Here is a 144179-nt window from a genome sequence, read left to right as displayed (position 1 = left end):
TTTTGGCGGGAAAAATATATAACTTTACGTCACTCAGATCTCTCTCCTTCATTGTATTAATCGTATCACCATTGATAATATTAGTCTGTATGCTATTTTCATTTGACAATTCCATCAACTCCACATTTTCGATTGTAGTTAATACATGAGTGATGACAGCAATTATAGCAATGTTTATTTACCCCTTACGTACTCAATTCTATTAAACAAAACTGTACGGATGTAGTTTATATTCATCCCAACACACCTTAATTTTATATAAGCAATAATTAAGTATTAAAACTACGATGATAACTCAATCATGTCATTTCACCTATATCTTTATTTAAGATAGTGTTAGAATATTTCTTCCGGCATCCCAATTAGTTTAGTTTATAGGAGACATTTTAACCTAACAAAAGAAATTTCTTCCTTATCTTCTTGTTTCTCAATCTTTTATTAATCTTAATTTTCAAATTAGCTGTTTTTCATATTAATAAGAAAATATACTTTAAATTTAATTCAATTTTATAAAATTGAATTATAAGATAATTTGTATCCACTTATATATTATAAAATATTCTTATATGTAGTTAATAAACTTACAACATATATTTAATAATTTTTAAAAGAAGTTAAGGAAAGAACAAATATTTTGAAAACCTTTTAAAATCAATTCTCTCTCTTAATTTAGTTAAGTCATCAATTTTTTTTCTTATATTTTTTTTTAAGAGAACTTGTCAACGAAAAACTTTTTATAGTTATTCCTTAACTCCTTCATTTTATTGTCCAATAATGAGTTAGTTTTGAGCATCTTTGACAACGAATTTCTTGAGTGACCTACTCAGAGTCCATCCTTTTTTTCTAAGAGTAGAACCAACAATTCTACCATAAACATCAGCATGTACATATCTTTATCAGAAGGAGTTAGTGCAACACTATTTTTCTTCATTGCCACTTAAAGTTCCTGATCACGGAAACTTACCAAGAATAACTAATGCCAACAAAAAATCCCTATTGATGCAATCTTTTTAGAGGATGATGGGAGTGTGACCTATTGATATGTTGTGGTTTAAAATACTTTTCTTTTTTCTTTTGTTCCTTTTCATGGTCCACTCCCAATGGAGTAAATATGTCTATTATGACTTCTTTCCAGCTGTATGTAACCGACCATGCATCGAAATATATGATTGAACTCTTCCGAATTGAACATGTTCCAGTTACCCAAGCCTAACCCTCGTTTTAAGACAATTAATTAGATATAATCCATGTGTACGAAATCATTTCCTAATTACTAGATTAACTCGGTAAATTGTATCAAACCGGGTCCATCTACACAGGAACCCTCTTTTTGACCCTATAAATACATGTGTAAGAACAAGACAAATGTACGCAATTATAACTCCCAACTATTGTATATCGAACATTGACTTGAGTGTCGAAGGACTTTTTTCAGGTACCCTCCCCCTATGGCCGAAGACCGACGACCGAATAAGAATGATAGTCGACACGTGGAAGATCGAAGACCATTTACAAACCGTAGGACTAGACCTTCACGATCCATACAAGAACACCAACCAATTTCTACTCTATTTCGACCACTCTAACATGTTCAATCCTTAATAAAATTTTTGTTTTTATAGATTCGTGGTCACCATTGTGTTTATAATGAAAAGTTAATCTCAGTCAAGTTTAAATCACGAAAATAAATTCTTGTTTTTTATATTCGTGATCACTATTGTATTTATAATGAAGAGTTAATATCAATCAAGTTAAAAATATAAAAAGAATTGACACACATAGTGAAACCAAACATACTAAGTCTAAATGATCCCTAGATAAAAAAATACACTGAGAAGGGAACTTTGGTTTATCACCATAATAAAAATACAGAGGACCATTAGACTCAACTAACATTTAAAAAAGATTTTTCTTAGAACATTTGATAAGAAGATGTTAAAAGAACAAGTAGTGAAGTCATGGATTGCCCTATTAGCAACAACCGACCCATTCAATTAGCTAGTCGGGTACTACAATAATGCAATAGAACTTGTGGTGTTGGATTATTAAGGTGAAAACTCTTGCATGTAACTCAAAAAAACTTGCAATAATATCGGAAAAAAAATCTAGTTGTTTGAATGCAATTGTGTCAGTGAGCATTCAACACACATTGCAACCATCCACAATTGTGAAATCAAACGATCATGAAACTAGGACCTTTCAACACCAGACGAGATGTCACCTCCCATTAATGCCATCGTTACTAGAACCACTAGGCTTGCATCAATACCATCACAAATATAGCTGGGAGAATCTTCACCTAAAAAATTTATTTTTTGAAGACACTTTGTCAGGAATCCTCCTTTAATCTTTGGAGCCAGTGTACGACTATAGCATGGAAATCAATGTCAATGAAAGACATTTATTTGCTTATGTGTTTGTTTCAGTGTTTTACTATGGACGAGGAGAGAAAGACACATATCATATGTGTTTGTATCTATTTAGAAAAGCAGAGATTTACCTTTTCTCCATGTGTCAAGTGATTTGAGGAGAAAACTATAGTAAAATGTATTGATTTACTATCTTGTCCTTGAATAATTTTTTATACACATATAAATAACATTTTATATATTATAATAAAAATATTATATATTTATAATATAAATATAAAAATTAATTTTAATAATATAATACAATAGTAATAAAATAAACATATTTATATAATAATAATATAAATGTATTTATATAGTAATAGGAAAAAATTTAGTAATATAAATGTAAAAACTATGAAATAATAATATATTTAAAATTTAAAATAGGAATAATAATAATAGAAATAAATATAAATTACATATTTAATAATAATTAAAATAAATTTATTAAATAATAATATTAACAATAATAAAAGTTAATTTTAATTTTGATTTGATTTTATGAAAATATTTTTTTATATGTATTTATAAAATTTTAATTAACTAAAATTAACACAAAAGTATCTCATATTTTATTATTTAAATACTTTTTTAAGGAAATGGTAAACTTGTAAATTTACATTTTACACATTTTTAAAAAATAAAATTCTCCTTATAACCATCATATCACTCACAACCTTCAATAAACTTTCCTCACAAATTCATTCACTCTAACATACCTTATGTTTTGTTTAGATTAGAGAGTGAATTTGAGATGATTTGAAGGAAAAGTGTGAAGAAAATAAGGTTGTTTGGATTAAGATAAATAGAGTAGAAAGTATAAGGAAATTTTATAAAAAGTTTGTGAATGATATGATATATGTGGGGTAAATTCCCTATCTAGCATCATTTACATTTTTATTTTCCTAACTAGCACCCTTTTTTTTTTATTTCCCTATCTAGCACCCTTTTGTTTTTATTTCCATATCTAGCACCCTTTTATTTTTTATTTCCCTATCTAGCACCATTTAAAAAATAAATAAAAATAATAATAAATTATTATTTTTTTAATAATTTTAATTTTGAATGCATTAAAAAATAAGTATTTTTAATGTTTAAAATAGTTAAAAATATAATTAATGAATAAAAATAAAAAAAAGTAATAAATTAAAAATGTTTAGTTTAAATTTTTTTTTAAGAATGAAAAAAATAAGAAATTAAACCCTACAACAACATAAAAGTTGAATCTATAAACATAAATTAGTATTTATTTTCATTATTATTGATGATGTAATCATGTTAATTTCAAGTAAAAAATACAAGACATAATTATAAAAAAACCAAAGTCAATTAGTATTAATTAATAGTGGACACACAAATAATATTGAAGTGTCTACCCTAAATGCAAAATCCTAAAAAAAACTAATGCAAATGCTACACTTAATGCTTAAAAATGAGAAGAAAAAAATGCAAAAATAAATAAGTATAGAAAATAAAAACAACAATAATAAAATAAAAACAAAAATAAATAAACAATGGCAGAAAAAAATAATAACTAAAAACATATAAGATATAAAATAAAGGCAAAACAAAATAAGATAAATATACAAGATATAAAAAAAAAAAAAATCCAAACAAGATAAAGATAAGAGATATAAGACGATATTAAATAAGTAGATGTTGATCATAAAAAGAAAAATAAATAAAAGATGATCATTCATTTAATATTTTCTTCAATGGTACATTAAATAGTTTGTGCGTGATGAAACATAGCATAATTAATGACGAGAAGTGCACAATCTAATAATGTTGGGACATGTTCTTTTTGTGTGTCCTGGTGTTTGATAATATGAACATTTTTTTGTTTGATCATGTTATTATCTTATGTTTATATCAACCCTTATTCGACTTGACTCAAGTCTCTCCTTTGAGGTTATTTTCATGTCGAGACTTGGACATAGTATTTGACTAGTGTATGCTGGCCAATACTCTTCATTTTTTAGTTCCATCAAATAGTCTTTAGTAACATGAAAGATATGTTGCAATGTTGTTGTTTTTATTTTCTATATTTATTTATTTTTTACATTTTTCTTCTTCTCATTTTTAAGCATTAAGTGTAGCAATTGCATTAGTTTTTTTTAGGATTTTGCATTTAGGGTAGATAGACACTTCAATATTATTTGTGCATTCAATATTAATTAATATTAATTGATTTTGATTTTTTTATAATTATGTCTTGTATTTTTTATTTGAAATTAACATGATTACATCATCAATAATAATAAAAACAAATACTAATTTGTGTTCATAGATTCAACTTTTATGTTGTTGTAGAGTTTAATTTTTTATTTTCTTCATTCTTAAAAAAAATTAAATTAAACATTTTTAATTTATTACTTTTTTTTATTTTTATTTTGTAAAAACTCATTTCTTTATTTATTAATTATATTTCTAACTATTTTAAACATTAAAAATACTTATTTTTTAATATATTCAAAATTAAAATTATCAAAAAAAAATTAATATATTATTTATTTATTTATTTTTGAAATGGTGCTAGATAGGGAAATAAAAAATAAAAGGGTGTTAGATAGGGAAATAAAAACAAAAGGGTGTTAGATAGGGAAATAAAAACAAAATGGTGCTAGATAGGGAAATAAAAGTGTAAATGGTGCTAGATAGGGAATTGATATGTGTGATTGAAATTATATTTTTTTAATTGATAGAAATATGAATTTACAAATTTATCCTTATATTTAAACATTATTAAAAAATTAATTTGATTTATTTATTTATAAATTATAATTATTTTTAATTAAAATATTATTTTCATTGAAATATTATTTTCGATAATGTATTAGAACTAATTTTAGAAAAAATGCAAAATGCTATAAAGTTTGATAAAAAAATATTTAAATATTTATAATTATAAATATCTGATAAAAAATATTTTTATATTAAATAACATTTTTTTTATAATTAATATAATTATTATATAAATTTATTTTTTTATTATTAAAAAATATATTTATTATTATTATTATTATTTTATAATAATTATTCTTTTATTGTTTTAATTATATTTTTTATATTTGAATTATAATCCTATTTTAAATAAAAATAATAATAATTTAAGTTTAAAATAAAAGTTAATTAAGTAAATTGAAAATAATAATTTTATATATATATAACTTTCTTCCCAATTGTGAAAAAAGTTTGAAACGTATAAATTTTCTAATTTTTTTTTTTTATGAATTAAAGTCTTATTTTTCGTATTTTAGGCATCATGAATATTTATATTTTTTTGGAACAAATGATATCTTAATTCAAACAATCTCATTTTTTTTATACTTTCTTCTCAAATCACTCTAAATTCACTTTTTTTAAAAAAGTAATTACAAACCCTTGAATCTAGTAAAGTATAACCGAAAACCTCTCAGCTCTAAATTGATCAATTTTCGATCTTATAAAGTTGATGCTCTTCAGAAACACAGGTTAACCCTACATTACACATTCTTTCCCTACCAATCAATTTTGGATTTCTTTGACTAAAACACTAGGACTAAGACCTGCTATTCTTGGTTAAGTTGTTCACCATGACTTATATGTTTGTCAGTTTAATATGATACTAATAGTAGCCCAGGATAGTTTCATTTTTCTTCAATATTTTGGAATTTGTTGAAAATGGCATAGTAAGAAAAGAATGGGGGGCGTTTTTCTTCTTGTACTTGAATCCCTTGGTAACAAAGCAACCTATAGTTGGGTTGTGTTTGGTACTTCTGAAAAGAGGGAAGTGTTTGATAATTTACTGCTATCTATTGATGTAAGCTTTTTTCTTTGTACAAATTTAAGGTCAACATCTATGAATTTGATGGGATCCACTTGGCCTCATTGATAACAGACAATTGCAGAAAGAAGAAAAAAATTCTTCCTCTCCCAAACCTTTTTTTCATTCTTTTTGTTGCTACTTTTTTTTTTTCATTCAAAAAGACAATCAACTCATATGCTATTTATAAGGAATCATAGAAAATTAGAATAAACAGAATGAAAAATATACCACCTTTGCATGGAAAAAAAATATGAAAGAAGAAAACAGAAGATTTTTTTTCTTCACTTATTTGGATAAATGAAAAAATGGTGAAAAGAAATAATTTATTGTATAAAAATATTTTTATACTTAGAAAAATCGATTTCAGATATAATTTTAGTTTAACAAAATATTTTAAAATTTAATATATCTATTTTACTTATTTCTCTTTCTCTCTCTCTCTCTCATTTCTGTTGAGTGGAAACTAGAAATGAGATGTTTATAAACTTTAGTGTTTATCAAACACTATAAACTTTCAATTAACGTTAATATGTGTACTTATGGATGTTGTAATATGACATCATTTACATCATTCAATATTTTTTGAAAAAAAAATCTTTAGCCAACATAATTTGATTGAAAATGATGTTCAATTATTGTAATTGACAAAAAAAAGTTTAAATTTTAATTGGGAGAAGTTGTCTTTCGTTATGTTATACTACCCTTAACATGTGATTGAAGTCATTTATGCGATGACCAAATCAATGTAATATTGTATTCTAAAAAATAATTATGATGGCACATTACTAAACTGTTTTATTCTCATTATTAGTATCTACAACTTTTTAGTGTTCATTATGCTAACTAAGTTTTTAATCCGTGCATGTGAATTTAAACTTGTGATAATTGTTCTTTTCTTTTTTCCTTTCCAGATATTAAAAAACATTTTCCCAATCATTAAATTAACACAAATAATTAGGACAGTGTAAACCACAACTAAAATTATATAAAAGTAACAAAACTTAAATATTAAATCAAAATAATTAAAGTCGTTAGAATTCTGTAATATTTCAATTAAACACTAATTCAAATTTTAATTAGAGTCAATACACGACTTTAGTGATACATTTTTTTAATAAAAATTATTCTAAAGATGATTTACTCTAAAGGCGTAATTTTTGTTTTAACAATTCTGATAATAAACTAACAAAATTACACTATTTTGACGAAAATAACAAGAAACAGGGTGATGCAAACATATGCTACAAATTTGAAAGTGAAAAGTTAACCAACGACCTACTTTTTTTTGCCGTATATGAGGCTCAGGTGTTCATGCAACTGTGTTAGTTGCGATGGCATGACAACATCATGAAAATGAAAATGATACTCATCATAATGAAAAAAATATTATTTTAACTTCCCTGGGCATGTATTATGATAATGAAAAACATGTTCATAATGAACTTATTATTGTAACCACCATGTGGGCACGTTGCTTTGATTATGAACATGGCCTACTATTGCAGGACTTCATATAAAAATTTTCAACCATTTTTTAAAATATAGGAAAATATGGCATTCCAGGTGGATACAACTACATTCGTAAACTTATTTTTTTTTACCTCAGTGAACTTTTATTTTATTTGAAGAATATGATGATTTAAGTGATGAATGGAAGTGATTTCAACTGTATTTTAATTGTGTTGATATTGTTATTCATTTATTGATGAACAAAGTTTGTGTTGATACAACATATAAATTAAATAAACTAAATGCGTATCATGATTAATTTATGATTTATTTTTTTATTGGTTTTATAAGTTTTTATTTAATTTATTTTTAAAATTCTTTATTAATAAGTATAGTCTATCTATGTTAACATATGAATTTTGGTCTAGTTCTTCCATTTTGAAGAGACTGACCCCAATATTTATTTATAAAAAATCTTTTTATTGTTATAATAAGTTTTCATCTAGTTTGTTTTTAGAATTCTTTATTAATAGATATAGTCTATATAACATATGAGTTTTGATCTAGTTTTCCATATTTTTGTATTTTTTTTTAATATTTTTTTAATAATCATAAATAATTGTTGTTATTTGAGTTGTTAGCCTAACTGAGATGCCAAGTAGTATAGTGATATCTAACATAAAATCTTTTTATAAAAAATAAATAACTCATATAATATATTTTTTTTAAATTTTACTTTCACCATTCAATTTTTTTTTTTGTAAAACTAAGAACAGAGCAAGATCTGGAGGAAGTAAGAGTGAGGCCATAACGGTAAAATAAGACTGTGTTTTCCCCTAAGGATAAGAACCGATACTTATTTGTATCTGACATCTGAGTGAAAAGAGCTTTTTGTACTGCAATTTTAATACTCATTTATTGATTTAGATAAATTCTTATTGAAGGAGTAGTTATTCAATTAATGATTTTGTTTTTTATATTAAATTCATCATTTCAATGATTATTTTACCTTTTTTAAGTTGTTATTTAATGATGATTTTTTTCTTCTAATAAGCTAATTATTTATAAATATAAAATAAATTATATATTATCAATTAAAGTTTTACCATGAATATTGTTTAATTATAATAGTATTATTTTTTTTCAATAATTTTTTAAGTACTTAATTATTTTTAAGATGTACTAAATTGTGTTTTAGATGATAAATTTTGATTTTTTTATAATTTGAATTTAGGTTGAATATTTTATTATAGGGAGTTTTTTCGTGTAATTAAAAAGAATAAATCATGATAAATATTTTAAATTATGTTTTCCTTTTTAAAAAATGGTAAAGTGTAGGAAATATTTTAAAATATAAAATAATTGAAAATGATGTATACAAATTATTAATATATAGATTAAAAAATCATGTCATTAAAGTTATTAACCTAATTTATTAAAAATTATTGATTTTAACTATTAGTTTAAAATGAATTAAAACATGTATATATTTTTTATTTAGAAGAAAAAATGAAGTAAATTACCGTACAATCTAAATTAATTTAACACTAAATAAAATTAAAATATTAGAATATATATATATATAAATTTTATTGTTTATATACAGTGATTATCTAAACATTATTCTAAAGAATAACGATGTAAATCGTAAAATTTTAATTAATAACATAAGGAAATTTATTTTATATATTTAATTTATTCAAAATAGAAAAAGATAAGAAAGGGTCGACGATTTCAATATAGTAAAAGAAGACCGTCATTAATTGAGTTGAGTGATTGACTTTTTCAAAATAACCCCATACCTGATACCAATTTATCTAAATTCATAATTTCTTTTAATTTTCTTAAATCGGTAAATTGGTCATAAAAATGCAATATCTTAGTAAAAAACTGTGTAAAGAAGTATCCGTCCCTCATTAATCAAGGATAAACACTAAGTTTTTCCATTTTTTTTTTCAGTTTCAGCCTAAAAATAGAAGGATGTTTATAAAGACACGTGATTATAAAATATTTATAAGTTACAAATGCTACTAAAATCAACTTTTACCTATTTATAACAACCTATTTATACTATTCATGAAGAATCGAATTTAGTCTTTTTATCAACTCGCACTTATAATTTATTTAATAAGCTAATTTTGTATTAAAATATGTCATTAAGTGATCGAGAGGTCGAGAAATCAAACGTCACTAAATTTTTTAAGTTTAAGTTTTTTAAAGTTAGAGTGTTTAAAGAATGTAGAGCCTAATTCAATAGACCGAATAATATTTTAAAAATTATATTCATAATAAAAATTAAATTAATAATTAGTAAGTGAGTTATATCTATATTTATATATAAAGGAGATTCTTCTTTTTAACTGTTCTTAAATTTTTTCTTATTTCCTCCTTATATTAATATTTGATTTTATTTCATTATTCTGAGTATTGTGTCATTTTCTATTTTTTTTCATTACCAATCACTAATCATGTTAGTTAACTAGCTAAATAAACTCAAACGAAGAAGAGGAGAATTACTAGTTCTATGTCTCTTCTTAGTACTTTCACTCCCATATGCTCTTGACCTGGTAGTAGTATTTCACAAAATACTCTTAAGCAAACGAAGAATACGAAAATTCCAAACATAACCATAGCCGCATTAGTACTAATTTTTTTTCTTATTTTATCCTTATATCAATATTTGATTTGATTTTATTATTATGGGCATTGAGTGCTAGATATGAAAATAAAAACAAAAGAGTGATAGATTGAAAAATAAAAGTGTAAATAGTGCTTTATGAGAAATTGAGTCTCATTTTGAATATTGGTTAGAGGCAATGAATTTTAGTACCAATGAACTGACGGTTATGGTTGTGTTTGGAATTTTTGTATTTTTTGTGTTTGCTTAAGAGTATTTTGTAAAATACTACTATCAGGTTAAGAGCGTTTAGAAGTGGAAGTACTAAGAAGAGACATAGAAATGGTAATTTTCCTCTTTTTATTTGAGTTCATTTAGCTAGTATTTAATTATGAGGATTGGAGAAAAGAAAGATGTTTGTAAATGTGTTTAAGTATAAATGCATGTGAAGTGTAAAAATATGACCCTTTTATGCACTACAAATAAATATTTTCATTGGTGAGGTTATAGTAAGATGTCAATTAAAAATTCCATTGCCAGTCATTTTTCTTTAATTTTATGTGTTCTTAGTTTAACATGCCAGAATCTTCTTAAAATAAGCTGTAGGCCTAGGTTTCCAAGTGCTTCTTCATCACAAGTTAGCCTATGTTTGGATAACTTTTTTCCAAGCATTTATTCAAACATAAATAAAACTTTTATTATTAGTTAAAACTATAAGGTTTTTTCTTCATCAACTTATTCAAATATATAAAAACACACACACAAAGTTATTTGAAATTACAAGAGTTCAATTTATTTTTCGTTTTTGTCCAATCAGAAGAATGTTAGAGCACCAGCAACCAAGAATGCTCCCTTTTCAAAAGTCTTTGGATGTCTTTTTTGCTTGCATCAGTGGTTTACTAGAGACAGGTTGCAGCAAACACACCATCAGAGCAGGGACAAAAACTGCAACTGTTTCGTTTGTTGAGAAAGAATAGTTGTTGGAGAAAGAAAGGAAAAAAAGACATTCTATAATTATATTTTCACGTAAAAAGGCATACTGAAAGAGGAAAGGGAGAGTTATGCAATATATTCATGCTAAGAGCTATATATTTTCAGATACCTGATATACGACAGCAATGCAGCAAGAACAACTTGGAATTTTTTTTCTAGCATCAACACACTTCATTGAAATGGAATTGTTCAATTCCAATTTTATTGGAGAAATTGGGAAACACTATTCAGATATTCTACGCGCATTTCCCTACAACGGTCAACCGATAGAAAGACACCTCATGGAACCAAAGATATCAAAGATCCTTCATTGAATAGATTGGATATTTAACAAAAGTTAGAAATACTAATTTGAATAAAGCTAATATTGAAATTTAATCTCGATGATTTGAATAATAAAGGTTTGCATTTGAGACTTAATGATGCCTTTGCATAACGTTATAGACTTGATTGTGCTTTTAACAGAAATTTGGGATAAACTCGCTTTTAGATTTTACAAACTGAAGAAAAAATCATTTTAATCCAAAGAGGGTAGACATTTAAAAAACTGATGATATAACGCTTGGAGGTGGATATGTGTCAATCTTATAGCACCATGTCACCACTTTTCATCATTTCCATTAATGCAGTATTACTTCAAAGACTAAAAATGTTTTTTTTTTTTTAATTTAAGAGCATTGTTCGAAATTAGAGAGACAAACACGGATTTTATTCTGAACATGAGGACAATAAACCTAATTAATTAAGCCTTGAATTAAAGGTGAACCTTTAATTCTAGAAAGAAAATAAAATCAAAAACACCTAAATAACTGCAATACACCTAAGTTTTGTCCTAATGAAAATCCTACAGTTCTCTGAAATTAGCAACGTATTACAACAACTTTGCAGGAAAATTTCAGTAGTCCAAAAAGTACCACCTATTGCTGATAGTGTGATACACAAATGTTTAAAATTACATTGTTTAAAATGAAGATACTCTAGGAACATCCACTGGAAACTGGTCGATCTCATCAATCCAAGGACTCTTTTCCTTAGCAGAGTCGATGGTCCTGAGAGCCTTCCACACTGCACTGTTACACTTGAATCCAGAACCAAATGCGATTTGCCATGTTCTGTCTCCTTTTCTTATCCTCCCTTTGGCTTCAGTGTAAGCCAGCTCATACCAAAGTGAACTGCTGGATGTGTTTCCGAAACGATAGAGGGTCATCCTTGATGGTTCCATATGCCAAGTAGACAGCTGCAAGTTTTTCTCCAGTTCATCCAAAACTGCTCTACCACCAGCATGGATGCAAAAATGTTCAAAAGCTAGCTTGAAATCTGGAATATAAGGTTTGATCTTCATCTTGAAAATTTTCTTCCCAACTAACGTAGCAAAGAATAGCAGCTGTTCTGATGTTGGAAGTACGAGAGGTCCCAGTGTAGTGATATTGGTTTTTAAAGCATCACCAGCAACAGCCATCAGATCTTTTGACAAAGTAACACCAATCTTGCCATTGGCATCTTCTTCTTGTGTTACACAGCTAAAGCACTTGTCATCAGCACCCTTATGAGTGCGAACCGTGGTAACCAATCTGTACTTGGATCTTCTTCTGTCCGAGCTTTTATTGGAAAGCAGAACTGCAGCTCCTCCCATACGAAACAAGCAATTGGAAACAAGCTTTGATCGATCGTTTCCAAAATACCAATTCAACGTGATATTTTCCATGCTAATGACCAATGCATAGGAGTTGGGATTGGCCTGGAGAAGATCTTTGGCAAGATCAATTGAGATGAGCCCTGCGCTGCAACCCATTCCACCAAGGTTGTAGCTCCTTATATTCCCCCGAAGCTTGTAATGATTGACAATCATTGCCGAAAGTGATGGAGTAGGGTTGAACAGGCTACAGTTTACAATCAGAATCCCAATGTCCTTAGGCTTTACAGAGGTTTTGGCTAATAGCTCATCAATGGCACCAAACATCACAGCCTCAGCTTCTTTTCTAGCTTCTTTCATTGAAGGGTTGGGAGGGATGTTGAGGACAGCTTCAGGAAGGTAAGTGGTCTCCCCAAGGCCAGATCTCTCAAGGATCTTCCGCTGGAATTCAAGATTTTCCTCTGTGAAAGAACCGGTCAACCGAGAGTGGTCTATGAATGTCCTCTTTGTGCACTGGCGAGATTCTTCAGGCTTGTAACAAGAGAAATCGACAAGGTACACCGGCCGAGGACGAGTGAGGAAGTAGAGGGTTGATAGGAAAACAAGGAGAGTCGAGCATAGAATAACAGATATCAAGTTGTATTGCAGATGCTCCCAAATATCATAAAAGTCTTGGAAGGAGAAGGTGGACAGCTGAGCAGCAATCAGCACCACAAGGGGGGTAAGGCAAAGGTACATTCCATGGGTGATGAGGTAATGATAACCAAGCTTCACATACTTCAACTTAATAGATTTCTTGAAATCAGGAAGGCTTCGCGACGAAGAGGCCATCGAGGGTGCACCTTCCCTTGCATCTGTCATTTTGCCCTGTTCAAAACTTGAATCTGCATTGGTTAGATAACTTGCTATAACCAAAATATGATAACAAAGAGGCTTTCAAGCATACAACATCTTAGAACGGTAACATAGTGCCCCAAAAAATTTCCCTTTTAGTAAGAATTTCCACTAATGAACAAATAATAATAAAGCTTGGTTTCTCTAATTAGGATGCATTGAGGGAACACACAAGACACAAATCAGGTGAATGTGAAAATTGTCTGTGTATAGAGAACAACAAAGTTAGCGAAATTGAAAAGACCAGGTAGAGACAATATGAACTGCAGGAAAGAAAAGCTCAGATTTTATTTGATTAAACACATCCATGTGTACAAGCACAGCCCCTCCTTATTGTTTTGACATAGCAAACCAAGTACTACCCGCTAACAGTTCAACATTATGCATATTCATCCACGTTCATTCAAATTACAACCAGAAGTGATTATGCTAAACAATAAAGAAAAGCAAAAGGCATTCACTAAAAGCAAGATTTGGATTCTCCAGCAGTAGGTAGAAAACATTAAAGAAGTGAAGCATGAACGGTATGAGCAAGAAAATAGAGTTTGCAAGCATGGGAAGAGTGAATCAGGCAAAGAAAGAAAACCCAGTTTCCAAAATCGAACCTTGAAAAGCAAAGCCAACAGATCCCAGGAATGTAGGCCGAATAGAGAGAGAGAAAGAAAGACGTTGATTGTACAGCAGAGAGAGGGAAGAAAGAAAAAAAAGGTGAAGGAGGAAGAATAATTGTAGTTCTTAATAAATACAAGTGTAGAGAGAGAGAGAGAGAGGATGACAGATAATAGAAGCAGGGATTAGGATTTAATGGATTTTAATTTTTGAAGGAATGAGATTGAGAGTGTTTAAAATGAAATAAATAATATGAGTGATGATAATGGGCAAGAAAGGAATCGCGAAAAGCATGGGCATAGCATGTTCACTGTCCGCAGTAACAGTAACAGTGACATATATGAGAAACGCGAGAACAAAACAACCAACGTCGCCGGGTTAACTCACTTGCACTTTCTTTCTTTGGACGGACCAGTGTAAGAGAGTGGAAAAGGTGGAAAGTTATATTGTTTGTAATTAATAAAAGTACATTGAAGTGATTAGATTTAAATGAAAAATTGTTCAAAAATATAATTAATATGACTAGAATATAAAAATATTTAATTGTATTATTAATTTATTTATTAAAATATCTTTTTTGACTTTAAATTTTTGAAAAATTTGATTTGAAAAAGAAGAATATTTATAATAAAAGTTGATATATTTATTTATATATTTGTGTTTGAGTTTATAATTAAAGAAAAAAAATTAAATTTTATGAGAAGGTCAACAAAATTTAATGAAACTTTTATCTAAACAACTCTTTTTATAATCATGGTTTTTCTTCTTAATTTTATTATGTATTTCTCTGTTACCAAAAATATATAACTTTTACAATTTTAAATTTTTCGGAACTTCTAGTTGTACTAGTATATCCACAATGCACATGCAAAGAATAAATGTAAGCATGTTTGGTATAAATATAAAAGTAAAAGTTTATCTAAATATAAGTATCTTTGGTATAAATATAAAAAATAAAGTTTATTTAAGTACAAACTCTTATTTCAAAATTAAATAAATGAACTATATACTCATCATATTATAAATTTACGTTATTTAATACAAACAAGAGCTATAATAGATTATGCCATAATCTATTAAGTCCCACATCTTAATCAATTAATAAATCAGTTAACCTTGATTATAAATATACTCTGATTAATTACAGTCACATTTAACAATTTTTCAATGATTGAAATTCATACACATAGTCATATCTAACAATACTCAACTCATGCCTTTGATATTTTTAATAGTTTTTCAAAACATAATCAATTATGACAAAAATTAATTAAGTAATTTTCCATAATCAATTATGATCTACAAGTCACTCTTTGATATGCATTTTCTAGGATTCACAGATTTCAAATTCCAACCATACATATACATCAAATATCATCATATGGATTAAAAATATAAATCAACATCTCAACTCAAAAAATTTTAGGTTAATGTTCACAATTTAGAGGAATTGTTTATTTCCTCCCCTCTCTCTATTCTTTCCATGCAAATTATACCTACCAAATATGAAAATAAAAGTAAATGTTATTTCTCCCTCCAAATTCACTTCAACACTGCCACGGTCTATACTCATAATAAATAGGCACAATGATCTAAGTAAAATTTTGCTCAATTTATGATGAATACGTTCTCTGATTTGATTAATGAAGTGTGGAATACAATTTGGGTGGGATCGTGGGAAAATATAGAATTACAGAAATTCTATTATTTTCAACAGGGGTGTGACTGACGCGTCGGAAGTTTGTACCCTGATACAAGCAAAGGTTTGGTATTGGATTTCTGCAAAATCTCGCACTACTTCCTTTTCCATAATCTCGCACTGTGCTTTTGCCTGTTTGGTTTATGTATTTATTGTATAAGGGTTGATCCACCCCTGAAATGATTCGCATTTATATATCTGTTATTGCTGATAAAAAAAAATGAATAGGCACTATATGCGACTCAATTCCCTATCTAACACTATTTACACTTTTATTTTCCCATCTAGCACTCTTTTGTTTTTATTTTCCTATCTAGCACCCTTTTATTCTTTATTTCCCTATCTAGCACCATTTCAAAAATAAATAAATAAATAATAATTTTTTTTTATAATTTTAATTTTGAATGCACTAAACTAAATATTTTTAATGTTTAAAATAGTTAGAAATATAATTAATGAATAAAGAAATGAATTTTTACAAAATAAAAAAAAGTAATAAATTAAAAATGTTTAGTTTAAAATTAGTTTTTTTTTTAAAATGAAGAAAATAAAAAATTAAACCCTACAACAACATAAAAGTTGAATATATAAACATAAATTAATATTTATTTTTATTATTATTAATGATGTAATCATGTTAATATCAAGTAAAAAATACAAGACATAATTATAAAAAAAACCAAAGTCAATTAGTATTAATTAATAGCAGACACACAAATAATATTGAAGTGTCTACCCTAAATTCAAAATCCTAAAAGAAAAAAACTAATGCAATTGCTACACTTAATGCTTAAAAATGAGAAGAAAAAAATGTAAAAATAAATAAATACAGAAAATAAAAACAACAACATTACAACCGGTCTTTCATGTTACGAAAGACTATTTGATGGAACTCAGAAATGAAAAGAATTGGTTTACATACACTAGTCAAATATTATGCCCAAGTCCCGACATGAAAAGAATCTCAAAGGGTGCTATTAGACATAAGTCAAATAGAATAAGGAATCATATGGACATAAGATAACAACATGATCAAACAAAAAAATGTTCATATTATCAAACACCAGGACACACAAAAAGAAGTTGTCTCAACATTACTGGATTGTGCACTTTTAGTCATTAATTATGTTTCATTAAATGAATCATTATCTTTCATTTATTTTCCTTTTTATGATCAAAATATACTTATTTAATATCGACTTATATCTCTTATATTTATCTTGTTTAGATTTTTTTTATATCTTTTATCTTTATCTTATTTTGTTTTGTCTTTATTTTATATCTTTTATGTTTTTAGTTATTATTTTTTCTGTCATTCTTTGTTTATTTATGTTTTTTGTTTTTATTTTATTGTTGTTGTTTTTATTTTCTATACTTATTTATTTTTGCATTTTTTTTCTTCTCATTTTTAAGCATTAAGGACATTTGGATTAGTTTTTTTTTAGGATTTTGCATTTAGGGTAAACACTTCAATATTATTTGTGTGTCCACTGTTAATTAATACTAATTGACTTTGTTTTTTTTATAATTATGTCTTGTATTTTTTACTTGAAATTAATGATAAAAATAAATACTAATTTATGTTTATAGTTTCAACTTTTATGTTGTTGTAGAGTTTAATTTTTTATTTTCTTCATTTAAAAAAAAACTAAACATTTTTAATTTATTATTATTATTTTTTTATTTTGTAAAAATTCATTTCTTTATTCATTAATTATATTTCTAATTATTTTAACCATTAAAAATATTTATTTTTTAATACATTCAAAATTAAAATTATCAAAAAAAAAGTTAATTTATTATTTATTTATTTATTTTTGAAATGGTGCTAGATAGGGAAATAAAAAATAAAAGGGTGCTAGATAGAGAAATAAAAACAAAAAGATGCTAGATAGAGAAATAAAAACAAAAAGATGCTAGATAGAGAAATAAAAACAAAAGGGTGCTAGATGGGAAAATAAAAGTGTAAATGATGCTAGATAGGGAATTCAGTCAATATATGCTTACACCAATAAAAAATAATTAATAAAAAATTATATTTTATTTGTATGGTGCTTTAAAATTTGTTGAACTAATCAATAACAATATTACACATTACATTAGCTTCTCACACTTTCATATGGATAAACTCCTTTCAAAAATCTCGATTACATTATTTCTAGTTCGACTTACCTTTTTTTTGAAGTATATTTCTGAATTTCGTATATTGTTTTAATATTCTTTTTCCCTTCTAACTTTTAATATAAAAAAGTATTTATGTATCTCTCTGCTTATTTTTACTATTTAAATACTAATCTCTTCATTAAGTCCATGTTAACATTGAATAAGATTGATATTTTTTTTCAAACTTTTTTTTCTCATTTTAGTTCCTTATAATGTTTTTATTTCTATAACGATTCTTAAAAAAATTACTAAACAGAAATTAACTTTAAAGATAAAAACAATTAATTATTATTTAATTAAATTAGAGTCTATTTTATAAATAAAAAATTATTAATATTTAAAATAAATTTTTTATTATTAAGAAATTTTATGAAATATTAGTTACCAAAGTTTTATCTACTTCTTACTTTATATTCCAAATTAGTTTCTATTAGTTATTTAGAATAATTTAAAATCTAAAATATTAGTAATTAAAGTTTAGATAATTAATTTATATACTAATTTAAAAATTATTTTATAAAATTTTATTAATAATAAAAATCATTTTACATATAAATAATTTTTTAATTTTTAAATATAATGATTTTTTTTAAATTTGATTGTTATTTAATAATTTTCTGTTTATTGTTTATTATCATGCTTTAAATAATGAATAATTTATTAAGTAATTTAAATTAAAACTAGCACATATATTTTTAATAATTTTTTTTGAATAAAAAATAAACAATATTATGAAAGTAGTGTTGTTTTCTTTTAGGACTTTAATCCTGTATCTGTTTTAATGTTCCCAATTCAACAATAAAATCAAGAGAGAGTAGTGTGAGTATTATGCAAACTCTGAATATAAGAAATTAACATTATTTGACCAAGTTGATTATTTTAAAAAATTTAAAACATATACACTTAGTTATTTATTTACTCAGTAAACAGCTTATCATTTAAATTATTCCAATAAACACTAAAGACTAATATAAAAAATATTTATAACGATTAAAATGGAAAAAAATATTAAACACCAAAAAAAATATAAAAAATTATTAGGAACAAAAAAGATGCATGTATCAGTTTCAGTCCATTATTAACAAAGATGTAAACAAAAAAATTGAAATAAATGTTTCTATAAAAAAACGAAACAACATAAATTTTTTATTGAAGAAGATATACAAGTTTGTAAATTTATGTGGGAAAATTTTATTTAAGCTTTATAGTTTTAAGTTTTTAAATTTTAACCAGTTTGTACTTTGTTGCTGATTTTTAAAATTTGTTGTCGTTCTTATAATTATTCTACTTGTTAAACGACCTTGACAATGTTTGATAATTTTTTTTTATTAATTTGTAATGTTGTTTAAAATTAGACTTAATCTAATTATTTTTTATATTTTATATTTTTATGTTTAATTTATTTATTAAATTTATCTTTTAATATTTTATACAAGGTACTTTTTCTTTTATATATATACATCAATTTAAATTAAAGTTATTGATTTGCAAATATAAAAAAACACCAAAAAATTAACATTATATGTCTCTTTTTTTCATTTTATATAACCTATTTTAATAAATAACTTCATTAAAAAGTTATAATATAATAAGCTAGTTTATTAACATTTACCAACTTTTCCCTTTAACTACAACTCTTTTAATTTTTAGCTAACTTTTCACCTTTAAGCTAGCTTTCCAACTAGTCTTTTGTAAATCATAGACTGTATGTATAATTGATTGATGTAATCGAAAATAGTAAAAGCGTTTTTTTTACTAAGTTTACTAAAATAATAATTTAGAAATAACAAATTTCAGTTAGATGAATAAAATTAGTCATAAAAAAATAATATAAAGCTAGAAAACTATTAATATATAGTCATAACTCACAAAATTAGACTTATTTTACCATTTTTTTTTGTCTGAACAAAAAAAAATTCATAATTTCTTAATATGATCTGAAAATATGAAACTATTTGTTTGATGAAATTATTAATGGGAAATAGACACATTTTTTAGGTACTTTTTTTTCTATTTCTTGAGTTTAGATTTGACAATGAATTAGGTATGTTAAAATGGGATAAATTTAATTCGTGTCTAAAATTTAAAATCTAAATCTTAGTGTAAGTGGATTCAATCTCTTGATAGTGTGTATTTGATGCGAACTGTGAACTATAGGGAGTTAGTATATATATATATATATATATATATATATATATATATATATATATATATATATATATATTTAATTTGTTCTAATAAACTTTTTTACAAGCTAGGATCAAAAAAATTGGGTCATGAAAAGATTGACTTGAAAATACTTCAATTTAGTTTGTGTAAAAAAAAATAGGCTTTTGCTATTTACGTTTCCAAATTCTGTACGCCCTTTTCTCTCTTTTCTTTTTTATACTTTTTGTTAAGAAAAAAACTTGCATGCACCATTCTTTTTCTTTCTTCCATCATCTTTTTCTTCTATTTTCTCTCTTAATTTCTTACTTATTCTATTTTAGAATTTGATCATACCACGCTCTAGCTGAAAAGTTAAGAAATATTTCTATCTGATTAGATTTTCAAACAGAGTAAGTTCATTTTTGCTTTAAAAATCCTTTGTTTCCTAATTTTTCTTAGGATTTAGTCATCAATCTTGGTGGGGTCAATTGAGAAGTTTAATCCTCTCAACTTATTCTACTATATACTGAATTTGTGTTATGTTTGAATTACTTGCATTAGACCCGTAAATCTTGAAACTTATCATATTATATATATTGTTTAAAATATATACTAAAATTTAAATTTAAATATTAATTTGAACTTTAGGTCTAGCTCAACCTTATAAAATAAGTTTATAAGATGAGGTTTGCATTTACTTATATACTATGAAATGTCTTTATCTATAATCGATATGAGATAACACATTCCTTCACCCGAGCCCTTTCAACTCATGTGTGTAACTATATATTTATAGGTGACTATAAGAATATTAGTTTCTGTTATTTAATAATAACAGTTTTTGTTTACTTTTTGTTATAACAGTTTCTTAGTTATGGGTCCATTAGGTTCTGTTAATTGTAACCCTTAGGCCCAACTCTTTTAGGAAGAGTCTTCCATTAAATCTTCTTTACCTTGTAATGAAAGACACGTAATACAAGTTTCTCAATTTTTTTACTTTCTTCTCCAAAGTTGTGCCTATCTCAATTGTGTGCCTTTGTAGGTTCACGCTTCTCTACCACTGATCATTCTGCGTTCATCTAACGGCACCGCTTCTGCTATGTTAGATAACATAAAAGTGGCTACCGTGTTATTATGGTATCAGTGCTCTTCTTTTGAAGAGCTCTGTTGCGCACTCTACATCTTGATCATTTTCTTTTAAATCTCTTGTATTCTTGAAACTAATATTGGTTTCCCCATTTTTTTCAGTAATGGCCGAAGAATCCACAATGCAGTAGGTTCCATTTGGCCAATCAAATCAACAAGCTAGCTACCTCTATCTGCACCCTAACAAAAACCCAGTCGCGCCGTTGGTCTCGCCGGTGCTGGACTCCACCAATTATCACTCTTGAAGTAGGTCGGTGATGACGACCCTAAGTGCGAAGAACAAGGCGGAATTCATCCAAGCTTCGCATCCCTGTTCAGATGAGAAACACCCAACATACTCGGCTTGGAAAAGATGTAATAATATGGTAGTATCATGGTTAGTCCATTTTGTATCCACTCCTATTAGACAAAGCATTATTTGGATGGACGTTGCTTTGGATATTTGGGATGATTTGAAAATTAGGTTTTCACAAGGGGACTTGTCTAGAATTTCTGATCTTCAATTGGAAGTTGCTTCTTTAAAACAAGGGGATTTATCTGTTACTGAATTTTTCACTAAACTCATAATTGTTTGGGATGAATTGGAAAATTTTAGGCCTAATCCTATATGTGTTTGTGCGACCAAATGTTCTTGTTCCGTTTTATCTATCATTAATAAAAGAAGGTGTGAAGATCGGGCTATGCAATTCTTGTGTGGACTGAATGATCAGTATCATAATATAAGATCCCATGTTCTTCTTATGGAACCCATACCTCCCATAACCAAGATTTTTTCTCTTGTGGCTCAACAAGAGCGCCAATTAGCCAGCAATTTTCTAATCACCAGTGTTAATAGTGTCAATTCCAATCGGAGTATCCCTGCTGTTTGCTCTTTTTGTGGTAAGAATGGTCATACCGAAAATGCTTGCTTCCGCAAAATTGGTTTTCCTAATCAATAAAACAAAGTTTATAAATTTAGCAGTAACAACAAGAAGCTATGTACCCACTGTAATAGGACATGTCATACTGTTGATAGTTGTTACAAGAAGCATGGTTAACCCCCCCCCCCCCCCGGGTTATAAGCTTCATAAAACTAATGTTGCTAATGCTGTAATATCTAATGATATTTTTCCTGAGCATGCCAAGAAAGAACAGGAAAATGGTGCTTTTCGCCTCACTGTGCAGCAGTATCAGAGCCTAGCTGACATTCTCAAGCAACATTCTAATGGAGCCACTACCAGCCAAGCACTAGTAAATCAAGTGGGATCTTTCACTGTGAATTCCCCACCCAAAGCTGCTGAACAGTCTCCAACTGGTAATGTTTACGCTTTAAATGATTTACAAAATGCTAAAAACTATTGGCTTATAGACTCAGGGGCCACTGACCATGTATGCATATCTCTATCTGAATATTCTTCTTATAAGAGCATTAAACCCATTCAAATCAGCCTACCTAATGGTCATCATGTTTTTTCCCAATTTTCTGGAACCATTATTTTCAATGACAAACTGCATCTTACTGATGTTTAATATGTTCCTCAATTTGATTTTAACCTCATATCTGCTTCAAAACTCAGTCTCATCCTAAACTGCAATTTAATATTTTCTTCTACCCATTGTTTGATACAGGACAACCAAACCAAAGAGAGGATTAGTTTAGTTGATGCTAAAGCTGGTCTATACATTATTGAATCCTCTAGTCTTAGAAATAATATTGCTTCTTATACGGTTTCTTCTTTCAATTGTGTTGTTGAAAACATGAACTTGTGGCATTACAGACTGGGCCACCTCTCTGATGAGAGATTGGATGTCTTGAAAAATAAATACCCTTACATTTTTGCTGAAAAACTGCATGTATGTGATGCTTGCCACCGTGCAAAACAGAAGAAACTATCTTTTGCTTTAAGTAAATCTGTCACTATTAAAAGTTTTGAATTACTTCACATGGACATTTGGGGACCATGTTCGATTGTTTCTATGCGTGGTTTTAGATATTTTTTTTAACTATTATGGATGATTTCTCTCTCTATACTTGGATCATTCTCTTACATAATAAATCTGAAGTCCGTAATCACATTCTTAAATTCATTGCCTATGCTGAAAATCAATTTCAAACTACTGTTCAAATTATTAGAACTGATAATGGTATTGAATTTGCTATGAAAGATTTTTTCTCATCTAAAGGCATTATTCATCAAACTACATGTGTTGAAACTCCTGAACAAAATGACATAGTTGAAAGAAAACACCAACACCTCTTGAATGTAACCCGCGCCTTGTTTTTTCAAGCTAACCTACTCCCTTTTTTTTGGGATTTTGCTGTACAACACGTTGCCCTCCTTATTAATTGCATTCCCACCCCCTTTTTACGCAACACTTCACCCTATGAAAAACTTAATGGAAAGCTTTTTGATCTCTCTTGCTTACATGTTTTTGGATGCTTGTGTTACTCTAATACTCTTATTGCCCATAGAAAGAAACTTGATGCACATTCTGTTCATGGTATTTTTCTTGGCTTTCAACCCAACACTAAGGGTTATCTTTTTCTAAATCTCACTAACCATAATATTGAAGTATCGAGACACATTGTTTTTCATGAAGATCATTTTCCATATAAAATGAACACTGCACACCAGAAAAATCACAATGATTTATCTCTACCCCTTCCCCCTAACTATGATTCAAACTGTGATTTTTCTTTTGATCTTGCTCCTCCAGAGACTCCGACACATCATCCTTCTGAAGCTGTTCTGGATGCACCTCCTCCTCTTGAAGTTGGTATGGATGCACACCCAAGACGCTCCACACGTCCACGACGACCTCCTACATACCTAGAAGACTTTCAAACTGAATTACCGCTCACAAACAATGTAAGTACTAAATAGCCTCTTTGTAATTTCATTTCATATCACTCCTTATCACCCAACTTTAAAAAAACTATTTCTTCTATTTCATCTCACATGGAACCACGTAATTACACTGAGGCCTCTAAGCACAATTGCTGGCAGCAAGCCATGAAAGATGAACTACATGCTCTAGCCACTAACAACACATGGACCATGACATCTCTACCCCCTGGCAAAATCGCCATTGGCTGTCGCTGGATTTATAAGATCAAACATAGGTCTGATGGAACCATAGAAAGATATAAAGATCGCTTAGTAGCTAAAGGCTATACCCAACTAGAAGGCCTTGACTTTCTAGATACCTTTGCCCCTGTTGCCAAATTAACCACTCTTCGATTACTCATAGCAATTGCTGCTGCCAATAATTGGACCCTCACTCAACTTGACGTCAACAATGCTTTCTTACATGGTGACTTGATTGAAGAAGTCTATATGAAACCACCTCCTGGTTTTGTCTTCCCCACTCCAACCGTGTTTGCAAACTTCAAAGGTCTCTCTATGGGCTTCGCCAGGCTGGCAGGCAATGGTATGCAAAACTATCATCCTTCTTAATTTCGAATAAATACATTATATCTAATGCAGACCACTCCTTATTTTTAAAACATTCTGATTCTAATACAACTGCATTACTTGTCTATGTGGATGATATTGTGTTGACTAACAATGACAAAGCTGAAATTCTTCATATCACCAACCTGCTGGACCAACATTTTAAGATCAAGAATCTAGGCGCTCTCACTTATTTCTTAGGTCTTGAAGTAGCCCGCAACAACTTTGGCATACACCTCAGTCAAAGAAAAGACACCATTGATCTCCTACATGAAACGGGCATGCAAAATTGTGCCCCTATGCCCACTCCCATGACACATTCATCTCGGCTTTCCATCACTGAAGGAACTCCGCTGAATGATGACGAAGCCTCGGCTTATCGCAAACCTATTGGACGTTTGATTTATCTAACCAACACCAGGCCTGACATTGCTTTCAGTGTTCACAATCTAAGCCAATTTGTTTCTGCACCCACCAACAACCATAATCAAGTTGCCTTTCGCATTCTGAGATACCTTAAAGGTAATCCTGGATCTGGTATTTTTTTATCTAGCAATAGCTCCATGCATTTAATGGCTTATAGTGATTCAGATTGGGCTACATGTCCTGATTCAAGAAAATCTGTCACTGGCTTTTCTGTTTTTTTGGGTGAATCCCTCATATCATGGAAATCCAAAAAGCAACAAACCATATCCAAAAGCTCCTCTGAAGCAGAATATAAAGCCTTTACTGCCACTACCTGTGAACTCCAATGGTTGACCTTTCTTCTTCAGCACCTAGACGTCCCTTTCATCGCTCCTTCAACCCTATATTGTGACAACCAATCTGCCATACAGATTGCCTCTAACCAAGTCTTTCATGAGCGCACCAAACATATTGAAATCGATTGTCACATCGTCAGAGAAAAGCTCAATGCAGGACTTCTCAAATTACTTCTGATCTCCTCTGCCATGCAAACAGCTGACATCCTCACCAAACCTCTCCATCCTTCTGCCTTCAAAGAGCTTGTATGAAAGGCTGGGAATGAAAAACATCTATTCCCAGCTTGAGGGGGGGGGGGGGTGTGATAACAGTAAGTTTCTGTCATTTAATAATAACAATTTTTCTTTACTTTTTGTTATAACAGTTTCTTAGTTATGGGTCCATTAGGTTCTGTTAATTGTAACCCTTAGGCCCAACTCTATTAGGAAGAGTCTTCCATTAAATATTCTTTACCTTGTAATGAAAGACACGTAATACAAGCTTATCAAATTTTTACTTTCTTCTCCAAAGTTGTGTCTATCTTAATTGTGTGCCTTTGTCGGTGCACGCTTCTCTATCACTGATCATTTTGCGTTCATCTAGCGGCACCGCTTCTGCTATGTTAGATAGCATAAAAGTGGCTACCGTGTTATTAGGTGATCGGATAACGATTGATAGCGAATGATATGATAAGCTTAACAAACTTTCATTAGGATAGACACTAAATGACTCTGATACATCTTAAGCTGTGGACTAAGTCTAACTTAATCTTATAAAATTAGTTTATAAGGTAAGATTTAGACTCACTTATATAGTATAAAATATTATTATTCTTAGCTATACGAGATCTCTAACAATTAATATATATTTAAAAAGACAAATTGATCAAACTCATATATACTAGTCATCATGTTAAACTAGTTCATCATGTCACCAAATTGTACACAATCTAAGATTAAAACTGGAAAGTAAAAACCTACTGATAATTTATTTTTAGAAAGATATAAATTTAAAACTGTAAAGTAAAAACCTACTGATAATTTATTTTTAGAAAGATAAATTTAGATTTTTAATTTTTACAAAGGTACAACTTGAAAAGTATAGGATAGATAATACATACCCTTGTAACCATAATTAGCATGTAACACTTCGTACCAGTATAAAATAGTGACCAAACTGATTTAGTAGTGACAAATTTAAAAGTATCATTATAATAATTTTATATTTTTTATATAATATAAAAAAGTCAAAATGATAGTATAAAAATTTTAATCTTTGGATTTTTGTAGAGTTTAATAATTATAAAAAAATATGAATTTTAATTGTATAATATTAGTATATTTTATTAACATAATACTTTGATTATATATATGTACTGTGTATGATTTTATTGTTATTAGTATTCTTTCAATCGTATTAAACTGCTTATCTTTATTTATTTTTTTAGTTTCCTATACATCTAATTCAACTTTAAGTCAACTAAATAACAGGTCAAACACGATAAACAATGTAAACTTCTAATATAGTTAAATTCTTTGAACCAAAAGTTTCACTTAAAGGACTTGTAAGTTAAGTTAGTGTTTGAAAATGAATTGTGGTATATTTTTAATTTTTAAATAATTCATTTAAAATTCGTACCTAATTAACAATATTTCATCTACTCATTAGATATAAATACTATTTGTGGATTTTTTAGAAGTTGTAACTATTACGAAATGAACTTTAAGTTTAACTCAATCCATAAAATCGATTTATGAGACGAGGTTTACACTCATTTATATACAATAAAATATTTTTATTTTTAGTCGATGTGAGATTTTTAACCGTAACCTTACAGTCAAACTTTTTTTTTTTTAATTTGTAAAGAATAAGATTAAAAAACTTTTATAAAAAAATGAAATAAAAAAAGATTTAACTATAGTTAAATCTATTGCAAACTTATCAAAACTGGAAAAAGAAATTCCCCGAAAGATGATAGAATTAGGTATGAAATTGTCTGTTTCCACCGAGTCTTTTAGGAAAAATGGAATTCCTATTTTAAACTAAATATTATTTACTTGAATACATGAACCATAAATTATTTTTAAAAAATATATATTTGATTTTAAAACGGAGTATGATTTGATTTCTTATAAGTTTTTTTTCTTCATTTTATTTGATTTTATTCCGCTGTACACCTTGATATTGGACCGATAAATAGTTTTTGTAATTTTGTTCGGGTTGAAGGCGGAGTTTTGGGCAGTATTTCCGTAAGGAATTTTGTAGCTTCCGTTTTGTTTTTTTTTTCTCACGGGGTTTTGTAGCTTCCATTCTCCATTGTCGTTGTCAATTCTTTATTATCATTGTTGCATAGTGCTACCTCACCGTTGAACTTCTTTCGTGTTCTATTTTTTTTTAAGTAGAACACAACACTTGTCTGGTTCTTGTACGATGTAGTTGTGACTTTTCTTTATCCATTCTAGCTCGAATTGTATTGTTCTTCCAAAATTATTTTATACCAATAAGTCCATTTTGGTTGACAAGATTTTTTCTTAAATCTTCTTAATGGAAAATAGTTATTCCAATACTTAACGATCAACTGATTTATGAAAAAAAATGACAACTCCTTTCAAATATACAAACTAGTAAACAAGTTATTTATACTAATAATAATATTTAATTGTGTAAAAATATTTTTTTAATACTAAAGATTTAGATATCAATATTATAAAGATTTAGAATTATTTAAGATTAGATCAACAAGAGAATTATATGAAAAATAAAAAAGTAGTGTTTTTATTTATTTTCCTGTTTGGATGCATGATTAAGAAGAGATGTGTTGATGTACTATTTAATCTTTAGAAACTTATTTTTTTTCCTATTTTTTATACCTCTACTTCATAATTCTAATTTATAAGTCAAAGCAACCTATTGTAATTCTTCGTTGCATTACTCTGAAACAATAAATCATGCAAATAAAATTTGGAATTGGTGACCACGTCATTCCCACATCCAGATCTTCTAACTTAGGGTTCTATTGTAAATAAATTAGTTTTCCTTAGTTTTTGAGCAGGTGCTCACAAAAAGCTTCAAGTCTTACAAAAGCTTAAGAATGACTTAACATACACCATAAAGTTCTAATAAAAAATCTAATTACATCTCTAGAATCCGTAGTTAACTGAGACAAATCTTGAAGCTAGAAACCTCACATGCAACAACATCTACCCTGACAAATTTACTCTGATTGTAAAACGGATGAGCGAAGAGGTCATAATGTTAGAGAAAATATAGAAGAAAGGAAAAAAGAACTTTAAGGGATGATAATTCTTTTAAAATGAAACCTCTTAACTAATTATATACTCTTTTTATTTTAATAATAAAATTATATCATTTAAAATATATCACTTTTATTCTAAATTTAATTTGTTAGATTCTTACCTATAATGTATTGATTAAATGATTACTGTGTTGGAGATCCCACATCGACTAGAGATTAGAGCCTTTCATTTTTATATAAGTGGGTGCAAACCTCAACCCTATGAGCCGATTTTATGGGGTTGAGTTAGACTTAAAGTTCACTTCGTAATATGGTATCAGAGCTCTTCGAATGAAGAGTTCTGCTGCGCTTCTCTCTGATTTTTATTTCCCTCTTTGCTGTTCTTGGTTATTTTTTTATTTTTATTTTTTTCTGTTCTCTTTCAAAATCTTGATTGGTTTTAAAAATCTTTTAGGCAATGTTTAATGAAAACCCTAGTCTTCATAGTCTTAATAGTAGTCACACTATTACAAGCAATTTTTATGGTAAATATGGTCATACTGAGGCTGTTTGTTTTCGCAAAGTGGGTTTTCCTTCTGGTAATGTTAAAACCTCAAAGTTTTCTTTTACTAGAAAAGTCTGCACTTTTTGTAATCGTCTTGGCCACACTGTTGACACCTGTTATAAAAAGCATGGGTTCCCTCCTGGCTACAAATTCACCAATTGGACATCCCAAGCCAATAATATGATTACTACTGACACTTTTTCTGAGCTTTTTCCTAAAGAACAGGATGTAAAGGGGATTCAACTTACATCACAACAGTGCCAATTCCTTACCAACATTTTGCGTCAGCAAAACCTTGAGGATCCTGCCCCTCACACTCAAATTAATCAAGTCGACACCATCTCTACGGATGAAATCCCCAATACTGAGCATTCTTCAACAGGTAAGTTTCTCTCTTCACTATCTTCTATAAAAGAATCTTGGATTATTGATTATGGTGCCACACTGATCATGTTTGTCACAATTTGAACGTTTTTACTACTTATACTAAAATTAAACCTGTCTTAATTAGTCTTCCAAATGGACAAACTGTTTATGCCACATATTCTGGTTTAGTACGTTTTTCTGATCAGTTTTATTTGTCTGATGTGTTATACGTGCCTCATTTTCAATTAAACTTAATATCTGTTTCTAAACTCACACACCAACTTAAATGCACTTTAACTTTCACTTCAACCCACTGCATTATACAAGACAATCTCACTCAAGAGAGGATTGGTACAGTTAAAGCCACCGCTGGCTTGTACCTTGTCACTACCTTGCCTGCTTCTAGTCATTCTAAACCGCATTGTTTTGCTCCTTTTATTAATTGTAATATCACAGACAAAACACTATGGCATTATAGACTAGGACACCCTTCACATGAAAGATTACATGTCTTAAGCAAACAATACTCTTTTATTACTGTTGATACTCATCATGTATGTGACACTTGTAGTCGTGCAAAACAGAGAAAACTTCCTTTCACTTTAAGTAATACTGTTACCTCTGCTATTTTTGATCTTGTACACTTTGATATTTGGGGACCATGTTCCATAATTTCTATGCAAGGTTTTTGTTATTTCTTGACTATTGTTGATGATTACTCGCGTTATACTTGGGTTATTCTGCTGCATAACAAATCTGAAGTGCGTCAACACATCATTAACTTCACTGTTTTCGTTCAAAATCATTTCAAAACTAATATCAAAACGATTCGTACTGACAATGGTGTTGAGTTTGCTATGTCAAATTTTTATGCTTCAAAGGGAATTATACATAAAAAATCTTGTGTTGAAACACCACAACAAAATGGCATTGTAGAACGTAAACATCAATACATACTAAATGTAACCCGGGCTTTACTTTTTCAAGCAAATCTTCCTCCTATTTTTTGGGAATTTGTTGTAAATCATGTTGTTTTCTTAATAAATGTTATTCCTACTCCATTACTTGATAACATCACTCCTCATGAAAAGTTGTTTGGAAAACCATATGACATTTCCTTTCTAAAAGTGTTTGGTTGTCTCTGTTATGCTAGTACCATTACTGCACATAGGAAAAAATTAGATGATAGATCTATCAAAGGTATTTTTCTTGGCTTCCCGCAAAATACAAAAGGTTATATTATCTTAAATTTAAAGTTTCATAGCATAGAGATATCAAGACATGTAATCTTTCATGAAAACCACTTTCCATATAAATTGGACAGTGGTTTGCCTAAGGACCCTAACACTTTATCTCTCCCTATTTCTAATGCATATAATTCTGCTTTTGATTTTTTTGTCTGATACTGCACCTCCTGTCAAGCCATGTGCCTCTACTCCTGCACCCAATACTGTTCCCCCACCAGCCTCATTATCCTATGATCTTCCAACAAATAGTGCCTCTGCTCCTGCATCCAACATTGTACCTCCATCAGAATTATCACCGCCTGCATCTCTAGGAAGCATCTCACCCCAATTTCCAAGAAGATCAGCTCGTCCTCACCGACAACCTGCCTATCTTGCAGATTTCCACACTGCAACCAACATTGTAAGTAGTAGATATCCTATTCATAATTACTTGTCTTACAATTCCTTATCTTCCAATTTTAGAAATGTTATTTCCTCTATCAATTCTCATCCTGAACCTCGGACATATAACGAAGCCTCCAAACATGCTTCTTGGCAATCTGCCATGCAAGATGAGCTTCAAGCTCTTGCTGCTAACAATACTTGGCAACTTACCCCTCTCCCTCCAGGAAAGAAAACTATTGGTTGTAAATGGGTATATAAAATCAAATACCATTCTGATGGCACTGTTGAGCGCCACAAAGCTAGAGTTGTTGCCAAAGGGTTTACCCAACTTGAAGGACTTGATTTCTTAGACACTTTTGCACCTGTTGCTAAACTCACTACCCTCCGCCTTCTGCTTGCTATTGCCACTACCAAAAATTGGATTTTAAAACAACTTGATGTCAATAATGCATTTCTTCATGAGCCTATCCTAGCGAGTATTTGTTGGGCTTATCAGGCCACCCGCTATCGGGCCGCTATCGGACCACCCATAATATATAGTCCCACGCACGAGTTGGTAGTCTCGGCGTGAGGGGGGTGTGTTGGAGATCCCACATCGACTAGACATTAGAGCCTTTCATTGTATATAAGTGGGTGCAAACCTCAACCCTATGAGCCGGTTTTATGGGGTTGAGTTAGGCTTAAAGTTCACTTCGTAATATACTGTTTGCTTATTTTTGCATGTACAATAAGAAATAATGAAAGTAATTTCCTCGTCTCCTTGTTAGCAAACTTTTTTTCTGTTAAATTATATTTTAGCCTAAACAAAATGTACGCAGTGTATTTATTTCTAATACATGGCTGATATACATTTACATTAGTTAATTATAAATTACTATGAATATAACTTTTAAATAATAAAATATATGAAAATAAACCATATCTTATATGACAAAGTAAACTGGACGATGATATATATATAATTACTCTCTTTTTTTATCAGCATTACTCATTTAATGTTGTAGTTGAACGAACAAAATGTGTAGGACTATAAAATGAATTACTTTTAAGCATAAAATTTAAAAAATAAAAAGGTTATATAATTAAAAGGATTAAATAAGTATTTAAAATTTGTATATTATTAATTGATATCTTATAAATTATTTATAGTAGTAAACAAAACCTTAAGGAAGTACATAATGTTGATTATTAATTCTGATTTTATTACTCTTAAACTATTTGACCATTATTATTGCATTAATGGTCAATTTAGTATTCCTATTTTATTATATATATTATTGAAGTAAATCAAAATGAATGAGACCAGCTCAACAGTTTTGCAATCTAATGCAATTACCTTCAATCAGTTTCTACAACCTTCTGCCTTCTTTTATTTCCTTTAATTAGTTCATACAACTGGTATGAGAGTTAGTCTGTTATCATGAACTCTACTCAATTATTACTCCCTATCATTGACGGAAAAAATTACAATCGGTGGTGTGTGCAAATGAGAGTTTTGTTTGATTATCATGAGTTATGGGATGTCGTTCAGAGTGGAGTGTTTACATTAGCTTTTAATGCAACTGAGCGCAACGAGTAGCGCATCGTGATCAGAAGAAGAAGGATAATAAGGCTTTGTATCTCATCCATCAAGGGATGAATGACGAGACGTTTGAACTGATAGAATGAGCAACAAATACAAATGAGGCTTGGATCATTTTGTCAACCAATTATAAAGGTGATGACAAGATCAAGAGGGTGCGTCTTCAAACCCTAAGACGCCAATATGAATTGCTGCAAATGGAAACCATAGAGACTATTGATGTCTATATAAATACAGTTCTTGCATTGACTTGACAAATTATATGAAAACCAATGGTGAAACACATTCGGAGTAGGCAAATGTGGAGAAGATTTTGAGGTCTTTAACTCCCAGATTTGAACATGTTGTTGCCGCAATTGAAGAGGCCAATGACATTTAAAAAATGATAGTAAGGTTATTGTCTGGTTCCCTATGAGCGTATGAGCAGCGGATGAGTGACAATAATATTAAAAAACCAATTGAACAGACTTTACAAGCACAAGCCTCAATTGGTAGCTCCTATCATAAACACGGTAGTTCACGAGGAAGAGGACGGGGACATGGTGGTAGCTATTCTACCAAAGGTCGTGGTGGCCAGAATCATGGAGGCGCTGAGCAAAACAACACTGGTTCCAATCACAATCCAAGTTCAAATAACTCTTGGCGCGGAGAACGTGGTCGCGGAGGACGAGGAGACATTTATAATAAATCAAATGTTGAGTGTTATAATTGCCATAAACGCGTCCATTATGCAAATGAGTGCAGATCAAAAGGTGATAATCATGCTGCCAATTGTGCTCAAGAAGATAGTAATCACGAACAAGATGAAGAGGATCATGCAGTACTAATGGCAGCCATATCAAATGAAACTCCAAACAATCAAACTTGGTATTTGGATACATGTTGCACAAATCATATGTGTGGTCAGAAAGAGTTGTTTGCAGATTTGGATGACTCATTTCGCACAAAAGTGAAATTTGGTGATGGCAGGTTTGTTCCAATAACTGGAAAAAGGCGAATTCTTATTACATTGAATAATGGTGATCACAGTTATATTTATGATGTTTTCTATGTACCTGATATGAAAAGTAATATGTTGAGTATGGGACAATTGGCCGAAAAAGTTATGTGATGCACATAGTTGAAAATAAATTTTCAATTTTTTATAAAAAAGGTAATTTGATTCTTAAAACCTTTTTATCATAAAACTGCACGTTTCCAGCAAATATTCATATGGGTGATTTCAAGTGCTTGAATGCAATAGTGAATAATGAATCGTGGTTGTGACATTTACGCTTTGGGCACTTAAATTTTCAGAGTTTGGAAAATCTCTCCAAACGAAATTTAGTGAATGGTTTACCTCATATTCACCATCATCATCAATTGTGTGAGGCTTGCATTTTTGGAAAGAATCACAGGATACCATTTGTTAAGGAGCCTTGGCGTGCAAAATTTCTTTTAGAGCTTGTTCATACAGATGTTTGTGGCCCGATGAACATATCATCAATTGGAGGTAATAAGTATTTTTTAACCTTTATTGATGATTTTTTAAGGAAAACATGGATTTATCTATTGAAAAGCAAGGATGAGGTATTCCACTGCTTTAAAATATTTAAAGCATTTGTTGAAAGACAGAGTGACAGACAAATTAAGATGGTGCGTAGTGATGAAAGGGGTGAGTACAAGTCTAATGAGTTCAAGAGGCACTGTGAAGAACTTGGGTTGCAACATAACATAACTTGTCCCTACACACCTCAACACAACAAAGTTGTTGACAGAAAGAATAAAACAATCATGGACATGGCGAGGAGCATGCTTAAAGCGAAAGGTATGCCAAATTATTTTTGGGTTGAGGCCGTAACATGTGCGGTATGTTTGATAAACAGATCACCCACTCGGAGTGTTCCTAACACAACTCCGATTGAGGCATGGAGCATATTCAAACCCAATGTACAACACTTGAAGGTATTTGGGTCAATTACTTATGCTCATGTCCCCAAGGCAACAAGGTCGAAGTTGGATGATAAGGCAGAGAAAACCATTTTCATTGGATATAAGCACGGGGATACAAATTGTACATTCCAATGACAAAGAAGGAGATTGTTAGTCGTGATGTTACATTTGCCGAAGATGAGGAATGACAATGGAATGCAGCAACTGAAATGGATTAAAAAAACGATATATTTACGTTTTGAATGATAATGTGGAAGATGGAGTCACCCTTGAAGCACCTGCAGTTCAACCTAAAGCTGTAATTCAACCTGAAGTTGCAGCTCCAATTGCAACTATGATGGAGCGACCAAGAAGACAACAATGACAACCTGTACACCTTCAAGATTGTGAAGTAAATCTTGATGATGAAGTTGATGACAATGAAGAGTTGATTCACTTTGCTTTTCTTGCAGATTCAGAACCTGTGAGACTTATAGATGTCATTCAACACCCAGATGGGAAAAGGCTATCAATGAAGAATTAATGGCGATTGAGAAAAACAACATCATAACTCAAATTGGTTTTAATCTAGATATTCCAATTAAGATTTATGTTGACAATGTCTCTACAATTAATCTTGCAAAGAATTCGTTTTTTTTATCAAAGAAGTAAACACATTGATATTCGATATCACTTCCTACGAGACCAAGTTGGAAAGAACATGGTCAAATTGGAATACTGCAGATCAGAAGATCAGATTGCAGATATTTTCACTCACTAAGTCATTGAAGATCAATGCTTTCATCAAGTTAAGAGATATGTTGGTCGGGAAGGTTGTTTGAGATCAGAATTAAGGAAGGATGTTGGTTATTAATTTATATTTTATTATTATTAATTCTGATTTTATTACCCTTAAACTATTTTACCGTCGTTATTATTGCATTAATGGTCACAGGACGGTTAGTATTCATATTTTATAGCTTCCAGTCATTGTAATTTTATTATATATATTATTGAAGTAAATCAAAATGAATAAAATTAGTTCAACAGTTTTGCAATCTTGTGCAATTACTTTCAATCAGTTTCTACAAACCTTTTTCCTTTTCTTATTCCTTACAATTAATTCCTACACATAAATACATGTAAAAGGGTGAGAAATACATAAAAGGGTGAGAAATGTTGGAGACACGTGATGGGTTGTTAAGCTATCTTTAGTATGCCATCACATACACCTTTTTATTTTTCTAGATTTAGTTTGAAATCTTCCAATTCCCAACTGTTTTCTACAAAAGGGTATTTGGCGAGAAATATTGGTATGCATGGGTTTAGGGTGTGTGATAGTTGTTGTTGGGAACCTTAAGATGCAGACTCAAATGTCCTCATGCTTCTTCTCTTCTCCCACTAGCTTCCAAAACCATTCCATTCCATGTTTCCATAGATTCGATATGTTCACTTTATGAGATTTAGCAAGTGCCTCGTACATGCCACCTAAGCATCCACCTAGGATTTATTCTCTCGTGTCTCACGCACACTCATCAACTTAAGCCGCATTTATCCACGTGCCTATCTCCTCACTCCAGAAGCTAAACCAATTCACCTTAACGTTAAAAGCTTCGAATCACTATATATACCTCACCACCCTCTCCCTTTTCATCATCAATCAATTAAGCAACTGAATTCATATTTTACCTACATTATTATTGCTTCTACTTTTTCTTTTCTTTTTTTCAGTACCAAGTCAACATGGGGTCTCTGCTTCACAACACTTTGCTTCACCAAGATATTGTTCGCTATGATCAAGAATGGTGTGCGTACGACCAACTCATGAATCTTTTCGAAGGTGATGATGATGATAAAGATGACGGTGATTATGATTATGCCCCTGCAGCTTAAAAGATTAGAGATGTTGACGACAATTCATGCTCCTGCCACAAGTTAATTGCCAATGTTTGTTTAGAACTAAGTAGAGGAATAAGAAATATTTATATATATGCAATCCAACAGTTGTTGTCATAGTTTAGAGCGTGCTTGAGTGTATAATAACCTCATTTATCTTCTTAGAATATTAGTGAGAATTGAAGGAGCTACGTTAATTGTACCATGATGTTGTTGTGTAATACTTATTTATTGTTTCTATGTTATGCTTAACAAATTTAATATTATAACAAATTTTTATTATTTCTATGTTAACATACTTTAATGCAGCCGCTCATCATTAATTTATTTATTAACTAGAAGACCCCAAAATTTTACTTACAATTTCCAAATTCATGACCTTATAATGCAAAGACATCTGAAGCAATTCAAAGTATCGTGTGAAGTGAGATCACCAGTTTCTCTTTTGATATGCTGCCCAGCTTACGTTGTGTCCGGGAACTCAATATTTATTATCTCAAATCATCATATTGTACAAATTCAAGAGCTAATGATGTCATGTAAACTGAAGCTAAATTTATTCTTATTTAAGAAAACGTGTCAGGGTCATAGGATTTTCAATTTTCGATTTTCGTTCAGAATAAAAGTTGTCTTACATCTCCATGACTCGTATGGTGCATGACTTTGATTAAATTTAAGATTTATGTTTAACTAAATTTGTCACGTCAATATCTGATTTAAATACAAAATTAATATAATTAAAGTCGTATTACTCATTTACAATTTCATATATATATGAAATTTCGCTGATAAAATGAAATTAACAAATCTAAAGCCAGGCCGAGTGTTATCGGCTTTAGATTTATTGATTTTTTTTTAAAAAAAATAATAAAATAAATAATAAATAAAATTATTAAAATAAAAATTTTACAAAATTTTATAAAATAAAATTTTAAATGATAAGAAAACATAGATTAAGACGATTAAGACGCATTAAAAATAAAAGTTATTTAAAATGAGATAAGAAATGTAATATTCGAACGAGATTGAGAATACCAAAATTTTGAAAATCAATATTTTATTTTTTAGTATTTTTTATTTATATAATTTTGACTTTTAACGCTTTTGGATAGGGTTAGTGTTTTAGCACCACTCTTTTAATTAATTTTTCAAATAAAAATTATCAATTTTTTTAAAACTTATAAAATTTGTTAAATTAATAATTCAGTTAATTATTCTAATTTTTAAAAAAATAAAAAACAAAAAAAAAATCAAGAAGTTAAAGTCATGTCACATAACTTTAATATAAATTTCATACAAGTCGTGCATTTGTGACACTACCTCAATTATATTATTTTTACATTAAAGTTGTGCTAACGCAACACTACTTTAATTAAACATAATTCAAGACTTAGTGAAAGTCATGCAATACATCCTCAATAAAAACTTATTTCAAGTAAGATTGTAGACCTATGACATGAATTCAATGTTTTCATGCATCAATTCGTATGAAATTGTGTCAGCAAAACACAACTTGTTTAAATTATTAATAATTTTTTTCTACCTAAATTCATAATAAATTTCTCAAATTATTAATAATTTTTTTTACCTAAATTCATAATAAATTATACAAATTAGAACATTGAGTATAAAAAACTCACTTGCCTGCAATAAAATATTGTGGAATTAAACAAAATTAACTTATTAGACATGCATATGTGATTTCAACTAGTTCTTCAGTATTCTCTTCTCTCTTGATAATTTGTAAATAGTTACAAAAAAGGAAAGGAAGAAAAAAAGGTGAGAGAAAGTACAGGGGTTTCGAACGCCCAAAATAATAATAAGAGTTTAATGATCAATAAAAAAAAAACACTTCATGAAACTTTTAAAATGCGTATTATTGACATTAACAAACTTGTGATCTTTATGAATAAATGATAGTGTGAAAAAATTAAACCATTAAGATTTGTTTTCTCTCTAATATCAATAATAAAAGCCACTAGGAAAAGGTGATCATTGTTAATTAATTCCAACAGATGCTTTTGGTGAAGATAACAGATGATGAAATCGAACTAATTCCCCTTGTCGCCATAGTCCATTGGCCACAGAAAGGCCGAAAAGGGAAAGAAGAGACTAAAATAATCCATTAATTCACCTAAAGAACGATAAAGATTCGACGCTAATTAATTAATATAAAGATATAACCAAGTTTAGTATTAAAAGGCAAAGCACTAGCTAAACCAACCCCCTGAGGCCCCAAATCTTGCACTTTAAATGACCCAACCTTGCATTGAAGGATTGGTTATGCTTTTGTCACTCTCCAAGGTTCCAACAACACCAATATGTTGACATTTCTGGCTACTGTCTCCAGCTATTTTGCTGAGTTGTGTCCACAGGACTTCCTACGTGGCTTGTCGATACAGCACCACACATCCTGGGACTGGGTCATGCTCACACCCTAAGCATAAATCCACACACTTCCCTCGTGCCTTTCTTGTGCCACACGAGCTCCACACTTACCCTTCCCTTTATAAACACCATCCACTCTCTTCTCTACTCAAACTCAACTTACACCACTACTCTCTTATACCTTCTTCCATTTATTCTCTCCTACCAAAAATGGCATTCACTTCCAAGCTCATTGCCCCCTGCTGCAACAACCATCATGCTCTCCATCAGAATCATCATGCTCCGCCAACTTTCATTGAAGAAAGTGTTTTCAATGGGCATGGAGATTCTGTAAGTTTTGTCCCAGCTGCGTCCATGGAGGGTGACGACGACGACGACGACGGTAGTTACGACTACGCACCTGCAGCATAAACTATATGTTCGGTTACCTAGTACTATCCAACTTGTAGCGACTGACATACTAGAATGTCCGCTTCAACTCTTAATTATTAGTTTGGTGTCAATTAATTGAAAGCTATTAAATTGCAAAATTACGTGTTAGGTGACTTTATGTTGATGTAGGCATGCACTATATATATATATATATATGTGAATTGTTTAGCCACTGGGTTTGTTATCCAGAATGAGATGTGGATTAAATATGATGAGAAACGCAGTTGATTAATTTATGTTATCCACCATAATTTGCACCATCTTCTTCAAATGCTGACGTTACTCATTGTCTTATGTATCAATCAAGATGTCACAGATTAAATTAGTTCAGTTTTTTTTCCGTCTTGAGTTTTTCACCCTTTAATTTATTTGTCATTATGCATGGAGTTGCTATTGAAGGAACTTCCACATTTATTTCTTTCCTTGTTTTCTTAACTATTTTACTTTTATTTGCTCTTTCAGTGCCCGTCCTTGTCTATTAAATTCCTAATTTGAATCCACTGAAGACCCGTTATATAGCTCACATGTGTTTACTTTTCTCTTGTGATTTTTCTGTAAAAGTTTGGTCCTTCTCCTCCTATCTCAGATAAGGCGACCCACATGGGCCACCAGACAGAACCATACCAAGAACATAAATGTTAGTAATTTGAGTGTCTGTTTGTTTCAAAAAATGAAATATAAATATCAGTTTGGTTTCAATGCATTCTCTCACTTTCAACTAATAGCAAGTCAGAAAAAAATGAAACTTTTTGCATAGTTATTATATCATACTATATGACAATTTATACTTGTGATAATTGCAGGGTGGAGGGTCCAATTAAAAACGTGATATGTGAGTACAATAAATGCAAAGTAGTACAATAGAAATAGATGTTCAAAACGTAAGTGCATTAACAACACGGATCCTATAACTAAATATGATAATCTGCAATACTATTTATTACCCTAAATATTTGTAGCTGGAGCTCATCTAAATAATCCAAAATGAGATCATCTGAAATTTTATGTGAACGTGTGTATTTAGTTCTTATTTAGCATATATATGTTGTACATTCAATTTGTGATCATATATGAGTGAATTACGGATATTTGTCTGCATTATGTTCATTTGTGTTTTACTAACGGAATATTAATGATGTGATGCTTGAGGTGGTTTATATCAAACTTTGATATTTTCCTATGAAATAGACAATATGTAGAATGATTATAATGTTTATGGGATAATATACTGAGAATTTGTGTTTTAAATTCAGGAAAGTTAGCTGTAAACTTTAGATTCTAAATTTGCACATTACACAATGACCTATTTTGAGCATGAGTTTGATTCGTTTTGTGGAAAGTACTTGCTTTTGAGAAGGAAAAAAGAGAAATAGTTTGATATACGAGAGGATGGTAAAAGATAATTGAAAGGTTTTAGCTCCAAAACAATCAAATTCAATTTTAATAATTTTTTCAAAATCTACGTGTTAAATCAGTTAGTTGAATAAATTCTTTTAGCTTGCGTTTTATTTTAAGTAAAAAAAAACTAAAAAATAGTAATTTGATTATACAAGCTTTGTTAAATTTAGAGATTTAACTATAGAATAAGGGTTCTTTTCTCAATAATTTTTTTTTATCGGCAAAAGCACCATTCAACGAAATATTTTATTTATAAAACTGATAATTTTTAAAAAATTATGCATTTGCATAATTGTATTTACAAGCAGGACTTTATAAAGACAAAAACAAATATACTTCTAAATACTACTTTTTTTTTTAATTATTTGAATTCAAAGTTGTCATAACTAATGCAACTGTATTATTTTTAATAGATTAATAAGTATAATTTTTCTTATAATTCTTTATTGCATAGATTTTTGTTGTGTTAATACAATACATGGTAGACTATCAACATGATAAAAATTTATAGAACAAAGACCCGAAGAAAAAAAATTAGAAGACTGACAATTATGGGATAAGTTTTTATTTATTTATTTAATGTCTTTATGTGAATTAATTAATATTTGTCCTTTAACTTGTTGATTAATTACTTTTTTATTAAAAAATCAACTTTAATTTTAAAAAAATTACCTTTAAGCAAAAAATTAAATATACAGTTCTTTAATAATAAAAAGTTATGCTTATAAATCAAACACTATTTCATGTAATAAAGAAGAATAATAATAATCAAAGTTGTAGAAGCCCGTATGATTTCTTATTAAAGAAATTAAAATAAAGAAAGTTGTATTCATTAAGAAAACTTCTAATCAACAAAAATAAATCAAATAAAAGGGAAGTCATACTACCACATACTATCTTTAAATTTATTGTTTAGTGATATATTTATGATGAATTATCAACTACGAGTTACTTGTGGTTCTTAAATTTCAATTAAGTCTTAATTAAGTTTTATCTTTACATAGTTGTTTTATGTGTTGACACTTGGCAGGTTATGTCTTATATGTAACTAAGGATTACACGTGATCCTCAAACTTCTATTATGAATCATGAAATGAAAAATAATAATTTCACCTTAAAAAAATTACATTCATTTTACAGTTTTTTAATAATATAATAATACTCATTAGAATTTTAAATTAAAAACAAAATAAATATTATTAAAATATCATTATTTTAAGTTATCAAATAAGTGTTTGTGTTTGGTGGATGTTAAAGTGTGAGCACTTTTTTCAAGTTTTAATTTTTTTTCTTTACATGTGTGTTATTAAGTGTGTTTGGAGTTAAAACTTGCTTGATTATGTCTAAGTAGGCACTTAAGGATGACTTGTTGGTCTCAAACTTTAATCAGACATTTCATCTAAGTGTGTTAAGTACTTTCTTTAAGTGTTCAATTAAGTGTACTCTGAGTTGGAATGTCATAGACAAGTGTATTTTGAGTTGGAATGTAATCTACATGTCACTTACACTACAAAGAAAATCATCAAATAGAAATCAATTTTAGAAAAAATAATAATTAGTTATTATAATAACTAAATTAAAGATTATTTTATAGACTATTTTTTTTTATTTTCTAAATTAGATTCTATTATTGTTAAATAGTTTCTAAATTGTTATCTAATTAACTACTAAGGTTTTAACTATCAATTATTTAGATTCTAAATTTAGTAGCAAAAACTATCAATAATCTTAATAAACTTTTCCATATATATAACCATATAATAAGTTAAATAAGAGCTTGAAAATTTTAATAACAATATCAAAGAGTAGTATGACATTTTTCCTTACATCTCTTTGCTCCGATTTTTTTAAAAAGTTTGTCTATTGTTATTTAAAATTATTTTAAAATTAATATTATATCATAATATAACAATTTAAAGTAATAACTATTTTTTATTTAAATGTTTAAAATTTAAATAAAAAAAGAAAAAAATGTATGAATAAAGATTAGACATTTATTCTTTATTATATTCAGATTAACTCTATTTAAGTTTGGAGAAAATTCTAACTATTCTTATTTTATTATATTTTAGACATGATCAAGAGAGAGAAATAAAGAATATATAAACAGATCAAAGTTAAGTTTTTAGTAAATGGTTCAATCTCTATTAAGATTATTTTCTCTTTTTTTCTTTTTGGATAGTTTGTCAAATGAAGATGTTGTACAAATAAGAATTGATAGTTTGTAAAGCTTATTTGAAGTTAGACCGAACTTCTGAAAGTGTCAATGAAAACTTAAAGGTTTAATGCGTAGAAAGTTGATGGTTGGATTCTTAAATATATGCATATAGACATTATTATATATATATATATATATATATATATATATATATTATTGAGTATTATTTGAGATAATGTGAAATATACATGTTAAAGATTAATTGAAAGTTGTAAACAATGTAAAAGTTGTATTTTGATGAACTAATTTATATTTTGGTTGGTGTTTTCATTATTTTTCTTCTTTGTTGGTTAAAATGTGAGCTCTTAGGTTGGATATCACTCTAGCAAAGGATAACTACTCAAGCGATGTACAAACGGTGTGTAATGATTACATTCATCGCTCATTATCCTTTAAACAACATTGTGACCACTCAAATGATGGAACGGTGACTCAAGTGAAAGAAAGATTGAGGTAACTGTTGGTTATTAATTCTGATTTTATTATTATTAATTCTGATTTTATTACCCTTAAACTATTTTACCCTTATATTGCATTAATGGTCAGTTTATAGGCTGGTTAGTATTCCTATTTGATAGCTTACCGTAATTGTAATTTATTATATATATGATTGAGTAAATCAAAATGAATAAGATCAGTTTTGCAATCTTGTACAATTACGTTCAATCAGTTGCTATAAGCTTTTGCCTTTTCTTATTTCCTTCAATTAGTTCCTACAGTAACTCTTTCTTCTTTGCAAGAATATGACTCAAGCAACAACTTGGTCGATCAAGCGAGATTGGTGATGGTGTTCATGGATTCCAAAATCTTAGGAATTCATGTAGATACATCAAGACTTTCAAACAAAGATTGGTCCCTCAAACATAAGTGGAGTGGTGACTAGTGCTTGGAACTTGTTGGAAGAAGTCCAACACATGTGTATGAGTCAAGAGTTGTGAGAGACCAATTAAACACAAATATAATTTGTATAATATAGTTTAAATTATTTTTTAAAATAATTCAATGTGGTACATTGTGTTAGATTGTCTTTCACGACATTAAGTGAGTAATGACTTCACACACTTGAAATTTTATTTGGAACACGTAACAATGTGAGTAATAATTTTATTTAGAGGCTGAAATCTTAGAGGTCTGCTTCATACCTCCTCCCAAAATAATCAAATGAGCAATTTATGGAGAAATCCAAATGACCTCAAATACATATTTTAATGTGACTATCATTAACACAACGGTTCATGAATTGGATATTAATTACATCCGCAAAACCCTCCAATTCAATCTATCTATAACCTGATTATACTATTGACATGCAACTATTATTGATATCTACGAAAATATTAAGACTGTGCGAGGCATTTCATCTTGAATTGAAGTGTCCATGTTTGGAAAGAACTGCAAATCAAATTTTGCTGTGATCTGCTTGAGAGCAGAGAGATTCAGCACTAATGTTTTTCATTCACATGCCTTGTATGGTAGTACAACACAATTCTATGGTTTTATAACAACACCAAGTAATTTAGCAGAGCAATCTGAAGTAGTTATCTCCATCTCCGGTATTATAAAAATGGAAGTCGAAGACAAAACAATGCCCTGCATGAGATGTGATAACAGAGCAGAAATAATTGGAAGCTGAAGCCTCTTATCGGAAAACTTTCGGGATCAATTGAGAATTGCGTGGTGTTATTTTCACGTTACCAGTGCAACACCGCAGGAAATAGGGCCGCAGCCAGTAGCTTGTAACAAGGAGCTACATTTCCATCAAATTAATCATGAACTTTGAATAGCATTTCATGAAATGAAATTAAGCTTTTATAAGATGTTCTGAACCACAACGCCAATGTAATCTAATATCACTCATCATCACTGGTGGAAACAAGTTCTTAAAAGATTTCCTTATCCAAAAGACAGTCAATGAGGCTTCCATAATTCAACACTACTACCAAAACTGAGTAATGGAAGCTTGCTTTCACCACCAAAACACAAATTCAATGACAGAAAAAAAAATGGAATAACATCTATCTCTTTAGTCTTTTTAACATTTCATTTATAATTAATTCTAAAAACTTATTATATTTTGAATCAGACATTGATTTTTGAGTTGTGTTTAAGAACAGGTTTTAAAATTAAAAATATCAGACAAATGCTTAGTGCATGGTCCATGGGGATTTGTCCTATGACTTGTCATTGAACACCCTAAATGGCAAGAGGCTATGAAAGAAGAATTGATGGCGATGGAGAAAAACAATATCATAACTCAAATTGGTTTTAATCTAGATGTTCCAATTAATCTTGCAAAGAATCCAGTTTTTCATCAAAGAAGTAAATACATTGATATTCGATTACAATCTTGATATTCGATTACAATCCTACATCAGTCGTTGATTACTTCCAAGAAATGTATGGATATACAATTATATATTCTCATCTATCCTGCCTTCAAGTAGGAAGCCAAAAGAAGGTGAACTATTTGCCTCTGGAGGTAAGCTCTTTGTTCATTTATTGAACCTATTTTCTTCTTTGTACATTATGTTTCAATGAACAATTCGTCGTGAATCTTATCCCAGGCATGTAAGATAGTTGGGGGCCAGAGATATACAAAAGGGCTTAACGAAAAGCAGATAACTTCTCTGCTAAAGGTCTCATGCCAGAGACCACGTGAACAAGAGACAGGCATTCTAAAGGTCATTGTCATGGATTCTTGATATCACTCTCCAACCTTTATTTTCTTCTTTATATTTTAATTTTTGTCAGAATCAATTGGAAACTGAAGAACCGTGACATGTGTGATAAATTGCAGTTGTTTGAAGTTTTCTTTTTCAGTCATTTATTCTCTTTACAAACAGAAAATTTGTGTGTACTGTGGTTTGGTTAGATTAATTTATAACTTTCCCTGTGTACTACCAGGCAATTCAACAAAATAATTATGAGTATAATCCCTATGTAAAGGAGTTTGGTATCAGCATCGATAGCAAACTTGCATCAGTTGAAGCTCGGGTTCTTCCTGCTCCATGGGTAATTTTCCTATAGTTAAATTGGTCAATTATTGTTAGCTTTTGGCATTCTGCTGATAGTACATTTTGGCTCTTCTATCTTCAAAGTTGAAATATCACGACACTGGAAGAGAGAAAGAACACTTGCAACAAGTTGGTCAATGGAACATGATGAACAAGGTTAGCTCGTACATTAAAAAAATATAGTTATAATTTTTTTACGTTAAAGTAAAAATTCTTGTTCCCACTTCTAGGCTGAATTTAATGTTGTTATTTCAATGTAGAAAGTTATAAACGGAAGCATTGTAAGATATTGGGCATGTATCAATTTCTCACGAAGTATCCAAGAAATTGCTCGCGGGTTTTGCCAACAGTTGGTTCAAATGTGCCAAATCTCAGGCATGGTAAAGTTTCAAATTTTGGTTATACCGTTTTAAGAAGATTTACATCAGAGACTGCTTGTTTGAGCAGCACTAGAAGTTCACATCACTTTTCCAATTATAACCATTCTTTCTCGTTATTCTATATCATTATCAATTTATCTTGTACACCTGTATACATTTTTTTCTTTTCACAGGAATTTAGTCTAGACCCTGTGATTCCTATATATTCAGCAAGACCTGATATGGTAAAGAAAGCCTTGAAGTACGTACATTCTGCTGTACGAGATAAACTAGGTGGGAAAGAACTGGAGTTGCTGATTGCCATTCTTCCAGACAACAATGGCTCTCTGTATGGTATGATTCCAAGTCACTCCAATATTTCCAGTCATTAGCATCAGTTCATGAGAATAGCTACCATGGCAGAGGTGTATATAGAAATGTTAAGAGGTTCTAGTAGTACCTCACTCTAAGAGTATAGATCAACTTTCTTTGTTTTACATGCATATGAAAATTTAAACTTTTGCCCTCTGAGAGGTTCTAGTATCTTACTACTACATTCCTTGTCGTCTTTCCAAGAAAAAGAGCCTGAGCATTTATCTTCTCCGTAGTCATTCCAATTTTTCTGCGGATGATTACTCCATATTTCATGCTCGCACTTAAAAATCGAATTCTTCTTTCAGGTGATCTCAAAAGAATCTGCGAAACAGATCTGGGGTTGATTTCTCAGTGCTGCCTTTCAAAACACGTATTCAAGATCAATAGACAGTATCTGGCAAATGTTGCCCTAAAGATCAATGTCAAGGTATGTTCTTAACTTCTTATATAATTGAAGTTATCTATCAAAACTACTATCCGAAAGAGTGGTTATTTTCTACTCATTAATATTCACCCACCTTTCTTTTTTTCATTTTTAGTTGGGAGGAAGGAACACAGTTCTTTTAGATGCCCTAAGTTGGAGGATCCCATTGGTTAGTGACATTCCAACAATAATTTTTGGAGCTGATGTAACCCATCCAGAATCTGGAGAGGACCCTTGTCCATCCATTGCTGCTGTAAGTATTTCCAAAATCCTATAGGCTATAACTTATATAGCTTGCCATATATTTGGTCTTCTGATTACTGTTATTCAGGTTGTAGCCTCCCAGGACTGGCCGGAAGTAACAAAGTATGCAGGATTAGTATGTGCTCAGCCTCATCGTGAGGAACTCATTCAAGATCTTTTTAAATGTTGGAAGGATCCTCATCATGGTATAGTTTATGGTGGCATGATCAGGTACTTAGTAGCAGCCTGACCATTTTTCATTAGGTATTGACTTGATTGTCTTGTTAAGCCTGAAAATGTCTTTGTTGACATTGTTTAAATTGCCTGATGAGAAAGGTTTCTGTTCTTGCTGAAGCTTTTCCTTTTCACTTGATGGTTTTGCATTGATTACCTGTAATTATTCAACATCAGCTACCATCATGAATCATACTATTCTGTGCTACTGCAGAGAGCTGTTACTCTCGTTTAAGAAGGCAAGAGGACAAAAACCGTTGAGAATAATATTTTACAGGTAAGGTTGATCTGTTTTAATATTAGAAGAAAAAAAAAAGTGTTCTTGCAGAGGAAGCCAGGGACTTGGACATATTACAGTTATACAAGTGGGATAATGGAGGATTGTCTATATTATTTATAGTGATTAAGTATATTTACAGGGATGGGGTAAGTGAAGGAGAATTATTTGGGATAATGTGAAATATACATGTTAAGGATTAATTGAAAGTTATAAACAATGTAAAAGTTGTATTTTGATGAACTAATTTATATTTTGATTGGAGTTTTCATTTTTTTTTTCTTTGTTGGTTGAAATGTGAGCTCTTTGGTTGGACATCACTCTAGCAATAGATAATTACTCAAACGATGCACAAGTGGTGGGTAATGATTACACTTGCAAGGATATGATTCAAGCTACAACATGGTCGTTCAAGCGAGGTTGATGATGGTGTTCATGGATTATGAAATCTAAGAAATTCATGCAAATATATGAAGACTTTCAAACAAAGATTGGCCACTCAAACATAAATGGAGTGGTGGGTAGTGCTTGAAACTTGTTAGAAGAAGTCCAACACATGTGTATGACTCAAGAGTTGTGAGAAGACCAATTCAACACACATATAATTTGTATAATATAGTTTAAATTATTTTTTAAAATAATTCATGTTAGATTGTCTTTAACAACATTAATTGAGTAATGACTTAACACACTTGAAATTTTATTTGGAAAAGGTAACAATTTTGTTGAGTTGAAGTGAAATTTGTGTTTTTTATGTAATTCTCTAATTAATCTTCTTTATAATTATAACATTTTATACTTTTATAATATACAACTATGCGTCATCATAGTAGAAAACGAATTGGTCACCAATTTAGACTTTGACCTGAATAATCTCTCGTTTAATAAAAAGAACAATCAAGAAGCAAATCACACATCGATAACTGAATAGAGAAAGGCATAGTGATGGATGGATAATCAACGTTTTCCTTAGTCAATCCTCCTAATCCCTTAGGTAATGCTCAAACAACTTAGTCTAAGTAGTTGAATTTTAGAGAATGCAATTTACTGAGAGAGATGTTAAAAATACCAAAAACAATTCGATGCCAGAAAATCCACTGTAAACATTTAGAGGCTGAAATCTTAGAGGTCTGCTTCATACCTCCTCCCAAAATAATCAGGTGAGCAATTTATGGAGAAATCCAAATGACCCCAAATACATATTTTAATGTGACTATCATTAACCCAACGGTTCATGAATTGGATATTAATTACATCCGCAAACCCTCCAATTCAATCATCTATAACCTGGTTATACTATTGACATGCAACTATTATTGATATCTACGAAAATATTAGAATGTGCGAGGCATTTCATCTTGAATTGAAGTGTCCGTGTTTGGAAGGAACTGCAAATCAAATTTTGCTGTGATCTGCTTGAGAGCAGAGAGATTCAGCACTAATGTTTTTCATTCACATGCCTTGTATGGTAGTACAACACAATTCTATGGTTTTATAACACCACCAAGTAATTTAGCAGAGCGATCTAAAGAAGTTATTTCCATCTCCGGTATTATAAAAATGGAAGTCGAAGACTAAACCATGCCCTGCATGAGATGTGATAACAGAGCAGAAATAATTGGAAGCTGAAGGATCTTATCGGAAAACCTTCGGGATCGATTGAGAATTGCGTGGTGTTATTTCCACGTTACCAGTGCAACACCGCAGGAAATAGGGCCGCAGCCAGTAGCTTGTAACAAGGAGCTACATTTCCATCAAATTAATCATGAAATTTGAATAGCAATTCATGAAATTAAGCTTTTATATGATGTTCTGAACCACAACGCCAATGTAATCTAATATCACTCATCATCACTGGTGGAAACAAGTTCTTAAAAGATTTCCTTATCCAAAAGACAGTCAATGAGGCTTCCATAATTCAACACTACTACCAAAACTGACTAACGGAAGCTTTCACCACCAAAACACAAATTCAATGACAGAAAAAAAATGGAATAACATCTATCTCTTTAGTCTTTTTAACACTTCATTTATAATTAATTCTAAAAAGTTAATATATTTTGAATCAGAGATTATTTTTTAAGTTGTGTTTAAGAACAGTTATTAAAATTGAAAATATCAGACAAATGCTTAGTGCATCAAACAAGGTCCAATGACTATGAGAGGTGCTCCATATAAAAAGCACTCGCCAAAAGGTTTTGTTGTGCATGATATGGGAAATGAATATCATATTTTCAATTGAATTAAGTAGTAATTGACCAAAAACAGTATTCAAAGAAGAATTTCATATCCTAGTAGTATTAACTTCAATGCAGCAATCGAAACCATTGGCAGATGCTGCAGGGGAGAACAAAATAGAGCAAAAATTTAAAATACAATACCTAGGTGAATATGACATTACAGTCCCTAAATCATGCGCCATATAGATTCTCAATATCTACATTTAAACTATTGGACTTCTCCACTACACTTCATAGTATTTTGTTTTAACAACACCTATTTTCCTTTTCTCAGCCCGTTCCATTTCTCTTACACTTGGTTTGATTTGGAGAATAAATGAATGAAGATGTGTGAGGATGAAAAAGAAGAGAAATAATTTTAAGAAATGGTGGAACTGGCTATAGTATTTCTCACATGTTTAAACTCATTTTTCTATTTCTTTCCTCATTCTTTATTTCTCATTTATTTACACTTTACTAACTTATTTCCATCTCATCCGTTTCTCTTTTTTCAACCAAACAAAACATAGGATTGCAGCTTAAAAATTAACATTAAGTTGTGTTGAATCATACACAAGCGGTGTAACTAAAACGGTTAAAGGTGGACTAAGAGTCTGCTTAGATAACTTTCTTAAATAACACTTCAAAAAATAAGGTAATTGAAATTAACTTCTTCTATAATTATAGAAGAAGCTCATTTCACTTGATTTACTTATTTCCTTGTTGAGAAGTTTATCAAAACAAGACCTAAATCTCACTCGTTGCCTAAGCAGAAATCATTAAGAAAACAGGATATAGGTTTTTCAGACAATTTAAGGCCACTAATTCACAGGGCACCTGGTCCAAACAGAGTCAAATTTGCCAAAGAAAATGGCAACTCGGGCCTAAATCTATAACTTGGGGTCCTTGGGGGAAACAACTAGCTTTACTAAGTTTAAAGGTATCGCTTATCAGTCAGGAAATATCACAGTTCGTTCAATAACAAAAGCATAACATTGAGACGTGAATTTTTCAATACTACACCTTCCCTAGATAGTGAAGTGGTGAAGACGGAGACCATGGAAATGAAACAGCCAGCCATATATTAAAATCACAACAGCAGTAAAACTGGGAGAGAAGAAAGTATGCAGGCAAAATTGAAATTCCACATTGTAGTGAAAACAATTCCTCACATTGCATAAAAATTCCTTAATGTTGAAATAAGACAATAATTATACAGTCAATGCAGCTTAAACATGAAATAAATAGTACAAATGTTCATCTAGAGATAAGTTTACCCATCCCATCACTCTCACCTGCCAAGTCATCATCACTACCGTCGCCGCCGCCAATACTACCAAGTTTGCTGTTTTCGATATCCAACTGCTTAGGCTGGACCGGAGCATTTACAGGCCCAGTGACGGACTGTTGATAAAGAACCCCCCCAGCAATGGTGAAAAGCAAACAAACCAACCCAACAGGGCTAGCATGCTTATCCCAAATGAGGACGTTGATCGCCACGGTAAGGAACTTGTTGACCACACCGGTAACGGTGAACGCCGTGGCGGAAACGGCCCTTCTGGCGGCGAAGCCGAAGAAACTGATGAGCAACCCGAACAGACAAGACAATGAGACGGCGTAGAAGGCAGCGGGGTCAAAGATGCCGGATCTAAGTGCGGCGAGAACCTGGACGTTCTCGCCGGTGAGGAACCAGAAGAATGGCGCCATCATAAGGGAGAGGAGGTTGTTGTAGAAGACGAAGCCCCAGGTGTTGAGGCCGAGGTTCATGACCATGTGTTTGATGTAGACCATCTCGGTGGTGATGGTGATGAGGTAGGCGAGGGCCCAGGAGTAGGCGGTGAGGGTGAAGGCGGAGTCGGTGGCGACGTAACCGACGGCGGAGGCGAGGATGAGGAAGAGGGAGAGGAAGGTGAGGTTGGAGGGGCAGGGCTGGGCGCGGAAGGCGGTGTCGGCGAGGGCAACGAGGAGAGGGGTGAGGGAGCGGAAGACGATGAAGGTGTCGACGTTGGCGTGGCGGAGGAGGTTGGTGTTGGTGAAGATGGCGAGGTAGAAGACGAAAGCGGCGGGGAAGAATTTCTTTGCGATGGGGATGGTGAAGGGGTCATGGTGGAGAAACCCTATCTTGCCGAGGATGTAGACGCCGAGCGCGGAGGTGAGGTACTGGAGCGCAGTTAAGAGGCCTGGGTAGTTGAATTTGGTGATGGCGTATTTGTTGATTATTGCCAGAAGGCTCGAACAGACTGCGTAGCCCACCACCACTCCGCTCGTCGTGTAGTACTGTTGCTTCCACGAATCCAATCGACCCAACGACATTGTGAACAAATGGAAGAATAAGAAGAAGAAGAAGAAGAAGATGATTGTGGAATGAGAATGGGAACGGATCACCCACGCCCTAATATAGATCTGAGAGTGTGAATGCGAATGGCACACGCAGAGGGTCTGGAGAAGAGGACAATTATTTACTGCACCCTCTCACCCACACTTATTTCTTCCTTTCCATTCAGACTTCCTGTGGTACGACCGATACAGGGAAACATCCAAACCAAACCGATCTCCATACCTCCATAGCTAAATTCCTAATATGTTTTTCCTACATTCTACTTTTTACTCTTTCCATAACATATTCTTTTTATAAATAAAATAATATATTATATCAACTAAAACCAAATTTAGTTTTAATTAATATACATTTTTATATTGTTTACTTTTTCTTCTATCATCCAAACATTTTTTTAGTTTCTATTATTTAACATTCCACAGATACGCTGTGTCTAGATTAGCGAGGGAATCTTTAGAGGAAAAAATATTGATTTGAAGAAAAGTATTTAAATAGGTTATTTGAATTAAGGTTAATAAAGAAAGAAGGAAAAAGAAAAGTTTTGAATTATGGAATGAGTGTCATTAAAATTATAATTTTTTTTAATTGATGAAAAAGTAATATTATAAAATTTTCTTTATAATTAAAAATAAATATAATTTACTTGTTTGTAGATTTTAATTATTTATAATTAAAATATTATGTGTAAAATTGATTTTGAAAAAATATGAATTATATAATATTTTAAAAATTGTTAAAAAATATTTTATTTTCGATTAAAAAATAAATTTAAAATTAAGAATTGTAAAGTATGTGTAAATATAGTAAATTTTAATAAATTAAAGTTAAATTAATCCATAAAATGTGTGAATATTAAACAAAATACATTACAATTATATATGAAAAAAAACATAATGTTATAATAATTCCTTAATATTAATAACAATGATATAATCTAATATTATCTATAATTTTTATATTTAAATAAAACACTTGAATTTGAGATTTTCAAAATAGGAAGCTTTCGGTGTCAGAAAATGTTTCAAATTTTGGAATTGGAATTACAAACAATGCTCAAAGTCATTGATATAAAATACTTAGCCTCTCATGGTATGAGGGTGATTATTGTTTAAAGGATTGAAAAGGAAAAAAGAGTTTCTAGTATTAGAGCGAGAAGAAAAGTGCAGAAAGTGAAAAAAAACTTTCTATGTTTGATGGAGAAGATTTGGTGAGGAAGTATTTGATTTTATTATATTGCCTATCACCTATTACTTATAATTTTCAAATAATTAATTAATTTTTTATCAATTTTTAAATATAAGGATAAATGTGTAAAATTACATTTTTATCAATTAAAAAAATATAATTTTAATCACACTCATCACACATATCACTCATAAACTTTTATTAACTTTTTCTACATTTTTCACTCTATTTACCTTAATCCAAATATCTTAACTTTCTTTACATTTTCTTTCCAAATCATCTCAAATTCACTAGGTTATTTTCACTCCCTAATCCAAACAAAACCTTAAAATCTTGATTAGTGACTTATCCATCAAAAGTATATTTAAACTTACTTTGAATAATATATTATAAGATATGCAATAGAGCAATTTAATCTTCTTTTTATTATTTTATTGATCTTTATCTTATTATTTAAAGAATAAAAATATATATAACAACGTTACCACTAAATAAAATAACATTTATTTCGTACTCATGCTTATTTTATTTTATTATTATAATTTTCATCTCTTACTTATTTGGACGTGATAATTTTAAACAAGTAGATTTCTATTTGATGTCAACTACTAACAAAGAGTTCATAAGAAAGTTTCATCCTTTCCATGAACTTATTAGAAAAAACACTTCACATTTCAATAAGAAAGAATAGGTTAATAATGAGTTTAAATAAAATGCATAAATTATTTATTCAATCTCTAATACCTTCATTGTAAAAAAAAAAATAACACTTGTATAATCTTAAATAAAGTTATTCAAAAATATTTGAACTGAATAAAATTAATTATTAACTAAGTTTAATCGAGTGTAAAAAAAATTACACTAAAAATATTATTATATTATTATGGCTTTTGAAAAGTGAAGTGCTCCTAAACATGACTTTTTAAACTAAATTGAATTATAAGCTATGAAATTAGAAAATATGTACTTTAATTTAATGTTTTGTTTGAATTGTAGAGAGAGAATAAGTAAATTTGTGGGGATTAGAAAAGATGTGTGAGGTTTTTTGGTTTGAGGAATGATATCATGGATTTGAGAGATGATAGAATGAATTTGTGAGGATAATTTATTGAAATTTGTCACTGATGTGATAGTTGAAATGAAATTTAGAAATTATTTTAAATGTGTAAAATGTAAGTTTACAAATTTCTATTTGTTATTAAAAAATATTTAAATAATGAACTATGATATTTTTTTTATAACTTTGAGTTAATTAAAATTTTCTAATATATAATATCTAATTACTTTTATTTTTTAATAAAAAATTTTTAAAAAAATACAATAGAAAATATTTTGTGTTAAATTAAAATAAATTTATTAAATATAACTAAATTTATGAAAATACTATTTACTATTTTACTTTTACACATTTGTTATTTTATATAATTATATATATTTTATTGATATTATAATTTTATTTTATTATTTTATTATTTATAATTATATGTTGTTATTAATAGTATAATTAAAAATATTTTTGAAAATATTAAATAAATTTATGTAATATTTAATTTTATATACCGTAATAAATACATACATAAGGATATTTAGATAAAATGTAAAATTTTACATAAAATCTATAAAAATCTATTCATTTGTGTGAAAAATGAAAAAAAATAAAAAAACTCTCACCCTCTCCTCGTTAACATCTCTCTCAACCTTAAAATCACTAAAATCAATACAATCCCTCATTAACCTCTCCCTCAACCTTAAAATCACTAAAATCAATACAAAAAGCACTCAATTTCTCTTCCCTCATAATCCATACATGAAAACAAACACAGTATAAAATAAGTTGTTGGTTGGTAATAATTCATTTTTATATTTTAAATTATTATACAATTTATATAAATTTTAAAATGAAGTTCAATTGTACAATACTTTTCAGCTGAAATTAATGCTTTTTTGCATCCATAATGATAAGTTTATACCAAAAGGTTTAAGGCTTGGCGTGGCGGATTACGTGGACATAGATTGGGACTAGAGCTTTTGTTATGCCTCCGGATCACCGTCAAATAATTTTATAAGTTTGACAAATGCTTTCTACACCCGATCATTTTTAACCTGTACCTAACATATTTTTTTAATTTTCAAAAATACCTTTAATTCTGGAAATAAAAATTCAGAATTGAAAATAATATATTCTGGAAAAATAAATCCGGAAGTGATTATTGAGTTCTGGAAATAAATATTCGAAAACAAAGATTAAAATTCTATTTCGGAAAAAAAATTCAGAATTGAAAAATAATACATTCCAAAAAAAAAAATCTAGAAAAGAAATTATTGTGTTTTGGAAATGAAAATCTGGAAAAAAAATGAAAAAATCATTCCGGATAAAAAAATCCGTAATATAAAATTTCATTCTGGAAAAAAAAATTCAGAACACATATTTCAGAAATTTTTTTTAAGGACAGTTTCATCTTTTCCGCTGAGATCGAGTGATATGGTGCAGGAAGCAATTGCCTAAATAGTTTTTTCTTGGTTTACAACAAAAGTTTTGTTACGAGTTTTACAAACATAACCTTATTTTTTTAATATAAATATCTGAAAATTTAAAATAAAGTAAAAATAGAAAATATTTTCAAAAACTAAACGAATCTTTGACCACCTACAAATGCTTTGGTTGTTTATACTATTAAGAATCAGGCTCTTTCTTTTTGCACCTCCATACTTACTTTCTTGTGGCACCCATAATAAATGTGAAAATACACTTTTGTTTTCCAGTACAAAAATAAATTAATCTTCAAACTCCACACATTTTTCCTTCTTTCACTCCAAACATCTCTAGAACCCCAAGTCACCCTAGCACTCCATTCGTGCTCGTTGAAGGTTTTTTAATGGTTCTTTACACACTTTGATAGCGTTTAGAAGTTCGTTTGTGGTTATGTGGGTGAAAAAGTTAGCTTTTGAATTGTATTTCACTCTTTTCTTCTTACTAGTTTGTCACTCATTTGAGGTTCATAGTTTGTTTTTTTTTTTAAAATATTTCGGATTACATAATTCAAAATTATATTTCAGATTACATAATTTGGAAATTTTTGGTGTCCACTGACAAATTTATGCAGTTACTATTTTTAGGCCCAATTATATTACAACAATACTAAAAATTAATGTTAATGACGTATAAAGATGAGACTATTCAAGAGACCTATTAGTAAAATATTTAAAATTATGAGTTTGAGAGAAAATTGATTTGAGTTATAAATGGTAAAAGTGAATGATATTTAAAAGTGAGACTAACTTAAAACAAGAAAAAACTGAAATTAGAAAAATGTTGGGGGTGGAAATGCTCTTAAATTTCCATCAAACAAATTATGTAATAAAAATGTAGGAGTGAAGCAAGTATGTATTTCCTTGATTTTAAATGAATTTCATAATTTTGTTTAAATATTAGTTAACACTTTGGATGGTCTGAGAGAGCTTTCAGTTTTTCACTGTTGCACCGAGCGAGGAACAGTGGAATGGTTGGAGTATGAACTAACAGTGTGCAGTCCAAACAATAGTGCTTAACAATTTCACTATTTAGACCTTTTTTCACTTCATGTTAAAATATAAAGTGATTCCGCCACCACATGCCTTGAAGCTCCAAAACCGATACACCAATAATTTCTACATAATAAGCTTCCCTAAGCACTAGAAAGACTGAAAAACAACCTAGACATCGTCAAAAAATTCCATGCAGAGAATAATGAATTATGAGCAGGTTAGGTTGTACATCTTGAACTTTCTCACCTCTATTAATTTCAATTTCCTTTTCCTACATATGCTGCTGTTTCTCTAGTGGAAGTCTTTCAACAGTAAAACATTACACTCTTCACCTTCTCTTTCAGAGCTGGTAGTGGCCGAACTGACTCATCTTTTGATCTAGCACCTCGAGATTTAGCAATCTCATGAACATCTGGTTCCATGTAGAAACGAGCTCTGTATGCTGCCAAGTGAGCATAGTACGCAGGAGGCACTGTACACAAAGTTGACAAGTTATATTCCACAGGGGTGATTAATTTTCTACATGGAATCAACCGATACAAAATCCACAAATGCTGACTTTACATTCAGAAGTAAACATAATTTGCACATCTCAACATTTTTTTATAGATGAACTCATTTTAAATCAATACCCAAATTTCAAGATTTTGTTTCTGTTAAAATAAATGTGTACGAATTGTATGAGGAGTGTTGAGTGGCTCCTATGAGAGATTAAAACAGGTAAATGATGATAGAACTGATACAAGTACACATATTACGCAATAGCCAAAGACTTACCTACAGAAACAGATCGTGTACATCTTGCATATCTACAATCAAAATAATAAGATTATTTCATCACAATAATGGAGCAACAAGTTTTAGATGATGTGAGAGAGGTTATTTACGTGTAGCACAAGTTGTTGGTCAGAGATTGAATCTCATCAGCAGTGAATTTGTTCTCGTCCCACAGAACATGATAATGAGCTGGTCTACTTGTACCCTGTAAATTGCATTTATGTGAATCCGATACGAAGATCATTCTTTAACATCTTATTTTTCTTATACCCTATTTGATTGGTTATAAAAGAAGAGAGGAATATCTTATGCTTGTATTTGTAATGGAACAAAATCAAAGTTTAACCTAACACTAACATATCCCTTTAGTGTAGCCACATAGATATCACCATGATACCTGAATTCCCGCATGACTGCATAAATAGAAATCAAATTCCGTAGGATGACAGATCTTAGAATCCACCACGGTTCCTACATTAAAAATCAAAGTTGTTAAACTCCGGGGAGATATAATTACATTGCTGGAAGATGTAGTCGGAGAGTAATCCAAATAGAGAAATGTTATTTTACATTAAAATTTTACAACAGATTTACACAAAGGGGAGATAAGAAGAGAAGAGAGGAAAGAGGTGGAGAGAAAAATTGTTGTATAAATTATTTTGGCAAGCTATCTTGGTATATGCCTTGTTGGATTTCATGGATATCCTTAGATTGGTGAGATGCTCTAACGATAGAAAATGGAAGTTAAAATTTTTTACCAGGTAAGATATTCCCACTCTTATCAGTGCTGTTTCTGTCGTCATGATTGTTTGAGAATAGTCTGGTGTGATGCCGTTTTTGAACCACAACAAATGTTACCGGAGGTTGGTAACTCGGTTCCAAAGATGCACAAGCCTACACAGCAATCAAAGCATTAAACAAGGTCAGAGTGTCTTGCTAGCATTTATCGTCCAAGAAAATGTAAATAAATACAACTACAATATATCCAAGTACCTTACGGATGGCATCAAGCTCATACAACAAAACCTGGTAGAATTGTCCTTCACTTACCCCATCCCTGTAAATATATTTAATCACTATAAATAATATAGACAATCCTCCATTATCCCACTTGTATAACTGTAATATGTCCAAGTCCCTGGCTTCCTTTGCAAGAACACTTTTTTTTTCTTCAAATATTAGAACAGGTCAACCTTACCTGTAAAATATTATTCTCAACGGTTTTTGTCCAGTTGCCTTCTTAAATGAGAGTAACAGCTCTCTGCAGTAGCACAGAATAGTATGATTCATGATGGTAGCTGATGTTGAATAATTACAGGTAATCAATGCAAAACCATCAAGTGAAAAGGAAAAGCTTCAGCAAGAACAGAAACCTTTCTCATCAGGCAATTTAAACAATGTCAACAAAGACATTTTCAGGCTTAACAAGACAATCAAGTCAATACCTAATGAAAAATGGTCAGGCTGCTACTAAGTACCTGATCATGCCACCATAAACTATACCATGATGAGGATCCTTCCAACATTTAAAAAGATCTTGAATGAGTTCCTCACGATGAGGCTGAGCACATACTAATCCTGCATACTTTGTTACTTCCGGCCAGTCCTGGGAGGCTACAACCTGAATAACAGTAATCAGAAGACCAAATATATGGCAAGCTATATAAGTTATAGCCTATAGGATTTTGGAAATACTTACAGCAGCAATGGATGGACAAGGGTCCTCTCCAGATTCTGGATGGGTTACATCAGCTCCAAAAATTATTGTTGGAATGTCACTAACCAATGGGATCCTCCAACTTAGGGCATCCAAAAGTACTGTGTTCCTTCCTCCCAACTAAAAATGAAAAAAAAGAAAGGTGGGTGAATATTAATGAGTAGAAAATAACCACTCTTTCGGATAGTAGTTTTGATAGATAACTTTAATTATATAAGAAGTTAAGAACATACCTTGACATTGATCTTTAGGGCCACATTTGCCAGATACTGTCTATTGATCTTGAATACGTGTTTTGAAAGGCAGCACTGAGAAATCAACCCCAGATCTGTTTCGCAGATTCTTTTGAGATCACCTGAAAGAAGAATTCGATTTTTAAGTGCGAGCATGAAATATGGAGTTATCATCCGCAGAAAAATTGGAATGACTACGGAGAAGATAAATGCTCAGACTGTTTTTCCTGGAAAGACGACAAGGAATGTAGTAGTAAGATACTAGAACCTCTCAGAGGGCAAAAGTTTCAATTTTCATATGCATGTAAAACAAAGAAAGTTGATCTATACTCTTAGAGTGAGGTACTACTAGAACCTTTTAACATTTCTATATACACCTCTGCCATGGTAGCTATGCTCATGAACTGATGCTAATGACTGGAAATATTGGAGTGACTTGGAATCATACCATACAGAGAGCCATTGTTGTCTGGAAGAATGGCAATCAGCAACTCCAGTTCTTTCCCACCTAGTTTATCTCGTACAGCAGAATGTACGTACTTCAAGGCTTTCTTTACCATATCAGGTCTTGCTGAATATATAGGAATCACAGGGTCTAGACTAAATTCCTGTGAAAAGAAAAAAATGTATACAGGTGTACAAGATAAATTGATAATGATATAGAATAACGAGAAAGAATGGTTATAATTGGAAAAGTGATGTGAACTGCTAGTGCTGCTCAAACAAGCAGTCTCTGATGTAAATCTTCTTAAAACGGTATAACCAAAATTTGAAACTTTACCATGCCTGAGATTTGGCACATTTGAACCAACTGTTGGCAAAACCCGCGAGCAATTTCTTGGATACTTCGTGAGAAATTGATACATGCCCAATATCTTACAGTGCTTCCGTTTATAACTTTCTACATTGAAATAACAACATTAAATTCAGCCTAGAAGTGGGAACAAGAATTTTTACTTTAACGTAAAAAAATTATAACTATATTTTTTTAATGTACGAGCTAACCTTGTTCATCATGTTCCATTGACCAACTTGTGGCAAGTGTTCTTTCTCTCTTCCAGTGTCGTGATATTTCAACTTAGAAGATAGAAGAGCCAAAATGTACTATCAGCAGAATGCCAAAAGCTAACAATAATTGACCAATTTAACTAAAGGAAAATTACCCATGGAGCAGGAAGAACCCGAGCTTCAACTGATGCAAGTTTGCTATCAATGCTGATACCAAACTCCTTTACATAGGGATTATACTCATAATTATTTTGTTGAATTGCCTGGTAGTACACAGGGAAAGTTATAAATTAATCTAACCAAACCACAGTACACACAAATTTTCTGTTAGTAAAGAGAAAAAATGACTGAAAAAGAAAACTTCAAACAACTGCAATTTATCACACATGACACGGCTCTTCAGTTTCCAATTGATTCTGACACAAATAAAAATATAAAGAAGAAAATAAAGGTTGGAGAGTGATATCAAGAATCCATGACAATGACCTGTAGAATGTCTGTCTCTTGTTCACGTGGTCTCTGGCACGAGACCTTCAGCAGAGAAGTTATCTGCTTTTCGTTAAGCCCTTTTGTATATCTCTGGCCCCCAACTATCTTACATGCCTGGGATAAGATTCACGACGAATTGTTCATTGAAACATAATGTACAAAGAAGAAAATAGGTTCAATAAATTGAACTAAGAGCTTACCTCCAAAGGCAAATAGTTCACCTTCTTTTGGCTTCCGACTTGAAGGCAGGGTAGATGAGAATATATAATTGTATATCCATACATTTCTTGAAAGTAATCAACGACTGATTTCATGTTCATTTTCTCATCGACAGGGAAACTGTTTGGAATAAAAGAGACAACAATTCCTTGAGAGGTAAATCTAAAAAATTCCATTTTGCACTGCAAAAGTTACAAAACCATACTTGAGCTCCCTTGTAGGTTGTGATGTCAATCCTGTAATCCTGTACTTCCTTCGAAAACTTCCTCTATGTGTAACTTCGACTTTCACACCTCTTAAGGCTTTCTTAATCTGCGTTAGTAGCACCACAATGATCTTTTGGTCAGATCTGCTTAAATGTTCTCATGGTTTACAAACTAAAAAGGTCATCAATTAAATTCTTCCATAGCCGAGAAAACGAACTTGATTTAAGATATTTAATCAACAATCTCAACCATTGCTTCACGCATTTGGATCAGAATAAGAAAACTTTTGCATTACATTCATTAGAATGCCTTTGGAGCACAAGGGCTTTTGGCGTTGCAGGATACATCACTTCACATTTTAAATCTCAATTTGAAACCCCATATGTCTTTACTCAAACAATCATTGTCAACACGGAGTTAGTGAAGACCATAGGGCATGCAAGCATCACTTATTTCGTTTAACTTGTGAGGATAATAGTGTCTGTAAATACAAGGATTGCTAGCTTCCATAGTGAAATAAACTTCATACCTTGACACGATCTGCATCTGACAGTGGCTTTGAGAGGACATCTTTTCCCAAAATTTGAACAACAAAGTCAATTACAGGGAGTGGTTCAATAAACGCCATTGATGACATGTCTGAGACAAGATTGAAAGAAGAATTAATCGAAAGGAAAGAAGCTGTTTAGTATTTAATATTGACAAATTATTGAGTGACAGTTTTAAAAAATCTGAGGTCGATAAAGTAAAACAAAAAAAATGAAAATATATATGGTGGAACTCTCACCAATATTAAGTGACAATCCCATCTGAGTAGGCCTTATACTTTGGTAGAAGCCACGCCATGATTCCAGGCCACCACCTAACTGCTGTGGTTTTCTTAAATCCGGAGAATAGAGAAACCTCCCAATTGACACGAAGCTAAACATGCAATTTAGCAAAATAAGACCCAAGAAACATTGAAACAAGAAGATAGCAATAGCCTCATTCAGTTCAAAAGGAGGCAATGGATACAATGTGGAAACACAAATGCACCTCTGAGCTGCAAGCTCCCTCAATACAATGTCAATGACAGTAAGCGCTTCTTGCGGGGTGTCCACTTGTTTCCCACTCAGAAGCTCACGTAATTGATGCATGCTAACACGAGCTGCAAACTTTATCACCACTTCAAATTCTCTTTCCCTGTCAAGAGTGATTAAAACTCTTTTTTTTTACTTTAATAACCCAAAATGCCACTTTCAAACTCCCAAAGTTTGGTGAGCAGTTAGGAACAAAACATTACGAAGATAACATGAGAAAGTTACTTGAACAATCATCACCTGGTACTACCAGTACCCTCATCATTCTCGCTCAATATTATGGAGAACTCTTTGGATGCAAAAGGAAGCAAGCCAGCAGTGTAGAGATTTCTTCCTCCATCATAAACAGGAAGCCTCATCCCCAAGTCAGTGTTCCTGTGAAGCCTCACCAACTCAGTTATGATGGCTTTGCTGGTTTTACGAGAAGTAACTTCAGGTGTTATTTTAACCTTCACAAAACACACGATTATCTCAGTAAAAATCCTTGACACAAATCAAATTATTAGTCTGTCTACTTTGTATCAGTTTGTTGTTCTAGATTTTGTTTTTACCAGAGAGTTGGACTTACATTGTAATGGCTCAAGTCAGAAACTGATATATCTGCCAGGAAGTGATTAGCTTTGACCAGACATTTTATCCCCAGCTGGCCATAGCCAGGTCTGGCAGGAAACACAAGACTTTTGCAATCAGAGGAAACCAATTCTGAGTCAAGTCCTGTTTCTTGAAATTTATCTTGTTTGCATTGGCTTCTTCTTCTATCTCTTCTTCTAAGGTCTTTTGATCTATGCAGAGCCGTCCAAGATTTCAGTTGAACTTCCGCTGGATCCTTCATTGCACTTGCCAAATAGTTCTGAAGAAAACAAGGAAAGAAACTTCACTTACGTTAGTCTCAAAGTGGAGTGGGAGGAACTAGAGGTGAGAGATTCCAACAAGGGATAAACTAAAAGGTTTATGGCAAAACAGCTTCCACGTTTTTACTGAGAACCATAACTCAGCTTATATGCACTGTCTTGAAGGAAGACAGGAGTTAAAGAAAGTACAAGGGTGGGAAAGGCATGAAGAGGCCTTGTAACGGCTGAAAGCTGAATAGAAGGGAAAATAAAAAATAAAAAAAGAAGAAAGGTATGGCATGGCATCAAATCTCGACAGTGTTTCATCTTCCCCTAGGCGCTGTACATTCTCTGAAACTGAAAGTGAAAAGATGGGGAGAAAAATAAAGTGACGTGCATACATGCAAAAGAACCAACAATCTCCTATAAAATTCCAATAACCATCGCTGCTCCCATTGGAACAGTGTGATGGCCTAATTTTGACTTACCACTTCATGTTTATGGGCACATATAATAATAAAAACTGTCCTCAAGTCCTCAACACCCTCACCACCATCCCCACTTTCCTTAAAAAAATGTAATGTTCCATAAGCTCACAACCACATGATAGGGTAGCCAAAGAAGTAGTGCAGGAAAAAAAATGCTTGTGGTGGACTATAGTTAATTATTTGTGGGGAGTGAATACTGTTAGTCCAAGGGGCCTTTAATTTTGGTGGTCCCAAAAGGATGTTTGAATTTTACCCTACTCCAAGTTCTTGGCAGGACAGTTTGTAAGATTGCATGTATAAATACCCTTTTCAGCGACCACAAAGGAGCTTTAACTCCTTCCCAAGTTGAATTACAACGACAGAACGGGACCCTAAAGCAGATTCACTAACCACACCACACCACACAACAGAAGGAGGGTAGCAGCAGCAGAGACAAGAGGCATAAAAAACAGGAGCAAGGAAGGAGTCAAAACAAAATTTGAAGCTAGGTTGTGCTTGGATATCCGGACAGTGTGCATGAACATGCCATAATGGCTGCCTGCCAAATGCCAAATGCCAATGTCAGTTGTACGTGCACCCAAGGGTAAATGCTGCAAACTATGGTGTGCCTGTCCCAAAAAATAAATAAATTGGATTTTGGCTCTTTTCTCTTTGTTTTTGTGGCATTTTGGATGGGGAGATGAGGGGAACTAGGGATAGCCAAGAATGGTACAAGTGATAGTAACTCTTCAACTATTTCGGATCATTACAAAGACACCAAGAACAATCATGTGTCCTGTCCCTTTCACTGGCTTCACACGACAGATAGAACATCCCAACAAAATAAATATATATATAATCAAAAACTCGTTCCCTAAGAAAATAAAGAAACAACGGTTGATTATAAATGAACTAGACCACCCATGTGAAGACTTTCATGCCCTTATTAATTCCTGAACCAAACCTCACTGTATGGCAAGCAGCAAAGGTTTCAGATTTTGTTCCTATGACAACATTATTGTTGCTGAGAGAAAAGAGAATTAATGTTGTTATTGGATGGATTGGTAAAGAGGCATTAATTTGCATACTGATGTTGTGGCCGAAGCTACCTGTCTGACTGCTTCTTTGGTCAATGTGATTTGATTTCTTTCGATTTTGTCACATCTAAGCTGTGAACTTTCCCACTGGGTATGCCCAGGGCCCCCTCTTCCTCTCTAATTCTTTTTATGCTTAGTTCAGATCTCTCAAACTCTTCACAGCTCTCAGTTTTTAAGACCTCTCACACATTCAAACAAGATGGGACGTACTCCTTTTCACTTCTTATTTTGTTTATCTAAACCAACAAGAGAAGTAGAAGATCAAAGGAAAGGATACAATAAATGTTCTATAATTTTCAAGCATCGTCAAACAAAATTCAAAGCTGGTAAAAGTGTTTAGACAAAACTATTTCCTATCAGGTCATGTACTAAAAAATCAACAAAAACAGAAACCTTCGCCCGAGACCTACTACACCCTACAAACACCAAACCACACATCTCTTACCTACAATCGTTTTCACCATTACCAAACCACACATCTCTTACCTACAATCGTTTTCACCGTATCACGTGACCAAGTGACCAGTAGACAAAAGACATGATTTAGATATAAGTGATAGTTAGCCCAACCATTGCTAATGTAATTGTTCTTATTAAATACATTATTTTTTCTTCTTATTTTTTTAAATTCAATTCATGAAAGCAAGGTATGTCTTTAGGGTATGAGAAAACCATATTTTCATCTTTTATCATTTGGCAATAAATTCTCAACCTACCATAAATTTTAACATATAATTACACATCAATATTTTTTGTTTGTTTTAGTAAACAGTCATTCTAGCCATTAAAGGTGGTAGATGCTATTATATCAGTTTCCAAAATAAATATGTTAAATAAATTCTTAAACTAGGTTAGCATTGTTCTTAGCAAAATGTTTCAAATATCTTTTAAATTTGGTAAGATCACTCCACATTATTATTTTTATTGAATTTTGATTTTGCTCTTTTTTTTTTTACTTTTTCGAAAATGTGGAGTACTTGAAAAGATACTTTGTCAATTAAGTTATTATTTTTCTTAGTATAAGTGTTCTTTTGAAGGTTTTAAAAGATACTTTGTCTCATTTATACTATTTTGTAGTAGATTTTCTAGAGTTTAAAATTTTCGTAGACTCATTGTTTAATGTAGTAATAAAGGTTGATAATCCATATTAGCTTTCTTAATTATTTTATGTGATTAGTGAAGATTTAAAGTCGGAACTATAACAATGACCTGACATGCCAATGCGACATGCGTCTTGATGACTTCATGTATAGATGATCTCAGTTCTCTATATGTCGAACAACTATTCCGATGTTTAGAGATGTCAAGATGTGTTATACTTAGTGAATGTTTTGTCTTATATTGTACATTAACTCTTAAGCTCGAGTAATTTTTGTGAAGTTATAAAGAGTTTAGGAAAAACACATTAAATGTTGTTTTCTCACTATCCAGGAGATACATAAGGATCTGATTGTATCCAGAATAAACATCAAAGAAACTTAAGATTTGATTACCTATCACCCCATCAACTAGGCAATTTATACTAGAAAGGGGGTTAGCATCTTTTAGACATATTTTTTTTAGGTCGGTGTAATCAATGCACATTCACCACTTTTTGTTCCCTTTTTACCAACACGTTGTTAGTTATTGGACTTTCGAATGAACCCGACATTTAACAAGTTTTCAACCTCTTTATTCGCTATTAGCATCTTTTCTTCTCCCAACCTTCTTTTCTTTTGTTGAAATGCTCAACTTTCTCGATTATCTCAGAGATATTGAATACCTACAAAATACTCCGTCAATCAAGTTAGTATTTTTTAAATATAAGTATTCTTCTAAAAGTTTTAAAAGTGTCTTAGGGATCATGTCCTATTATACTATCTTGGAGTGACTTTTACCCATGAGCTTGATAGAGACCCAAATCTTCCCAGACCCATTGTTTAATGTGGTAATAAAGGTGATAATCCAAATTAGCTTCTTTAATTATTTTACATGATTAGTAAAGATTTACAATCCAGTTGATAGTAATAACTGAACATGTCAATGTGACACGTGTCTTTATGACTTCATGTATACATTATCTCAGTTCTCTGTATATGAAACGATTCTTTCTATGGTATGAGATGATGAAATGTGTTATACTTAGTAAATATTTTGTCTTTAATCATAATATAAAGTAATTATCATCCGGTTATTTTTTAGAAAAAGAATATGCTCTTTCCTTAAAAAGATAATATGCTTTCAATAGTGAGAGGGTGATGATAATTATGGTTATAATATGCCACTTTTGCATATTGGATTTTCTCTCTCTTTTGGCTATGTAAATTTTTCATGTTTAAACTTTAAAAACTACAAGAAAATTGATAAGGGAGCCGTACTGCAAATGGTAGAAAGGAAGAAATAATATTAATTTGATAAGAAAAATAGAGAGTGAGTGGTGAAAGTGTCACTGTCCTCTGATATTTTGTCTATATGATATGTGTTGCATTGTTTGCCTGATTCAGCACCAACTCCTTCACCTAAGGCGATCTTACTAAGATCATGATCAAATAAAGATTCCTGGCCCAGATTCGTTTCGTTCAACCCCAAGGAAGGATCATATTCATAGGTACGACAAAAAAAACACGAGGGAGGGGGAAGGGGTGTTTCAAAATAAAAAGATTTATGCTATTTTTCATTCAAAACAAAAATTAACGTAAAAAGAAGAAAATAACTGTAGGTTTCATAGGGGCGAAAACAGAGAAGGAAAGGAATGAAAATGATGAAAAATGTTTGTTGTTTAGTGAGATAAAAAGTGTTGAATTTTTTTTCCGAAACAACAAATAAGACATAAAAACAAAAGAATGTTAATTTGCACAGAAGTTTTGTTTCAAGTGCGACACATTCAATTATATGACATTCATTTCTAATCAAATTTGTGTCTTCCATAATCTACTGGGCTCTCCTCTATTTCTAAACAATAATCTCCTTCGCTCCTTGTGTCTTGTTTTTTATTCATATTATAAAACCCAAATTGATTTTATTTAACTTAGAAAGTCTTTTCGTGGATTATTTTTTATCCGTATATCTTAAATGGTACGTGGAATACATTAATATTCTGTGGTGTTCATCAAAACTCTAATTTTGTTTTGCATAAATAGTGTTTTAAATTAACCTCACTTTAGTATTGAAATAGAGGTTTTTGAAGAAATTAAGTTTTGGGGAGTTAAATCCTCTTAAGAATGGTGATATTAAAATAATGAAAAGTAAGATATTTATTTTTGAAGCACATTCCAACATTGGTGGTAGAATAAAGAGGGAGAGCATCCTTTTTGTAGGGTCTTGGAAATAGGACCTCTTTTATTTCCTCTTTACGTTAGACACTACACTATGTGATGAGTCTTGGCACTGTTTTGAAATGGGAAAATAGGGTACAAGGACCAAGATATGTAATCAGATCCCATATCACCAACTCACTCTACAATAATGGGGAACATCTATGAAATCACAAAATTAAATCAAAACAAAACATCTTCTTTTCCTTTTAAATATCTCTCCAACCCAAACAACCTCTTCATGTTGCACTTTGTTATTTCAACACCAAGGTCAATTAGGAAACCTTTTTCAAGGAGCCAAGTTATGTAAGTTAAGATTCATATGACTTGTAACTTTGTTGTTAAGAAAATGTTTGGCTTAATTAGCTGTAATTTTGCTTTTTAATTCCTTTATAACTTTAATCTCTTATTTTTAATTATCTGTAATTTTTTTGTTTCAATTTTTTTTATACAATTTCGATCCTTCATTTTTAGTAATATATTAAATCTCTCTAAAGTTACACTTGGTAACAAGGTATGCAAAAAAAAGTTATGAGAAAAGTATGTTTTTCTTCGATATGATGGTGTGATGTTTAAAGTAACAAAAACTTACAAACAAAGAAACTTCAAATTAAATAAAGTTACCGGTATGTAAAAACTAAGAGATTAATATTGTATAAAAAATATTAAAATTAATAGATAATTAAGAATTAAGGAACTAAAATTACATAAAAAATAAAAAAAATACAGATTTTACATAATATATTACAAAAATTCCTATTAAGCCAAAATATTTTGTCAAGATTTCTCAAGCAAAAGTTCTATCTATTAGAAAACTTATAATTGATATTAAACTTTTAATCGTCTTATTATAACATCTCGTATTAATTAGTAAAGGAAAAATATGTTAATATTTTATATTTTTAAATATTAAATATAGACTTTCTCTCTATTCACATAAAAAAATACTATATTGATTGAATCAAATGTAAAAATAATAATTCCGAAAACTATTTAATATTGTTATTTCAAAAATATTTTTATATTTAGTTCAATGAACCATATGCAATAAACATGACTAAGAGTAATTTAGAAAATGTAGTCCTATTTTGTAAGAAATTAATAATATTAACTTCATATTTCATATTTTTTATTTTCTTTTTTTAATAATATTTTTTTAATGTGATGACAAATAATTATTGTTACTTGAAGTAGTATAATGATGCCTAACATGAAAACTTTTTATATAAAAATAAAATAAAATTAATAATATTAACTGAACCTAACTATCATTTTTAATAAATAAAAAATTAATTAAATTTTTTGGTATACCCGAGTATTATGTAACATTTTTTATAAAATATTAAAATCAATTGAAAATCGGTTGAAAAAAGATTTATTAATATTACCATTGCATAAATAAATAAAATGGAATAATAATACACAACCTTCTTGGATAACTTTTATAAAGATAAATAATTGTATCCCTTTATTTTATTCAATAATTAAGTAATGTTATACGTGGGCATTAGCGATAGCCCTAAAAAAATGAAAAACGGAATTAGCAATACTGCTGTCATACACACACACAAAAACACTATGTATTAAAAAAACAATAATGAAAAGGTACAGATTCATTTGATTTGAAATAAAATGTTTTTATTATAAAAATATTATTATTTTTCGTATTTAGAGTTGTTAAAAGTTCATATATACACACAATATAAAAAATTATTAAATAAAATTTAAATTTTATTATATTATATTTCGTACAAAATTTTAAAGTAATATATTGAATGAAGTTATTTATTGGGGGTAATTATAAAAACACTCACGTGTGTAGGAAAAATTCATTGAAATCAAAGAATATTTTTTTATAGATAAAAGTTATACAGAATTCTTTGATGTTTTTTTCTAATTAAAATTATAATTTCATCTTAGTAACTCATTGTTTTAAAGTTAGGTTGGAGGTTAACAAAAAATGTCATGAAAAATACTTTAAATATTGTATTTATCTAAGTTTTCTCCAACTTTTATTTTCAGAAAACATGTTTAGACATTTTAAAAAATTTATAACTAATAATAAAGCATATATTAACAATTTAAAATAATCATAATACCTAAAAGTCACGGTAATCACCATTTCTGAATATAAAAAAGCTTTTATTTAGTTTCCATCATCTTTATTTTGAAAATTAATAGAAATACAAATCCATTCTATTCAAATTTGTTTAATGTTTTGATAAAAATAATCACTAATTTTTTTTTATTAAATATCAACTAATTTAGAGATAGAAAAATACATTTCTATATAAAATACATTTTATTATTAATTAAAAATTAAAAATTAATTTATAAATTAATATTTAATATTAACTATCAAAATTTTAGTTACTAATACTTTAGATTTTAAATTATTTTTTAATTAAATTAGTGAGTTAATAGCTAAAATTTTGGTAATTAATATTAAATATCAATTCAGAAACTACTTTATAATTTTTTATTTAAATATCAATATTTTTTAATTTATAAAATAGTATCTAACTTAGTCAATATAATGAACTTTTATTTTTTATTTTTAAATTAGTTGATATTTAATATTTTTTTTAGTAAATAGTTTATTTTAATATTTATTTTCCTATTAAATAAAATATTAATTTTATTATAACTTTTAACTATTAATTGTGGAGTAGAAAAATAAAAAAATAAATCTAAATGAGAGGAAATTTAATTGAATAGACTATAAATACACAAGAAAGTTTGTATTACAGATTTATAATAAAAAATATTATTTAATATTTTAATCTATGTCAAAAATAATTAAAAAATATTAGAAAAGTTAATTTCAACACGTATATGATTTTTAATATCATTAATAATTCAATACATAAAAGAGAGAAAATTAGATATTTTGATAAAGTAAAGTTATATAGTATATAGTTTTATTTTGTCTCTATTCGTGTATAAGTTTAAAAAGTACTAAATATACATTATGAAATATTTTGATTACTTAAAAAAAAGTTGTTAATTTTTATTTTAAGTATAATAATATTTTTCTTTTTCAATTAAAAAAACATGTTTATTTCCTTATACACTTGATGTATACAAGAAAACAAATCATTATTAGTTTTTATGTGAATAAAGTAAAATATACTTTAATTTCATTTTATAACCAAATTTAAATATGTTTCACATTTTTGTGACAAATTTTAAAGAAATAAATAATTAAGTTTTTATTATTGACATTGTTAACGCTCATATATATCTTAAACATTTTATATGTTATATATAAAATTATAAAATTATTTGTCATTGCATATATGGTTTTATCTAAAGTTTAATTAATTTTAATCATGTTCTCAATTAAATAAAAAGTATATATATTTATAACTATTATATATGTGTTAGAAATTATATTGAATTTAAATTCAGGGTAAGAGTTTGGGAGAATATTATTATTGAGCAGGTAAAGTACTAGTTGTGGGAGAATATTATTGTTGAGAGAGTTTGGACACGTATTGCAATGATGACAAAATGACTAAGTGAGACCCTACTAGCAACCCATTACCCATCAAAACAAACAAGAACAAAAAAAGGAAAAGAATCATTCAGGAGAGTCATACATTAAACCCAGTGTCTTACTACTTTCTGGGTTATGGATTTTGGGAGAAACATCATACATATAGAGTGTGCCAAAACTCATAAAACAAATGGGAAAATATTGTTTTTAAGTTAAAAGACTCTTATGAGTATGACTAGTCTGAATAAGAAATAATGGAGAGAGAGCATAGTTAGTAGAAAACCAAACCTTGTGCTTTACGCCATGTATCTTATGCAGCAATCCGTGCGGATTGTTGTAACTGCTGCCTTTGCTTTTAATGCCTGCAACACTGTGCTCTAACTACGCCAAACTTCAAATATCAACTCAACCTTTTCAACCTCTAACCTCCCTTTACCTGCTTGCAATCAACCTACACAAAATATTATATACTGTAAATGGTTTATACTATAACAAACAGGTTTTCATTATGTAAGGTGTTGAAACACATGAGTGTGAACCGCATGCAGCTAGCTATAGACCACCAAAACGTTTCACTCTAGAGTACCCTCTTTGTCGGCTTACAACTACTTTTTGCTGCCATAGACTGCTAGTGTAGTGGATGACATTACATTTAAAAAAAGCTAAAACTGGTTTATCATCACGTTAAAGACACGGGACAATACATTAGCAGCAAATATGGGAATAGGGTGTTGAAGCAATGAAGCTATGTTTGCTAACTCTATATAGCCTGAATCTGATAGTCTGAATTGAAAACTTCATTCATACAAAGGCAACTAGAGTCTAGAGTACTTTCTTTCTTGCTTGGATTCAGTGAAACTAGATATGTTCTTTTGTAACAGAACTGAAACAACCTCAAAAAGCAATGTTTCTAAGTAATTGATGGGAAAGCAGAAAAGGAAATTGAAACATGGACTACTTCACCATGCATGACCTTGAGATAAACTAATTTATGACAAACTGTGAATGAGTTAACGAGATTTTAGAATTTCTTCAGGTTGAGAGAAGGGGTGGGAAGAGGAAGCAAACAAACAGAAGTTGGAGATAGATTTGGGGACCTGAGCAGAGCAGACCAGGTGCTTATTAGGGAGGCTTCACTTTCTGCTATTGATAAAGCATGTATGAAAGAACACTACTCTAAGAAAACAGTACTCCTCCTCACTCAGTGCCTTTAAGAAAGAAGCAACAGAAGTGAAACGAGTTTTGAAAGCGTGCCACTGATTATCAAAAAGGGGGAACACTACGAGACCTTTTACCTTTTGGGAACCATAAAAGAAACGTATAGCTAGCATTGCATGGTATATAATATTAAAAAGAATAATTGCAGAAAGGAGGATTTTGATCAATTTCGATGACATGTAGTAGAGTGAGAAAAAGTATGATTATCCATATGGTAAGGTGTGAGATTCCATAAGTAAATACACACAAGAGAAAGAAAGGAGGTTTGGCAGTGCTAAGTGGTGCCTACTATGTTTTCTGCAAAGGTTAAATTCAGTGCACTTGTAGGTGGAGCAATTGCAGTGTAAGTGTGCTTTTATTGGTTTGTGAAATGTGTAACCAAGATATGTTATATGAGAAAGAGTTAAAGGAGGAAAAGAAAGTCTGTGTCAGCTTCTTTGACGGAAATATGACCGGTCGGAAATTGAGATTCCGGAGACTATGTGTCAGTAAAGTGAGAGAGAAAGAGAAAAGAAAGAGAAGAGAGGAGAGGGTGAAGCACATGTGCATTGCTGGGTCGAACTTTTATAAAGGAAAGGAAAGGAACCAGCCTGGGCACTGCATACCAGGGCCACCCCACCCTCGTTTTTTTACACTATTTGATTTTGATTCTATAAAATGTTAAAGGACAGAAAAAAAAACATATTAAACTATTATCCACGTAAATGAAATGTAATCTAATAAATTGACAACTTTGTTTGCGAAGAGCATGAAAGGTTTTATTCATCTTCCCTCTCATTTTTTTAAATTATTTTGCAGTCGATATTATTAACAGGGATGAAGAATATTTAGATTGTGATGATTAGTGAGATTTAGAGGGATAGGAATAAAATTATTTTTAAAGACCAGATTTTAAATTATTTTAAGATTTTTTATTTGATTCAATTAAAGGTTTAGTATTGAATATCTACTAAATATTCTTCTTTTTTTTTATTTTTATTGGTGTATTGATCTTTTAGTTTGTCTTTATTTTTTTTAATTATACTGTGTTTAATTTTTTATAAGGATAGTTTTAGAGTATTTATCGGAAAGGTGTTTCGAGGTTAAGTTATGATAGTTTTTACAAACGAGATTATTTTTATTTATGTAAATGGATTGGATCACCTAAAGTGATTATCTTTTTTATATATATATATATATTATTTTATTGCTGATAAAAAAATGTTTAAAAACTATCATTATAAACTTTAATATTTAAATGATTTGTATCCTTTGTAGTGTAAAAGAAGAGTTGTCCTTAGTTGAGGGATGAAGATTAGAAGGTATATAACAGCACACGTGAATTTTTTTTAAGAATAAAGTGCATAATTATCTGTTTTACTATCATAAATATTTTATATTCGTATTCCTTCTAATTATCTGCTTCTTACCTTAAATGGATGTTACGTAAGATATGCATGAAGTAATGTGAAGGATTTGTATTTTCTTGGGTGACACAAGGTGGATTACAAAACAAGAGTGAGAGGCTTGAAAATTGAATGCCTCGATGATATATAAATATATTATAGTTGCAATTATTTACACACAAAAAAAGTTAGTTATAAAAGAGGGTTTGATTTGATTGGTCAGAATACATTATGAAAAAATTATATTTTTGACAATACAAATGTGATAATTTAAAAAAAAACTATAAATTTATAAAAAAAATATTAAAATAAGAATATTGAAAATTGTAAAGTGAGTATAGAAAAAAAAAAGAGTAGATTTTCAATATATCATTATTCATATATTATTGCGTGCAATGGAAGTTTTCAAATTTTGTCAAGTTGGAGGCATCTCCAATATACAAAAAAATCTCTATTATATATATATATATATATATATATTATTTTATTTTATTTTATTATTTTTTTTTAAAATAAGATTTTACACTTTTTTTTTATGTAACTTCGTATCTTAAACAACTCACTGGGAGAGCTTGTTTGGTTTGCCTTTGAGGAAGAAAACTTAGAAGGAACAAAATAGTGTCATTGGCACAAACTTCTTTTTACGTACGATGAATGAAACTAACTTCTAAACATACACTTAATTTTTTTCTTCAATCAAGAAACTTATTAAAATTTTCAATGGATCCTACAATATATATTTCTTTACATTTTATTATTATTCTTATTTCAATTTATTAGTATATATGAATGGAAATTGTAAAATAATCAATAAATACATAGTACATTTTAATTAAATAAATAATTTAGTTTGAAAGTTCAACTACGTAAAAAAATGTAGATTAAAATTAATAATATCTTTTAAAATACGTCAATCAACATAAAGTAATCTATTTATTTCAAAATTTTATTATTCTTCGGTACTCAACCATCTTTCTACTATAATTATGTGAGTTGGAAATCTAACATTTGATAAAAATATATAAGAAAAACAATGTTTAAAAAAAACCAGCATACCTATTATCTAATAAATGGTATTAAAGTTGTTTATTCATTTTAGTAATCGATTTTTTTAATAGAGAATTAATAAAAAAGTTTATTGAAACTTAAAGTAATATCTCAACTTTTTTTCCTCTTTGTCTTTTCCATTATCTTGGAACAAAATTCATAAGAAAAAGATATTTTTTCGTGATTTTTTTTATTAGAGGAAGATTGGTATGCAAGGTTGAGGTTGTGATCGTGAAGGTGGTGAAGATAGGGAAAGGAAGTTCAGAGATAGAAGTATGATGATGATGCATGAATTCAAGGAATAGTTTGTTGTTATTGTATTGTGGGTAAGAACTATTTTGGTGTGCTTGGTGATGGTGACGAAGAATAATGGACAAAAGCAACACCTTCATGAAACTTAGTATTGGTGGAGGAAAAATAGTTTGTTTAAAACAAAATAATAAACACAAATTGCTAATTGGGCTCAACACCCTGATAACTACTATAAGGATTTTATAGATTTAGAAAATATTATTAAAATAGAAGTGATATATTTTAAATGACACTTAACTATTTTATTATTAAAAATAAAAAGAGTTATAAATAGAAAATTTATAATTTTTTATTTTAAAAGAACCATCATTTTTCTAAAATTTCTCTTTTCATTTTTTTTTTCTCTCTAAGATTTTAACATTCTCACTCATCAGTTTGACTATCAGAATATGTCATTAGACTCCTAGAAGCGAACTTTACAAGATTGTCCAATTAAAATATCATATATAGTAAGTTCACTTTGGTTTATTTTCCTTTGAGTTAGTTTTGATCTAGTTAGGTTTACCTTTAGTTTAGACTTGCATGTGATGCTTTTATCTTCATAATTAGTCTATGTTAGCTCAGGTCCTAATTTACAACTCTTTCGTGTAGTGTTTCAAAACATGTCCCTCTTCGTACATAAAATTAAAAGAAATATTCAAAAGAAAATAAACATTTTCATCATCCAATTTCTCATTGAGAAGCTCTATCCCCAGTAACATTATTTGTTCCCGTGTAAATACACGATCATCACATATTAAAGAAAACAACCACAAAACAAAGAAAATGTAAGCTAGTTATTTTTAAAATTTCTAATATAAATATAACTTTAAATATCCACATAAAGCCAGTAATTCTCATGCATTTTTTTTTGGTTTTTACCAAAATGGTGTCCGTTTAAAAAAAATTATAAATTTAGGCAAGTCGTGCCTAATTGGGACGACTTCATATGCAGAAGTCGTACCAATTAGGCACGACTTCTGCCATTTCATACTAAAGTCGTGCCAACTTGGCACGACTTCTGCCCTGTCATACTGAAGTCGTGCCAACTTGGCACGACTTCTGCCCCGTCATACTGAGGTCGTACCAACTTGGCACGACTTCTGCCCCGTCATACTGAAGTCGTACCAACGTGCCTAATCATTATTATATATAATTTTATATGGTAATAAAAATAGGTCTGTCTAATTTTATTTAATATTTAATGTTTTAAGAATTTGTAAAAATATTTTTTCGTATTACTTAATTTCTATCAATCATTATTATATATAATTTTATATATGGTTAATGTTTTAAGAATCTGTAAAAATATTTTTTCGTATTACTTAATTTCTATCAATCATTATTATATATAATTTTATATATGATAATAAAAAAATGTGTCTAATTTTATTTAATATTTAATATTTTAAGAATCTGTAAAAATATTTTTTCGTATTACTTAATTTTTATCAATCATTATTATATATAATTTTATATATGATAATAAAAAAAGTGTCTAATTTTATTTAATATTTAATATTTTAAGAATCTATAAAAATATTTTTTCGTATTACTTAATTTCTATCAATCATTATTATATATAATTTTATATATGATAATAAAAAAATGTGTCTAATTTTATTTAATATTTAATGTTTTAAGAATCTGTAAAAATATTTGTTCGTATTACTTAATTTTTATCAATCATTATTATATATAATTTTATATATGATAATAAAAAAATGTGTCTAATTTTATTTAACATTTTATATTTTAAGAATCTATAAAAATATTTTTTCGTATTACTTAATTTCTATCAATCATTATTATATATAATTTTATATATGATAATAAAAAAATTTGTCTAATTTTATTTAATATTTAATGTTTTAAGAATCTGTAAAAATATTTTTTCATATTACTTAATTTTTATCAATCATTATTATATATAATTTTATATATGGTAATAAAAAAAGTGTCTAATTTTATTTAATATTTAATATTTTAAGAATCTATAAAAATATTTTTTCGTATTACTTAATTTCTATCAATCATTATTATATATAATTTTATATATGATAATAAAAAAATTGTGTCTAATTTTATTTAATATTTAATATTTTAAGAATCTATAAAAATATTTTTCTTATTACTTAATTTCTATCAATCATTACTATATATAATTTTATATATGATAATAAAAAAAGTGTCTAATTTTATTTAATATTTAATGTTTTAAGAATCTGTAAAAATATTTTTTCGTATTACTTAATTTTTATCAATCATTATTATATATAATTTTATATATGGTTAATGTTTTAAGAATCAATAAAATATTTTTATTGACGTTGGCACGACTTCTGTATGATAGGGCAGAAGTCGTGCCAAGTTGGTACGACTTCAGTATGACGGGGCAGAAGTCGTGCAAAGTTGGCACGACTTTAGTATGACATGGCAGAAGTCGTGCCTAATTGGTACGACTTCTGCATATGAAGTCGTCCCAATTAGGCACGACTTGCCTAAATTTATAATTTTTTTTAAACGGACACCATTTTGGTAAAAACCAAAAAAAATAACCCCATCATGGTCAATAAACCTTTATATCCTAAATCATAATTCATCTTCCTCAGGTCAGACTTCTACTGACTCACAACACATAAACACTTGACTCGTGCATTAACTTAGATTCAGAGATATGCATTTGTCATATTATGTCACTGTGAAATCCACACAGCTATACGCATAAATAATCTCAATATCATCTCTCTCCTAGTATGACAGGATTAAGTCATATAACAGGTTAAGTTAGTTATCTTTTAAACAACTTACTCATTCATATGAACCTCATTCGACTCTCACCACCTGAATAACTTCATTATATGATTCTATTATCTAAGGAGAGTCAGGATATCTCCTTCTAGACAAATCCCTAATTAATGCACATCCTAAACAATCTTAACACGATATTTTCTTTTCTAAAAATACTATGTCTTGATTAAGATTCATATTCCACATCTCACAATATCCAAAATCACACAATTAAATCATACCAAAGCTTAGAATTTCAAACCACACACAAATTCATCCAATAATCACATAGATATCTAATTAAAGGATTTTTCAATTAAATATGTGTGAAACAAAATTTTACATAATTTATAAGTAAAACTATAAAATAGAAATAAACCTACATTTTAAAAGCAAAGATAAAAAAAATCTGTTATTTTATCAAATATACTAAACCAAAGTCACAAAGTCCCTATTATAGTTGAATAATCACTTTAAATCAACATCAAACAACCAATACTCAACAACATTATCATTTAAGTGATTCATCAAACTATTTAAATACATTCATTTACTTATTCAAATAAAAAACAATATAATTTTATAACATCTATCATATATAAAATTTCACATTGAAATCTCAATCAACTTTTAATATACTTAAAACTGCAAGAAAGTTTGAAACCGGTGACCACGTCACCCCCACATCCAGATCTTCTAGCCTAGGATTCTATTGGAAATTAAGACTAGTTTCCCTTACCTGAAATTGATCAGATACTCACTAAGAACTCCAAATCTACAAAAAACTTAAAGGTAATTTAACTTGCACCACAGAGTCCTAATAAAAAAATCTAATTATATCACTAGAACCGTGAGCTAAGAGAGATTTACCCTAAAGCTAAAAGAGTCACATGCAAAACAAAGACAGAGACAACCTAAATTCAAAATTTGACTTAAAGAGAAGAGAAAAAAATGAACTTACTTTATCAAAGATTCTGATAGAGTAGTCTTGTAATATTCACTACTAGGAGTTTGATGACAGACTTCGATTGTCAAACTAATGATCGAGAAGGTCAGAGAGAAGAGAGAGAAAAGAAAAAAAAACTTTTAAGAAGATAATAATTATTTTAATATGAAATCTAAATAACTAAATTTTCTATTTATATGTTCTTTTTATTTTAATAATAAAATATTTAGATATTATTTTAATTACACCACTTCTATTATAAAGACTAATTTTTCGATAGTTACAAATGTTTCATCAAAAATCAAGTAAATAATAAAAATAGGTAAAACATGATTTTGAAAATTTAAATAAATTCAAATTCTTCATTTTTTAAGTAAAAATATAAAAAAAATTAACTTTTAAGTAATACAAATCTTCCTAAATTTCTATAAGTTTATTTTTTATCCAATAACTTTTTTTCATGATTTATTTTAAATTTTATATGAAGTAAATTATTTTTTCATCTTTTATGTAAATACTATAAATAACTTTATTTTAAAAAATGGTTGGTAATGTATAAAAAGACGTGCAACGTATAATATCTTTTTGTAGAAAATAATCAAAAGTAGACCACATGAGACAGTGATCCATTGGTGAACTCACCATCTACACAGTTAAAAGTAAATTATATCAGTACTATTTATTTTTGTGAACAGAAATTATATCTCTCACCTTTTATTTTGACTTTTATTCATTCTAGCATTAAAATTTATAAATAAATGCCGACTATTATTGTATTGAGAAAACCTCGTAGTAAATTATCGCATTATCCAATTTTTGTTGTACATATTTTAAAAAGATTAATTTGACACTCCCAAAAAAATACTCACACGTAACTATCAACTTTAATAATATAATAATATATATCATAATTTTATATTAAAAATAAATAAATATTTTTCAGAAGGTGGATGGACTGATTTGACTGGTCTATGGGTAACCATTATGTTAACTTCAAAAAATTAAAATATTTCAATTTTTAAAACAGCGGAAATCAATAAAAAAACTAATAAAATCAGTGTGGAATCAGTGAAAACTAGAGTGAAAAATAGGTTTAAATTGATATTTTAAATTACATACTTTAATCTTTTATTATTATCTAAAAAAATTTTAAACTAAATTCAAATACATATTTAGGGGGGGCTTCTGTGACTTATGGTCATTGCATCAATGAATTCTAGAGAATTGAGGAACCCTAAAGTGGAGGTATTTAAAGGAGATTATTAAAAGAGAAGGGATCGACATGCTTTGTATTCAAGAAACTAAGTTATCTAATATCAGCTGTGAGGGATAATGACATCAACTTTGTCCATAATGAAGTATCGAATGGTTTCAGAGGGATTCTTACTCTCTAGCATAACAATTTCTTTGAATGCTCTAGGCACATCTCTAGCAAACACTCTGTGATCGTCTCTGGAATTTTTTGGATAAAAATATCTCTATTGTCATTGTTAATATGTATTTGTCATGCAATATATCAAGGATAAAATCAGTTTATGGGAAGAGTTATCTAAGTTAAGAGGGAACGAGACTCGCAAATCTTGGTGTATTCTGAGTGACTTTAATGCTATCAGGAAAAAGGAACAACTTAGGGGAGTTTGTTATGGAAGATGTGATAGTAAGGAGATATATGGTTTCAACAGTTTCATTTAGGAGATGAGCTATTAGATATTCCTTGAGTAGGGAGAAAGTTCACTTGGTACAGACCAAATAGCAAGGCAAAAAGCAAGATTGACAGATTCTTAGTTTCAAATGAATGGTTACAAACTTGGGTAGGAAGTAAAAAAATATGTTATAGGTTGGCAGGTATCGGACCATTGCGCCTTAATTATGAAATCTCACGTGGTGGACTGGGGTCCTAAACCCTTCAGGTTTTTAGACATATGGCAGGAGGACAAAAGGTTCAGTGGCTTCGTGAAAGAAAAATGGGAAAAGTATGTGGTGAAAGGTAATCAGGTTCTGGGTATAAGAGATAAGTTCAAAATGCTTAAAGGTGACCTAAGGGAGTGGAATAAAGAGGTGTTTAGTTATATCGAGATGGTAAGAAAATAGCTCTTGAATAAACTACAATGTTAGATCAGAAGGATGACAACAACTTGTTCCCTGACTTTGAGAATGAGGCTCGCTTGGAAATCTTGAGTCAGTTACAAGTAATCAATATGTGAAATGAATCCCTTCTCCAACAAAAATCCAGGTCTCAGTAATTTAAGCACGGGGATTCTAATTCTAAATTCTTCCATGCTATGATAAGATGGAGAAGAAGGAAAAGTGAAATTCATGGGGTGCTCTGCCAGGATAAGTGGATTGAAGAACCAAGCACAGTAAAAAATGAATTTCTAAAGTTCTGTTCTAATAGGATGTCAACTCGATGATTTTGGGGTCAGTTTGGATAATGTACCATTTTAGAAGATAACAAAAGATAAGAATTGCATGTTTATTGCACCTTTTGAGGAACTAGAAATCAAGGAAGTTGTATGGGAGTGTGAGAGTGACAAAAGCACTGGACTAGATGGGGTAAGTTTCAATTTCATCAAGCATTTTTGGCATATCATTAAAAAGGATTTTGTCAAGGCAATTCAGGGTTTCCATGCTCACGGTTGTTTTCCAAAAGGTTGTAATTCTTCTTTCATCTCTCTCATTCCTAATCTTCCAACCCTCAATCTCTAGATGAGTAGTATAAGCCCATTTCTTCGGTTGGAAGCATCTACAAGATTATTTCTAAGATTTTGTCTTACAAAATTAAGAAAGTGCTTGAGAATGTGATTGACTCCTCGCAATCATCTTTTTTATCCTAAAGAGCTTCATTAGATAGTGTTTTATTTACCGTAGAGTACTTAAAAAAGTTGTTCAGATTCTTTTTCATGTATAAGGGTTAAAATACCCTTTTGTGTTCCTTTTATATTTATATTTATTTATTGTTTGCTATTAAAAAATTAAAAAAAATCATTATGAATGATTAAGATAATTGACCCAGATAGAAAGAAAGATATATTTTATTTAATGCAATACATTAATTAGGTTAATTTTACATAATAATATTTAAAAAAATATTTTTGGTATAAAAATTTACATAGTTCGACAAAAAAAAGGAAAAAAATTCTTAAATTAATTTATTTAAAATGAGAATTTGAATTATAATATAAAAAATGAATATATAGAAATGAAAAATGAGAGAAATTATTCAGGAATAAAGAAGGTACTTTATGAAGTCAAAGGGAGAAATGATTGTGTTTCTTTTAAAAGGTTGTGGAATATTGCACGCAGCTTGACCCACCAAAACGTGAGAATGATTGACAAAACGTTGCAATCAAAAGGAACATGCATGTCCATAAAGGTGAGAATGATTATGGGGGATCCATCAGTCTCTCCATAACAGTCATTAGATGCTCTTTCCTTCAAACCACCACTTCAGTCAATTAGGGTTCCTCATTCTTCACTACTTCATCTTCTGTAATGGCAAAGCACCATTTACGTTATCAACTACTTTTCAGACAAATCTTCAGACTAGGTTTTTAACCTTCGACCATTTTCCTTTTCCCGACATTCTTTTCGCCCTATTATACATCCAAGATAGTGGGGTACCTCTCTATTATTTTATTATCATTATTATTTCTTCATCGATGGTGATTCGTATTAGAATTAATCTGCTTATGTTATGATTGCCTTCTGTTGCCCACCCACTAATTAGAAACCTGAATTAAACTAATTAATCAAAGAAACCAGCTTCTACACAGTTACATTATACAGAAAAATGATGGCACCAACACTGACATTCAACCAGCTGTAGGGAATATTTCGAAACACTTCAATACATGCAATCCATACTTCAAAAATACATATTTCAACCTGTAAAATGCAGAACCCTATTTTTCTGGGAAAAAGAGTCTTTGTTGAGAAAAAAAAAATCAACAAAAGTGCAATTATAAATACAAAATAAGAAACTGCGAACACAGAGGAACTTAAATTTATACTTTAAAAGTGACAACGTACGGTTAAAGGATGTCACAGGTATAGACACCTATTCAGAAAGAGAGACATAAGGAAAGGAAGAATGTAATATTTAAGAAAACTTTGGTACAATGACATATAAAATCTTATTATATACTGCACTATTTCTTAATCAGAATGTACATATCTTGAATGTTGATCTATTTTAATTATATGAACTCTTAAGATGGTACTTAAAGAGCATAAAAATAAAGCACAAGTTGTGTCTTTGGTAGAGCCTACAAAATTTTGATTCTGGTGTTTACCTACTTACAACTGTTAAATGGGATTAAAAGTTGTAATGTTAATGGAATATAATAAATGTTAGTTTATTCTCCTCTAATAGCGAGGAAGCACAGGTTTTAGGAGCAGAGCCCTACCAGCATCATGTCATTACAGTGGGAAGAGGGCAACGAAAGGTGTACTTACGTATACAAAGGACAAATGCTAAAGGCATTGATCTTTTAAGCTTTTTGTCCTGATTAATTTATAGGTAATGATTTAGACGAAGCAAAGGAAGAAGGCAACATGCATAGTGGTAGTATGAGGTTGGTGGTTATCCATATGATGTTAGCAATCATTCTGGTATACATGTTGTGCTTATTACATATGAAGTTAAAGAAACTCTTCCTTTGCTTTGCATTGATTGTCTCAACTTGTTGGCCTTTCTTTATGCTCATCATTTCTCACTTTAAGAAAAGTGTAGAATGCAACAAAAAAGCAATAGTAGCCGTGGGACAGGCCAAATTCTTGATTTTTACATTCTACAACCGATCTATCATTCAACCCTTTTAATACTGCGTATCAAATTAAATGTTCTCTCCTTCTTCCTATGCTTACAAAATAAGTTTCAACAACTTATTAAAATATCATAGAAATAAGCTCACAAAGTTTAAATTTGGTTTATCGGATGAATTTAATAGATAAAATCATTTATATATCTACTGGTATGGACCGACTGAGGTGACCGAGACCCCACGGACGGTCAGGTCGTTGATAACACTCAAACCAAGGTCAGTGAAGCTAAACTACCATTAAGAATTAGGTAATACAACCATGAGTGTGATTCATTCCACTAATCGAGTCCAATAAGGTAAGTTCATTAAAATAATATAAATAGGACACATTCCAAAAAGAAAGGTACGTCATTATCACTGTATACGCCCGAGTGTCGAATACACTCTTTACTGACTTGAGCGTCGGAGTGCCTTCTGCAGGTACCTTCCCATTTGGCATTCATCCGAGACTCAGAGCCGAAAGAATAGCGTGAAGACTAGAAGGATCACAGTGAAGCTTTAGCAACCTGTCTGAAGGAAGGAAGAAGACGAAATTTTCAATAGTTCTCTAGGTATCATCTCTCTAGCAGTAACAATATATAATTCATATTGTACTTGTATAAAAACATTATTCTATAAAAACATTATTCTCATTGTAAAATTGAATTTTAAAAAGTTATTTTTATCAATAAAAAAAATTAATATGATATTAGATATTTCACGCATATCACAATCCCTATACATTAACCTAAAAAAAATAAATTTCAAACTCACCTAAATTATCCCTTCAATTTACTATGGTCCATAAAGTCCATCCACATAACTAAAACAAGCAACACTGTATCTAAAAAACAAATCCACTTACAAACATCACACGTTATCAATCAATCAGGAAAGAACCCCCCGAAAACACACTTCAAAAACAATTCAAATCAACCAAACCTACTTAATTATGTTCCTTATCAACTCACATTGAGCCAACTACACAGCTCAGATTTCCAAAACAACTTCCTTCCGAACATCCTGCAAAAAAAATTAAGACAACCCACCGTCTTGTAAGAGACAAGCCCATAAAATGTGGGGGCGGATTGCCCCTCACCGGGCTCAATTTATTGACATGTCTTGAATTAAAAAAATATTAATTTACTTATAATACGTAATATATATAAAAAAAAACAAAAGTTAAAGGAGATAATTTTGTATTTTTTATTATGATACTTCTTCCTACATTCTATCAAATTTTTTTCTTTCATCTCATTAATTTCAAAATTTAATATAAATGTCAATTATGGAAATGAAAATTTAGAAGAGAAAAAAAAATCTAAACTAACATTTTCGGAACAACAATTTTACCTTCCAAAATTTAGAACAACTATTTTGACTTTCGATATTTGATTTCTAAAATTGATGGGGTGTATGAAGAAATTTGAGAGGTGCAAGAATAAACATCCTTTTAACTATTGTGCGGGACAGACTTAATTAGGTCAACAAGCCAAAATAGTGAGTCCGCTTCCATTTTCACTGTGTTCGGTGGACCTAGGTATTAATAACATTGTTTTCCACTTATATCATGCATAGACAAGCATCAACAACCATATTTGTAGACAATTCCATTAACTTAACTATCCATGTATGTTGTAAAATTGTGGTTAACCTTTGACTTGATATATATTGAAGACTCATATGATCAATTTTCACTTTTCTTTTTGGTAAAGTCTAATAGAAAAAATTACACAAAATAAAAACTACTCTAGAAATATCATTACTTTGAGTTTGAAATTTTTAGTCTCATGGGGAGATTAAAAAGAGATAAACAATAATGACTTATGCACTTGTATTTATCAAGAGTGATATATGTACTTAGTAGTAATCAATGTCTTCTTGTAGTATAATAGAATCCTTTAAGAGTTTTACATGTAGCAAAAAATTCAAGGTGAGTCAGTATAGATATGTTGTGTCTTTCTTGTTATCTGACTGGTATGCGCTAAGACGATCACGGTTTGTGTAAAAAAGTTTGGTGCTCTATTTAACCTAATTTTTAGAGTTAAAGCTTGCTGGTTACTTCATGCTAATAATATTTTGGTTTAATTACCTTTTTACTCTCTACATTTAGGGTCAACAATTTACTACAATGGTTTTAAATAAAAATCAATTTAGTCCTCAATTTTTTTTTAAAATATGCAATTTGTCCCTTTTGTTAAATTTTCACCAACGACATTAACGACTAATGATGTGGTAAGTGTCAATGGTATTGTTATGCACACATGTCTCCACATCAAAATCTCGTCATTACCCTCAATCCTAAACCATTCCCCCTCTCTCCCAACCCTAACCATCTTTCTTTGGGAGTCACTTTTCGAAACAACGACTTTTTTTTCATCATTTATCATGTATTCTCCATGACTTTAAAATATGATTCATAGACATTTATAATGTGTCTATTAAACAAAATTCGTCATCTCTTTTTCTTATAAACTTATTTGAAAAAAAAAACACATTCTTAATTTGAACATAAAAAATTTATTTGCGAAATAATTCACTCTAGTAATTTTTTATATATAAGAAAAAAAATCAAATGTATACAAACTTTTACAAATTTAATCCTCATTTTCTTATTATTGCATTATGCCTAGTTCTTGTGTTGCTATACTATAGTATTTTCCATAAATACATTATTCATTATTAGCTTTCACATGGTTTCATTCATGGTTATATAAAGGATAATCACTGAATATAACATAACGAATATAATTATATAATATAATAATAATATATAAATTTATATAATAATAATAATATTATAAAATCATAAAGAATAATAATGGTAATAAAATTTTAAAATAATAATAATTTTTTTATAAAGTAATAATAATAAAGAATTTTATTATATAAAATCATAAATAAGTAATAATAAAAAATAATCAAAATAAATAAATATTATTATAAAATTTTTAAAACAATAATTAAATTATAAAAGTAATAATATTAAAATTAAAAATAGTAATAATATTAACAATAATAATTAAGTTAAATTTTATTCATATTTTATGAATTCTTTTAGACATTTTTATATGTATTAACCGAATATTAAATAATTCGTAATTACGGTTTTAATCCAAAGGTAAATAGAAAATATAAATAACTTATTATTATTCATGTTTAATATTTATTAACTTTAAATTTGATTTAATTTTGTTAAATTTATTTTTAATAATTTTACATATATTTACAATATAAAATAATTTATATTTCTTTCTACTAAGTTTCAATTCTAAAAATAATGTTCTAACATATACAAATAATTAATTATATTTTATTTTGAATTAATTTTAATCATAAATACAAAACTTCTAATTTTACAATTTCAAGGATTAATATTTTTTAAGAATCATACTCACAACATTTCTCAAGAACTTCCCCTTCACTTCTTAGTTTTGCTGATTAATTCAAGAATTCAAAGAACCTCTTTTTCAATACTCAAAGAACCTCTTTTCCAAGCTATTACCGTTCACACACGTATCTTTGTCCTCTCCTTACAATTCACTCGTTGAAACACACTCTTAAAGACATTAATTAGAATTTGAGTGAAGTAGAAAGTTGGGGTTGACTGAATAAGGATTAGGGGATAGTGGCAGTGAGGAAGGAAGAAGAAGTGAAGTTTGAAGGTTGACGCAAAGCAAGAACAGCATTCATAGCATGCAAAGACAATATATAATGTAAGGTCAGCTAAGATCGATAGACCGCAGAAAAGGAAAAATGACGATAGACGACGATAGCTCTATATATGTTGGGGGTCTCCCTTACGACATCACCGAGGAAACCATTCGCACTGTCTTCAATTTGTATGGTGCCATTCTCGATGTGAAGGTCCACTTTTCTAACTCTGTCTCTTTTAGGGTTTTAACCAACTTTGTTTATCGCCACCTTATTTATGTAATTCCTTTCACAAATAATCAATTCCACCCATTGGGGTTTCGTTTCAATCGCCAAAGTTTTTTTTTTTTTTTTCAGATTATCAACGACCAACGCAGTAGGGGGAAGTGCTATTGTTTTGTTACTTTCACAAATCCTAGGTCAGCAATCGACGCCATCAACGACATGAATGGCAGAGTATGTAATTTAATTATTTATCCTCTTTTACTTGTTTTAGGGTAGTCAATATTTGGTTATGAAATGTCATTGTTGTGGTTAGCTTGAGTTTTAGGCGTCTGACGCTCTGTTGTTCTGAATCAGACCATTGACGGTCGTGTGGTTAAAGTTAATGGGGTGAGGTCTCGTGGGGGCAGGCCAAACTTTGGCAGAGAACGGTATTATTATCATAATGATGAGAGGAATGGAGACTGGGATCGTGGGAGAGACCGAGACCGAGATTATGATCATGATAATAGTGGTAGGGATGGATACAGGAATCGGAGCAATGATTGGAATCGAGACCGTGATAGGTCTCGAGACCGAGACCAGGACAGGGATAGAAGATTTGAGCATATGCATGATTATGATCAAGATAGAGATCCTATGTTAGACAATGACTGGAGTAGAGAGGATGATAGAGCTGAAGATGAAGAAGAACATAGGGGGGATGATGGAGATGTGGATAGAGACCACAACTTGGATTTTATTGCAGACAGGAAAACGGATGGGACAAGTGACCTTGATAGAAGTTTTGATGAAGATAGAAAAGATCAGTCAAGGAGAAACAATGAGTAAGATTTCCATCCATTTTCCTTGACATACTCCTTGACATATGTTTATTTCCAACCATTCTTCTTCGATTTACATATGTTGCATGCATCATCTACTGGTCTTATTAGTGTTTTTTCTGCAGCTTGAATGTTACTAATCAACATAGCATGGATCTTTCATCGGAATCAACTGGTGCTCATGATGATCAGGTAATGCGAATGCCTTCAAATTTCTGAAATGATGAATTCTGAATTTCTTGTCCAGGTAGCATATTGGCATAAAATAAATTGAAGCTGAATGTGATACATTTTTTTTTTTTTTGGTTTAAATTTTTTGTGTGGATTTCAGGTAGAAGCACAATTAGAGAGCTCAACTAAGCAGCTTGATCAACTAAAAAAAGAGGTTTGTAATCTCTTTTAGAGCAAACATGAATGAATGATTAAAATTTGTTAAATGGTCAAGCCCATGCTAGCAAGTAGCTTTTTGATAGTGACAAATATTTTCTTCTGACTCAACAATTGCATTTTTTGGTTCCTCGAGTAGACATACCGGGAGACCATGTACCTGACCTAGGAGATGTGGATTCGATGAATCCCGAGTCAACCCATATATTAGAGATCTGGCACCATTTCCAACCTAAAATTTTAAAGATAGATTTGTGGATTTTTCTCCTTATATTGTTCACCTACTCATTCCCACTTGACGAGGGACTCCTGATTCTATAGTTGAATTCCTCACAATTTTCTCCTAAAGTCTGAGTCCTCTACACATTGCAAACCCCCCTCCACCTCGAAAATGTTCTACCCACGAACCTCTGTGACTCGACACTTTCCACAAATGGATCCAATGGTTTTTCTCTTTATATATTGCTCATCCGATGAGTCACGAGTCATGAGTGGACCCATATATAAGACACTTTGTTGGAGATCTTACATCGACTAGGGATTAGACCAATTTACAGTTATACAAGTGGGGTAATCCTCACTTTACAAGCTTGTTTTGTGAGGATGAATTAGATTTAAAATTTACTTCCTAATATGGTATAAGAGTTAGGTTTATACACCTAACATCATCTCTAACCCAGAATTTGAAGCCAATTAGGTTTATGGGTCTTACTCTATATATATTGCTCACTTCACTTATCTCCACACTTGAATTCATCACAGTGCATACAAATGCATACGAAGAATTCCCTGAATCCAATGTTTTCTAAATACTGAGTTGGCATATCACTTAGTTGAGAAATCTTCCAATTCCGAATAATAAGTCCTCCAGCGCCCTGTGTTAGTTTTATTTCTGATGTGTGTTGATGATGTGGGAAGTGGAATTTCTTGGTTTTTCAGGTTTCTCAAATGGAAGAGGGATTGGAAGAGAAAAAGGTCCAGGTTAAGGAATTGCAAAAGCAATCTAAGGTATCTGTTTTGCTATACTCTTTTGATTGTCCTTTGAACAAAAAATCTGTATTATATTCTGACCTGGAAGATATTTACTGCAGAAACTGGAGGATGCACTGGTCAATGCAAAGAAAAACTCTTCATATCATCAGATGCAGTTGATGAAGGTAGTATCTAGTTGTCATAATTATACATTAGATATTTGCAGTCCCTATACTATTGTCAAATTCATGTACTATTGCTAACATTGGGTTTGGGCAATTGATATTCAGCTGCGTAAATGTTTTCTGCAAGTGAAAGATTGCACAGAAAGGCTTAAAACTAGTGAAAAGGAACTTCAGGTTTGTGCCTTAACACCACGTAATTCTGATTTCTGTACAAGTCTGCAAAGTATGTCTTGTGTTTTTTAAAAAATGATTACATTATACATTGTGATCTTGGATACTGCTTTTTCAATATCACATGATTTTGTGCATTATGCATAATGAATTTTATGTAGAATTATGTGACAAATGCTTCCTTTATAAAATGTTTGTTCAAATTGTTATGCTACCTTGAATTTTGTCTGTCAACATAGATGCACTATATAGTACAATTTGTATAAAAGACGAGTCTTATGACTCTTTTTTTTTTTCTGTTGCCCCGTTTATCTTTAAAATTACGTATGGTATTTATCTTTTGGGCCTATGATATGATAGGAACTTGGGTATTGTGGGAGTGCTCAAGTCTAACATCAAGCAGGTAGCCCTTTTTGAGGCACTAACAACTAGTTTTGCTACCAGTTAATAAGCATCCAAGCACTTGTGGACCCACCCTCAAAAGCTAGCCACTGAGGGGAAAGAACCGAACACTGAAATATTGCACTTTGCACTCATACTTCTCGATGTGAGACTTAGGCACTCCATAATATCCCAGTCCCTAACAAACAATTTCTGTCTTTTGTAATTTGTTACATTGGGGCCAAAGATATGGATTTTATTTTGAGATAAGAAATTTTAGTAATGAAAGAGATGTATAAATGTAAATCATTAGAAGGATAAGATATGCCGTGAATATACAAGAAACATCAATTAAATTAGTTGTCACAGATAGTTAATCTCCATAGTAGAACCCGAAGTGAAGGGTAAAATATGTTTTTATTTATGTAAATATGCTAAATTTGAATTTAGACCTCCAATTTTTTTTGTTAGTTTTGATCGTCATCCTTTTAATTTTTGGAAATTGGTCCCTTTTAATACTCAGTAATGATTACATGTCCATACATGCCACCTCATGATGATCATTTACATGGCTCGTATAAATGCATGTTATGTGATCACTAAATTGTAGATAGATATTTAAAATATAAATAAATCTGTGAGGACCAAAACCCAAAAGCTTTTTTTACTAAAATCATATTTAACAATACTTGTAGGGATAAAAAAATATATTTATGTCTAAAAAGAAAAAAAAAATATGCCATAAAATACAGTGGAAAACATTTTTTTTTAAGAAATTAAGATGTCTGAAATAGACCTGTTGAGATTCGAAAGATCTCTAATGTTTGCTCATCGTTATTGATTTGAAATTATGAACATTGTGTGATGTTTGGAGTTGTCTGATAAATTTCTGAGTTGGATTTAGTGAGTTCAGTTGTTCCTATTACTCCAGTTGTTTTCTTTCCTTTGTTCTCTATCTCCACGTCCCAAATGGATGAGATGAAATCGTGATAGTAGCACGACTAAGTGTTTTCTCTTGGTGGCTTGCAGACTCTAATTGATACCGTACTGTTAGAGATTGATGGTGATGGCGTTGGATTAAAGGATGGACTACTAACAAATGGAAGTCTTGATGCTAGATAGTAATATATCTTTGGGAGTTTCAGATTGTGTCACTAATGCTTTAAAATGGGTTTAGCACATCATGCCTTGTCTGATATGAATGAAAATATGCTTGGATAAATCAATGAATCTCTTCTATTTTTCCTTTTCTGATTCAACAACTCTAGCTTTTACTAAATAGCATCAATAGAGTTTTGCTTATACTGTTTAGTTGTTGGTTACTTGGTCATAATTTTGACTTCATCTGTTATAAATTCACTAGAGAAAACTAGCCGTACGTGGTACTTTTCGTATTCCATTGCATGATCTGGTATTTTTTATCCAAAAGCTTGTGTTTTGGCATGAAAAACTGACTAGTTGGTGTACTGCACTTGCTACTAGGAAAATGTTTATTGGCTCCGTTGCATGGCGCAGATACTGGAGTGACGAGTTTTTGGTAATATACTAAAGTTTGAACTACTGACATCCTATAAAATACATTGTCACCAATATGGACTGATCTAAGAGGTACTGAAAAATCCGTAGCAAAAGTTGGCACACATAGTTTGCCACTTGAAGCTTTTAACCAAATTTGGTTGATGTCCAACTTAGTTACGATGCCTTAACTGAAAAACTTAAATGGGTTAACCTGGTGAATAAAACTTAATTAGATGTTAAGTAGAAATTATGAATGTATTCTGGTAAGAAAAGTGAGAATCTTGGCATGAAAATTTTACTAGATTTGGGTAAATAGTAGATTAGGCCTGGTTTACTTTTGCTGGTTTAATGGAAGAAACGTATGGCTTTGGCTTCCTACACCCCCTACAGTTGGGTGAAATGACCCAGTTCCCCTCTGTCCGCTTTTCCCTCACTTAACCCCACCACTGCTGCTGCACTGTCACTGAGGAAGAGAAGGAGAACATTATAGAGAAGAGTGAAAAAAAAAAGTTCCATAAAGCTTGTTTTTAAACATTGTTCTGGAAAGTTTGTTCTCGAAAACTTATTTTGAAAAACGCATTTATAATGTATTTCAAAAATTTTATTCTGAAATTTTTGTTTGAAAAATTTATAATATTTCAAAAAGTGTTCTAGAATGTATTTAATAAATTCTGGAAAGATTGTTCCAGATTTTTTTTAGATAATTCGAAAGTCAAACTTTAAAAAGCTAAAATTAATCATTTTAAAACATATCAATTTCAGCATATCAATTTCTCCCTTACACCATATCAATTTCAGCATGTACCCAATCAACTCTAGAAAATGATAAAAATACTCCTTTTAAATGACGAAAATAATCTTACACAAAAATAGAAAAATTATTTTTGAAATTTTATCTGAAATATTTTGGATTTCAATTTTCGGAACATATTTTTGAATTCTGAAATTTTTTATCTAGAATGTTCTTAGTTGTGTTCAGAATTTTTTTTCCAGCATGTATTTTTTTATTTCTCAATTATAATTATTATTTTAGATTTTTTAATTTAGAATAAGGGTAGTTTTGGAAATTTAAAAAATTGATATGATGGAGGTTAAAATTGATATGGTGCAGGAGGGTAGTTTTAGAAATTTAAAAAATTGATATGATGCAGGAAGAATTTGCCAAAAAAACAGAATCTCATCCTCACGTAACCACTAAAACTGGAGTAGTAGGGCTCTTTTTCAAGTAAATAAGTCTGCCAAGTTTTCCCTGCAGCATATCAATTTTAATCTTGCATCTTTTATATTTTTTTAAGATTATCCTCTTTGAAAATCTAAAATTCAAAAAATATAATTCAAAAGTCAAAATCTCATTATGGAAAAGGAAATCCAAAATGTATTACATTTAGGAAAAGAAAATTCAGAACACAAAATTTGAAAATACATTTTCATTATTTTAATAGAAAATTGGGTGCAGTTGGAATTTGAAAATATATTCTGGAACAGAGGTTTCTGAAAATATTGTTTTATCCACATCCTTCTCAAGGTTATTTTTGTTATTTTGAAAAAATATTTTCGTTATTTTAATAGAAAATTGGGTACAGTTGAAATTGATATGGTGAAGAGAGAATTTGCCTTTTTTTTAATACATGGGCGCCAAGCACATTCTCAATGCATGGCCCTAACATATTATGGCCCATTTCTTCATGTACCTCTATGATTTCAACCTGTACCACATGGGAGTGGTGAAATGATCAAATATAATCTTCCTAATTTTTTTCGTTCTCACTGCTATGCATGTCTATTCCAGATTATGTATTTTGGAATTTTTCAAATTGCACAATTACCAAAAAAATACATTATAAATTGTACATTTTATATCCAAAAATGCATCATGTATTATATAATTTGAAATATAATTTTATCTAAAATATCATTGTAAATTATACAACTAAAATATATTTACTTATTAAAAATAAATTTTGACTTCTCTAATTTGGAATGTAAAAAATACTCCACCTTAACTCACTCGATTACCATCCTAATATTTCCGTGCTTGTATTAGGAAGAAGCACGCTTTTACTCCCTCGTCATGGAATTTAGATAAAGTTTCATGGAGTTTCCATAGACAAAGCCTTCTCACGTGGGAATCTTTCTTCTCCTCTTAGAAAGCTTTGCATGTAGGAGAAGATGTTAGAAAATAAATAAATTAAATAATATTAATTAATGTGAAGTACAATGATAGATTTAATAAAATAAAATGATGATAGTTAGTATGAGAAGTTATCTTTTAAAATTGATGGTACTAAATCAATGGGCGTTGGCTAAATAAAGGAAACAAGAGTTTTGTTTCTAGAATGAAAGTTATTTGATCATTAAAAAGAATGTGAAAAAGAGAAATAATTAAAATAGACAGATTGAAAAAAAGGAGGTTAAAGAACTTATTTTAGTTATCTAGAGAAAAAGTGTATCTCGAAATCAAGGTATCCATCATAGCAATATATTGAGACGTGTTTCAGGAGAAGAAATTCAGACAATTGAGACGAATGAAGAAAACCAGTGGCCATGTGCTTAAAATTGGTTCTCTTCAAACTTTCTCTCCTGCGTCTGTGTTTCCGATATGCATTAAATGCTCACTCACAATGGATATTCTATCGTATACATGTTAAAAAACTTATAATTTTTTTATTTTAGAATTTATTTTTTAGTATAAATTTTTTAACAATAATAGAAATTAATTTAGAAATATTTCGTTTAAAAAAATTATCTATAATTTAGTCAATATAACAATTAAATATTTTTTATCTTTAAAATTGATTTATATTTAATGATTTTTTTGTAGTTAACTCATCAACCTAAGAAAGAACAAACAAGTTAAACGAGTACAAACATACCACGGTCAAGAAATCAATCTGACAAATAGAAGCAGGTTGAGGGAACTTTAGAAGTTATTCAAGATCAAGTCTTCAGTTGGATCACTGAAAAAATCTCAGAATAATCCACCACTCTACCTTTAAAAATGACCTTATTCCTATGACACAAATTCTCTCTTACCATCGCAATCGATACACTTTTCAAAACTAAATTAACACATTCAACCATAAAAACAAAGATTTCAAACTCACAAAAAAATTTAAAAAAAAACTGTAGGATTTAATATCTTAATGGTTGCTTTTTGTTATTTTCTTGTGTATCATAAAGTATAATGAACTAGTCAAGATAATTAAAAAAAAAATAGATGTAACTATTCTGAAAGAATGAATCAGTATAAAAGTTTATATTTATATTTTATTTTTTTACTCTAATATGTTTGATTTTTTAAAATAAAAATGACTTATAACAAGTACTGTGTGTTGTGCAGTATTTCTTTTGCACACCCCAAGAATTTCACAGAGAAAAAGATTGATTGCTTTACAGAAAAAACTGTCATTGCTTAAGTATGAAAATCCCCAGACAAAAGGCACCTGTAGTTAAATATAGACCACTTTAACAGTAAGTGATTGGAGGTTGAGTGGGTATTTTAATAATAAAACAAGATTTATATGTGGTTTTTTTATAATCAATAACCATTTTTATTTAAAATTATAGTTCTATATAGATAGTAATAACAAAAGTTAATATTTATTATTATTAAAATAAAGTTTTAATTTTAATTAATTCGAGAAAAAATATCCTTTAAACATTTTACAAAATCGGGTAAATTTTGTTTTTAATAAAAAAAACATCTTAATTGATTTAAAAAATTAAGTGAAAGCACTAACAGTGGAAAAATAAAAAGAAAAAGCTTTAAATAGAGAGTTTAGTGGTGGGGCATTGTTATTATATGTGAAACTTAAGGGTAAATTTATAAGCCAGAAAATGCCAATTATAGGAATCCAATTCTTCCCTTGATAGCAGCATCAATACTTTGCATCTGATAAAGCAAAAACAAAACAAATGTCTACTTTTATGCCTCTTTTACCCTCTGCAGTATAGACTACCACAGAAATATATGCAAAAAGTACAATTTAGGATATTTTGTTCTACTTACTTTGTTTTTTTCCCATTCTTGTTAATGAATAGTTGAACATGCATGGGTAGGATGCAAGCAAAACCCTAATTCTAAAACCCCTTCTCTTCTCACAAACCCTAGAATTTCAGAGTGATTTCACTCCCATTGCTCTCTTCACCAATCCCTTTCCTCTCCCCTTCGTTCTCCCCACTCTCTCCTTTCCAGCTGCTACTCTCCGACTTCCCGTCCTCTATGCTCTCCGACCGCTCTCCGCAGCCAGGCACTTCCGAATCCGGCGATCCATGGCCGTGTGTCGCTGCCTTGTACATGTGCAGGTGGTGCAGCGCGTTGTGGTGCGGTGGAGGAGGCGGAAGCAGCTGCTGCTGCGGCGCCGCAGTGTAGAATTCTTGAGGCACAGGAGTGGCGGTGCAGTAGTGTGGCGGAGGCGCGTGAGAGGTTGGGTGGGCACCGTAAAGAGTAGGGGTGGCTGTGTGTGCCGCAGTGGCATATTCCGGTGGGACCCAGATTCCGCCCAGAACCACGAGCTGGGGAGCTGCTGAACTCGCTTGAGGACTTGGACTGGGTCTTCTAGTGTGAAGCCTATATTTCTGTTAAGAAAATAGTTAAGAAATGGAATTATGAATTTTCCACTAATTAATTGGTTAAAAAGAAAAAAGACGATAACAAACTACAAAAAGTTCGTTTGGGAATGCAGAATGGTACGTCAGGGGACAAATGACAGTAATAGTACAGCAACAAAAATGGTGCCTGTCTGTCTGAACATACATGCAGAGTAAATAGAAAAACATTTACCTGCAAATGGCTTTTAACTTCATCATTGGTCAAACCATCAACCTTCATCAACTCCCTTATCTGCTTTGGGGTTGCCACTGTCAAAAATTCAAAGTCACACATAATTATTCATTGTAAAATCCAAATGAACCTTTATTTCTTGCCAATCTTTATTATTTTCTCATAGTGCATGTTTGATGGTTAATTTATTTGTTAAGTTTCATTTTCACAGACCATGAAAAGAAATAGAATTCCCTTTCTTTATTACAACCTTCAAAGTAATTGATATTATAAAGCTAAAAATCTCGTCATATATATTAGTTTTCAATTAGATAACAGCTTAATCTGTTATATTTATAATAAGCTTTTCTTTTCTTGTAGGACACGAAAAAATGAATATTTCCCGAAGAAACAAAGAAACAGTGAATTATGTTAAGTTATAGTGTTATTTACCTTGTGATCCACCAAGCATCTGGAGAGCATTAACAAATCGACGGTGCAAGTCTGGTGACCAGCACCTTCTAGCTTTCCTATGAGTTTGAGCAGTGGTTGTTGTTGTTTGTGCAAGAGATGATGCAACTGGGCTACCACTTTTTCCTTGATCAACCACAGCTCCATCACTGCCTGAATTCTCCTTCTTGTTCTGACACGAAACTCCCTTTTCTACCTCTGCACGTTTCTTGTCCTCCATTTCTTTCTCCGAAGAGGCAAGGGCCAGTTCAGGTAGAGGCCGCAATGTAGAGCCTTGGCAGGAGTTTCTCTCCTTTGAGAATGGAAGGAAGGCTCCTCCACCGTTCCTCTGTTTGCTGTCTAGAGCCAGCTTGGGGCTGATGCTGAACCCTATATCAGCTTCTTTGGGTGATGTTAATGTTGGTTGTTGTTTGGTTCCTTCACTGGCTTGGCTCCACAGTTGCGCAGACGTCATCCAGTTTGCCTTGTCAGACATGTTTATTGCCTTCTCTGAGCTTTCTGAGGCTAAGTGCTTCATGGGTATGAATTCTTCAAGAACTGGCTTTGCGCCATGGTTTACTTTAAAGGCTTGAAGTTGCTGTCTTGAAGCCTCCATGGCTGTTCCAAAGAAAATAATTGTGTGGGTAATTACTAAATTGTTTGGTGTGCACAAAAGAATATTATTGAAATAAATCATGGTTGCATATTATTTCACTTCTACCCAATGATCAGTAGTTGTTCAATACCAAATTAGCATTCAAGGAAACAGTAGTGGACAAATTGATAGGGTGGAAAAGAAAAAGAAGAGAAATTACCAAAGAGATATCCTGAATATAAGAAGAAGATGATTATAAAGGTTAATCGTATATGCAAACTAGACTTTATTAGAAAAATCTGAATGATAAGAAAACAAAATCCTGAAAGAGTTAATTTGTTAGTGTTGCATCTATTTATCTATGTTTCTGTATATTTAAAATAGAATCGGAAGCTTGAATATTTAAGGTTTAGGATTCTGTATGTTGAATTAATTTATTGGTGGATTTTATAAAAGGATGATTTGAATTGTGTACCGTTGGTGAGAAGTTGCATGCAGAGAGGAAGCTCACGCTTGAAGGCGTCAATCTTGAGACGTTCTTCCTCTAAGCGAGAGAGGAATTCTTCAAGCTTGTAGGTCTGATCAGTTTGATCTCCAAATGATTTGAGTAGCAAGGAATAGCTTTGGGGCTTGCAATCCAGACTTAGTTCTGATGGTGATGCCATTCCCTAATTTCACGTTTAGTTATAGCAACTGATTCACAAGCACACACTGTTTAAGATATGTTCATGCCAGAATAGGAACAGGGTGGTATGTGGGAACAAACAAGAGCAAAAGAGCGTGTTTGGCTTCTTCCTTTGTGGTTTTTGGTGGGGCGTGAGAGAGAGAAAGGGAAGTAGTGTTGTTTCTAAACACAGGAGGATCGAGGGGGGATCGTCTTCTTTTTAGAGGTGAGTTCAATGGGAATAAAGCAGGTTCAAGAGAGAGAGAAAAGAAAAGAAAAAGCATGGGATAAAGCAGAGGGAAGTAACTTCCTACAAAGAACCAATGCAAAAAAAGTGCAAAAATGAGAGAGGTGCTGTGTTAGAAGGAATCAGAGAGTCTGACATAAGAGGGTCATGTGCTTAGAGCCTGGTTTTAGAACCTCTTAGTGTTCTTTGTACGAATTCAAAATCACTAATACAAAAGATGATTCTTCTTACTGTTACTCCTTTTTTTTCTTTACTCCTTTCTCTCTTTTTATCCCTCATGTACTCCTCTTTTATTTTGGCTTTCTTTTCATACTAGCTACGCCTGTGCCCAAATAAGACTCAGATTCTCCAACAATTTCAAATCAAAATCTTATTAGAGTTCTATCATCTTTGTTCCTTTTCTTTTCTTCCTGTTATACTTTCTTCTTTTCACCAGAGATATATCTTGATTTACAGGATATATTCATGAATTTTTGGTTCAAAAAGTCTTAGGGATAAAGTACAAAATATATATATATATATATATATATATATATATATATATATATATATACAATATGTGTATGTATGTACATGCATGTCATGTGTATCTTGTGGTATTTCTATTTGTATATTTGTATCTAGTGGTATTTCTATCTGTATATTTGTATCTAGTGGTATTTCTATCTGTATATTTTTCATCATACTCATTTTTATCTAATCATAGACCTTCAAATCACTTTGAATTTGAATTTCTAATATATCCTTTACAAATATAAATGTGTTTTGAGGATTGGGAAGGTTAGGATTAAATTATAGGATTGTGTTAGTTCTAACTGCATAGGTATAGTGTAGTTTCTGTACTTGGTAGCTATATATAGCTCATGCTGAAGGAATGATAAAAAAAATGATTTTATGAAATGAACATGAATGCAGATGTTGGCCACGTGTTGTGCAACATAGGTGTTGTGGGTATCCATAGCTCCATACCCATGTATGCTATTGCTGTTACAGCAGCAATTAATGAATCTGTGATGATTAATTAATGGAAAGACTTTGAAATGTGGGGGAGCATATACCATCAACATAATTTTTACCAACACAGTGAATAAAGAGAAAGGGAGAAAGAAGGAGAGGGAAAGCACATATTCAAATAGGTTTTAGTATCAAAATACCTTGCAACTTTCTCTTTGAGTCCAAAAGTTGCATAATTGTCATGAATTGGAGTGCATTGAGGGAAGAGGAGGAATATCTAATCTAAAAAACTAGACACTCACTGTACAGAATAAAATATTTGCCTCCAAGAAAGGAATATCTTAGTTCCAATTCTGCGACTCTAAATTAAGGGAGCACAACCCACTAAGCTTAAAGGGAAGAAAAAAGAAATCATCCTCTAAAAGAGTGATAAAGGAGCCTAGCAGAGGAGAATCTTCTTCTGCTACTATCTTTAATGAAGTGGGTAAGAAGCTAAAAAGATTCTCTTTTGCATGTTAAAAGAATTTTCGTTATTTTGGTTAGAAAGCCAGGTGCAGAAACATCACTTACAATAAGGTGGAACCAGGGTTTTTTCAAAAGTTCTTAAGTTGATATAGTTGATTGATTGAATCACAGCTAGTTTATTTTGATTCTTTGCTGGTTTCACACAAACAATAAAATCAAACTCTATTTTTTCATAAAATTATTAGCCAAACCTTATAGTATACAACTTTCTTATGAAGAAAGCTGAAAGCTTATTTTCTTAAAAATTTCATGTGTGAGATGATTTTTTGATAAAGTGATATAAACATATGTATTATTTGCATTTTTGGTTATGATAGCTTTTCTTAGTGTAATTCACATTATTCTCTCAACAATTCCTTAAGCATCTATGAAACTTATTCACTTTGATAAAAAAAACTTATTCATTTCAAAGCTATTCTGAAACTTTCATGTAGTATCAATAATAAATTATTATGGCCACAATAAATCATTTAATTGTGAATTTTAGAAAGTCAAAACTACTTAAAGAATATACATAGTTTTTAGTCCATTTTTAATCTTATAAAATAAGTCATGAATTTTATAAATGTTCGGAACAGTTTCAAATGAAGGTATAAGACGTATATGATGCTTTATTTAAACTTCCTAAAATAAGTCAAAGAAATACAAATGTATTCAAAGTAAAGCTAGTAAATATATTTATATTAATTGTTCAAAATGCACAAGTTAAAGAAATTAAAATGGATGAAATTAAAGACTGGATAATTATAATAACATAATTAATGCAAAGACAAAAACAAAAGTTGATTAACATGTGATAATTCGTCTTTGAAATTTTATATATTGCAATAGATAATTTTGGCAAGTTATTTTTGGTGATTTTTAACTTTTAGTTTGTTTAATTTTTTTTTTTACTTGTTATTAATATTTTATAATAATTTTTTAATAGCTTGTAACAATTTTTCAAGATCACTCAACGTTTTTAAAAAAAAATTATAGTTGTTTATTTTTTTATATTTATTTATTTTAATTCCTATAAAATATTTATTAAATTCTCTTTTTTTATTTTAATTAATTATATATATATATATATATATATATATTTTAGAATTCATTGTTAATTTTAAATATTATACTATTTACAATTGCTTTTTTATTATTAAAACATTATGCTTTAAGTTATTAATATCAATAGGCATTATATTTATTTTGAGTTTTCAATATTTTTTGTATTATGCTATTTATTTAGACCATTAGACTTTTTTTGTATTATTACTATATTATTTTTAAAAGTATGTTTTTTTAACCATTACACTAATTCATATAATGAAAATATCTACAGAATTTTTTATTTTATTTTTTTAATTTTTATTGAAAATATTTCAAAATATAATATAAAATTAACAGTATAATACACAATATGAAATAAAATAAATGTAATTAAAAAAGAATTTATAAATATATAATTACAAGAGTTTAAAATTAATTGAAAATTAAAATTGTAAATACTTAATATATATTTTATCAATACAAAAATTAAAATTTATATATATACATATATATATATATATATATATATATATATAAAAGCATGTTAATTTCTATCATTTCATATTTATCAATTACTTAATGTATTATTTTAATAAATACTTATAATTAATAATCCATATATAAGTTATCAAACATTATATATATAACCTACCGAACATTGTGGTATTGTAGTTTTGTTTCAAGTTGAATCCCACTCTATTCTTTAAACATCTACGATCTTTTATATTTTAGATAATCTTTTGTTAATGTCATTGCATAGTTAGAGATTAAGAGAGTAAACTTGGAATTTACTCATCAATCTTCAATTTAACTTCCCTATATTCATTCACCTACCTGACTTATAACAGTTAAAATGTTGGCCTTTTTTTTAATATTTGACCTGAAACATAGTTTCAAAGCCGTGAAACATTTATGCTTTGGACAAACTGTATTAGAAAATAAATTTCTGTTTATAAAACATTCTATTCATAGTGGTCATTATATTTGTGTCATCACCATCAATACCCTTATTCAACTATCTTCATCCTTCATACTTTCTCTTTGTAAAATAAAATTTGATAGAATCAGAAGAAAAATAAATACATGTACGTATTTTAGTCTTCAAACATTTTATCAATAATGATCTCATAAATTTCACATAACTGAGTTACAATCTTTTTAAAAAAAATGTGAAGTCCTTTTTTTATTAAGACTTAAAATTGTTCTGCCTATGTTGAAATAAAAACCACTTTGTTGATGAACTACGCCTCATGGATTACCTTAATCAATAGTACTATGTTAAACACAAAACACAAAACACAAAAATCTTTTTGTAAAAACCTAAAACTTTTCATCATAATCTGAGATATTATTTTGTGAGAACGTGTAACATTGTCTTACAGTGTGAGTAGTATAACTCTTAGGTTAAATTTAGAAATATTTACATCCCATGCTTCATAGGATGCACCAAGTAAAGATTATGAGATTTTCAATTAAGAAATAAAAAGAAAAAGCAGTGTGGGTGTGAAAGTGAGAGGAAGATTGCATCAAATTCCACGAGCTTTCAATAAAAATGGTTGGTTGCTTTCTAACTTCAGTCTTCTTCTACAAGCTAAACTCCAACTCACCCCTTTTCTTCGGATTCTTCCTTTTATTTTATTTTATTTATTTTTCTCCCTTAAGAAAAAGAAAAGAAAAAGAGTAAAAGAAAAAAAGAAAATGAGATTATTATTATCCTCGAGACACGTGTCCATAATATTCTTTCCTATCGTCCTTCTTCTGAATATCCCTTTTGCGTGGCCCATTTGCAGTTCCTGTCAGAATATTCCTCCCTTCTGCCATTTTCACCATATTCTTTTCTTATTATTGTGCATCTCACATTTTGCCTAATCTTTTTTCCACTTATTTTAACATCACCAATTCTAAAATAAAACAGCAAATAAAGAAAAAAGATCGAGAGAAGTAATCGATATCTTCAACTAAAGATTGAATCGTTCTCACTCGATTCAAGGTTGATCTCTAGTAAAAATTATTAATAATTAAACTTTATTTATTTATTTTAACTAACTAAATTAATTTGAAATTTTTCACTTTAGAAAAAAAAATTGATTCCTCTAAAAAAAAGCATACTTTTGGGTCATCGTATCATGTGGTTCAGTGCAAAAAAAATCATTGAGTTGAACAAACGTAACATGTGTTTTTTTCTTATGAGCTATATTTGCATTCAAACACAACCAAAAACGGAATCAATCTGTCACACTAAAGTTTTGTAATTTGCTTGCCACACGTGATCTCTTGGACAGAATATGAAAATCTTATCCAGTTATTATTTTATAAAGTTGTTCCTATATTTAGATTTACTACTTGATGGTAGACAAATAATTCTTCAAGTACTCCTTTGGAACATTATAACTCAAGTGTCACCTTTAATCCAGCTTACAAAATATCTCCAGAAAAAACATACTCATTTCATTTTTTTTAATATACACCACGTTCACAACATACATAATGTAATAATTAAGGGAAGTAATTTTTGTAAAACAACATATTCATTTTTTATTTTTTTTTCAATAAACTAGTTTTTGAAAACTTAAAAACAGATTTTGAAAATACTTTGTAAAAAATTCTTAGTGTTTGAGTTCATTACTTTGGTTATGAGATATGAGGTAGATCATGATGTAAAAGGTATATTTAAAAAACCTCTAACCTAATAAGGACCATGAAATACAATACACCATCCTTTAAAAGGATTTTTTACATCAAACACTTTCTTTAACTAAGTTGAGGAGAGTCTTCATCTATCTTCAACAAAAACGGGACATTATTTCACATTAATGAATATAAATTTTCAAAATCAAATTTCTCTTATTCTGATTGGTGTATTAATGTATATGAATGTTTAAAATCACTACGTTGATGATTAACGCCTTTTCTTTGCTTTTGGCTGAATTCTCGGTTTGCATGAGAGAAATTTCTTTGGGGTACAACTATAATCATAATGAATGATTGGAAAACTGCAGTAGATGGCAATGAGGCAAAGTCTTTCTTTTGAGCTGATAAACTTATAATCTGTAATTGGACTAAATTGTTGATTCCTTGATAGATAATTTGATTTATGTATTGATATCCTGATGCTTTTAAAGAGGTTTAAGCTTATCAGAATTATATGTGCAGAATATGTTTATGTTTAGACATTTTATATGGAAACCTCATTCCTCCAACATAGGGAATTTTTGTACATGAATTGGAGTACTCCGAGTACTCCTATTTATTAAATTTTTATTGTTGATTAAAAAAATAATATAAGTAAGTTTTTTAAAACTATTACCCTCGCCAAATAATTAACAATTATCACACGAAAACTTTATTAAAAAAAATAATAATAATTAACAATTATCTTAAAAAATTCAACTTTAATCTATTTATAATTTTTTCCTTGTTTATTTTTACCAATTTATTAAAATTACATGCCTCTCGCATGAAACATTAAAATTTATGCTTGATTAATGTGAAGTTACACGCATTATATACAAATAAATAAAATAAATATAATGCACATTAAAAATGATTAAATCATTATTTACAGAAAACAATATCATTAGTTATAAGTAATATATTATCAACATCCAAAATAAAAGTAAAATAAAAGTATAATTTTATGTCTATTAATATTGATCTCTATACATTGATCAATAATTTTCTCCTCAAATACAAAGAAAATAACACTATTGATAAGAAAATCATTAAATAGCAACAAATTTTAGAGACAAAAAATAATTACTTACTATATTAACTAAATTAGATATTATTTTAGACACAAAAAAATTATTTGTATTTAAAGTGATTTCTATTATTAATAAAAAAAATTATAAAATGGTTCTAAATTGATATCTAAATTAGCTACTAAGATTTTAGCTATTAATATTTTAAATTATAATTTAATCTCTAAATAAAGAGTAATTTAGAATATAATGTAGTAGCTAAAATCTTGGTAGTTAATGGTTAAATACCAATTTAGAAATTATTTTATAATTTTATTAATAATAAAATCTACTTTAGATACTAATAATTTTTTTAGTTTATAAAATAGTCTATCTAATTTAATCAAATAGTAACTAATTATTTTGGTATCTAAAATTAGTTTTTATTTAATGATTTTCTTGTAGTGTGATAAACTTAAGAAAATATAATTGGTGAGAATTTTTTTTGATCCACATATCACTACAAGACAAATCATGAAATATAAACCAAATTTTAGATACCAAAATAATTAGTTGCAATAGTAACTAAATTAGAGACCATTTTAGAAATTAAAAAAAATTGTTTCTAAATTTGTTTCTATTATTGTTAAATAGTTTCTAAATTGGTATCTAATTAGCAACCAATTAATATTTTTAATTATAATTTAATCTCTAAAAGACTAATAAAGAGTAATTTAGAATATAATGTAGTAAGTAGCTAAAATATTAGTAGTTAATGGTTAAATACCAATTTAGAAATTATTTTATAATTTTATTAATAATAGAAACTACTTTAGATACTAATAATTTTTTTAGTTTATAAAATAGTCTATCTAATTTAATCAAATAGTAACTAATTATTTTGGTCTCTAAAAATTGATTTTTATTTCATGATTTTCTTATAGTGTATTGATTTCTCTAGTTCGGATACCATCAATTCATTTTCTCTAATTTAGAACTTCATTGGTTGATTCATATAAATATTATTCTCTAAATCTTTATTAAGATGACAAATTTTTTATCCATCTTATCTAACTCAAAGTCATAATAAACTACTATGATATCTTGAAAGGGATTTGAAAGGAATCCCTTTGTGAGATTGTTGAAAATGTCTCTTTATAAACAATATCATCTTCTTGGTAAAATTGTTAGTAACAAGTCTTGGGACATTAAAGATTGTCATAATCACATTTAGTTCTTTATACCAATTCTCTTGTAATCTTTTAGAAATTCTACATGGTCCAAAACATCATTTTCTTCCACAAATTTCTACGTTTTTTTTATAACATTGTATTACTAAACACAATTGTCACAACTTAAATCTAACATATGTAAATATACCACCCATGCAAGATAGTTGGTCCCTTTTCTTTTTAAGACATCCTTAATTTGATTTATTGTTATATTTCTACAATAAGTTCATTTTGAATCACAAAGTTAAGATCACTTACTTTATTGTTATATGCACGATTAAAGGACTCTCCACTCCAACTTCTTTAATTTTCACTTCTCAAAGAGTTGTATTTCCACTAATTTCACCATGAATCAAACATTTCCAATTTTAACAATTATCATAAGATGATTAAGAAAATAAAACATATATCTTTTATTTTTTCGAGATAGTCAACAAAGTATCCATTATTATGGAGTTGTTAAAATAACACATGCACCATTGTAAACACAAAAGAGGGAAAGAATGTGAGGAACAAGAAATTTTGTATTACAAGAAAGAAACGAGTGGAAGAAACTTAGTGAATAAAAAAAGCTGTGACCATAATTCTGACAAAAGATAATCCTTGAAGGGTTAAAAGAGGTATTTGTGGAAAAATCCTTGAGATTTGCATTCAACACAAGTACAAATCATAGAAACTTTGATAGCAAAAATATATTAGGTAAAGAGATTCGGAGTTACAACACTCATTGTCCATAATATTTCTCAACCAATTACAAAACAAGTAGTTGAAAACTTTCAAGCAAATGATTTATTCTGCCATACTACTTAACTAAATTAAAATAAATGGTTAAACCCGTTAATGATTTACAATTACTTGGTGCATCGAAAGAGCTAAATGCACAAGTCAATATCTTATCAAAGTTAACAAGGTGTTAGATAACCATACAATAGGCATTGTCTTGGTTGACCATAATAAAATTCTAACAATATAATAAAAAAACTAACAACCATGATTGTTGTCTTATATGCAATGTGTTACATAGGGAATCAAGTAAAAAGGAAAAAGTAAAGTAGTAAATATCTTATACAATATCACTCTATACATTGTTGGAGATCCCACACTAGAGATTAGAGCCTTTCATTGTATATAAGTGGGTGCAAACCTCAACCCTATGAGCCGATTTTATGGGGTTGAGTTAGGCTTAAAGTCCACTTTGTAATATGGTATCAGAGCCATTTCGAGCCTATCCTAGCGAGTGTTTGTTGGGTTTATCAGGCCACCCGCTATCGAGCCACTATCGGACCACCCATAATATATAGTCCCACGCTCGAGCTTCTATCTATCACTCTCGGCGTGAGGGGGGTGTTGGAGATCCCACACTAGAGATTATAGCCCTTCATTGTATATAAGTGGGTGCAAACCTCAACCCTATGAGCCGGTTTTATGGGGTTGAGTTAGGCTTAAAGTCCACTTCGTAATATACATATTATTTGATGAAGTACTAATATCAAAATTATATAGTTATTGCTTAAAATCAACCAACTATATATAATAAATTAAATAAATAAGAAAAATAAGAAAAAAAAAGAGGACCTACTCTTGGTTATAAGGCGTAAAAAAATTATAAGTTTCAAATATTTTTGTATGATGTATGGTTAAATAAAAAGTTATTGTTTCTAACAAACAAATTCTAACTTTTTTTTCATTTTGTTATGAGTATTTTATTTTTTAAATTATGCTAGATATAAAAAGTTTAAAATATTTGTCATGGTTTATCCAGATATAAACTTTATCACATATAAAATATCAATACGAAGTTGATCAGGCAAAAGTATGATAATATGAAAATTTATAGCGAATGAATAATTTTGTAATATCATACACTTATTAATTATATTATATTATCAATGTAAGTGTCAGGTATTTTTAATTAAAAATAAAGTGAGGCTAGACAAATTCATTTTACCTAGAACCTGTGATGGACTAAAGTAAAATAATATATTTTCAATCCGTAATCTTATTTATTAAAATCAATGCTTTTAAAACTTAATTTTTACACTATTATCCTTGCACTGAATACTGAAGATTCTAAACTAGATTCTTGAATCCAACGCGCTAATTTGGGCCCTTGGAAGCCCAAACACATTGATCCATGAGAAGTGGAGCCATATTCTATTCTTCCAATTGTATTTAACTTTCCATCACTTTTTTAAAATATTACCAACAAAATATTTTAAATACATATTTTCTTCTTAATTAGTTAAATAAAGTTTATTATAAACTATAAAGGTAAATTTTAAATTAATGACTTTTTTTAATTAACAATACAATATATTTTAAAAGTATGTTACAAACACTATTTTATTCTTAATTTTATCTTTAATTTCGTCAATTTCATTGTTGAGTCTGAAAATAATTTTCAAATTTATTGGAGGTGTTCTTATCCGTGTAACTTTTTGTATTTCCCACGACTTTTTTTTTTTACAAAATTTTTAAAATTTGTAAAAAAAAAATGAATTTTTTATAGATTATATAAAACCTCATCAATATTCTTAAAAGTGTTTTCACAAAATATGAAAAAATCAAAAATTATTTTCAACGTTTAAACTCTAAAAATAAATTCACCTACCAAATCAAATTGTGACAAAAAATAGAGGAAAAAAACGGACTGGGTTCTTTATAAGAAAATTAAGAGAAAAACATATATATTAACTTAAAAAGAAAATGATGATTTAGATCAGTTTGGACTGACATTTTTATTAAAAATTTATGTATATTGAAATTTGTGCAACAAAGGATGAGTATCTTTTGTTCACAGTTATTGCACTTGTACAGCTTAAAATGTTAAAGCAGAATAATAGCAGTTGCATTGCTTATAATTTATGTTTTTCCTTTTTACACCCACTATGCAGGCAAGCATACGAAGTAAAAATTCTATAACTTGAATTAAATTAATCACAATATTATAAGGTGGAACCCTAGTGTACAGATGTAGTGTACCCGACACGCTTTTTCCCTCTATATATTTTAATTTGGAACATTAAACTTTGGACATTGCTTTTTTTTTTTTTTCTTACGATTATTTTCAATTTTCTTTAGTCTAAGGTTGGGTAATGATGTAAAATAATTTTTCAATTTTGACTTTTTTTCTAATCCTTTATTTTTAAAAATACATACAGAAAGTAACTTTAAAGAAATGGGCATGTTCATAAATTATTGTGGTCTAAGATACTTCAATGCTTTAACCATAAAACCAAGTCGATTACTAAGAAGCATGAATATTTATGAAATGAGATATTCTATTCCAGTGAATCCAACTGTGTATGCAGTATGGTTGTCACCGTGAAATTCATTTTTAAAATTCTGTTAAAGTTGGATAATCAAGTTTAAGTAACATTATTATTTATAAAAAAAAATATTCTGTGGTGGGCTTTGCGGAAAGCAGAGGAAAGGTACGTCTATGGGTAGAAGGAATTTGCATAAATATGATATGAGATGAGAATCAGTGAGTACACTGGACTTGTTGAGTAAATTAAAAGTATATTACCAACAGGATTATGCTACTATTATTCTAAATTTCAATTCAGGATAGATTCTCATCACTTTTAAGCATCCAATAATAAATAATTTAATTCAATTATCAGTTACTGTTTTTAGTTTACGTTCCTGTGTGAGAGGATGCATAAGTTTCTGCATGCTTCATCTTCAACCTCTTCCTGTTAAACTAATAATCAATTATGTTTAATTTAAGCTGAATATAGTAAATGATGTGAGAGCAAATATGGCGACACAGAGTTGAACAGAGAAGGAGCACTGAGTTTGACCATGGATAAGAATAAAAAAATAAAAAAATGATAGCATCTGAAGCATAAGAGAGAGTGGAGGATGGAATAGAATCACGTTGGTCGGCCTGTATTGAAAAGATGAACTTGTTGTAAAGAGATAAAGTGTGTATAATTCAGAGTATTGGCGAAGACTGGAATTTTGAACACGGCCTTAAAATAAATGTTGACTCGCCAATATTATTCATCTGTCAACACAAACTAAACTAACTACGTCAAACATCCTTGTCAAACACTAAATTCTGCACTTATGTGCTCCACTAAGGTTTAGTTTTGCAGGAAACTTCATGTATCTCTGTTTTTTATCTGTTCTAAGACAAATAATTCTCTCTACGGTATCAAATTTATTCAACACTCTTACTTTTTTATGTTTTTCTCCCCTTTCTTGATCAGTCTCCCCTCTTTCATATAACTTTCTTTCTCGCGTATTTTTATCTTTTTCTTGTAATTTCCTTATTGCTTAACTGTTCATTACACAAATTTTATTTTATAATAATAATTTCTTTACCACCAATCATCTAAGATAATTAACTGATTAGAAACTCCTCAACTTGACAAAAGTAAAAAAACTTTAATGTCGATCTATGACCACACAAAAACTTCAGAAACTTCGGCCCATAACTATAGACTTTCTATTTAGTTGTGTTTTCTTATACCTATATATATATATGAATAAGATTATGTTAGTGAGATAAAAGTGAGTTTTTAATAATTTTCTTTCAAAATTATTAGATTCAGCAAAATTTTAAAATTTTGAGTGCATGACTTTATATATATATATATATATATATATATATATATATATATATAAAACACGACTTTATATTGTACCAAAAATATAAATCATATTTTACTTTCAAGGTTTTAATTTAAAATTATTAATGTGAAAAGTCATATTCATTAGAACGATTTTCTATACGGAACACTACTATTAATTTCATCACGGCAGAAAATGTTTTGCTTCTCTCGTAACGTATGTTCTATATCAAAATGATATAAATTTCTTCCTCTTAACACTCAATAAAATTTCACGTTTGTGCTATTTCCTTTTTGCTGAATGATGGATTGGTTTTTAACAATTTTCTTAGCCTTGTCAAATTTAATATATTAGTTTTGGTTTGTAAATTTTTTGAAATATCTTTTTTTTTGGTTTCTGTATCCATGAAATGTTAGTTTTAACAACTAAAATTTGAGTATTTAAGAAAAAAATCAGGAGGAAAATTATATTCGAATGAAATTAATTTAAGAATATATATATATATATATATATATACGTATATAAAAAAAAGTATTTAATGGGAAAATAAAATCTTAATTAAAAAACTAAATTTAAGATAATGAGTTTAAGAAATTAAGGAAATAAATGTTTGAGGAAGAAAGGAAAATTTAAAGTGATGATTGATTAAAACGAGGATCTGAAACTGGGAGTACCAACTGTACCACTAGTAGCATGACAAGATGGAGAACCTTTTACTGGAAATTTAAAAGGTGAGGTTTCCTAAGCCTAAACCCTAAATTCAATTAATAATTGAATTTTAAGTTTAATTTAATTTTATAAAATTGACTTAAATTATACTTATTTATATATTATAAAATATTTTTATTTTTTAAAATTTCACATCACTTCTATTATTAAGTTATGATATAATTTGTAACGGTGTTTTTAAGCATAATTCTTTCTTCCATGAAGTTTTGTACACAAAACATAAGTTATTGTAATTTTTTATGGTAATTTCAGGACGAATAAAGAACACCAATAAAAATTATTTTTAAACAAAATTTGAATAGTTAAAAACAGTAAAATGCCAACACTATTTTTCACACATTCTTTGTTAAAATTTATATACATATTAACCAATGATGATTTTATATCTACTTATTGAATCTCATTTAAGGGTAAGCTTATTTGGTAAGTTCTTGTTAAATTGGAGCTTATGCCAGAAATTTCTCCATAAAAATTGCAAGAAAACTTATTGATATTGATTAAAAAAATTAAATGAAATTTAATATCTTAAAAAAGGAATGTAATATACATTCTATAGTAATTAGGAAAAAATGTAAGAGTATATAGAACTATATTTTATTGGAACAAGTTTAAAGCAGTTTATTTTGGTCCTAGTACACTAAGAAACTTATTGGAAAAAATAATTATTTTTTATATCAATGTTTTTTTCTATCAACTAATCTATCTATTTCAAACATTGTTATCCTCTTCTGCTCATTACTATTCTCTTCTGCTCATAAAAAAAATTGTTACAACTTCCTCTGTAATACTAAAACTTATATTAAATCTGCACCTTCTCTTCTCAATAATAAATGAGAAACCAATAAACCCAAAAAACACATTGACAGCAAAAATGTTATATTTAAATTTCTGTAAGTTGAAGAAAATTCTAGTAAAGTGTTTCCAAATATCTCCTAACAAGTCTCTTATAGTAGTCTTTAGTGAGTTCTGAGATATTCCTTTTGTTTGGAGCTGTTTGTATAATGATTGAATCATCCCTAAAGTAATTCTTATTTATTTAATCTTAGCATTGGAAATTGAAGATCAATTTAAACTTTGACTGATTCAAGTTAGGCCTAATGGATTTATTTAAAGAGAAAAAGAATCTCTATCTCTTAGACCAATTCTTCTACATCTTTTGTCGTTGATTTTTTTTTTTCATTTTCTTTTGTTGTCATTAGTTGTCTTCTTTTAGTTCTACATTTTTTTATCTCTCACGATTTTTTTTTCTAACATATCACATTGCATTTTGATAGAAGTTCTTTTGATCCTCAACAATGAATTTTTTATTCTAAAATTTAGAAGTTTTTTTTATACAAAAATTGATTTCTAGATTGTGTAGCACAGAAGAGTCTTAGATTACACAAACTGAAATTTTTTGAAAAAAAACTTTTAAATTATACATCCAAAAAATATTTTTTCATTAAAAAATGATTTTCAATTCATAATCTATTTAACTTTTGATTGTGAAATTTTACAGTACAAAAATATCTTTCAAAAACTTTTTTCTGCAAAAAAATTATTTTTCGTATTGTGTAATCCAATTACGCAATCTGAAATATTTTTTATGAAAAAAAAACTTTGAAATTGTTCAAAATAATTTTCATTTCTGAAAAGTGGATATTTTCAAAAGTTCAAAAGTTTTAAGATTATAAAATTCAGAAAAAAAAAATTTAGAAGAGCAAAGTGGGGATTTTCAAATTTATGGAGGTGTAGAAGACAAGTATGGGGGTGCAAAAATTAATCGCAATAAACTAATATGGATCAGCGTAAAAACAAAAAGATGTGAGGCCCATTGAAATGCAGAATCTCACACAAGCAGCATCAGGGCTGCTTCTTCCTGCACCTCCATACCTGTGTCAGCCCCATAAATTTTTCTTATTCCAAAAATACCCTTTTCAATATTCCAGATTACATAATCCAGAAGTCTTTTTTTAAATTCAAAATTAGCTTCCGGATTATGTAATCCGGAAGTATTTTGTGATTAGCTTCCGGATTACATAATCCAGAAGTCTTTTCTATACATAAGATTAGCTTCTGGATTATGTAATTCGGAAGTCTTTTTTTCAGATGTGTTATTAGCTTCCGGATTACATAATCCGAAAGTCTTTTCTAAATATGAAATTGACTTCCGAATTATGTAATCCAGAATTTATCCGGATTACATAATTCATAGGCTTATTATTTCAAATCCAAGGGGTGAAAAAAAAAGGATAAAATAGTATTTTCATATTTAGTATGGGGTGACACAAGGTATGGAGGTGTAGGAAGAAAGAGTCCAGCATCAGATATATTTGAGTCTTTGATTTTAATTTTTGTTTTTCCATCTCCAAATTTATTTAGAGACACCCCTTATCTGTTAGATAAACACCCTTCCATTAATTTCATGTGATGAAGGTTATAGAGGTTGAAAATGAAGGACAAAATTAATTGACTGAAAAGTGTGCTTTTCTTTTAAAGAATTATTGTTTTCAGTGTGGGCAAGTTTTGAAAACAGGAAACAAATTGAAAATATTGTTTTTTAAAGATAAAATTAGGAAATAAAAGAGAAAAATAAGCACTCCTCTAATATTTTCTTTTTATGGATCTGGTAGCTTCTGTTAAAGGAAAGACACTCAAAGCAAAACTCTTTTCTTATTTTGTTTCTAAAAAATATAAGCAAAAGAAAAGCAAGATGATAATCAAAATATTGTGCTAAAAATTTAAAATAATTTACTAAAAAATCCCTTTTATTATCGGAATGTTAGATAATCCAATAGATTATAATTCTCAAGCAACATGTTATACGTGTTACGAAATTCTCAACGGAATAAAAAAACCCATCCTTTATCTGATTTAAAATAGGTATTAATTAATAAAATAAGAGAATAATAATGTTAATGGAAATTTTCAATGTAAAACATCTCAACTCAAGAGGAAAATTACAAGACACATGTGAAAATACACCATTTCTTCTAATATTTCTCCGAACACATCAGATAAAAATACAATTTTATCTTTAAAAAAATAATTTACATTTTCTCGGATTCTACAATCCATAATATGTATTTTTTTTTAAATATTTCGAATTATAAAATTCATAAGGTATTCTTAAATCTGATAATAATTTTTAAATTGTACCATACATGACACTCATTATTTTATATAATTTGAATTGTGTAATCAGAATATAATTTTAAAATATTACATTAAAATCTATTATAAATTATACAATTTGATATACATATTATTATAGAAAGAGTGTGTTACAAATTTTACAATTCAATATAAAAAAAATGAAAAAAAAATAAGGGAATGAAAAATCCTAACATACGCTTGGAAGAGTAAAATTAAAACTAAAAAAATATAAAAGTACAGAAAGAAGATATGAAGGTGTGGGGGAGAATTTACCTTGAATAACTATTATGGTTATATCTTAATATATATGAATTAATTTTAATCTTTTTTCTTTTTACTTTATTACATTAACATGTTTGATTCAAAAGGAACAATATGAGAAGGGAGAAGAGTAAACATTGTTGTATATAATTAATTATGTATATTTAATCGTAATTGATTATGAAACACTTATTTCGATTATTACTTACCAATCAATTAAGATATTTTAATTGATTAGAAATATTTTTATTAATAATAAATTTATAATAAATAATAAAATTATTTATAATACATAAATATTTAAAAAAATTATCTAATTTAAGCAATCTTATTTTTTTTATCTAATTTTCTTCTTTTCACAATGATGTGATATTTAGAGAAAAAAACATGAAACACATTTCATATGGAATCATCCGAAAAAAAGAAGGAGAATGTTCTTATTATTTTTTATTGAAAAATAAGAGTAGTGATTGTATAAAAAAAACAATAATATTTTGACAACATATAAATTTGTACAGTTAGTTTATAACTCTCTTTAATAATAAATTATAAAATTAAGATATTTAATATATATATATATATATATATATATATATATATATATATATCTTAAAAAAATTATGAAATAAAAAGTATCTAGTATCTTTAACTTGATATAGGGTTAAATCGTCAAGTGGTTTTTGATTGAAATAATCGAATAAAGAGGACTCATTAAGTGAATTATATTTTTTTTATCTATTTAATGTTCAATTCATTGTTTATTAGACTCAATAATAAAAATAATAAAAACAAACGTTTAAAAGTTTTTTAAAAAGATTAAAAATAATACGAATTTAAAAAATCACAAATAAGCTTTTTTTATTAGTGAAATATAAAATAGTTTTTAGTTTTTAGTAATTTGGGCTTTGTTATGGGCCAACCCATTATTTTCTTTTTATCTGTGTATAAATTCTGCATGGATACGTTTTATGTATACATGTAAAAGTAATAAAAGTAACGTTGTTTTCTCTCTTCGTGTTCTCTCCTCACTGTGACAGTCTATTTCTTTTTTTCCTTCTTCTGCTAAATTCATGGAAAACTTCAACAAAAACTCAACTTCATCTACGTACAACATTCAATTCAAACATTAAATAGGGCATTAAAAATTTAATATTTCTAAACTTTTACATGAAAAAAATCATAAATATCATATACTAAGAAATTGATCTATATATTTTAATTGTCTGTTAAAATAATAACTAATATTTAAAGTTGTCAGTAATAAATGGTATTCAAACAGAATTAATCCAAAAGTTGAATCTAACTTATACAGATTGTCTGTTTATTTAAATACACGTACCCACCAATATTGATACATGCCAAATCTAAATAACTACATAAAATATTGGCTTCAGAAGATTATGAGAGATTCCAAAATCTAGTATAGATATTCTTTTAACCTAAAACTGCTATTAGACACTATTTTCTTTTAGAATTAAATAAATTGAAAAAGAGTTTTTACAAAGAAAAAAATTTCTTGTATTTCAAAATCCACATCCCAATCAACATTATTCCTTATAAGACTGATTTCAAAAAACCAATTTTTTTAAAAATATGTGAAACTATAATTTTTAATAAATATATGAAATTGTATAAAAAGAAATACGGTGTACACATATATAATGAAACTATTTTAATAGAAGGGAAAAATATATTTTATACAATAATTATGATATTTTTCATTTTTAGCATTTTTTTAAAATATCAGTATGCATACATTATTAATTACTCTATTTACTTTTTAATCATATTGTTAATATATAATTAATTAAGTGACTTGATATTTTATACAACCTGGAATATTAAGTGATGAGTATGCTTTTAGTATCAACTGAGAAAATGCAATGTTAATATTATTTGAAAAATATAGAGGTATTCATATTACTAGAACGTTTGTTTGTAGTATTAATCGAAATTAAAGCATGTAAAATGGGATTTAAAAGAGTGGAATCCAGATGTCTTTCGGAACATAAATACTCGAAAGCAGAAGCTGATTAGTACAATTAGCGAGGAAGATAGAATCCTAATAGTTGCTTTCACCAAGGAAGATTAAGTATGTTGTGTGGTTATGTGATAGTAAAAAAAAAACCTAGGCTTGATGGATTTAGGTGCTTTGACTTGTCCTCTAGTTTGAAGGTTAATTTCAATAAGACAAATATTGGGGGTTTAGGGATAAGTCAACGGAATTTGCATATTCTCTAACCTTATAAACTGCAAAATCATGTAAATCCCTCTTATGATAATGTGTTTAACATCCTGCATGTTAGCTTTTTCTGTTATTGAATAAGTCTCCAGATTTTTAGGGATTTAATTAATTCTGTTTTAACCACTGGTTTGTTACCAGATTTATTTTCTGTTTTTTAGAACAATTTTTGTTCATTCTGTGTACAAATACTTAGCTTTCCAGCTTTAATATATCATCTCAGTTGATCAATCAAATATTATTTGTTTTGAAACTAACAAATTGTTATCAAGAGCACTCTTCTTAAGGGATCTGTGAGGTCAAAATGGAAGGAGAATCAAGTTTTTCAGCTGTTGCACCACCAGTCTTCGATGGAGAAAATTATCAAATGTGGGCAATTCGTATGGAGACTTATCTGGAGGCTTTGGATCTTTGGGAAGCAGTAGAAGAGGATTACGAAGTCCCTCCACTTCTAGCAAATCCTACTCTTGCACAAATCAAAGCACAAAAGGAGAAAAAAAACCAGAAAATCAAAGGCAAAAGCTTGCCTATTTGCAGCTGTATCTCAAATGATCTTCACACGAATAATGTCCCTCAAAACAGCAAAGGAAATTTGGGATTACCTCAAGGGTGAATTTGCAGGAGATGAGAGGATTCGTGGAATGAAAGTCCTGAATTTGATTCGGGATTTCGAGTTGCAGAAGATGAAGGAGTCTGAGTCAGTGAAGGAGTACTCTGACAGACTTCTCAGCATTGCCAATAAGGTGAGATTACTTGGTTCTGTGTTTATTGACTCTAGGATTGTTGAAAAGCTGTTGGTCACTGTTCCTGAGAAGTTTGAAGCCACCATTACTACTCTGGAGAACACCAAAGACCTGTCAAAAATCTCTCTTACAGAGCTCTTGAATGTTTTACAAGCACAAGAGCAAAGAAGGTCTATGAGGCAAGAATGGGTGATTGAAGGAGCTTTACCTGTCAAGCATCAAGACAACAGCAAGTACAAAAAGAAGAAAAACTTCAAAAAGGAAGGAGGTTCCAAAAAATCCTACCAACCTTGCCGCCACTGTGAGAAGAAAGGTCATCCACCATACAAGTGTTGGAGAAGACCCGATGCCAAATGCTCCAAATGTAATCAACTTGGATATGAAGTTGTGACCTGCAAAGTCAAAAGTTAGGTGCAAGAAGTAGATGCACAAGTTGTTGGTCAAGAAGAAGATCAATTGTTCGTGGTCACTTGTTTCTCAAGTAGAGAATTAAGTGAGAGCTGGTTGATTGACAGTGGGTGCACAAATCATATGACATATGACAAGGAGCTTTTCGAAGAATTAAAAAACACTGAAGTTAAGAGAGTGAGAATTGGAAATGGTGAACTCTTGGAAGTCAAGGGAAAAGGCACAGTAGCTATAGCAAGCTATGAAGGTACAAAATTTGTTTCAGATGTTTTATTTGTACCTAAAATTGATCAAAATCTCTTAAGTGTTGGCCAGCTACTCGATAAAGGCTATAAAGTGTTGTTTGAGAATAATCAGTGCTTGAATAGAGATGCTAGTGGCAAAGACTTGTTCAATGTCAAAATGAAAGGAAAAAGCTTTTCTTTAAATCCAATGGAGAAAGAACAAATGACCTTCAAGTCCAAAACTAGTGCCACTGAGATTTGGCACAAAAGACTTGGGCACTTTCATCATCAAGAATTGTTTCAGATGCAATCAAAGAAGTTGGTTGAAGGACTTGCAGACATTGATGATAATATTCCTCCTTGTCATGCCTGCAAATTTGGGAAGCAACATAGGCAACCTTTCCCTAAACAAGCTTGGAGAGCCTCGAAAAAGTTGTAGCTGGTGCACACTGATTTGTGTGGTCCTCAGAGAACACCTCCATTAAATGGTAACCTCTACTACATTATTTGTATTGATGATCTAACAAGAATGTGTTGGATTTTCATGTTGAAACAAAAGTCAGAGGTTCCCAGTATATTCTGGAAATTCAAAACCAGAGTTGAAAATGAAAGTGGATGCTCAATTCAGATTATAAGGTCTGACAATGGCAAGGAATACACCTCTGATGCTTTCAACAAATTTTGTGAAGAAGCTGGAATTCAACATCAATTAACAACACCATATACTCCTCAACAGAATGGTGTCAGTGAAAGGAAGAACAAATTCATTATGGAGATGACAAGGTGTATGCTCCATGAAAAGAATCTTCCAAAAGGGTTCTGGGGGGAGGCAGCAAACACTGCTGTATTCTTACAAAATCAAATTTCTACAAAAGCCTTGAAAGATCTGACACCATATGAAGCTTGGTATGGCTACAAACCTTCTTTAAAATTTCTCAAAATATTTTTTTGTCTTTGCTTCACATATATTCCACGGGTCAAGGGTGATAAGCTTGATAAAAAAGCAGAAGTAGGCATCTTTGTTGGATATAGTACTGTATCCAAAGCTTACAAAAATTTTCAGCCACAAACTGGTCGTGTGATTGTAAGCAGAGATGTTCATTTTGTTGAAAATGAGCAATGGAATTGGGAAAGTTCAACTAAGGTGAATCAAAGTACAAATGCTCTAAACAGATCAACCCTTGGGAGCATGACTGAAGAATCCGAAGATGATGCTGCAGTTGATGATGCACCTGTCAGAGGAACAAGACTGTTGTCTGACATCTATCAAAGGTGCAATGTAGCTGTTTGTGAGCCTGCAGGATTTCACGATGCAAAAAAAAGTCAACACTGGATGGCTGCAATGCAGGAGGAGCTTTCTATGATTGAGAAAAATAAAACCTGAGAATTGGTTGATCGACCTCCAAACAAAAAAAAATTGGAGTAAGATGGGTTTTTAGAACCAAGCTAAGTCCTGATGGTTCTATCAAAAAATTCAAAGCAAGACTTGTTGTGAAAGGATATGCACAAGTTTTTGGTGTTGATTATTCAGAGACATTTGCACCTGTTGCTAGGCTTGACACGGTAAGATTGTTACTTACTCTTGCTGCTCAAAGGAGCTGAAAAGTATACCATTTGGATGTTAAATTTGCATTCTTAAATGGAGATTTACAAGAAGAAATTTTTGTTGAACAACCTGAAGGCTTTGTGAATGAGGGCAATGAAAATAAAGTCTACTTTCTGAAAAAGGCTTTATATGGATTAAAGCAGGCTCCACGAGCCTGGTACAACAAGGTTGATGATCATCTGGTGCACCTTGGCTTTCATAAAAGCCAATATGAACTCACATTGTATGTCAAACATCAAGGTACAAATATTTTGGTCATTTCTCTTTATGTGGATGACATGTTAGTTATAGGAAGCAATGTTGAAGAAATCAACTGGTTCAAACTAGAAATGAAAAAGGTCTTCAAAATGACAGATCTTGGTCTTAAGTCATATTTTCTTGGCATTGAGATCAAACAGAATCAAGATGAAGTTTTCTTAAGTCAAAGAAAATATGCAAAGGAGATACTTAAGAAATTTCTGATGGAAAATTGCAAAACTGTGAACACTCCCATGAATCAAAAGGAGAAGCTAATCAAAGATGATGGTTCTGACAAGGTTAATGAATATGAGTTTAGAAGTTTGATAGGTTGTCTGATGTACTTAACAACAACTAGACCAGACATCCTAAATGTTGTGAGTATTCTTTCAAGGTTCATGCATTGTCCTAACGAAACACATATGATAGCTGCAAAAAGAGTTATTAGATACATCAAAGGAACTTGGAATTTTGGTGTGAAGTTTCTGAAGCAAAAAGAAATGAAGCTGATTGGTTTCTCTGACAGTGACCGGGGTGGATCAATTGATGACAAGAAGAGCACATCTGGTTACTGTTTCTCCCTTGGATCAGGCATGTTCTCTTGGAGCTCAAAGAAGCAAGCAACTGTTGCTCAATCCACTGCTGAAGCAGAATTTATTGTTGCAACAGCTGCTGTTAATCAAGCTTTATGGTTAAGAAAGATTTTCTTTGATCTAAATCTGGAACAAAAGCAAAGCACTAAAATACATGTTGATAATCAAGCTGCAATCGCAATCTTAAATAATCCAGTCTTTCATGGAAAGACAAAGCATTTCAACATCAAGTTTTTCTTTGTTTGAGAAGTCCAGAAAAATGGTGACATAATTCTTTGTTATTGCAAATCTGAGAATCAAATTGCAGATGTCTTTACCAAGCCTCTGCCAGTCAGCAAGTTCGAAGATTTCACAACTAAACGGGGAGTTTGCAGCATTTAAACAAGGAGGAGTGTTAGGATAATGTGTTTAACATCCTGCAAGTTAGCTTTTTCTGTTTATTGAATAAGTCTCCAGATTTTTAGGGATTTAATTAATTTTGTTTTAACCACTGGTTTGTTACCAGATTTATTTCCTGTTTTTTAGAACAATCTTTGTTCATTCTGTGTACAAATACATAGCTTTCCATCTTTAATATATCATCTCAGTTGATCAATCAAATATTATTTGTTTTGAAATTAACAATCCCCTTCAAATATCTAGGTTTGTGGATTGGAGGAAATCATAGAAAGATCGGGTTTTGAGAATCAATGGCGGCCAAATTTAGAAATTTGGGAAAAACAGTGCATGAGTTGTGGAAATGGTTAATTCGTACAATTTTGGGAGGAACCGTAGCTTATGTAGAAACTTTTCAAGGAACTTTTTCCTACATTGTATAAGAATGCAATAGATAAAACTATCAAGGTGGCTGAAGCAGGATTTTGAAATGGCGATATATGAGTTTGGTTAATTACATGGAGGATACAATGGTTTGAGTGGGAGAAACCCTATGTTAATAGGTTGACAAAAGAACTTGAAAAAAACCCAATTAAACTAGGACAAATCTGATAGATTTGGAAATATGGTTAAAACAAGTTCTCTGATAAATTTGCAAATGAAATACTACTAAATTCTTTTTTTTTTCTTTTTCCATCCTATCCATTTAACTTGTTCTTCAAGGCTCTTTCACATATAAATAGGAGGACTCAAATTACTCTGCACATTTTGTGTGAGATGTTAGTGAGGCTTGTCCCCTTAGTCTTTTAGTCTTATTTTGTGAGAATTTGAAAGCTTTCAAGTGACGGCTTCCAATACTTATCTTGGAGTCATTTCATCATCCAAGTGGTGTGTTCATCATCTCAAACTCCATTTCTTATAAGTTTCTTTTTTCTTCATATTTTCCTTCCATTGTCAGTCCATTCAATTCATAAATATGTTCTTGATTTGCTTTCGTGTTTCTATTCGGTCATTTCCTTTTGTTATTGCTTTCATTGTTTAATTCTGCACCATATCTTGTCATCATTTTCACCCTATAATTGTGTTTTCTTTTTGTGGTTAATGTCCAGTGTGGATTTTCCTTAGATTTTCACTATTAATTGTCTAACTATCTCAATCATAAATATAAAGTGTCACCTAAATAAACAATCCTAAAATCAACGCATATCATGTTCACAACATTATGAAAGATTAAATCTCTATCGACCCACCCTTGTGAAATGTTAAATCTCTACCAACCCGCTAAACACTTTGGTGAAGGGTTTTCATAGACAGAATTGCAACTAAAATGAGTTTGGGTAGGAGGGTTATACATTTAAACAATAATTTATACACTGTGTATGGCTAAACCTAAAACAATATCACACCTTTCTTTGAGTGCCATTATGCAAATCATGTTTGGAACGGGTGCCACAAATGGTTGGGCATATGAATGTATTGCATAATAGGTCTAAGGAAAATTTTAAACATTTTGAAACTGTTTTTTTTTCTCCTCCCAACATAATTTAATTTGGAAAGGAGAGTGAATTGCAGTAGTATGATCCATTTGTAAACAAAGGAATTTGGTGATTTTTCGGAATGGTAATGTTGATGCTTAACAACTTCTATGTGGGGGTACAATTGAAGGTATGACTGGATTAGGAATAAATATCCTAGATCTCTGTTTGTTATTCTAACTGGTACCTAAACCCCAAAATTTGTGTTAAAATGTTGTCTTAGACGAGATGATCCTATACGTTGTTTTCTTATATACGTTGATGTCTTTTTTGCTGGAGTGCAGGCTATATATGAAGGAACCCACGATAACTGTTGGGATCAATAAAAAAACAAGTCACTGCCTAAACAATTAGCTTTTTGTATGAATGCTGGGAAATGCTATGCTACATGGAATTTCCAAAAAGTTTGTAGGTCCACCTAAGAGATGGACTATGTAGTAGAGGTTGATACATCATATGTGCATACATAACATTCACCTTTTGTGCTCAACAATGTCAATTTGCAGTAATGGACATCCGAGTAGAAACTATATGTAATTTGTGTAGGGATAATCTGTAAAATGTAGGACTTTTGATTGCATACATTTTGTTTGACAAGTACATTTGTTTAATGCATTGTCTGCCTATATGTTGTTGATGGCTTTTGTTAAGGGTGTGTATTGCACCAATAAGGAATTTATCCTATTTTTGTAAATGAATTGGTTTATCTCAAATGCATCATTTTGTTCATTATTTTTTATCAATTATTTAAAAGAAAGATTTTATATATATGCTTGTGTAGTTTTTTCATAACTACACAAGCCTGAGACATAATATTAATATACGTCTAAAATATTTTTCATCATAATAAAAGGTATATCAAAAATATTATTTTTAAATTCAACCACATTAAAAAAAGTAACTAATATGTGGAATGAGCTGATAGTATGGCACAAACAAATGGTTGGGCCTTATGGTGAACCAAAACACGTATCTTTTCTCCCACTCCGAGGATCAAAGGATGAAACCCATTATTTGGCATTTGTGAATGAAGTAATATCTAACTATATATCTCCTTTTACTAAATTATATACAATTAAAAAATACATAAAGGTGTGTTGAGTGAGCACCAATAATTTGAGCGAGTTGGTTGTTTCATGTGCAAGCAAAGCACACAGGGTGGCCATCATGTTCAAAATATTTAAAATTGCATCGGATCTTAACACTTAAACCCATCCAATTTATACATACAACAATTCTGTATCTAAATGATTGGCTTGTTCCTCCGTTGAACTTTGCGGACATCCTCAAACACATGCACTAATACACGCCTAAAGTTTGTTTGTTAAGATGTTACTATACATATATGTTACTACAAAACAAATGTTTTTGTCATAATGATCATAGACTAAACAAGATTCCTTATAAGGCTTTTCTTTTCTACCCTGTAATAAATCCAACTACTGCAAACCAAAGATGATTCTAGAGAGAATTAATCCTTCTACTTCATATTTCTTTTGCTCCTTTCCAACCTCAACACCCAAACATTGAAACCATTATTTTCTATGTTCCTCAAACCCTCAAACGCATACTTGGATGTCAAGAAAAGCTACTGATCATTGATGATTACCTCAGTGTTTGTTAAATACTTTAAAATCTTATGATTAACACACTCATGAAATACATGCAAAAGTTTGAAATTTTTGTTCTAAACAAATATATTCATTGCAGTAGATGTGATATTTTAACCCATGTTCATGATCTGTCATAAGAAAAAAGGTTGCAGAAGATACTAAATCAGTCATCAGTTAATTAAAACTCATGATAACATTGAGACAGATAAGATAATCCAAAATAATCTGTAGAAATGAACACAACAACCTAAGCAAATTCCTATGACTACGATGCCAACAATGCCAAACTAAAGTAAAAAGAGAAAAGGGTTGCACCTTACCCTTTTTGTGGGCTCATTTGGTTGTTCACACTTTATCACTCAAAAGGCAAAGTTAACCCTAAGAGTTTCTAAAAGTGTATTATTTTTTTTTTTTACTATGAAGCCGACAAAAGCGGCAATTAGTAAGGAATTACGTGAAACGACTTTACACTAATCATAGTTAAAGTGGTTTCCAAGGAAATTGAAGAAGTGTGTATCCAATGCTGTGATGGGAAGCTCTCATAATCCATCGTACCAAATGGCTTTTGCTTTATATAGAATCTAAATTCTGGAGGCAAGTCTTTCACTTTATGAACGTACTTTTTTCTTGTATGAACCGCAAAATAATAGCGTTTGTAAACTTGAACAAACAGCCAAATACCACAGGGATTCTCTAACGTATATTTAATATAGCTTATTCTTCCATCTCACTAATCATTTTTTTAAATATTCCTTTCCTCAGTTGTTACCCTGTTTCATGATAACCCATTTCGCATGCCACTTTTCTTCGCCTGCCTAATTTCATCATATCGTAACCATCAAACTTAATTAAATACATTTTATCATACCTTCAATGCATTTCTAAAAAGACGTAAACTAATAAATATTATGTCTTATTTAGTAATACTTTCAAAAATCTCTATAAAAATTATGTCATAGAGTGATCTTGCATTATGATGACCACTGACATATATGATTCATCTCAGAATCCAAGTTTTTGCTTACTTGAGGAAAAGAAAATATATATGTTTACACTATTGTTGTACTCTATGTGCGGGTCTGTTTAAAGTGAAAATTTCACTATATATCTAACTTACGTATTCCAAATAATTTTTATAAATAATAAATTTGATCTCCTTTCTTTATAATATGAATCTTTCATATTTGATTGATTAATTTGTTTATAAATAATTAGGATGTGTTTGGATGATTTTAGGAGAGATAAATATAAAAAAAAATTGAAATGACCTTTTAAGATTTTTATTTTTAACTTATATATAAACTAATTTTAGTTTGTGAAAAGTTTCATTTATTATTTTTATTTTTAAAATCTTCATAAAAACTTTCGTCCAAATATGTCCTTAATACATATAATGTACATAATTGTATGAAACCTAAAATGTCCCACAATGAGACACAAAAGTAGAGGGCGAAATTGAACATTAAACTTCCTAAAAAAAAACTAGTAAATAAATATTTTAACTTAGTCAATTAGATTTGGAGATGGTAGTTTGAATGATAATTTAATGGAGAGATTAACAAAGACTTTGTCATATCTAGTTATTATGTCATCTTAAAAAGAAAAAGAGTTTATTTTAATAGTGCAAGTTAACTTCAACATGTTTTTATAATTATGAGAGATGTATGGTTTGAATTTAAGTTAAGACAAACACTCTTCATCTCATTATTGTGACTCATTATTATAACGTACTAAATATATATATGAAAATTAGGAAGAGAACACACAATATTAAGTGTCATGAATAAAAATATATTAGGTGAGTTTAATACATCTCTCTTATAGTGATATATTTCCATCTCATACTTAAAACTAGATATTTGTGGTGATTCAATAATGATTCAATGATAGGTGACAAGATATATCCAACAAATTTAAGTATGAAGTGAATTTAAACATAATTCATAAGGGAAAATTTGTCCCTATTTATAAATGTAAATTGATTTAGTCTCTAGTCAATCTAAAATCTCCAACGAAAGATAAACAAAAGTGAGTGAGAAAAAAAAATATTTTTCATTTTACTCTTGCATCCTTATTATTTAGAGTTGATAGTTTTTCCGATATAGGGTTGAAATAGAAGGGAAAAACATTTATATTACAAAATATGCTATACTTATTGGTTAAGAATATAAATATGAGTATGAATTTGGATGAAGATTTATGATAGATCTTTTATACAGATTGACTCATCTCACATTATTGAATATCTTAAATGAATTCATTGAACACTCAACATATTGTTCCATATTGATAAAATCTTTGAATTAACACACACTCGGGGTCACCTTCCCAACGGTTGCATAATATCTGTCTTATATGTAAACTGGTTTTTTCAACAAAGGGGATGGTACATTAATGTTTCATTTATTTATTTTACTTGCCCTGGCTTATCATACAATTATAGCGGATGCAAATTTATATTTTTGAGTAAAAATTTAAATGCCAGTTTTAAATATTCAATCTATAGATTAGATGCTATATTTGAATCATTAAATGGGTTTAATCTATAGATTACCCAGCTCTGGCATGTAGAGCTGTTTGTCAACGTAGGGGATGGTGCATTAATGCTTCATGGACTTACGGTTGAGAATATAAGATTTAGCGTATGATCTCTGTGGCAAAGATGCCATCAATTGCCTACAACCTATGGATAACAACTCTTCTCTTTCGACCATAATATATCAGAAGTAGAACAAATTAAACTAAACATATGTGAACCAGGACAGAGATTACAGCCAGCAAGAGAGACAACAACCACAATAAAAGTGAAGGAAAGGTAAACCAACCAAAAAACCCTTCCTAGTAACTGCTTTTCATGTACCGAAATTGTGCGTTCGCCAATGAAGCATGTGACTCTATAAGGCGACAGGTAACATATAGCATAGTGATAGGGAAGTTTCTAGAACAAATATAAAAACTCCCCTCAAGAAAAGTGAATTTTACAATTGAAGAAGCCTTAGTTTATATATATAGTAACATAAAAATAGCATTAAATTCATTTATAATGTATATGTAACATTCCCTTGTTTACACATCCAGAAAAAGACAAAGAGTTTTGGTGTGAATGTGAACGGAAAGCGAAGGAGCAAGGCGTACAGTTTGCTTGGCAAGATATAGGTGGAATCAGAAAACTCAACAAGGGACAGCAGGAACAGTTATTTTCATGGATCCAAGTAAGCAGTGATTAATGATAAAATATTATAAATAAATAAAAAGGTAAATAGCTCTCTCACACTATGGTTGGGTCAAAGACTTTTTTTTATCTGTCAGAACTGCCAACACACTATCACTAAGTCCACAGGGCCAGCCTGTTCTCATTCCTTTTCCTCACAAATGGACACGCCGCACACCGACGGCAACCATCTCAGGCTCACTACTACATTTCTTTCTTTCCCACCACTGCCCGTGGCCGTCTGAATTCGGACCACCTTACAACACCACATCCATCATTCATTCAGGTCAAATGCTGATTTTATTCATAATGTTCATCAAAAGCTGGCTTCTTTGCTTTGCTTTTGCACTCTGCGTCATCCAAATCAAGTGACGTGGTAACACAATTTTTGCAATGATTTTGCAACAACTGCTCTCGTCGCTGGGTCAAAAAAAGAACACACATGCTGACGTGGTAACATACGACAGTTGTATGAAGACGAAATGAAAAGATAAGCTCCATTTTGACAAAAAGATGACAATGATAAATAATTTAAATTAAGAAATGAGGTAAATGACACTTAAAATATGGTGAAATGGTCAAAGCTTGATTAACAATTTTAAAACTCCCACCTGTAAAAATCAATAATAAAAGAAAAATAGGAAGAAAAAAAATGAAATAGACAGGAACGGGGCCGGGGAAGAAAGCACAGTGCATAATTGACAATATTTTTTGAAGAGCGACCCACCACCACCTTGTGTTGTCCTTTCTTTCCTCTTTTCGAATTTCACTCAATCAAGAACCCTTTTTTACTTTTGTTAAGGTGTGAGTGACCTAGGAGTTCTTGACTCCGGGGGAGGAGTGTGACCCTCGGATCCTTTAGAAGGGTCATCGGAGGACTGACGCAAGCCGTCGTCGGTCTCGCCCCGGTTGATGTCCTCGATCATGCGCACCACGTCCTGCATGCTGGGCCTCTGGTCAGGCACCACCGAAACACACGCCATGGCGATTTGCAAGAGCTGAACCATCTCCTCCTCGAAGTTGTGATACCTCATGAGCTCCGCGTCGAACACCTCCGCGGTCCACTCTTCGCGCACCACCGACTGGACCCACCTCGGGAGGTCGATTCCCTCCTCCCCCAGCGACGCTTGATTCGGCGCTTTCCCCGTTAGAAGCTCCAACAGCAAGACGCCAAAGCTGTACACGTCAGACTTGAAGCTCACCTTTCGAGTTTCCACCACTTCGGGTGCCCGGTAACCCGCCACCCGGTTCGACGGGGCTCCGTTCCCGAACAGGGGATTTAGACCAAAATCCGAAACGCCGGCATCGTGGTCCGGCCCTCGGAGGAGGATGTTGGAAGATTTTATGTTGCCGTGGACCACCTTGCCTGCCACGTGGAGGCATGCCAACCCTCGTGCCGCTCCTACCGCTATTTTCATTCTGCTGTCCCAGTCCAGTGGTGTTCTCCCAGACCCTCTGCTCCCTGCAATATCAATACCAGTGCTAATGTAGTTAGTCAAGTAATTGTCATCAACAATCCTCTCCACTCCACCAATCCCTATCTATATTACACACACATAATATAATATTATTAATTACTAATACTGATCATGCTCTTTTCATCCTTCCCTTTTTAGTCATGTACAATATCACCATATGCAATAATTTCATCACATTGCCAAATTTAAATGTTTCAAAACACAAGCATGGATCAAAGGAGGTTGTGCTTTGTGGGATTTTTCTTTTGCTTCGACTCAACACAACCCTTTCAAAAGCAAAAAAGTAGCATGGTCGTGGTCCAAATGCCTTTCTCTTCTTCGTTGGGAGGAGGAGGAGGAGGAGGAGGGAATAGCACGCTTTATTTTTCTATCTTTTTTCTCTTTTTAAAGGAGAGAAAAAAAAAATTGGAGGAAAAAAAGAGAGATAGAAATAATGTCGGTGAGCCACGCTGGTTTCTCATGAGTGCATGTTGCTTGGGTTATGGGAAATGCAAGAATGGCAAAATTAAAGAAAGACAATGTCACTCATGAGTGGAGAATGTTTGCTCCTGAAGCATGCATTAAACAAGCGCACTCTACGCTGCTGCACAAAACTTCCAATTTACGATACACTTACAATAACACTGTTTCTATTAAACTATTTTCCCCAAAAGAAAATTAATATAACGAACATGCCACTGATATATAATGCAGTAAGAAATAACACAGAGACTAGTAAGTAGAACCCATCTCCACTATCAACTTAGAAAGCACCCCACTGCCACTGCCCGCAAATAAGCTAATCACACAACAAACACTTCACAACAAGAACAGCAACAACACTAATAAAATATTGGAGCCCGCAAATAAAATAATGAACTTCCACGACTACAACAGCTGGAGTAGGAATTCAGCAAAATTAAATACTAAAAAAAATGTCAATTCTACCAAACAGAATATTCAATTCCCGTATGAACACAACGAAAAGCCAGAAAGGCAAGTGCAAATTAAACATGGTGCTCCCAGACTATAACAATCGAATTGCATTGCATGTGAGTTCAATAATTAGCTATGACCAGAATTAAGCAGCAAGAAAAACAGACAAACAGAAAAAGAAATAGGGATGTGTTGGATAAGAAGAAGATCGTACCGTGAAGGAGAGCAGACAAGCTGCCGGCAGACATGTAATCGTAAACGAGCAATTTCTCGTCCTTGGAGAAGTAAAAGGCTCTGAGAGGCACCACATTCTCGTGCTTAATCTTCCCCAGAACCTCCATTTGCAACTCGAACTCTTTCTTCGTCACCACAACATCCTTCAGCCTCTTCACCACCACCGTCGTACCCTCCTCCAGCACCGCCTTGTACGAAGTCCCTACGCTGCCCTTCCCCAACACCTCCGCCGAAGCCCTCAACAAATCCTCCAAATCGAAACTGTATATCCCCCCTTCGAAGAACACCAGCTTGTTCCTTTCCGCTTCCGCCGAACCCCCGGTGATATCCTCTTTCGACGACGACGTCCCCGCCTCCACCGCCACGGCACGCGCCGCCGCCACAGGCTTCGGCGGTTTCGCTGGCTGCCGGCGCCGGCGCCGGAGGCACAGCAACAGTAGCAGAAGAAGCAACGCCGCGACGAGAACGGACCCGACTACGATTGCGACAATGGCGCCCGTGGAGAGCTTCTTGGACTTATGCGTCTTGGTAGGGGTTGAATTGGAGGAGGGAGACGGCGCCGGAGCCGGAAAGAAGGGGTTGCAGGCCGTCAACGGCGGGCCACAGAGATCTATGTTTCCGGCGAATGAGGAGTTGGGGAAAGTGGAGAGCGTCTCCGGAATGGAACCGTTGAGGCGGTTGAAGGAAACGTTGAAGTCGACAAGCTTGGCAGTGATGCTAGGGATTTTTCCGGAGAAGCTGTTGTGTTCCAGGAAGAGGCCAGTGAGGTGGGTTAAGTTGTTGACGGAGAAAGGGATTTGCCCGGTGAAGTTGTTGGAGGAGAGATCCAAGCGAGTGAGTCGAGTGAGGCGAGTCAGACTCGGAGGGAACTCGCCGGAGAACTGATTCTTCTGGAGGTAGAGGTTGCGGAGGAGGGTGAGGTTTGAGAAATCGCCCGGGATCTCGCCGGTGAGGCCGTTGGAACGGAGACTAAGGATCCGAAGCTGGGAGAGGCGACCGATTGTGGCGGGTGGAACCGGACCCACGAGGTCGACGGCGGGTAAACGGAGCGAGTAGACGAAGGAGCGTGAGGCGTCGCATTTGACGCCCACCCAGTCGCATGCGGAAGCGGAAGCGTTCCATTGGAGGCGGTTGGAGTGTGGGGTTTGGGAGAGGAAAGCAAGGAGCGCTTGCTTGTCCTGAGTCGGCTCCGAGTTGACTCGAACATTAGAAGTGAGTTGGAGGAGGAAAACGATAATTGTGAGCAGCGCCATTGGGTGGGGGTTCAGGAATCCGAATTGGCCAAGAAGATGGAGGGAAATATGGCACTGGTTATCCGGCGAAACACCATAAGAAAAAGAGTGGTGGGAATTGTGTGAGTGGAGTTTGGGAAAGAGTAGAAGGTATCATGTTTTTTTTAGTATAAATAGAAGAAACAAGGTATCATGTTGTTTAAATATGTACTCTAATGTAATGTAATGTATCACACTATCACGAGCTTTAAAACTAAAAAAAAAAAAAAACACTCTCGCTGTCGCTTACGTTTCAGTTTTTACAAGGCTGTTTTCACCGCTTCCAGCATATCGCACGCGCTTCTGTCCTGCGTGTATATAATTTATTTACTTTCTATTTCCAACTTATTAATTAATTGATAAAAGCGGAGAGAGGAAGAAAAGTTGCCAATGGGCCAACAATTGCTTTAATCTTTTGTTTTTCTTCTTTCTTTATTTGAAGTAGTTTGGTATTGGTAAGGCAAGGAGGCAAAACAAGAGGACAAAATAGAACAAAGAGAGTGTTTTGTCGCTGATATGTTATGTTATAGGTTATAGGTCAGTGGCACATGTGAGATAAGATTTTGGAATGGTTAAAAGTTTTAGCATGGGCCAGCGAAGGTGTAGTAAAGATTGGAGAATGGAATGGGTTGTTTTGGGTTTTTGGTCCACACTATGTGTGGCGTGGCTAAATGAAGAAAATGTGGGCCTGGTTTCTGATGAGGTCCATGAAAATGTATTTGGCTTCTCAAGATATTACACTTCTTAATGCAACTATGATACATAGATAAATAGATAGATAGTAATGTTCTAGTAGTATTGAATGAACGTTGAATGTTGACCTGCTCAAATGGACGGTGATCAACCATTTTGATTACAATTGATTGGAATTAATTGGGAAATGGACAGTTAGCTTTACTTTGCTTTGACCACAACACACCAATATCACTCAAATGCGGTCCTATTAAATCCTCCCTCTCTTATCATTCATTTTTACGTTAAACTCTCTCTTATTAATATCATTCAATATTTTCTCTCTCTAACCTAAATCAATTAACTAACTTTATTTAAATCTATTTTTACACTTTCTTAAATATAAAACCAAACGTGTAGCAAACCTACTTTCAAAAACTTATTACTATTTCTCTAATTTCTCTTTATTTTATTCCCAACAACATTTTATGCAAAATCTTTGAAGATTTTTATTCTACAATTGTATTCATTATAAAAAGTCTTATCTAAGAGAATAACTGTATGACTTTTTTTTATTTTAATGCCACTATATATAAATTAATTAAATATTAAATTAAAAATAAAGATAACTGATAAAAAAAAAATAGTATTGCTTTAAACACAAAAACAACGTATAAATAAATATAAAAATCTTTTAAAAACTCAATAATTGAAAAGGAACGCATAATAACAGCATAATACACTAAATGGATATTAAGAATGTTGGTCAACCCTGAAATAATAAGTTACAACGTTCGTTTGAAAAGTTTTATTTCAAAAAAACTTTCACTCTTTGAAGAAAAAAGAGGTGTTTTTAATTGCACATTTAAAGAAGTTATAACAACATTTATTTCTTCGAGTTTTACTAAAGTCCCAAGTAAAGTAAAGAAGTCGTTTTTATGAAGAAAAAATTAGGTCTTTTTAAGTCTACATTATAGAAATTCTAAAACATGCTTTTATGGTTTATTTCTTCAAGATTCTTTATTCATGTATTTCTTCGAATTTTGCTGAAGTTTCAAATAAAGAATTCTTTTTTTTAAAAAAAAATTAGGCATTTTTAATGGCACGGTAAAGAAACTCTAAAATACTCTTTCATCATTTATTTATTTTCAAGTTTTAATAAAGAATTTTTTTTAAGTGAATATTAAAGAAGGTCTAATATATTATTTTCATTTACTTCTCTGGGTTTTACTTTTTAAAGTTGGAAGGCTTCATTTATTTGTTTTTATAATATTCCTTGTAACCATTGGTCGTTTTATGGAAATTAAGCAATATTTTTAGAAAATGTCAGTTATTTATTGTAAAAAAATAGTAAAAAATTACTTTGAGATGTAATTTAAAGAGGTTTCTATGAAGAATATTTTAGCATAAGTGACTATTTTTAATTGAGTGTAGTAAAAACCTTTATGTATATGAATTGAACATAATAACTTGTGGGTCCTCATTTCCTTACGTATAAATGTGGTTTTATGAAAATTATATTTATATAAGTTGTGTTTAACTAAATTTTTGTAAAAGAAACTTTTAAGAATATTATGGGCATAGCCAATTCTTTTACAAAAATTGAAGTAGTTATTCTTAAGTATGTCCCTAGTTTATTTTTCATGAATATAACTCTTTAACCACATGTAAAAAAAAACACACTTAATCAAACAATCTATAAACATAAAGGAAGCTTACAATTAAAAAATAATAATTCATAAAAAATATTATTATGTAAATAGACATAATTACATCATTCTTATGCATATTGATCTCATCATATACACTAAATAACATACAATCGAAATATCTTTTAGAAGACACGACACTTATGTCTAAACTCACAAAATAACACTTGTGAGTTATATTGTAGTGAACCACTCTGAATATCTTCGATCAATCTGACTACTTTACCTACCAGGTAAGACTACTGTTGGTCTTACCATGATCTAGTATACATTACTATAATCTCGAAACATGCATAATATGTCCTTTTTCTAGCTCCTCACTACTTGGTACTCTTGTTTATGTGATTGAGACTATCTCATTGAATTCGCTTTACCATAGCTCACCAAGCTAAAATACAAGTTGTACCTTCATCAGATACTAAATAATTCATATGTCTTAGTAGATTATGGACATCAACCACTTATTATAGTGAGTCTCACACACAAATAGTAGATTATAGACATCAACCATTGACTCCACTCAATATATAACTACTTGATAATATTTTAATTTCACCTTACTATAAGTTCAAAAATATCCAGCTAATTTTCACTTAAATGAGAGGTTTTCTATTTTATTTTATTTTTATTTAAGCAAAAATTTCATAACTAAAGTTAAATTCTTTTATTAAAACAAAATTTCGCGTTAATTTTGCTTTTACGAAGATTTGCACCGCCTAAACTTTGCATTTGAGTTAAAAGCATGCCGCTTAAAATTTAGTTTTTATTTTATTACTCTGTCGTGTTTTTGCAATTTTACCTTTTTGTGAATTCATGTTTTGGTATTCAAAACTTGTTAAAATTCTTATTTTGACTTACATATTTAATCAAAGTGGGGTTTGTAAGGCTTTATTTTTTTGAAGAATACAACTAATAAACTAAATAAGAAAAGAATGAGAATATGCACATAGCATAGAATTACATTAATGGTGCCGGCAATGGAATAATTCCATATTAATATTTTTTGTTTTTCATGTGTTCTACATTTGCGCATGAAGCAATGCCATGTGGAACTATGGATATAATAATAGTGTATATGTCTACCTGTACATGCATTGTAAGTTATTAGAATAAGATGATTTTAGCTTTATCTTTGGACATATGTCAAATGAATCTCACTACATACATAAAAAAATTAAATTGAGTTTTCAAAATTGAAGAGAAAATGTCTCCCTAAATAATTTATCTCACTTTCTTATAAACTCGTCTAACACTATTTTTTCAGTGCACGAAATCTTATTTTTATTTAAGAATCAACAAGTAAAAAGAAAAATGATTTTATTTATTATTAATATTTTTATTTATGATTATTTATTAATATTAATGTTATTTTTCAATTATTTTTAACATTATTGTGATAAAAAAAAGCAAAAGTAAAAATAAAAAATATACTCATAATTAATTATGAATTTCAGAAAGATTTATCTGTAATATAATAACTTATGTTGTATTTATGTAAATTCTTTTAGATAATACCATAGAAAACTCTCTTCCTCTTTTATTATCTTGATTTGTCTTTTGTTTTACACATTTATCTAACTCGGCTTATTTTTTCAGTTCTTATTATATTCATTCCCTCTCCTCTCGTAATGAAAACGTTTGTATTTCCAGAAAATTTCATTGGGTTTCTATCATAAATGTAAAATGTTTTAACTAGTATCAAATTTTGAACATTATAAATAATTCTCGTACCTCGAGGTATTTTTGCAGTGCATTGTAATTGTTTGATGTACTTGAAATGGTTTCTACTCATTTTATCTTCAATAAATGATTCTTAACATGTAGTACAAGGTATCTAGGCAAACTTTAAAGGGTTAGAGAAAAGTCAAGCTTTTCTAAAGCTATTTATCAAAACATCAAAATATATACGTGGTTAGGTGGTATTTAGTGCACTTAAACTAAATATTAGATAATCACTCTACTAACTTATTTTACATCAAATTTCTACTGCTTAACACCTTATAGAAATCATGATAATATATTCATATCGTGTAAGTTATTTGTTTTTTGGTGTAGATAAATGTTTAAAGAAACTCTTTTGATATACTCTTATAGCTAAAATGCAAAAATTGACATACACAAATTCTCATATAAAAGGTTGGTAGTTAAAATATAAAAGGTTGGTAGTTAAAATGATGAAGTATAATATTTCAAAACAACTATATAAAAACATTTGATGTGTCACAAAATTTTGTTAATATTGGAGATTTTTTTTTATGTTTGATAACATATTTTGTTACTCTATAAAGAGTCATCATCATTTTGCATTTAATATTTCCTTTTCCTAACAAAAATGTATTAGAGGATTTAATTTTCTTATCTTGTAGGCCTCATGTTATTTTGTACAACAAAATTCATTTTAATTGACCTACCAAATTTTCTTATTGTCTCATTTACTATCCCATAAGGATCTATTTTATAACTCGATAAATTTATAGTTACTTTACTAAGGATCTAGAAAAAATATATGTAAGATAAAGATAAATCCATCAACACTAAATTTAAAAAACATAAACTCCCTAACCAAGACAACATTTTATGTTCCATCTTGACAATTTTTTTAAGAATTTTTTAATAATAAGATTTCATATGTCTTCCCTCTTTGGATTTACTTCCATTAGTATTCGCATATTACAAAGGAGAATGACAAATATTAGCATATTGTTGAATAGTTTCATCAACCAACACAAAAGTCCCAAAATTACTCTTAAAAGAATTATTTTTAGTCATGACACCATTTCAAAGCATTTCATAATATTCACCTTTTTCCTTTGAAGTTTTGCCAAAGATAACAATGTCATTTGTGTATTTCAAGAGTAGTACTTCAAACTTACTTCTTCCTATCTTAGAAGTTGAATACAAGCTTTTTTTTTCAGCATCCCTCAAAAGCTTGTTGAATCCCTCTCCAACAATGGTAAACAAAAAATGGAGCAAGTGGATCTCCTTATCTCATTCCTTTACTCATAAAAATCCTTTATCGAGTTACAATTTATAAGAGTCGATTCTAAGCTGAATTCTAAACATCCATATTATCCATTTTTCACAAAAGTTCAACATTCTTATATTGTAAAACAAAAAATTGCAATCCAGGAAATTGTATGTCTTCTCATAATCCACCTAAAATATCATACATCTTTTTTCTCTCTCTTTCAATTTCATCGATAACTTCATTGCTATTCCACTTATTAGTAGCATACTTATCTCCCCTAAGAAAGCACATCAAGCTTGATTTATAATGTGTGTCAATGCCTTTTAAATCATCCTACCAAATTTTTTGCCACAATTTTGGACACAGTCTAATTGCTTAAATTTTAGGATTATTGGATAACAATATGATATATTTCTCTCTAGTACCTATTTAGCACTTCTATTCCATTTGTTTATCCATTCATTGTCACTATAAATATATCAAATATGCTCTTATCCCTTCCATTGGGGTTGTACTAGGTGAATGTTCTCCTTAGTAAGAAGTATATCCTCCATGTCCATATTTATGATAAAGTTGTTGATTGTCTTTCTCTCCGTGCTATAAAAATCTCCTTGGTTGACCTATTTTATTTAAAACTTATTCTAATACAATTGAAGTGCCCCGTCAAGCATCAACTTTTCATATCACTTACTCTCTTTCTTCTTTTATGTTCTTCCCACATGTTCAACTTTTGATCATACTCACATGATAAGTGAACATTAACTATAGTTTTCTCGATTTTCTTTTAGTTGCGTTGCAAACCTAAGAAATCACTTCCATGAAACATGTATGATATTTCAAACGCTTCTTTATCACATAAACATAATAAGTCCCTACTACATTATTGTCTTCCACTACACCTTCACATCTCCCCACGAAAACTAACACAAATTCATATTTACATTTTCCATTTTAGATTCATGTAATAGTAACTTATGTACTTTACAACTCAATCTCTCATATATTTTATCTTTATCATCTCCTAAACCCTCTAACATTGAATGTAAGTATTCTCATAATCTCTCTTTCTCAACTCTCATCTCACATTTAACTTGTGATTTTACTTTTCCTCTTTATCTTTTTTTTTTATATAATTTGACTTTCCTCACCCTTCCCACTCACTCCCCAAAATTTCCTAATTTTCATAGTTTTTTTTTGTCCAAAAAACATCCTTTTGTAAGCAAAGTGACCTGTTATAATTAATAATGTTATTATATGATAAAATATTGTTAACAATATATATCTTGTGTCTTAATTTTTTTCTACTTGCGGATGCACTACAACTTTAAGAGATAAGTTTTGAACTTATATACTTTTATATAGTCGAAATGAACATCTATTATCCATAGTGGATAATTTAGAAGATAAATGAACTTGTCCCCGAATATTGTCTGAATCCATCTCAATTTTGACAGGAAATCTCCGCTTAGACTCAGTATGAGTGTGAGTAATATTTGTTCATATCATTAATTTAATGATATATGTAAATGTTTAGTTTATAATGTTACTAAGTATTTGATCATTATATATTATTGTTTGTTCTTTAAATTTATATACAAATGAAAAAAAGTTTTTTTATAAGAAATAAAAAAGACGTATTATTTATTATTAATTTTTTATTTATTAAAATTAATTATATTTTTTAAATTGTTTATTATTAGTATTATAAAATAGCAAAAAAATAAATAAATAATACATTTAAAATAAGTTATACCCATAAAAATATTTATTTCTTCCTAATTTAGCAACATGATTGTTACATTAATAATTTCTTTAAACTTTTAGAGTGGAAAATTCAGTTTCTATCTCATCTATTTATTTCTTCTTTTTTCACACAACCTATGCGATAACGTGAGTGACATTTGATAGAGCTCAAAGTCCATCAATTTGGTTCAAGTAATTGAAAATCTAAAACTCTTCTTAATACACAACTATAATTAAGACTTAAACTTATTAAGATTGTCTGAAATAAATATTAACATTAATATCGTCGATGGCCCAATTGGCCCTCCAAACAATGAATATATTAATAAGGTTTCAGATAAAAGGTTCATACATTCATTTTTATGACTTCCATTTTTGGATAACTGTCACCTTTGATGCATGCGTTTGGAGCTAAAATAAAGTATTTCTGCAAAGTTGCTATTCTGAATGTTTGCGTTGGCGACTCTAAAACGGAACCCTATAATGGAAAGCCATGTTTTTGATACATAACTATTCCTTTGGTCCTTTTCACCTTACATTTTTTTCCTTAATTAGAAACTCTCATTATTACACTTAATTTACTTTTCATAATGTGAACATTTATTTCTGAAGCTTATAATTCTGAAATAATTAGTATGAGTCCCACAAATTAATGTTTGTACCATGCATGTCCTGTACAGTTATATATATATATATATATATATATATATATATATATATATATTTTGATGCATAAAAATGTTATGTATTCAAATAAGTATAATAAAAATAATAAATATTTTTAAATTAATAGGAGAAAGGGGTAGTGAAAAAAAGTAGGACATAAATGAAGTTGATATCATAAAATTTATATATCATAATTGCTTCATATCTTAAATAATCTCACATTTAGAGTTAATGTAAATGATAATTTAAATATATATTTATTCCTTAATTTTTCATGTTTTTTATAGACACCGTGATGAAATTTCAAACTTCAAAACGAACAATACATCATATGCGATGATTGACTTCAACGATATTATCTCAATAGATTTGAGATCAGAACATTAACACTGCTTGTGGGGATGAAAAAGTAATTTTAAAAATAAATCGTTATTTCCTTACCTTTGAGTAGGGAGAATGGAAGAATGAATTTTAAGATGAATTATCATTTTCTTTAAACCTCAACTAAATGTCTTGTTTCGATGTATTCAATAGTCTTATATTGTTTAGAAGTCAAAATTAAGAATAATTTAAATATGCATTCATCCTTAATTCTGATACACTTTTTAAAGATAAAACTACTATGTTGAAGGATACTTATCCAATAATCCAAGAAATATTAATGTTGATAGAATTTAAAGTATAAAGAATAAGAAAAAAAATAGAAAATGATGTTGTAAAGTTATCATTGAACAAATTTTCTGCGTCAATGAAAGACTAAAAAAAAATAAAAATTGTGCTAGTTTTAAAAACTAAAAGGATAAATAAAGATGTTGATAAACTCTTATAAATTTAAAAAAATATATTTCTTTCAAAAAATAGTTTTAAATATAAAAATAATATTTTTAAAATATTTAGAATTTTTTTTTTCAAAAAATATTGAATTCCAACATATTTTAAAAAATAAGAAAAAGTTGTCTTTTATAAAGTATATTTCTTTTTTCTGAATGATTTTCTTGTATTATTTTTTTAACTTTTCATCATTGTCATGATGTTCATTTTTTTTTTAAACTTTTCTTATCATATGTTAGAGATCATTTTGAGTTTGTCATCACAGTTTCCCTTCTAGTATATTTCCTCCAATATTACATTCATACTCCTCTTCCTATTTATCATTCTTTAGTCTCGCTTTTTTATATATATAAAATCTTCTTTAGTTTCACAAAAATCATGAACTATCATAGTTGAAATTGACTGCATCAAGAACATTGCGATTCAATACGAATGAAAGAGACATGTTTTAAAGTTAAGAAAAACATTATGTGTGTTTTACTGAAGCAACAACTTTAGTTAGTTGTCATCATTTATTACAATACCATTATCATTGATTTCTTGATTTCTTCTTCACAATCATTAACATCTTCAACATTTTCTTGAATATTTTTGTCCTCGGATTCTTCAATTATCCTTCTTTTCTTTGATTGATATTTTGGTATGAATTGACCATTTTCATCGATTTCATCAACATTTGGCAATGAGGATAATGGTTGTTTTCCAAAACTTAAAAAAAACATAATTTCACTGACAAAAAATAACATAAACTTTGTTCTCCTTTATATATATATATATATATATATATATATATATATAATTGCAGGAAACCACAACAAAACATAAAATTGGATGAGCTCATTAAAATAAAATAATTCTATAAATAATTATTTATTTATTTATATCCAAACAGATAAATAGGCAATAAATATATACATAGAAAGGACAATATAAAACTCCACAAACAACTATTTAAATCAGAGAATAATACCTAAACTAAATCAAGATTTATATTAATAATAAATCAATCAAAAAATTGAATCAAAGTAAATTCAAACAATTCAAGTATTAAATGTTATTGTAAGAAAAAAATTTCATTCAACTTCTCATTACTTAATTATGAATGAAATATAATAATTTATAATGTTATAAGTTTCTTTATTTTATACTCATAAATGTATAAGAAATAAACATGTTATCATAAGACATGTAACTAAAGACATGTAACTAAAGAAGTTATCATTAAAAGACGCATTTAATATACTAATTCACTCAAATACATTCTTTAAATCCATATTATATAATAATATTTATTAATAAAATAATTATATATATAACGTTTATTAACTTAAAAACATATTAATTTTATCATTTTACTTGAGCAAAACTTAACAATTAAAAAGAAAGTTAATTTGTTGTCCGAGAGCAAAAACTTCAACTAAAAATATCTTAATTGAGCATAAATATACCAAATTTGTTTTGTCTTAATTTCCTCTAGGTGAAAATGAACAAAGAAAACCTAAACTTCTTACCTTCTTACCTATTAGAATTAATAATTGTCAACCATATTGAACATCATTCAACAAGAAAATACACTTGTTTTTTAAATCACAATATTCATACAGCATTCCTAACTCAAAAGGATTTAAATTGTCCTTCAAAGACAAAATCAGATAATCATTTCTATATTCAAAGTCAAACCCACTAGAATTAATAATTCTCAATAAAATAAGCAATCAAGTCAGAGTTGTATACAAATTTAATCTCATTATTCAAGTAAAACCACGTGCAAGGGGTTTCAATCCATCATTTCACATCTTCACTCAACCACTTTCTAGTATTAACTCCTATATCAAACACAAGTTTTTAACTCCAGAACAACTAAAACAAAAAATTATTAAGAATCTAAAGTTTAGTTGAGAAAATTAAAGTTTTCAATTCCACAACTTAAGAAAAACTTTGAAAATAAAAGAAATTACATTAAACTATTAATAGGATATGATATGATCGAGAAAAAAAAATAGAGTTACTGTAATATTTTTACATAGTTTATTCAAATAATTTTTTTTAAGCTATTTAATTTTAAATCATTTGCTTATTTAGAAGTGAATTTTCACAAATGTAAAAGCTTTTATATTTGGTGAATATTTGAAAGAAGGAACATGTTTAGGTTATCAGAATTTTGAAATTGAAAGAAAGAGAGTATGTTTTCTATATTTAATTTATCTTTTAAAACACAACCTTCATAACAAACTATATATGTTTAAAGATAGTTTTTGTTTAAGTTTCCCACCAAAACATTAAAAATAGATGGTTTTTTTTTCAATTTTTTAAAAAAATACTCAAAAAGAGTATCATGTTATTCTTATTAAATTATTACAAAAAAATTTGATAAAAATAGCATATTATTATTCTTATTTTTATAAAATTCATATGAATATTTCCAATAATACTTTTTAACAACTCAAAATAACTTATTTATCATTATTATCATAAATCGATTTATTATTCTTGGGTATGATAAAAATTCTCCAATACCACCAAACGTCATTTACTATTCTTTCTCAGTGGAATTTTGCATTTCGATTAATTGTGTTATGATAATGAAAGACTATGGTGAATGAGGAATATAAGGTTTTGAGAATAAAGGCCTTAGATAGAAAATTTATAAGAGTTTGTGTTGGATATTATAGTAAATAAATTGATAACAATTCGTTAACAAACACCCACATAAATTAAGAACTCACGTGTATGCGTATATTTTTTCCTACATTAAAAATTATAGGAATTTGGTAAAATAAAATTTATATACTTG

General features: G+C 30.1%; 10 protein-coding genes across 15 annotated transcripts; 5 read left to right on the top strand and 5 right to left on the bottom strand.

Moving 5' to 3' along the window:
• Nucleotides 1-11965: 11965 nt before the first annotated feature.
• Nucleotides 11966-14707, bottom strand: LOC137807487 (3-ketoacyl-CoA synthase 11). Of its 2 annotated transcripts, none has more exons than XM_068608151.1 (2): nt 14411-14707; nt 11966-13778 (listed from the first exon to the last, which is right to left on the bottom strand). In XM_068608151.1, the coding sequence occupies exon 2, from the start codon at nt 13770-13772 to the stop codon at nt 12240-12242; it is 1533 nt and encodes a 510-aa protein (XP_068464252.1). In that variant the 5' UTR covers nt 13773-13778; nt 14411-14707; the 3' UTR covers nt 11966-12239. The 2 variants fall into 2 exon arrangements, with proteins under 2 accessions (XP_068464252.1, XP_068464253.1); XM_068608152.1 differs by having other exon boundaries at nt 11966-13788; nt 14411-14633.
• A 7225-nt stretch (nt 14708-21932) lies between these two features.
• Nucleotides 21933-22508, top strand: LOC137805612 (uncharacterized). The gene has a single exon (XM_068605553.1). It carries the CDS (start codon nt 21933-21935, stop codon nt 22506-22508), a length of 576 nt encoding a protein of 191 aa, XP_068461654.1.
• A 17021-nt stretch (nt 22509-39529) lies between these two features.
• LOC137805611 (protein argonaute PNH1-like) lies at nt 39530-48964 on the top strand. Its single transcript, XM_068605550.1, has 11 exons — nt 39530-39701; nt 45743-45846; nt 45932-46048; nt 46272-46379; nt 46466-46537; nt 46642-46761; nt 46935-47094; nt 47421-47542; nt 47655-47792; nt 47871-48013; nt 48231-48964. The coding sequence occupies exons 1-11, from the start codon at nt 39530-39532 to the stop codon at nt 48295-48297; spliced, it is 1323 nt and encodes a 440-aa protein (XP_068461651.1). The 3' UTR covers nt 48298-48964.
• A 2697-nt stretch (nt 48965-51661) lies between these two features.
• Nucleotides 51662-53115, bottom strand: LOC137807486 (GDP-fucose transporter 1). The gene has a single exon (XM_068608150.1). The coding sequence runs from the start codon at nt 52823-52825 to the stop codon at nt 51770-51772; it is 1056 nt and encodes a 351-aa protein (XP_068464251.1). The 5' UTR covers nt 52826-53115; the 3' UTR covers nt 51662-51769.
• A 4306-nt stretch (nt 53116-57421) lies between these two features.
• Nucleotides 57422-74233, bottom strand: LOC137807485 (protein argonaute PNH1-like). Of its 5 annotated transcripts, none has more exons than XM_068608147.1 (24): nt 73982-74233; nt 72763-72925; nt 63857-64138; nt 63529-63737; nt 63245-63391; nt 62997-63130; nt 62739-62848; nt 62209-62315; nt 61985-62123; nt 61782-61898; nt 61451-61558; nt 61293-61364; nt 61069-61188; nt 60736-60895; nt 60288-60409; nt 60037-60174; nt 59816-59958; nt 59536-59598; nt 59331-59394; nt 59096-59231; nt 58735-58808; nt 58448-58542; nt 58338-58369; nt 57422-58032 (listed from the first exon to the last, which is right to left on the bottom strand). In XM_068608147.1, the coding sequence occupies exons 3-24, from the start codon at nt 64118-64120 to the stop codon at nt 57866-57868; spliced, it is 2721 nt and encodes a 906-aa protein (XP_068464248.1). In that variant the 5' UTR covers nt 64121-64138; nt 72763-72925; nt 73982-74233; the 3' UTR covers nt 57422-57865. The 5 variants fall into 5 exon arrangements, 4 of the variants coding, with proteins under 4 accessions (XP_068464248.1, XP_068464249.1, XP_068464247.1 ...); XM_068608148.1 differs by having other exon boundaries at nt 73572-74226; XR_011080543.1 differs by having other exon boundaries at nt 57575-57716; nt 57807-58032; nt 72763-74231.
• A 14128-nt stretch (nt 74234-88361) lies between these two features.
• On the top strand, nt 88362-93060 carry LOC137807484 (zinc finger CCCH domain-containing protein 25). Its single transcript, XM_068608144.1, has 9 exons — nt 88362-88820; nt 88965-89063; nt 89187-89656; nt 89779-89845; nt 89985-90038; nt 90980-91048; nt 91132-91197; nt 91303-91371; nt 92779-93060. The coding sequence occupies exons 1-9, from the start codon at nt 88710-88712 to the stop codon at nt 92869-92871; spliced, it is 1098 nt and encodes a 365-aa protein (XP_068464245.1). The 5' UTR covers nt 88362-88709; the 3' UTR covers nt 92872-93060.
• Nucleotides 93061-97111: 4051 nt separating this feature from the next.
• On the bottom strand, nt 97112-100199 carry LOC137807483 (myb family transcription factor EFM-like). The gene is made up of 4 exons (XM_068608143.1): nt 99550-100199; nt 98483-99097; nt 98051-98127; nt 97112-97845 (listed from the first exon to the last, which is right to left on the bottom strand). Exons 1-4 carry the CDS (start codon nt 99737-99739, stop codon nt 97375-97377), a joined length of 1353 nt encoding a protein of 450 aa, XP_068464244.1. The 5' UTR covers nt 99740-100199; the 3' UTR covers nt 97112-97374.
• Nucleotides 100200-118657: 18458 nt separating this feature from the next.
• Nucleotides 118658-119507, top strand: LOC137805610 (uncharacterized). The gene is made up of 2 exons (XM_068605549.1): nt 118658-118892; nt 118936-119507. The coding sequence occupies exons 1-2, from the start codon at nt 118658-118660 to the stop codon at nt 119505-119507; spliced, it is 807 nt and encodes a 268-aa protein (XP_068461650.1).
• A 1648-nt stretch (nt 119508-121155) lies between these two features.
• LOC137805608 (uncharacterized mitochondrial protein AtMg00810-like) lies at nt 121156-122410 on the top strand. The gene is made up of 3 exons (XM_068605548.1): nt 121156-121159; nt 121260-121291; nt 121478-122410. Exons 1-3 carry the CDS (start codon nt 121156-121158, stop codon nt 122408-122410), a joined length of 969 nt encoding a protein of 322 aa, XP_068461649.1.
• Nucleotides 122411-129412: 7002 nt separating this feature from the next.
• On the bottom strand, nt 129413-133021 carry LOC137807482 (probable inactive receptor kinase At2g26730). The gene is made up of 2 exons (XM_068608142.1): nt 131506-133021; nt 129413-130360 (listed from the first exon to the last, which is right to left on the bottom strand). Exons 1-2 carry the CDS (start codon nt 132776-132778, stop codon nt 129696-129698), a joined length of 1938 nt encoding a protein of 645 aa, XP_068464243.1. The 5' UTR covers nt 132779-133021; the 3' UTR covers nt 129413-129695.
• Between the last annotated feature and the right edge of the window lie 11158 nt (nt 133022-144179).

The sequence above is a fragment of the Phaseolus vulgaris genome, chromosome 3, assembly GCF_000499845.2.
Source record: "Phaseolus vulgaris cultivar G19833 chromosome 3, P. vulgaris v2.0, whole genome shotgun sequence".
Classification (NCBI taxonomy): Eukaryota; Viridiplantae; Streptophyta; class Magnoliopsida; order Fabales; family Fabaceae; genus Phaseolus; species Phaseolus vulgaris.
The sequence above is the reverse complement of the archived record's forward strand: the minus strand, read 5'-3'. Positions and strand labels throughout refer to the sequence as shown.

Coding starts and splice junctions, on each gene's coding strand:
- LOC137807487 (XM_068608151.1), bottom strand. CDS start 13,772: ATGACAGATGCAAGGGAAGGTGCACCCTCGATGGCCTCTTCGTCGCGA.
- LOC137805612 (XM_068605553.1), top strand. CDS start 21,933: ATGGTAGTATCATGGTTAGTCCATTTTGTATCCACTCCTATTAGACAA.
- LOC137805611 (XM_068605550.1), top strand. CDS start 39,530: ATGGCATTCACTTCCAAGCTCATTGCCCCCTGCTGCAACAACCATCAT. Junction 46,380..46,465: donor GGGTTCTTCCTGCTCCATGG/GTAATTTTCCTA, acceptor CTATCTTCAAAG/TTGAAATATCACGACACTGG. Junction 47,543..47,654: donor CCCTAAAGATCAATGTCAAG/GTATGTTCTTAA, acceptor TTTCATTTTTAG/TTGGGAGGAAGGAACACAGT.
- LOC137807486 (XM_068608150.1), bottom strand. CDS start 52,825: ATGTCGTTGGGTCGATTGGATTCGTGGAAGCAACAGTACTACACGACG.
- LOC137807485 (XM_068608147.1), bottom strand. CDS start 64,120: ATGAAGGATCCAGCGGAAGTTCAACTGAAATCTTGGACGGCTCTGCAT. Junction 63,738..63,856: donor CTGACTTGAGCCATTACAAT/GTAAGTCCAACT, acceptor TGTTTTGTGAAG/GTTAAAATAACACCTGAAGT. Junction 61,899..61,984: donor TGAACTATTTGCCTTTGGAG/GTAAGCTCTTAG, acceptor ATCTTATCCCAG/GCATGTAAGATAGTTGGGGG.
- LOC137807484 (XM_068608144.1), top strand. CDS start 88,710: ATGACGATAGACGACGATAGCTCTATATATGTTGGGGGTCTCCCTTAC. Junction 89,064..89,186: donor TCAACGACATGAATGGCAGA/GTATGTAATTTA, acceptor GTTCTGAATCAG/ACCATTGACGGTCGTGTGGT. Junction 89,657..89,778: donor CAGTCAAGGAGAAACAATGA/GTAAGATTTCCA, acceptor TTTTTTCTGCAG/CTTGAATGTTACTAATCAAC.
- LOC137807483 (XM_068608143.1), bottom strand. CDS start 99,739: ATGGCATCACCATCAGAACTAAGTCTGGATTGCAAGCCCCAAAGCTAT. Junction 98,128..98,482: donor GATGCTTGGTGGATCACAAG/GTAAATAACACT, acceptor AATTTTTGACAG/TGGCAACCCCAAAGCAGATA. Junction 97,846..98,050: donor AAGTTAAAAGCCATTTGCAG/GTAAATGTTTTT, acceptor TTTTCTTAACAG/AAATATAGGCTTCACACTAG.
- LOC137805610 (XM_068605549.1), top strand. CDS start 118,658: ATGGAAGGAGAATCAAGTTTTTCAGCTGTTGCACCACCAGTCTTCGAT. Junction 118,893..118,935: donor AAGCTTGCCTATTTGCAGCT/GTATCTCAAATG, acceptor CCCTCAAAACAG/CAAAGGAAATTTGGGATTAC.
- LOC137805608 (XM_068605548.1), top strand. Junction 121,292..121,477: donor CTGTTGCTAGGCTTGACACG/GTAAGATTGTTA, acceptor GGATTAAAGCAG/GCTCCACGAGCCTGGTACAA.
- LOC137807482 (XM_068608142.1), bottom strand. CDS start 132,778: ATGGCGCTGCTCACAATTATCGTTTTCCTCCTCCAACTCACTTCTAAT. Junction 130,361..131,505: donor CTTGTCTGCTCTCCTTCACG/GTACGATCTTCT, acceptor TTGATATTGCAG/GGAGCAGAGGGTCTGGGAGA.